The 144,179-nt window shown below is 39.8% G+C and overlaps 3 protein-coding genes across 3 annotated transcripts; 1 reads left to right on the top strand and 2 right to left on the bottom strand.

The window, feature by feature from the left end:
• Nucleotides 1-84,076: 84,076 nt before the first annotated feature.
• dnaja3b (DnaJ heat shock protein family (Hsp40) member A3b) lies at nt 84,077-105,778 on the top strand. Its single transcript, XM_022687150.2, has 12 exons — nt 84,077-84,320; nt 87,346-87,482; nt 89,303-89,386; nt 93,445-93,645; nt 94,342-94,494; nt 95,646-95,793; nt 95,968-96,032; nt 97,002-97,130; nt 97,643-97,758; nt 98,124-98,221; nt 98,427-98,541; nt 103,235-105,778. Exons 1-11 carry the CDS (start codon nt 84,119-84,121, stop codon nt 98,537-98,539), a joined length of 1,446 nt encoding a protein of 481 aa, XP_022542871.2. The 5' UTR covers nt 84,077-84,118; the 3' UTR covers nt 98,540-98,541; nt 103,235-105,778.
• A 1,286-nt stretch (nt 105,779-107,064) lies between these two features.
• On the bottom strand, nt 107,065-114,328 carry LOC103024615 (uncharacterized). Its single transcript, XM_022687151.2, has 3 exons — nt 114,070-114,328; nt 110,976-111,021; nt 107,065-108,526 (listed from the first exon to the last, which is right to left on the bottom strand). The coding sequence occupies exons 1-3, from the start codon at nt 114,217-114,219 to the stop codon at nt 107,358-107,360; spliced, it is 1,365 nt and encodes a 454-aa protein (XP_022542872.2). The 5' UTR covers nt 114,220-114,328; the 3' UTR covers nt 107,065-107,357.
• Nucleotides 114,329-121,571: 7,243 nt separating this feature from the next.
• Nucleotides 121,572-136,154, bottom strand: LOC111197656 (GTPase IMAP family member 2). Its single transcript, XM_022687153.2, has 3 exons — nt 136,048-136,154; nt 124,692-124,734; nt 121,572-122,648 (listed from the first exon to the last, which is right to left on the bottom strand). Exons 1-3 carry the CDS (start codon nt 136,081-136,083, stop codon nt 121,771-121,773), a joined length of 957 nt encoding a protein of 318 aa, XP_022542874.2. The 5' UTR covers nt 136,084-136,154; the 3' UTR covers nt 121,572-121,770.
• Between the last annotated feature and the right edge of the window lie 8,025 nt (nt 136,155-144,179).

Genomic DNA, 144,179 nt, shown 5'->3' with positions numbered 1-144,179 from the left:
ATTATGATATATATGGAACTAGTTTGACCCCAGAGTAAACTAGTATACTCCCCGTGCCTGAGAGATACAGGAACAGCTTGTGGCACCTCAGGGCTTGTCTGTGAACTTTCTGAGGCCTCTTCTGGGCTTTTCTCCTGCCACTCTCTGGGCTTTTGTGGGGGCTTTTCTGGAATCATCTGAGGGTTCAACTTTCCTCAGGCTCAAAATGAGCTCTAATTCAGTTAAAGCCCCACCACCCACCTTACAAGACCCTCTTTTATGGATGCTTGTCATGCCAAATAAAGAACAAGTTAACACACGCCTGGGGCGGAGAGTGTGTGTTTGTCAGTGCTGTTTGGTGGTGGTCTGGTCCGGTCTGCTTCCGGAGATACAGATATTTAATTGTTACAAACAATTACAAAAACACTAGATCAAGATCAGTCATGTAGCTTAGCACTTAGTGCTAACTGCGAGTATAAAGTACATTTTCAGACTAACAGTTTACGTGGGTTTTGAGTACAAACATGAATCATAAGTAGATGTAGGATGCATGAAGCAGGCAGACACTCAGCTTTTGAGATGGTTTTCCTATTTCCTCACATTGCTTCATCAGCTGTAGAAAAATAGCTGTAAATATGAGGCACACAACTTCAAGAACACTGTACCAGTTTTTGCTGACTCCACTCTCAGCTCAAATTTGAAAAAGGCTATAAAATGGGAGGAGTACTTTGGGAGGGGCACATGGTGATGTATGGGTTTAGAAGTAGGAAAGGAAGGAGAGCTGATTGGCTGAGCTGCAGCAGTGCTCATCTGATAACATGTATGTAAGACCCATTCGGTTGGTGGTGGTAGCATCATGCCCTGGAGATGTTCTAAAAAACTGCTATATGGCATCAAAAGGAAGGAATAAAGAAGGAGCGCTTCCTCTGACTTCTTTAGCATAACTTTAATTGATCAGCTATGGCTCCACACATATCAGAAGGGGGTTTTAAAATGGATAATGCAGGCTAACATTAAGCTTTTGTAACAGAGCCCAAACAATGGTTTGCAACTTACTATATACAGTGCCCTCCATAATTATGTTATGTGTTCTTTAGCTTCTCATAAATTGAGTTTTGTTCAAAATAATATAGGACCACGATGGAAAAAAAGAGTAAAATACAACCTTTAACTCAAGTGAATTTATTCAGTAGGAAAAAAAAATCCCACATTAAGAAATAATTATTTAACATCAAATCATGTGTGCCACAATTATTAGCACCCCTGATGTTAATACTTTGTACAACCCCCTTTTGCCAACAAAACAGCACCTAATCTTCTCCTGTAATGTTTCACAAGATGGGAGAATACAGAAAGAGGGATCTTTGACCATTCCTCTTTGCACATTCTCTCTAAATCATCCAACGACCTGGGTCCTCTCCTCTGCACTCTCCTCTTCAGCTCACCCCACAGGTTTTCAATGGGGTCTGGGGACTGAGATGGCCATGGGAGGAGCTTGATTCTGTGTGCGGTGAACCATTTCTGTGTAGATTTGGCCACATGTTTAGGGTCATTATCTTGCTGAAAGACCCAGTGACGACCCATCTTCAGCTTTCGGGCAGAAGCCACCAGATTTTGTTTTAAAATGTCCTGGTATTTTAGAGCATTCATGATGCCATGCACCCTAACAAGGTTCCCAGGGCCTTTAGAAGAGAAACAGGCCCACAGCATCACTGATCCCCCGCCGTATTTCACAGTGGGCATGAGGTGCTTTTCTGCATACTCAGCTCTTGTGTTACGCCAGACCCACTTAGAGCATTTGTTGCCAAAAAGCTCTATCTTTGTTTCATCTGACCAAAGCACACGGTCCCAGTTGAAGTCCCAGTACCGCTTAGCAAACTCCAAACGTTTGCGTTTATGATTGTGAGTGAGAAATGGTTTCTTCCGTGCATGCCTCCCAAACAGCTTGTTGGCATGTAGATAGCGCCTGATGGTTGTTTTGGAGACTTTGTGACCCCAAGAAGCTACCATTTGTTGCAATTCTGTAACAGTGAGCTTTGGAGAACTTTTTATTTCTCTTATCATCCTCCTCACTGTGCGTGGTGGCAAAATAAACTTGCGTCCTCGTCCAGGCTTGTTTACCACTGTTCCAGTTGTTTTAAACTTCTTAATAATTCCTCTGACAGTAGATATGGACAGGTGTAGGCGAGTAGCGATTTTCTTGTAGCCATTGCCTGACTTGTGAAGGTCAACACACATCTGCCTCACTTGAATGGTATGTTCCTTTGTCTTTCCCATGTTGAAGATAAATGGCCTCTGTGTCACGTCATATTTATACCCCAGGGAAACAGGAAGTTGTGAATTACTAATTAAATGTTCCTACATACTCTGATCAACTTCGTAAACTACTGTAGAAGTGACAGAAATACTTTTATTAAATTTATTTCCTAAGAATTGTTAGGGGTGCCAATAATTGTGGAACAGGTGATTTTATGAAGAATAATTATTTCTTAGTCAGGGATTTTATTTCCCCGTTAAAATTTACTTGAGTTAAAGGTTGGACTTTACTTTTTTTCCCATCGTGGTCCTATATTGTTTTGAACAAAACTCAATTTATGAGAAGCTAAAGAACACATCTTAACCAGGGGTGCCAATAATTATGGAGGGCACTGTATATATATACTCATCATAGAAAAAGTATTGCACCCAAAGGTAAACTTGTGAGATAGCAGCAGTGTGTGGACTTGCAATGTAGGGCCAATGATTGCAGGAACTTATTAATAACACTGGGTTTTGATATTCCCTTAAAGGGGAAATATTATGCAAAACTCACTTTTTGTGTGCTTTTGTATTTTCACTGTGTTCTCAATTAATCCTATAAACATTCTTCGGTCAGGAATCATATGCTTCTATGAGCTATTTGGATGGCTCCTTTATTATGATGTCACAATAAGGAAACCACCCTGGCCACACCCCTCACCCATCAACCCCCACCAGAGCCCCACCCACTAGATAAGTTGAAGAAATGCCATTTTGATCTGCTGGTTGAGAACCTCAGACAATACACAGCAGGATTATCCAGCAGACTTCATCTGAGGAAGGGATCTGTACCTACTGTCCATGACAAGTCAGCAAATGAAGGAGATATAAGTTCTTGTTGGTGTTTTGCCATTTAGCACAAACTAAGGTGTGGTAAATGCACAGCACATGCATGCCATGGCCAGCAACAGCTTATTTGCATAAACAGCTCATTTAGAAAAGGACTGAAACTGGCAGCAATAGCGCTATGTAATCTCTTTAAGTGAGAGTTTTTTTTTTGTGTGCAAAGAACTTCATGAACATGTTTGTATAGCCCACAGATCTATTTTAACTTGTATAAAAAGAGATAGAAAGTTTCCTCTTTAGTAAAGACCATAGGTGATCTGACATTGTACAAAATTGTACTCTACACCATTACACCAGGCCTTCTGGTCAAATTTGTTGGTCATCTCCACCAAGTCAAAAGTGGGACTTGCTACTAAAAATCACCCCCTGCCATTCAGTTTTTGTCCTTATTATGCATTACATGAAACTTGATTTCTTGATGTGGGGTGCAATAATGTACATTGTCAGAACAGCCATGGTTATAGCCTTTGTTTTCTTCTCGATGCAATTTTTTTAAGTGTATGTAAATTTGTGTGTATATTTTTTGCTTTCCTGATCAATTGTCAGTAGGGTCCGCACATAGTAAAATGTCTTGGCTGATTGATAACGTGGGGTAATAAAAAAGTGTGACCATCATTGGATGAACTATTACTTTAAAAAACGCTGAATTGCACAAGTGACTCTGGACCCAATTGAAACCCTAATCAGAACCAGTTTCCCACAAAAACGAGCCAGATAGGCTGTTGAAACAGTCACCATTGTCCCCCAGTCTGCTGCCCATTGTATCCCTATTATGATGTGCAAGAATGTCACGTCCTCTGAGAGTGAACGAGCGAGGTCACTTAGCTTAGCGTGCTAGCTGTACTGTACAACAGTGCACAGCTATACACACAGTCAGGTGGAGTGATGACGGGCAGGACAATGTCATAATGTCAGCGGAGGGGCCTGTGGGAGGTCGGGTTGGTCAAGAGTGGCGGAATCTGGAATCTGGAGAAGTGTCTGCATGGGGTATTGAGCTGAGATGAGGAAATGTTGGAAGGGTAAGAGCAGGATGTGCTTGGACATAGAACCAGATGTGTGAACTCAGTCTCAACACAAACCACACAGAGAGAAATCTTTCATGTCTCTTCGCTAAGCATTTTAGCTTAACATTTTTCCTCTGCAGACCAGGTGCTTGGCCCCACACCTGCCTCGGCTCTGTTCACAACAACATTTGGGATTTTATGTGATGTTACATCTTTTCCTTCATGATGAACTACTTTCCAGCTCTTTCACAATGTGCCCAGATGAGTTTCATTGTTTCTGATGTGAGCTGGGTAAAGTTGGACGGGGTTTTGGAACAGAAACGGACCCCTGGTGAGTGTAAAGCTTGTGATTTAGAACTTATGCTTTGCTTAACATGTTGAAACTTTCAGCCTGTTGTAATTTTCAGCTTGATGATTACAAGAAATTAATAAAAAATAATGGAATTTGCATGCAACACACCGGATTACTACAATAGTTTGTAAGATTAATGTTTTTCATGCATTAGACAAACTGAAAGTGAACCAAGACTGAGACCAAATGAGAGTAAGTAAGAGTCAAGACTGAGACCAAATGAGAGTAAGTTAGAGTCAAGACTGAGACCAAATGTGAGCAAGTCAGAGTCAAGACTGAGACCAAATGAGAGCAAGTCAGAGTCAAGACTGAGACCAAATGTAAGTCAGAGTCAAGACTGACACCAAATGAGAGCAAGTCAGAGTCAAGACTGTGACCAAATGTAAGTCAGAGTCAAGACTGAGACCAAATGAGAGTAAGTCAGAGTCAAGACTGAGACCAAATGAGAGTAAGACAGAGTCAAGACTGACACCAAATGAGAGCAAGTCAGAGTCAAGACTGAGACCAAATGAGAGCAAGTCAGAGTCAAGACTGAGACCAAATGAGAGTAAGTTAGAGTCAAGACTGAGACCAAATGAGAGTAAGTTAGAGTCAAGACTGAGACCAAATGAGAGCAAGTTAGAGTCAAGACTGAGACCAAATGAGAGCAAGTCAGAGTCAAGACTGTGACCAAATGTAAGTCAGAGTCAAGACTGAGACCAAATGAGAGTAAGTCAGAGTCAAGACTGAGACCAAATGAGAGTAAGTCAGAGTCAAGACTGAGACCAAATGAGAGTAAGACAGAGTCAAGACTGACACCAAATGAGAGCAAGTCAGAGTCAAGACTGAGACCAAATGTAAGTCAGAGTCAAGACTGAGACCAAATGAGAGTAAGTTAGAGTCAAGACTGAGACCAAATGAGAGTAAGTTAGAGTCAAGACTGAGACCAAATGAGAGTAAGTTAGAGTCAAGACTGAGACCAAATGAGAGTAAGTTAGAGTCAAGACTGAGACCAAATGAGAGCAAGTCAGAGTCAAGACTGTGACCAAATGTAAGTCAGAGTCAAGACTGACACCAAATGAGAGTAAGTCATAGTCAAGACTGACACCAAATGAGAGCAAGTCAGAGTCAAGATTGAGACCAAATGTAAGTCACAGTCAAGACTGAGACCAAATGAGAGTAAGTCAGAGTCAAGACTGAGACCAAATGAGAGTAAGTCATAGTCAAGACTGACACCAAATGAGAGCAAGTCAGAGTCAAGATTGAGACCAAATGTAAGTCACAGTCAAGACTGAGACCAAATGAGAGTAAGTTAGAGTCAAGACTGTGACCAAATGAGAGCAAGTCAGAGTCAAGACTGTGACCAAATGTAAGTCAGAGTCAAGACTGAGACCAAATGAGAGTAAGTTAGAGTCAAGACTGTGACCAAATGAGAGCAAGTCAGAGTCAAGACTGTGACCAAATGTAAGTCAGAGTCAAGACTGAGACCAAATGAGAGTAAGTTAGAGTCAAGACTGAGACCAAATGAGAGTAAGTCAGAGTCAAGACTGACACCAAATGAGAGCAAGTCAGAGTCAAGACTGTGACCAAATGTAAGTCAGAGTCAAGACTGAGACCAAATGAGAGTAAGTTAGAGTCAAGACTGTGACCAAATGAGAGCAAGTCAGAGTCAAGACTGAGACCAAATGTAAGTCAGAGTCAAGACTGAGACCAAATGAGAGTAAGTCAGAGTCAAGACTGAGACCAAATGAGAGCAAGTCAGAGTCAAGACTGTGACCAAATGAGAGTAAGTCAGAGTCAAGACTGTGACCAAATGAGAGTAAGTTAGAGTCAAGACTGTGACCAAATGAGAGCAAGTCAGAGTCAAGACTGTGACCAAATGAGAGCAAGTCAGAGTCAAGACTGAGACCAAATGTAAGTAAGAGTCAAGACTGAGACCAAATGAGAGTAAGTCAGAGTCAAGACTGAGACCAAATGAGAGTAAGTTAGAGTCAAGACTGAGAACAAATGTAAGTCAGAGTCAAGACTGTGACCAAATGTAAGTCAGAGTCAAGACTGAGACCAAATGAGAGTAAGTCAGAGTCAAGACTGAGACCAAATGAGAGCAAGTCAGAGTCAAGGCTGAGACCAAATGAGAGTAAGTAAGAGTCAAGACTGTGACCAAATGTAAGTCAGAGTCAAGACTGAGACCAAATGAGAACAAGTCAGAGTCAAGACTGTGACCAAATGAGAGCAAGTCAGAGTCAAGACTGAGACCAAATGAGAGCAAGTTAGAGTCAAGACTGAGACCAAATGTAAGTCAGAGTCAAGACTGAGACCAAATGAGAGCAAGTTAGAGTCAATACTGAGACCAAATGTAAGTCAGAGTCAAGACTGAGACCAAATGTAAGTCAGAGTCAAGACTGAGACCAAATGAGAGCAAGTTAGAGTCAAGACTGAGACCAAATGAGAGCAAGTTAGAGTCAAGACTGAGACCAAATGTAAGTCAGAGTCAAGACTGAGACCAAATGAGAGTAAGTTAGAGTCAAGACTGAGACCAAATGTAAGTCAGAGTCAAGACTGAGACCAAATGAAAGTAAGTTAGAGTCAAGACTGAGACCAAATGTAAGTCAGAGTCAAGACTGAGACCAAATGAGAGTAAGTTAGAGTCAAGACTGAGACCAAATGAGAGTAAGTCAGAGTCAAGACTGTGACCAAATGAGAGTAAGTCAGAGTCAAGACTGAGACCAAATGAGAGCAAGTCAGAGTCAAGACTGTGACCAAATGAGAGTAAGTCAGAGTCAAGACTGTGACCAAATGAGAGTAAGTTAGAGTCAAGACTGTGACCAAATGAGAGTAAGTTAGAGTCAAGACTGAGACCAAATGAGAGTAAGTCAGAGTCAAGACTGTGACCAAATGAGAGTAAGTCAGAGTCAAGACTGAGACCAAATGAGAGCAAGTCAGAGTCAAGACTGTGACCAAATGAGAGCAAGTCAGAGTCAAGACTGAGACCAAATGTAAGTAAGAGTCAAGACTGAGACCAAATGAGAGTAAGTCAGAGTCAAGACTGAGACCAAATGAGAGTAAGTTAGAGTCAAGACTGAGAACAAATGTAAGTCAGAGTCAAGACTGTGACCAAATGTAAGTCAGAGTCAAGACTGAGACCAAATGAGAGTAAGTCAGAGTCAAGACTGAGACCAAATGAGAGCAAGTCAGAGTCAAGACTGAGACCAAATGAGAGTAAGTAAGAGTCAAGACTGTGACCAAATGTAAGTCAGAGTCAAGACTGAGACCAAATGAGAACAAGTCAGAGTCAAGACTGTGACCAAATGAGAGCAAGTCAGAGTCAAGACTGAGACCAAATGAGAGCAAGTTAGAGTCAAGACTGAGACCAAATGTGAGTCAGAGTCAAGACTGAGACCAAATGAGAGCAAGTTAGAGTCAATACTGAGACCAAATGTAAGTCAGAGTCAAGACTGAGACCAAATGAGAGCAAGTTAGAGTCAAGACTGAGACCAAATGAGAGCAAGTTAGAGTCAAGACTGAGACCAAATGTAAGTCAGAGTCAAGACTGAGACCAAATGAGAGTAAGTTAGAGTCAAGACTGAGACCAAATGTAAGTCAGAGTCAAGACTGAGACCAAATGAAAGTAAGTTAGAGTCAAGACTGAGACCAAATGTAAGTCAGAGTCAAGACTGAGACCAAATGAGAGTAAGTTAGAGTCAAGACTGAGACCAAATGAGAGTCAGAGTCAAGACTGAAACCAAATGAGAGTAAGTTAGAGTCAAGACTGTGACCAAATGAGAGCAAGTCAGAGTCAAGACTGAGACCAAATGTAAGTCAGAGTCAAGACTGAGACCAAATGAGAGTAAGTCAGAGTCAAGACTGAGACCAAATGAGAGCAAGTCAGAGTCAAGACTGTGACCAAATGAGAGTAAGTCAGAGTCAAGACTGTGACCAAATGAGAGCAAGTCAGAGTCAAGACTGAGACCAAATGAGAGCAAGTCAGAGTCAAGACTGTGACCAAATGAGAGTAAGTCAGAGTCAAGACTGTGACCAAATGAGAGTAAGTTAGAGTCAAGACTGAGACCAAATGAGAGTAAGTCAGAGTCAAGACTGTGACCAAATGAGAGTAAGTCAGAGTCAAGACTGAGACCAAATGAGAGCAAGTCAGAGTCAAGACTGTGACCAAATGAGAGTAAGTCAGAGTCAAGACTGTGACCAAATGAGAGCAAGTCAGAGTCAAGACTGAGACCAAATGAGAGCAAGTCAGAGTCAAGACTGTGACCAAATGAGAGTAAGTCAGAGTCAAGACTGAGACCAAATGAGAGTAAGACAGAGTCAAGACTGACACCAAATGAGAGCAAGTCAGAGTCAAGACTGTGACCAAATGTAAGTCAGAGTCAAGACTGAGACCAAATGAGAGTAAGTCAGAGTCAAGACTGAGACCAAATGAGAGTAAGACAGAGTCAAGACTGAGACCAAATGAGAGCAAGTCAGAGTCAAGACTGAGACCAAATGTAAGTCAGAGTCAAGACTGAGACCAAATGAGAGTAAGTTAGAGTCAAGACTGAGACCAAATGAGAGTAAGTTAGAGTCAAGACTGAGACCAAATGAGAGCAAGTTAGAGTCAAGACTGAGACCAAATGAGAGCAAGTCAGAGTCAAGACTGTGACCAAATGTAAGTCAGAGTCAAGACTGACACCAAATGAGAGTAAGTCAGAGTCAAGACTGAGACCAAATGAGAGTAAGTCAGAGTCAAGACTGAGACCAAATGAGAGTAAGACAGAGTCAAGACTGACACCAAATGAGAGCAAGTCAGAGTCAAGACTGACACCAAATGTAAGTCAGAGTCAAGACTGAGACCAAATGAGAGTAAGTTAGAGTCAAGACTGAGACCAAATGAGAGTAAGTTAGAGTCAAGACTGAGACCAAATGAGAGTAAGTTAGAGTCAAGACTGAGACCAAATGAGAGTAAGTTAGAGTCAAGACTGAGACCAAATGAGAGCAAGTCAGAGTCAAGACTGTGACCAAATGTAAGTCAGAGTCAAGACTGACACCAAATGAGAGTAAGTCATAGTCAAGACTGACACCAAATGAGAGCAAGTCAGAGTCAAGATTGAGACCAAATGTAAGTCACAGTCAAGACTGAGACCAAATGAGAGTAAGTCAGAGTCAAGACTGAGACCAAATGAGAGTAAGTCATAGTCAAGACTGACACCAAATGAGAGCAAGTCAGAGTCAAGATTGAGACCAAATGTAAGTCACAGTCAAGACTGAGACCAAATGAGAGTAAGTTAGAGTCAAGACTGTGACCAAATGAGAGCAAGTCAGAGTCAAGACTGTGACCAAATGTAAGTCAGAGTCAAGACTGAGACCAAATGAGATTAAGTTAGAGTCAAGACTGTGACCAAATGAGAGCAAGTTAGAGTCAAGACTGTGACCAAATGTAAGTCAGAGTCAAGACTGAGACCAAATGAGAGTAAGTTAGAGTCAAGACTGTGACCAAATGAGAGCAAGTCAGAGTCAAGACTGTGACCAAATGTAAGTCAGAGTCAAGACTGAGACCAAATGAGAGTAAGTTAGAGTCAAGACTGAGACCAAATGAGAGTAAGTCAGAGTCAAGACTGACACCAAATGAGAGCAAGTCAGAGTCAAGACTGTGACCAAATGTAAGTCAGAGTCAAGACTGAGACCAAATGAGAGTAAGTTAGAGTCAAGACTGTGACCAAATGAGAGCAAGTCAGAGTCAAGACTGAGACCAAATGTAAGTCAGAGTCAAGACTGAGACCAAATGAGAGCAAGTCAGAGTCAAGACTGTGACCAAATGAGAGTAAGTCAGAGTCAAGACTGTGACCAAATGAGAGCAAGTCAGAGTCAAGACTGAGACCAAATGAGAGCAAGTCAGAGTCAAGACTGAGACCAAATGTAAGTAAGAGTCAAGACTGTGACCAAATGAGAGCAAGTCAGAGTCAAGACTGTGACCAAATGAGAGCAAGTCAGAGTCAAGACTGAGACCAAATGTAAGTAAGAGTCAAGACTGAGACCAAATGAGAGTAAGTCAGAGTCAAGACTGAGACCAAATGAGAGTAAGTTAGAGTCAAGACTGAGAACAAATGTAAGTCAGAGTCAAGACTGTGACCAAATGTAAGTCAGAGTCAAGACTGAGACCAAATGAGAGTAAGTCAGAGTCAAGACTGAGACCAAATGAGAGCAAGTCAGAGTCAAGACTGAGACCAAATGAGAGTAAGTAAGAGTCAAGACTGTGACCAAATGTAAGTCAGAGTCAAGACTGAGACCAAATGAGAACAAGTCAGAGTCAAGACTGTGACCAAATGAGAGCAAGTCAGAGTCAAGACTGAGACCAAATGAGAGCAAGTTAGAGTCAAGACTGAGACCAAATGTAAGTCAGAGTCAAGACTGAGACCAAATGAGAGCAAGTTAGAGTCAATACTGAGACCAAATGTAAGTCAGAGTCAAGACTGAGACCAAATGAGAGCAAGTTAGAGTCAAGACTGAGACCAAATGAGAGCAAGTTAGAGTCAAGACTGAGACCAAATGTAAGTCAGAGTCAAGACTGAGACCAAATGAGAGTAAGTTAGAGTCAAGACTGAGACCAAATGTAAGTCAGAGTCAAGACTGAGACCAAATGAAAGTAAGTTAGAGTCAAGACTGAGACCAAATGTAAGTCAGAGTCAAGACTGAGACCAAATGAGAGTAAGTTAGAGTCAAGACTGAGACCAAATGAGAGTCAGAGTCAAGACTGAGACCAAATGAGAGTAAGTTAGAGTCAAGACTGTGACCAAATGAGAGCAAGTCAGAGTCAAGACTGAGACCAAATGTAAGTCAGAGTCAAGACTGAGACCAAATGAGAGTAAGTTAGAGTCAAGACTGAGACCAAATGTAAGTCAGAGTCAAGACTGAGACCAAATGAAAGTAAGTTAGAGTCAAGACTGAGACCAAATGTAAGTCAGAGTCAAGACTGAGACCAAATGAGAGTAAGTTAGAGTCAAGACTGAGACCAAATGAGAGTCAGAGTCAAGACTGAGACCAAATGAGAGTAAGTTAGAGTCAAGACTGAGACCAAATGAGAGTAAGTCAGAGTCAAGACTGTGACCAAATGAGAGTAAGTCAGAGTCAAGACTGAGACCAAATGAGAGCAAGTCAGAGTCAAGACTGTGACCAAATGAGAGTAAGTCAGAGTCAAGACTGTGACCAAATGAGAGCAAGTCAGAGTCAAGACTGTGACCAAATGAGAGCAAGTCAGAGTCAAGACTGTGACCAAATGAGAGTAAGTCAGAGTCAAGACTGTGACCAAATGAGAGCAAGTCAGAGTCAAGACTGTGACCAAATGAGAGCAAGTCAGAGTCAAGACTGTGACCAAATGAGAGCAAGTCAGAGTCAAGACTGTGACCAAATGAGAGTAAGTCAGAGTCAAGACTGTGACCAAATGAGAGTAAGTTAGAGTCAAGACTGTGACCAAATGAGAGCAAGTCAGAGTCAAGACTGTGACCAAATGAGAGCAAGTCAGAGTCAAGACTGAGACCAAATGTAAGAAAGAGTCAAGACTGAGACCAAATGAGAGTAAGTCAGAGTCAAGACTGAGACCAAATGAGAGTAAGTTAGAGTCAAGACTGAGAACAAATGTAAGTCAGAGTCAAGACTCAGACCAAATGTAAGTCAGAGTCAAGACTGAGACCAAATGAGAGTAAGTCAGAGTCAAGACTGAGACCAAATGAGAGCAAGTCAGAGTCAAGACTGAGACCAAATGAGAGTAAGTAAGAGTCAAGACTGTGACCAAATGTAAGTCAGAGTCAAGACTGAGACCAAATGAGAGCAAGTCAGAGTCAAGACTGAGACCAAATGAGAGCAAGTTAGAGTCAAGACTGAGACCAAATGTAAGTCAGAGTCAAGACTGAGACCAAATGAGAGCAAGTTAGAGTCAAGACTGAGACCAAATGAGAGCAAGTTAGAGTCAAGACTGAGACCAAATGTAAGTCAGAGTCAAGACTGAGACCAAATGAGAGTAAGTTAGAGTCAAGACTGAGACCAAATGTAAGTCAGAGTCAAGACTGAGACCAAATGAAAGTAAGTTAGAGTCAAGACTGAGACCAAATGTAAGTCAGAGTCAAGACTGAGACCAAATGAGAGTAAGTTAGAGTCAAGACTGAGACCAAATGAGAGTCAGAGTCAAGACTGAGACCAAATGAGAGTAAGTTAGAGTCAAGACTGAGACCAAATGAGAGTAAGTCAGAGTCAAGACTGTGACCAAATGAGAGTAAGTCAGAGTCAAGACTGAGACCAAATGAGAGCAAGTCAGAGTCAAGACTGTGACCAAATGAGAGTAAGTCAGAGTCAAGACTGTGACCAAATGAGAGCAAGTCAGAGTCAAGACTGTGACCAAATGAGAGTAAGTCAGAGTCAAGACTGTGACCAAATGAGAGCAAGTCAGAGTCAAGACTGTGACCAAATGAGAGCAAGTCAGAGTCAAGACTGTGACCAAATGAGAGCAAGTCAGAGTCAAGACTGTGACCAAATGAGAGTAAGTCAGAGTCAAGACTGTGACCAAATGAGAGTAAGTTAGAGTCAAGACTGTGACCAAATGAGAGCAAGTCAGAGTCAAGACTGTGACCAAATGAGAGCAAGTCAGAGTCAAGACTGAGACCAAATGTAAGTAAGAGTCAAGACTGAGACCAAATGAGAGTAAGTCAGAGTCAAGACTGAGACCAAATGAGAGTAAGTTAGAGTCAAGACTGAGAACAAATGTAAGTCAGAGTCAAGACTGTGACCAAATGTAAGTCAGAGTCAAGACTGAGACCAAATGAGAGTAAGTCAGAGTCAAGACTGAGACCAAATGAGAGCAAGTCAGAGTCAAGACTGAGACCAAATGAGAGTAAGTAAGAGTCAAGACTGTGACCAAATGTAAGTCAGAGTCAAGACTGAGACCAAATGAGAGCAAGTCAGAGTCAAGACTGAGACCAAATGAGAGCAAGTTAGAGTCAAGACTGAGACCAAATGTAAGTCAGAGTCAAGACTGAGACCAAATGAGAGTAAGTTAGAGTCAAGACTGAGACCAAATGTAAGTCAGAGTCAAGACTGAGACCAAATGAGAGTAAGTAAGAGTCAAGACTGTGACCAAATGTAAGTCAGAGTCAAGACTGAGACCAAATGAGAGCAAGTCAGAGTCAAGACTGAGACCAAATGAGAGCAAGTTAGAGTCAAGACTGAGACCAAATGTAAGTCAGAGTCAAGACTGAGACCAAATGAGAGTAAGTTAGAGTCAAGACTGAGACCAAATGTAAGTCAGAGTCAAGACTGAGACCAAATGAGAGTAAGTCAGAGTCAAGACTGAGACCAAATGAGAGTAAGACAGAGTCAAGACTGAGACCAAATGAGAGCAAGTCAGAGTCAAGACTGAGACCAAATGTAAGTCAGAGTCAAGACTGAGACCAAATGAGAGTAAGTTAGAGTCAAGACTGAGACCAAATGAGAGTAAGTTAGAGTCAAGACTGAGACCAAATGAGAGCAAGTTAGAGTCAAGACTGAGACCAAATGAGAGCAAGTCAGAGTCAAGACTGTGACCAAATGTAAGTCAGAGTCAAGACTGACACCAAATGAGAGTAAGTCAGAGTCAAGACTGAGACCAAATGAGAGTAAGTCAGAGTCAAGACTGAGACCAAATGAGAGTAAGACAGAGTCAAGACTGACACCAAATGAGAGCAAGTCAGAGTCAAGACTGACACCAAATGTAAGTCAGAGTCAAGACTGAGACCAAATGAGAGTAAGTTAGAGTCAAGACTGAGACCAAATGAGAGTAAGTTAGAGTCAAGACTGAGACCAAATGAGAGTAAGTTAGAGTCAAGACTGAGACCAAATGAGAGTAAGTTAGAGTCAAGACTGAGACCAAATGAGAGCAAGTCAGAGTCAAGACTGTGACCAAATGTAAGTCAGAGTCAAGACTGACACCAAATGAGAGTAAGTCATAGTCAAGACTGACACCAAATGAGAGCAAGTCAGAGTCAAGATTGAGACCAAATGTAAGTCACAGTCAAGACTGAGACCAAATGAGAGTAAGTCAGAGTCAAGACTGAGACCAAATGAGAGTAAGTCATAGTCAAGACTGACACCAAATGAGAGCAAGTCAGAGTCAAGATTGAGACCAAATGTAAGTCACAGTCAAGACTGAGACCAAATGAGAGTAAGTTAGAGTCAAGACTGTGACCAAATGAGAGCAAGTCAGAGTCAAGACTGTGACCAAATGTAAGTCAGAGTCAAGACTGAGACCAAATGAGATTAAGTTAGAGTCAAGACTGTGACCAAATGAGAGCAAGTTAGAGTCAAGACTGTGACCAAATGTAAGTCAGAGTCAAGACTGAGACCAAATGAGAGTAAGTTAGAGTCAAGACTGTGACCAAATGAGAGCAAGTCAGAGTCAAGACTGTGACCAAATGTAAGTCAGAGTCAAGACTGAGACCAAATGAGAGTAAGTTAGAGTCAAGACTGAGACCAAATGAGAGTAAGTCAGAGTCAAGACTGACACCAAATGAGAGCAAGTCAGAGTCAAGACTGTGACCAAATGTAAGTCAGAGTCAAGACTGAGACCAAATGAGAGTAAGTTAGAGTCAAGACTGTGACCAAATGAGAGCAAGTCAGAGTCAAGACTGAGACCAAATGTAAGTCAGAGTCAAGACTGAGACCAAATGAGAGTAAGTCAGAGTCAAGACTGAGACCAAATGAGAGCAAGTCAGAGTCAAGACTGTGACCAAATGAGAGTAAGTCAGAGTCAAGACTGTGACCAAATGAGAGCAAGTCAGAGTCAAGACTGAGACCAAATGAGAGCAAGTCAGAGTCAAGACTGAGACCAAATGTAAGTAAGAGTCAAGACTGTGACCAAATGAGAGCAAGTCAGAGTCAAGACTGTGACCAAATGAGAGCAAGTCAGAGTCAAGACTGAGACCAAATGTAAGTAAGAGTCAAGACTGAGACCAAATGAGAGTAAGTCAGAGTCAAGACTGAGACCAAATGAGAGTAAGTTAGAGTCAAGACTGAGAACAAATGTAAGTCAGAGTCAAGACTGTGACCAAATGTAAGTCAGAGTCAAGACTGAGACCAAATGAGAGTAAGTCAGAGTCAAGACTGAGACCAAATGAGAGCAAGTCAGAGTCAAGACTGAGACCAAATGAGAGTAAGTAAGAGTCAAGACTGTGACCAAATGTAAGTCAGAGTCAAGACTGAGACCAAATGAGAACAAGTCAGAGTCAAGACTGTGACCAAATGAGAGCAAGTCAGAGTCAAGACTGAGACCAAATGAGAGCAAGTTAGAGTCAAGACTGAGACCAAATGTAAGTCAGAGTCAAGACTGAGACCAAATGAGAGCAAGTTAGAGTCAATACTGAGACCAAATGTAAGTCAGAGTCAAGACTGAGACCAAATGAGAGCAAGTTAGAGTCAAGACTGAGACCAAATGAGAGCAAGTTAGAGTCAAGACTGAGACCAAATGTAAGTCAGAGTCAAGACTGAGACCAAATGAGAGTAAGTTAGAGTCAAGACTGAGACCAAATGTAAGTCAGAGTCAAGACTGAGACCAAATGAAAGTAAGTTAGAGTCAAGACTGAGACCAAATGTAAGTCAGAGTCAAGACTGAGACCAAATGAGAGTAAGTTAGAGTCAAGACTGAGACCAAATGAGAGTCAGAGTCAAGACTGAGACCAAATGAGAGTAAGTTAGAGTCAAGACTGTGACCAAATGAGAGCAAGTCAGAGTCAAGACTGAGACCAAATGTAAGTCAGAGTCAAGACTGAGACCAAATGAGAGTAAGTTAGAGTCAAGACTGAGACCAAATGTAAGTCAGAGTCAAGACTGAGACCAAATGAAAGTAAGTTAGAGTCAAGACTGAGACCAAATGTAAGTCAGAGTCAAGACTGAGACCAAATGAGAGTAAGTTAGAGTCAAGACTGAGACCAAATGAGAGTCAGAGTCAAGACTGAGACCAAATGAGAGTAAGTTAGAGTCAAGACTGAGACCAAATGAGAGTAAGTCAGAGTCAAGACTGTGACCAAATGAGAGTAAGTCAGAGTCAAGACTGAGACCAAATGAGAGCAAGTCAGAGTCAAGACTGTGACCAAATGAGAGTAAGTCAGAGTCAAGACTGTGACCAAATGAGAGCAAGTCAGAGTCAAGACTGTGACCAAATGAGAGCAAGTCAGAGTCAAGACTGTGACCAAATGAGAGTAAGTCAGAGTCAAGACTGTGACCAAATGAGAGCAAGTCAGAGTCAAGACTGTGACCAAATGAGAGCAAGTCAGAGTCAAGACTGTGACCAAATGAGAGCAAGTCAGAGTCAAGACTGTGACCAAATGAGAGTAAGTCAGAGTCAAGACTGTGACCAAATGAGAGTAAGTTAGAGTCAAGACTGTGACCAAATGAGAGCAAGTCAGAGTCAAGACTGTGACCAAATGAGAGCAAGTCAGAGTCAAGACTGAGACCAAATGTAAGTAAGAGTCAAGACTGAGACCAAATGAGAGTAAGTCAGAGTCAAGACTGAGACCAAATGAGAGTAAGTTAGAGTCAAGACTGAGAACAAATGTAAGTCAGAGTCAAGACTGTGACCAAATGTAAGTCAGAGTCAAGACTGAGACCAAATGAGAGTAAGTCAGAGTCAAGACTGAGACCAAATGAGAGCAAGTCAGAGTCAAGACTGAGACCAAATGAGAGTAAGTAAGAGTCAAGACTGTGACCAAATGTAAGTCAGAGTCAAGACTGAGACCAAATGAGAGCAAGTCAGAGTCAAGACTGAGACCAAATGAGAGCAAGTTAGAGTCAAGACTGAGACCAAATGTAAGTCAGAGTCAAGACTGAGACCAAATGAGAGCAAGTTAGAGTCAAGACTGAGACCAAATGAGAGCAAGTTAGAGTCAAGACTGAGACCAAATGTAAGTCAGAGTCAAGACTGAGACCAAATGAGAGTAAGTTAGAGTCAAGACTGAGACCAAATGTAAGTCAGAGTCAAGACTGAGACCAAATGAAAGTAAGTTAGAGTCAAGACTGAGACCAAATGTAAGTCAGAGTCAAGACTGAGACCAAATGAGAGTAAGTTAGAGTCAAGACTGAGACCAAATGAGAGTCAGAGTCAAGACTGAGACCAAATGAGAGTAAGTTAGAGTCAAGACTGAGACCAAATGAGAGTAAGTCAGAGTCAAGACTGTGACCAAATGAGAGTAAGTCAGAGTCAAGACTGAGACCAAATGAGAGCAAGTCAGAGTCAAGACTGTGACCAAATGAGAGTAAGTCAGAGTCAAGACTGTGACCAAATGAGAGCAAGTCAGAGTCAAGACTGTGACCAAATGAGAGTAAGTCAGAGTCAAGACTGTGACCAAATGAGAGCAAGTCAGAGTCAAGACTGTGACCAAATGAGAGCAAGTCAGAGTCAAGACTGTGACCAAATGAGAGCAAGTCAGAGTCAAGACTGTGACCAAATGAGAGTAAGTCAGAGTCAAGACTGTGACCAAATGAGAGTAAGTTAGAGTCAAGACTGTGACCAAATGAGAGCAAGTCAGAGTCAAGACTGTGACCAAATGAGAGCAAGTCAGAGTCAAGACTGAGACCAAATGTAAGTAAGAGTCAAGACTGAGACCAAATGAGAGTAAGTCAGAGTCAAGACTGAGACCAAATGAGAGTAAGTTAGAGTCAAGACTGAGAACAAATGTAAGTCAGAGTCAAGACTGTGACCAAATGTAAGTCAGAGTCAAGACTGAGACCAAATGAGAGTAAGTCAGAGTCAAGACTGAGACCAAATGAGAGCAAGTCAGAGTCAAGACTGAGACCAAATGAGAGTAAGTAAGAGTCAAGACTGTGACCAAATGTAAGTCAGAGTCAAGACTGAGACCAAATGAGAGCAAGTCAGAGTCAAGACTGAGACCAAATGAGAGCAAGTTAGAGTCAAGACTGAGACCAAATGTAAGTCAGAGTCAAGACTGAGACCAAATGAGAGTAAGTTAGAGTCAAGACTGAGACCAAATGTAAGTCAGAGTCAAGACTGAGACCAAATGAAAGTAAGTCAGAGTCAAGACTGAGACCAAATGAGAGCAAGTTAGAGTCAAGACTGTGACTAAATCAGAGTAAGTTTGAATCAGGACTGAGACCAAATGAAAGTAAGTTAGAGTCAAGACTGAGACCAAAGTCAAAAGAAAAGCAAAACTGAGTCAAGACCATCCAAAAGAGACTGGGGCAGTGTCATGAGCAAATCTCACATACATATATACAGTCAGATTCTAAAGAGGTTCAAATTCTCCTGGATTCAAGAGTACAACTGAGTAAATGAGAACTGTGCCTACATCAGTAAATTATTCAGAAAGAGAGAATATTTGTCAAATGTCTCCTTGAATCTTGGGAAGTCTGTGAGTTTTAAATCACGGCTGCTGAAAGTGAAAGTCTGATGTGCAGGTTGCCTGCAGCCTTTACTCAGTCCATCCCCTCCACAACCCAGATTTAACCTCTTACTCATTAAACTGCTGTAATTAAGATGATTCATGTTACAATAACCATCATTATACCCTTCCTCACAACACACACACCATGGAACCTGGCCAAACTAGCCTAATCTCTGCACCAGCACACGCCCAGGCCTACACACCGGTCCTGCTATAAACCAGAGAACTGCACTGCAATCTAAATCACTTCCTGCTGAAAATCCAGAAAACTTTCACCTTCTGCTATTTCATTTGAGCTGGTTCTGAGTGGTCAATGTTCTTGGAAAGCTGCTCACCCTGAAAAAAAAACAATACTACCCTACTAAACATACTACCCTATTCCACCCTGACACTGATGGAGACCTTTAGCTCTAGAGCAGCACACATATTATTTAATTTGCGTGAAACTAAACTTGACAAAACCACTCGACTACACTACACTCTAAAAAACAGAGGTACGAAAGGAGTACTTTTTTGTACTCAAAGGTACTCTTCATAATTGTACCCTCAAAGGTACAATATTGGTCTTTACAGGGTCAGATTTGTTCCCTTTGAAGTACAAAGTCTTTCCTAACAGAAATAAGTACAAATTTGTACCCAAAAGGTACATTCTGTACCACTGTACTAATTACTTATAAACAATATATATTTTATTTGCACATTTGAAAGCCAGGCAATTTTGCATCATGAAGTTCTTGACACATATTTAGTTGATGATAATATTTATAATCTTTATAATCTTTACTGGCATAAAAACATTGTATCTTATACTGAGGTACAAAAAAGTACCTTTCACTGAAAGTCCTTTTTTGTACCTCAGTATAAGATACAGCCCCAGAGACAAGCTTTATACTCTTTTAAGTACAAATCTGTACTTACCTTTCTTAGAGTGTAGTGAAGTGTGCTGGTTAAGATGCTGCAGTGTAAAAATGTGGATTCAGGGCGCAGTAGCAGAGGTCCCACCTATCACAGAAGTTCAGGGAGTTTTTTGTATTACAATAGGGGCTCTCTGATGCCCTCAAATTACATACATTATAATATTCTGGAAATCATCTTTTAGAGCGAGCAAATGAGACAGTTCGAGCATCCTGATTGGCCCCTCCTCAATTTTATTCAAGAAGCTACCTCCCTGAAATGAGTTTCCGCAGGGTGGGATGTCTGCATTAGCATTATGCTGCTCCACACCCTACAACACAAGAAGAGCACACTACACAAGAGTTTTAGTTTAAAACAAAGAATTCTTTTATTATTAGAAAATATAAATCAAAATATAAGCGAGACAGAGGTTTGAGAATGTGAGAGAGACAGAGGGAACAGAAAATAAAACAGAACGAGACAGAGAAAAAAAGAGAAAGATACAGAAAATGAGAGAGAGAAAAAGTGAGAGTAAAACAGAGAGAGATAGAGAGAAAGAGAAAGTGAGAGAACATGTGAGAGAGAGAGAGAGAGAGAGAGAGAGAGAGTAAAACAGAGATATGAGAGAACTACACTGCATCCCTCTGTGTTAGGGTTAGTAAGTGACTCCAGACTCAGTTTAAATTGTTTGTGTGTGTGTGTGTGTATGTGTGTGTGTGTGTGTGTGCGCGTGTGTGTGTGAGTTATAGAAAGGTGTGGATATTTATAAAGCTAGAGTGAACGAGACACACTCCAAACATCAATACACACAGACGCCGGGTGACAACACACCACGTGACCTGTGACCTTTAGACAGACAGACAGTGTGCAGTACGACCCCTCAGGGGTTAGCAGGCCACACACAAACACACACACACACACACACACTTATATAAACACGTACACACCATAATTAATCCACACATGTGCACACATCCAACCTCACACATGACTGAGGAGGTCCATCTGTGTGTGTGTGTGTGTAGGTGGTGAATAAAACAGTGTGTCTGTGATTAATTATGATGATGAAATCCTAAACTCTGGAAACTGGAGTCATGCTTCATGTACGCTGGAGAATGTTCTGTGTAAGAGCCCCTCCAACACATACACTCTATACACACACACACACACACACACACACATTTTTCTCCCAGATCTGCTTGTGGAGCTTCTATCAGGGCGAGTGTTTCTAATAAAGTGTCAGACTAGTTGACTATATCATTACATATCCATAAAACATATCCATAACCTGGCCTGTGTGACTCTGTCTAAAGACGTGGGGTAATGTAAAAACTGTTAAACCTGCACACTGGACATTCCTGTGGTCACATAATTACACAAGACAAGAAAAGAACAGGAATTAAGAAAATAAACATAATATATGGTTTATGTGTAGAGAACAAGTCAAAAGTTTAAACACACCTTCACCCTTTCATTCAATGGTTTTATTTTTCCTTTTATTTACAACATTATAAATAAATACTGAAATCATCCAGACTATAAAGGAGCACATAATGAATCATGTAGTAACTTAAAAGTGTTCATATCTAATATACTAAAGCATTTAGATGCTCTTATCTGGGGAGCTGTTAACTTGTTGTTTCTGAAATCTCTGATGAGCAACAGATGTAACTCTTGCTCTTCCTTCCCCAGTGCAGTCCTGATGGGTCAGTTTAAGTATAAACTTTTTGATGTTTTTTGCGACTGCACTTTTTGGATTGACAGACCTTCATTACTTAAAGTATTTTTTCTTTACTTCAGTTCAGTTCAGTAGTTCTGGCCATAATATGGATTTGAACATTACTCATATAATGTTCTCTGTATATCAACTCAATTACTTTACAACTCATGCTCTCAAACACAAGAAATTAGAACTGAGAAAATTCCAAGATGTGTAACAAGATTAGCTAATTTAAAGAATCTAAAATAGAAAATATATTCTGGTGTAATATGTTCATTGTTTGGATTACTTTTAAATTGTATTTTTTAATTTAATTTATATTTATTTTATTTTATCTTTAATTTTAAATCACATAATTTAAGGTGTGTACAAACGTTTGACTGGTACTGCACTCTGGTAACACTTAGAAAAATGTATTTAAAATATGAATGATTAATAATGTCTTAACTAGTGTCAACTCATAATACTGTTAGTTAATGCACCCGTATTTTAAAGTGCTCGGAATAGCTTGTGGTTTCTACAATGCTGTGTGCTGGTTGCTATGGTATTACAGCTAGGGTGATCTATAGATATAATTCACAAGCACTGTTGCTATTTAAATGAAATACACTGAACTAGAAAATAGACTGTTTGCTGGGTGTAAGATGGCAATGAGCACTGTGACGTACCTTACGCAGGGTGTAAGATTGGGCCCCTAGTTTGCTAGGTGGTTATTACAGTGTTGTTAAGTGGTTCCTGTGGGATTCCAGGTTGTTACTGTGGTGTTGCTCTCTGGTTGCTATGGTATGATGCCTAGTTTCTATGATGTTGCTTGATGGTCATTACAATGCTTCTAGATCAAAAGTTTATTTATGTTGTTTTATTATCTTGTGCTTCGTACTTAATTAGTTAGAATTTAAATAAAGAATCACGTAAATGTGTATATTTACCGAGATAAGAAAAATCTGCATGGTTGTTATGGTACCGAATACAGTGTCATTAACACTTCCATCACTCTGAGTTTGATGAGGTTAAGATTTGAGACTTATATAGATAAAATGTAGATATACCAAACATCTGATTTGGGCTGGCAGTCTGTACATACAGCAGTCCATGTTCAATCTTTATTAGCACCTTTAGCCTAGCCTAGCTGATATCCACAGCACAGGGCATCTGTGAGCTGATGTATCGGTCCCGAGTTGCTGCGCTTTCCTCCGAGCACGCTGTGAGGCTGCTCGACAATGCTGCATCAGCAGCAGCTCAAAAAGAAGAAAAAAAAAAAAAAAGACTTCACATGTATCGGAGGAAGCATGTGTTAGTCCTCACAAATGTCCAATTTTATCGGTGGTTCAAATTACACTATATAGACAAAAGTATTCACTCACCTGCATTGTGTTTGGTGATGTGAGGCTTAAGTGCAGCTGCTCAGCCAGACTTCTGAAGGCTGAATACTTTTGGACGTCACACTTTTTTTTGATAAAAAATTTGAAAACCATGTATCATTTTGGTTCCACTTCACACTTATGCAATACTATGTTTGTCTGTCACTTAAAATCAAGGGGTATGAACATATTTGCAAGCCACTGTAGATGCTACTTTCTGAGCTAACTATGGATTGCAGAAGTATTATTATCATTTTACTCTGATTTTCAGAAGAGATGCTTTCTTTACCATCTGTCTCCATCCTAGCTATTATTTTTCTTCTTCCGACTAATGGACCACTATTTGCTGCTATGTTCTGGTAGACTAGTCGAGTAGTCTGCAACATTGAGTGTGTGTGTGTATGAACCCAAGGCCCGAACTCAAACATGCAACGACAGTTTAACTCCTACAATGGTATGACCGAAACAGCCAAGGATTACATTTATCTCATGAAAACAAACTGGTACAGACTTGCTGTTGAAGTGATGTAACAGGGTTGTAAACAGAGAATCTGATAAGAGCTTCCCAGCAATGACTGCTGAGCATTATTGACACAAGTCTATAAATAAATCAGAGTCCTTCTGACCATTAGTCCAGAACACAAGGCCCAAAAACTGACTGAAACTTTAACAAATGCCACAAATGCCAAAAAAGCCCCAGCTGTCCCCTGCAGCATGCAGTTTTGCATTGTCTTGTTGAAAAAAGCATGTAACTGGAAAAGAAAGCAGAGCAGATGACATCTAATTCTTCCAATAAAGGTCTGGAATACTGAAGTTTGAGATAACTCTTGTTCTTTCTTTCCTGGGGGGCTCCTGATAAGAGCCAGTAAAGTATTTATTTCTTTACTTAGTTGAGTAGTTCTTGGAATAATCTGGATTAGAACATTCCTCAAATAGAGCTATTCACTGCACAGCTGTGAACTGAAAGCCATTCAGGTAGCAGCCAACATGTGCAAAGCTGTCATCTAAGCAAGAGGTGCTACTTTGATTAATCTAAAATATAAAACATATTCTAGTTTGTTTACTTGTTTTTGTTTACTAAATATTTCCATATGTTTTTCTTTATAGTGGATGACTTTAGTGTTAATCTACAATAAATAACACTTTAAAATAATAAAAAAATACTGAATTTAAGGTGTGTCCGAACCTTTGGCAGGTACTATATGTTTCTGATGTTCAAACACTTGAACCCAATCGGATCACAGTGTAGACCGTCACCTCAACAGATCTGATTTAAGAAAGAAATCTGATTTGCCTGCAGTCTGAACATAGACTCAGATCTGAAGTCTTCAGGGCGGTAGATGTCCAGGAGCAGGAATGAGCGTCTCTGTATTAGAGCACCTTTAAAGGAAAGAGGCACAGTGTCCTGGATTCGGGAACAGTGTTCTAGCTGATCTGGATGTTTCTCGCGTCGCTCAGTCCGTTGGTGGGATTAACACCTCATTAGTAATAAATACGGGAGGGAGCGAGTGTGGACCAGAAACACTAAAGTCAGCTAAGCCGTCTCATCCATCAGTTGGGGTTGGCGAGCCGGTTTGCCGGGTGTGTGTTAGGCTCCCCCGCTGCGGCGGCACGGATGACTGAGCAGAGACTCAAACATGGAGACTGAATGAGTGATTGAGATTAACACACACACACACACACTCTCACACACACACACACACACACTAAATGAGGCGCCACTATACAAGTTCAACTACGCTGAACGTTCTCAGCACTTACACTGGAGAGATTCATCACTGTAACACAGAGCTTCAGTCAGGAACAATTCTGTTAATCTATGTGTTATTATATGGATTTCTTTGATTTGACTTTAGAGAAATGTGACTGAAAAAGTCCAAAATAACCTCCTAAATCCCCTTTAATATTTAGATTTTTTTAGATAATTCAAGTACTGTAATTGAAAAAAATGTAAAGTAAAAAGTGTATTTATACGCCTCTTTTAGCAGATATTGAGTTTTACTAGGTCTCAGTATGTAGGATATAAAGTAATAATACTGAATAATACTGAAAATCTAAACACAACTGGTAAATTTCTCGGAGAGGGATTAAGCCTAGTCTTAGTCTTAATCTGGTCAAAATAGACTGTGATTTGATTGCACCCTTGGTGTAAAAACAGTAATCGCACTAGGGTGTAGACCAAAACAACAAACTCTGGAGCGCTTAGTTTGTGGTGAGAATGTGATTAAATATGAACCCAAACCAACTATCAAATATACTTCTCAAGTTCAAGCTAAACGTCTGTAGTTTAAACTAAATATTACAAGAACTCCATGTCTGTCTATGACTTTTTTCTGTTTCTTGGAGTTTAAACACATGTAAACCTTCTATGTCTATTAACATGAGTAAAACCAAAGAGCTGTCAACTCAAATGAGAGTAAAGACTGTGGACTATACAGATTAGTCAGTCAAACTAAGCGTTAAGCACAATAAAAAAAACACATGGAATTGGACAGGAGTGAACACATGAGCTCGCTGTTCCTCATGTATACTGAAAAGGCTTCAGAGATTCAGAGATGCACATTTTATCTTCTCAAATTTCAGAATCCTCTGTAAGAAACACATTCATGACCAGAAGCTTTTTGGATGAGTTCCATGAATGAAGGCTTCTAAGAGCAAGCCACAACATGCAACATCACCTGAAATTCACAAAAAGTCAAAGAGACTACGGGTAGATTACATGATGCAACCAGATTAAACAAATTTCCACTTTTTTTTTCCTCTCACTTTTGGTTAAAAAATAACATATGCCATGATGGGGCATCTGACCCAGGGCTCACGAGAGGTTGGCATATTTGGGTAAAGTAAAAGTGGAATCATATAATTTTCTTGTCTGCTATATTCAAGAGGTATTTGATTAAGAGGAGCTTTTACACTTACTTTGATTTTTTTTTTTTAATAGATGGGGTATAAGGTGCCGTGAACACCCCTTCAGACCAAAAGAGCCAAAATTTCATCAAATCAAAAGAGGTGGTTTCAGTTCAGATCTATTAAACCTTTGTGCAGTTTGTTAGCAGTGTTAAAACATTGTTTTGGCTATAATCACCCATTAATAATTAAAACAAGAAAAAGAACTGATGAAGTGCTGAAATCTGAATATTCTTTGTGTGTACACTCGTCAAGCAGCAGTATGGGTTTCACAGATAAACCTGGTGATTCCTAACATTTAATGCATTAATCAGACACCCTTATCCAGGGTTATTTACAAAATTGCTTTGTTTACTTTGAAAATTTCCTTAATGACTTAAGGAGATTTTGTCCAGACTGATATTAATGATTAGTGAACATCCTTAGCATCCTTAACTTGAACACAGTTACAAGAGCAAGGGGTGAAATCCACCCCTTGTTTGGGACAACCCTTCAAGCACTCGATACATCATCAGGAGCGCTAAAGTTCAGTAACCTAGCTGCTGCTGGTTAACTAGTTAATTTTAGGGCTTTATTATATGTCTTCAGAAAGGGGGGAGATGGTGCAGATGAATTATTATTGTTCATTCCTTAATTCTTGTGTGATGGGGAGCTAAAATTTGCTTTAATTAGCTTTTACTTTATTTTTCCGTTCCGTCTTAAATGCTGCAGCTTCTGCCGTCTGTTGCACCATTTACGGCTAGCTACGGAGACAAACTACTAGCAATCTTTTTTATGCTTGTTATGAAGAATTTGACCATAAAACATTGAAACTACACATTAAACTCTGGTAAAACAGTGCTAAGTGTCACTTTGTGTTGCCATCTTACCAGCGTTTCGAATACCCCTATCGTTTGAAATGTGCCTCTGAAAAACCTCAGCTTGAAGGGCTAACAAACCCTATCCCTTCCCCTAACCTGCAAAACAGCGAGGTAGGGATAAGTGGTGAAATGGGATTGGGCCATATAGAGATAACAGGAGGAAGACCAAAATCAGAGCTTTATTGGTCACAGACAGGTTTTTAGAAAACTCTGCCTATTACTAGCGGGCAATGTTTTTTTCATTTGAATACCGTGACGTGTGAGTCAAGGCATCATGGGTCTTTCAAAGAAGCTCTTTATCAGGCTAATCACACATTTATTGCATTAATTAACACATTTGTTGCACATACAAGTACATAAGTACAGGGCGGCATGGTTGCTTAGTGGTTAGCACGTTCACCTCCCAGCACTGGGGTCTTGGGTTCAAGTCCCGATCTGGGTGGAGTTTCCATGTTCTCCCCGTGTCTGCGTGGGTTTCCTCCGGGGACTCCGGTTTCCTCCCACAGTCCAAAAAACATGGAGATCAGGTAAAATTGGATACTCTAAATTGCCCAGAAAAATTGATTACTCTAAATGGATCTGGTGTGTATGTGTAAAAGTGTGTGGAATGTATGTAGGTTTAAGTGTGTGTGTAAATGTGTGTGTATGACTGTGCCCACACTCTTAGTCAATAGAAACAGATGCCACACTGCTGTAGTTTAGACCCTTATTTTAATTTATTTACTGCAGTGAGAGAAGAAAACCCTGAAAAGGTTGATGATCAACTTCAGCCTTCAGCTGTACAGCTGGACCCTTCTGGGTAAAGAGAGGTGGAACTGAAGGCAAGATCTTCAGAAAAGGGATGGATGCAAAATTGCAAAATGATACACATGTGTAGAACATTAGGAGGACATTACACATGGTCCTCCTCCAGAACTACAGCTATTTCAACTTATCATGGGTGAACAGGGTTAGGCGTTGGTAGTGCTTTAGGTCACGGTTCTTGGGCTGTGTAATCACTTCTGCATGTTCCGTACTGAAACCAATCCAGAAGAACTGCTTCATTTTAGAGCTTTCAACATAATCAAGGCCTCCGTTTAGAGTTGTATCATGCAGGGTTTGGCTCTGTGAACCATGAGCCATGTTTTCCACTGTATTTTTTAGAGAAAAGAGTCAACGAGTTAAAGAGAGCCAGGAAACGATGCTGGGAGCCTGTTTTATAGCCAAGCATGTGTTAAGAGTGAGTTGTTAGGAGCATCCCACCAAAACTAATTGATGGTGAGTGATGGTATTAGATTAGGCAGATGTGGGTGGAATTATACGCCCCAAAGAGAGCGTGCTGGACCACTCAGCACATTTCAGAGGAGTTACAACTGGAGCATTTTATAAAATGATGAAGAGATTAGAATAAATTCCTGGCCCACACTACAGGAAAACCTGAGAGACCACACACACAACAACATTGTTAGTTATTAAAGTTCTCACACTACTATCATCAGCCCTGAATGAAACACCAAAAACTTTCAGATTATACACACATACAAGGGTCCAGACCAATTTGTACCAAAGTACACGGACACATCATCCACACCTATAGCACAGCTGAACCTGAGAGGGCGCTGCAGAGGCAGAAATTACCGCAATAAAAGCGTTTTTTAATTGTTAAGAATTGTTTATAAAATATTAAGCAGGGCTGGTATGTTTCATTACTTTAAAGGAACACATTTCAGCTATTAATGAAAAAATATGGTTCAGGGTTTAGTAGTAAGAAATAATTGGTTCAAGAAAATAGTCCAGACCACACCAGAGTCCAAACCAAGTTTAATCTGTTTGGTTCATTGTATAGATTTGTTCCATTTAGTTTCAGTTTCACACTGGAATTTAGTGAGCGCAGTAAAGAACGTTGCTACATTCTGTCATAATGAATTTCACAGGCTAAAATAATGTCTCCCTACTATTTTCACTGATTGGTTTGTGGAATATTTTCAGTTTGGCAAAATGCCTTTCTATGTGTTCTACTGAAACTGAATAATTTAGTAATATACAGATGGTTTTGTGTGCACTACAGCTATTTTGAGTAAAACTTAATCATTTACCATTGGCCATCCTTTGCTGGCAACATCTATTTGCATATTGAGTGTGTCCATCTATCTCTTACTCACCATGAGGGTGCAGTGATTCCCCCTAGGCTGCATTTACCTACACCATGGTTAACTCCCCGGCCTCAGTTTTGAAGGCTGTAAGAGCAAGTTGCTCTTTTTGTGTTGTTGTGTCTTGCATGACTACTTATATATGTGGCATTATGGCAGATTTGTAGTAAATGGTTCATTAAAAATCCAGTTCCAGTTAAAATCAGTTGTGAAGTTAAATTAACACAAAATGAATTATAGGGCCAACTGCATGAATTTGCTTAATGCAAAACATTTTATGGACAAGTTTTTTTGTTAGTTGTTGGCAGAACTTGCAATACACATTTCACAGAACTCAAATTAGGCCAACTCCAACTAAAAACAATAAATGTTTTTTTTTTATTGGTGAGAGTTTTTGGAGTGATGCATTTGTAAAATAAATGATCTGAAAACTTGAAGTCTTATCACATATAAAACATTTGTTGAAATTTGTTGGCACAACTGTTTGTGGTTTTCTTTAAACCTAGAGGTTTTAGTTTTAGTAAAAACTCAAAAATCTAGTGCAGTAAGTTGCTGAATTTTGAGTTTTCTTAACTTTTTTCTCAATTTTTTAAATTTTTAATTTTAAAATGTTAGTAGATCTGAAATATGACCAGCTCTTTTAGTCCGACTAAATTTTGTTCAGGGCCATGGTTTGTGTTGGACCAAATGAGAGGTGATTATGGTGTCACAAACCGCAGTCCAGACTAATTACCAAAAGTGCAATATTATCTGTAGTTTTCTGTATTTGTAATTCATGTTTGTATATCAGTTTGTATGTTGGTATATCAGTCTGGCATTTGGCTGTGTGGTAATTTGGTGGTTAGCACGTTCATCTCTCAGAGCTGGGGTCTTCGGCTCAAGTCCTTATTTGGGTGTTCTCTCTGTGTCCATGTGGGTTTCCTTTATCTACTCAACTTCACTACTCTAATTTGACCTGTGTATGCATACTGTATGTCTTTATGCTCAGATATGGATTGGTACTTAGCGCTAGGTCCATCCTTAATGCATTCTGAAGCTGATGCACAAGAATAGCTGCAAACAGTTTGCTGAAGACAAGCAGTTTAAAAGCACTGATTACTGGATCCTCTAACTTCAGGAACCGGGTAGCTTTCCAACACAGTAACAGCCCCAAACACACCTCCAAGATGACAACTGCCTTGCGAAGGAAGCTAAAGGTAAAGGTGATGATCTGGCCAAGCATGTCTCCAGACCTAAACTCAACTGAGCATCTGGGGGGTATCCTCAAATGGAAGGTGTTGGAGCAATAGGTCCTGAACATCTAGTTCTAGTAAACTTCAAGCTCAAGAAAGTTAATACAGTGCTGAAAATTTGTTTTACATTTTCATTGTGTTGGCAGTGATTTAGATATTAATGACTATGTGTTGAGTTATTTTAAGGTAATTTTACATTGTTATACTGTAGCTGTACTCTGACTAGTTTACATTGTATCGAAGTTTCATATCATCAGTGTTGTCCCATGCAAAGATCTAATAAAATATTTATAAAAAGTGAAGGGCGAACTTACTTTTGTGAGATACTGTACATAAAATGAAGGAACAAAGAAGAAGAAGAAGAAGAAGAGAGATAAAGAGAGAAAGTGCTGATATGTGCTGACAGAGATGATGTACTGGCAGTTATGTGCTCTCGTGTCTAACACTGATAAATCACTCGTGGGAACCTCCCTCTGAAGCAGCCGCTCTGGACCTGAGAGGATCTGCAGCGTCGCCACGACGTTCAGAGCAGCGCTGAGGAACGCACCACACATGGGCTCCAGAAGGCTGAAGACCAACAGAGGATGAGGAAGATGCATGAGAAAGAGACAGAAGAGAAAAAGAGAAGAGAAGAAAGAAGATTCCAGGACAAGCAGAGTTGGAAAGCAGAAGGTGGAGAGAAGAAAAAGTAGCAGATGATGGAGGAGTAGAAGACATCAATGAATCAAGATGAAGAGCAAGAAAATTAAACAGATTTGGAGAGAAATCATGAGATGAGGAGAAACTGAGGTGAGACAGAGATAAAATGAACAAGAAAAGAGATGTGAAGAGAAAAGGACAAGAAGAGGAGATAAAAAGGAGTAGTGACAGAATAAGAAGAAAACAGAAGAGAGAAGACAAGAAGAATAAGAAAATAGGCTAAGAATAGGATAAGATATGTGCAGATAAGATATGAGAAGATAAAAGAAGAGAAGAGACAATTGAAAAGTAAAAGAATTGTTTGTGTGATAGCTCATTAAAACTTATTCACATGAAACATCTTCCTTGTTTTGGTGATGTCAGCAGTTGATTGTGTTGATTGAGGTGTTGATTGAGAATTATGGGAAACAGTGGTGGAGCTGGACTGAGGCTGAGAGGACATCAGGATTACAGGTCTGTGAACAGCAGCAAGACAGTATTAAAAGCCCTGTGATTAAACAGAGGGGAGGAGCCTACTGAAATAAACACACGTTTCCAGAGGTCACGGGGTCACGCTTTATTTAGCATGATCTGCATTGACTGAGGCAGTGACACCAGAACCTCGACCCCTCAGCCGGGTCAAACCATCACAACCACCCAGCAGCTAGGGGTGGGAATCGTGTACTATCTCACGATTCGATTCGATTCCGATTTTGGGGGCCACGATTCGATTCAAAATCGATTTTTGATTCAAAACGATTTGAATTATAAAAATTTCTGCTTCTGGCTTATGAATCTTATTGAAAAAAAACCCTCCATAATATACACTGGTCCTGGAGCAGGTAATGTGTTACAAAAACAATAAAATGTGCAGGAATGTGGGTCCTCAGTGACAGAGGAATCACTGGGATATCACAATGACGTTAATGAACAATAAATACATAAATAAATAACACTGCTTTATTACCAGGCTACTAGCGGTGGTGTGTAGGTGACGCTGCTGGGCTGATGTGATGATAGCAGTGGAGCGCTAAAGTTCAGGAGCAGCTGCTGATTAACTAGTTAATTTAAGGTGGTTGTATTTCTTCAGAAAGGGGGCAGGAGGTGGAGAAATTAATTCATATTGTCCATTCCTTAATTCCTCTGTGATGAGGAGCTGAAATTAGCTCTGATTAGCTTATTGTATTTTTCCGTTCCGCCTTAAATGCTGCAGCCCGCTGCCACCTGTAGCGTTATTTAAGGTGGAACTGGAAAGTTAGCTAGTTAGCTAGCTAACAGTTACTGAAACTAACTACTAGCGATCTTTTTTATGCTTGTTATGAAGCATACTGCCATAAAACATTGAAACTACACGTTAATCTAATGTAATATAGTGCTTGTTCTGCCATCTTACCGGTGATTCTCAAACACCTACGCTCTGTGTGTGTCTGGAAGATCTCCGTTTGAAAGGACAAGCGCTATCCCCAGGGTTGCCAGGTCCAACAAAAATACCCAGCCCAAAATCAGTCTAAAACCCGCCCCTCAGAATCGATTTTGGGACATTTTAAATCAATTCTGAATCGTAGTAAATGAGAATCAAGATTCTTATGTGAATCGATTTTTTGGCACACCTCTACCAGCAGCAACACACTTCACCGTTCTGCTTCATTTCTGACACGCACACTCACACACACACACAAATGAAAAACAGCTGGGCTGGAACCAGATCATGTTCAGTCTCGAATCTCAAATCAAACACCAACATCAAGTCTTTCACAATCTGATTGGTTGAGAAGTGATATTTGTGATAACAGCACAGCCTTCTCATCCTAAATCTAGATCACTGCGTGGTCGCGTTGCCGAGGAACGACATATACACAAAAGACATTTTTATATCATCGCCTCCACCAGCAGCAGCAGCATTAGCTTAGCACAGGCTAGCGCCCAGCCAAGACATGATCGCCCGCAGCTCTGGCTGGTGTCTTTTGTGGAAAAAAAGAAAAAAAATTCCATTAGTCACCTCGGCCACAGTCTGACATTCTAAACGGTAACCAGCCAGGCTAGGCTAAGCTAAGCTAATGCTAAAGTAAAGCAAGCTACCCTAACATAACCACAGTCCAGCTAGCTAACCAACACCGCCCAGCAAACAGGCAGAAATGTTCGCAAACACACAGCTTTCAGATGAAGACGACTCCGCAGAGCAGGAGAGACGAGTTTCAGCATTATTTCATGGTCCTAACATTCAGTAACCCCTTTAATCCTCAATTTTGATTTCAAGCTAACGTATAAACCATACACCGTTTTGCAGCTACAGTTCTGTTACAGTTCACTTGTCTGTATCAAAGCATATTCATTATAAATTTTTTGAGGGTCTTTTATTTTCTTTATTCATTTTACAAAAAAAAAAACAACTGTTGTTTAAAAGCAATAGAACATTGGAGGGAGTGTGTTATCACGAATAACATCACGGCTGTGATTTGGTCGTAGGCACGAGCCAAAGGTGAGATTAAATAAAGATTGGCATCAGGGCTAAATATGCAATAAATAAAATTCAAACTAACTGTTGGGGAGACACAATAAGTGCAATCAGATCAGGTGAGGGCAGATCCTTTAATTGCTATAAGATTCTCGAGCAGAAAAAGCGTGATCTAACAGTAAAAAGATGGCAGTGCTGTCCCTATCAAGTGCAGGAAGTAAATCCTTAGTTACGCCTAAGGCAAATTTATACTTCTGCGTCAAACCTTTGGCATATCCTACACGTATCCAGAGAGAGTGCGCTATGCAGCAGAGCATGTTTATACTTCTGCAGTTTAACCTCAAAGGCGGGAATGTGTGGGAGGGACCACGAGGCCAGGCGGACCAATCACAGCTGCGACTGTCCATGACATGTAGCTACATTTCCATTGAGGTTTGACACAGAAATATGCATTGGGCTTTAGTAAGGTTTTGTCTAAATGCAGATTGAAAAACATCATAGACAGAAGTAGATAGAAGCTGCTTAAGCACTATATTTTAGAATGTTGCTACAAAGGAGAGATTTGAAAACAATTGGTCTATCATTAGCAAGCTCATAGGGGTCCAAATTTGGATTTTTGATAATGGGCTTAATGACCGCCAATATAAGATAATAAGGTACATAACCCATGCTAGGAGCTGAACTGTCATGTATAGTTTACCCACCTTTGACAGTGCTTGTTTAAGTAACTGTGGGGACTGGATCTAATATACATGATGACGATTTTGATGAGACAATTACACTGAGCAGGTCTTGTTGTATAACAGGGTGGAAAAACTGTAGGTATGCCTTAGAGCAGTATTCACCAATATCTTTAGCTATGTTTTGGGATTGACACTGAATATTTGTTTTTTAATACTATTAATTTTATCATCAAAGAAATTCATGAAATCCTTACTATTCATTTTGTCAGGGATAACGGACAAGACGGACACACAAGAGCTGATATATACTGAGATTTAGTGTTAATTAGGGTTTATTGGTCTGTAAGACTATGCTGCCTTTCGAGTATAATGTGTATGATCCCTATGTGTTTCAATGACAAATCAAATATTTCTGATTTTCTTTAAATATTCTGTTTCTAATAGCAACAGTTAGCACTCTAAACACATATTTAGTCACTGTCTTCTTTTAATTCATGCTTCTGTCTGTCTCAGAGTTAAACAGAATAAACTGAGCTGAGCTACGATACTGTAATTTGGTGTAATTTGATGGAAATGGTCTGGTAATAAAATACAAGAACTACACATTTTTTGTTGAAACATTACACTTACTGGACAAACTGAGCCTCCAGGGGTAAAAACCGCTCTACTTACATTATTTTAGGCTGCATTGTAAACTCAGAGTAGGCGGTCTGAGACTATTGGTTTGGGGAAGAGATGGGCCTACTAAGCAGACTGTTGCTTATCTGTGGATAGATGCACCAGGATTCACTGTGGGTGAAAAACTATTGTGAACGGGAACTGTGATGCTCTCCAGGTGTTCCTTATGAACATTATTGTTGCTTCACCTCTTACCTAAACATTGTTATATACAAGCTACTACACTTTGCAGTGAGATAGGGATGGTATTTCCCAATGTCAGTGTCCTCTATCAGCAAGAAAATAATCCAGGAATAATTTAATTCATGTAATATAGAGTTCAAGGTGTTGCCCTGGTCACCGAGTTAATCAAATCTCTCTCTAGCTGAGGGTCTGTGGGATGTTCTAGAATGATATGTCTGATCTGGAGGGACTTCTGCAGGGAACTGCAGGGAATCTGCAGTTATCATCTTGGTTCCAGACATCCCACAACACCTAAAGAGATCTTGTGAAGTCCATTCCTCAGTGGCTAAAAAGTCCATTCCTCAGTCCATTCCTCAGTGGCTACATATTATTAGGCAGTTGTAATGTGTTAGCTTATTGATTGTATCTATATGTATTTGCTTTAAGGCTACATTTTTAAATATTGGCAACATTTTGGATTTGGCAACATTTACTAGGTATATAGGAGATTGGACTGAAAACCTGACCTTACTAGCCACATCACTCAGAGGCTCCAATGTGCTTTGGGCAACAGTCCCTGCAATCTTCCTTAATACCTAAACTCTTTATTAAAGACGAAAAACAGCCAAACAGCAATAATAGAAAATAGTTGAACAAAGAACAAAGTAAATTCCTGGCCCTCTATCTCACTGATCTTTCACGAAAACTAATAAAAAAAGATTCTTTCTGCTTTTTTTCCACCGCTGCCCCTTTATTTTGTGTCTTGTGTTACATTCCCTTCTCTCTTTTTTCTCTCTATTCTGTCGTAGAGCAGTCCTGCCTGAAGGCCTAAGGGACGGCTGCTGGTGGGGAACGATATAAACTTTCCCCAGTCTGGCCTCTCCTGCCATGAACTCATATAATTTACTAACTCTTCAACACTCTATGGTACTTAAGTGCAATGGGGATGTGTAAAAAATCACTTTTCCATGTCTCTGAAAACTGCAAAAACACTGTCCCAATGATACAAGCAAAAGACTGTGCCCCCCAGAAGGAAGCCCACAGAGACTCGAGTTCTGAGAAATGTTTGTTTAGTTAGACTAAAAATACAGACTTTGTTCATAATTATTTAATATAATGTAGTGGTATACTTTTTTAATGTTAATTTATGGTTGTACCATAATCAGGATTAAAACCTGGAAAACACAGATTTAAAAAAATGCCCACGGTATTTAGAAAGATGAAGACAAGCAAGGTTTCAGATTGGTCAGGCTTTCAGAAGCTGAAGACTGACTGAAAACATTAGATTTCAACTTTTCAACATCATTATAAAGCAACAGTGAAATCGACTGCATCACATTTTAATTTCCAGGGAGGACGACCAGTTTTACAAAATGTGTACCTGTATAATGTGTTGAGTGTGTGACCAAACATTTTTGAAACATTACAAAAAACATAATTCAGTCCACATCAGAAAGCCTGAAAAAGGAAAGATTATAAATGTTATTTTTACTTAATGTTTACTATTTAAGTGTACTTAAAACAGTTTTATTTGCTAACTTTAGTTAAAGTTTACTGACTTTAAACAGCATAGAAAGTGTTGGCAACTTATATTACTAAATTAAATATGACTATTGCCTCTAAATAATTTGCTTGGTAATTAAAACATTTAGTCAAAAGCTTGATAAACCTTTACTTGAACAGTGAAAGATGTAGAGTGGGATTTACTTAAAAAGCGTAGGAAAGTTTTTCTGATTAAAAACTGAAAATAATTCAAACTAATGTTGCTCACAGTTCTCAGTACATCTATTTAAAATTTCTTTAGTAAATTCTTCTCCCTAAAGTATATTGTGGTGTGTGAGAGGCAGCAGGGCTCTTTCTTTAGGTTTATCACAGACATATTGCACTTAAAAACAGACAATGATTTCAGCCAACTACAACCACCTGCACTAAAACACCAGAAAATGACCACAAACCCAGTCTATGGTAGAGTTTACATACACCCCAACAACTACAATAAGACATTACATTTAGTGGCTAACATACTTATTAATTTAGAACTTAAGTTAAACTAATCCACCTAGTCTGGGTAGAAGAGAGGGGCAGCAGTGCATGCTGGGATTAGGAAAACACCCTGCCCTGCTGCCCCTCTGCGCTCTCTACACAAACACACAGGCTGCAGTTACTCTCTGTCTTTTCCCCTATTGGTTCTTGGGATCATTTATTTCCATAATGGGTGAGTCTCTCCATCACTATCTCACCATCAGTGTGTAGTTTTTTTGACTACCTCGGATTATGAAAATTAGATAATGTTTTACTCAAAATACCCAAATGAATTGCTTGATGAATTTTCTGTAGATGTTGCACAATTATATGCAAATGTAAAACATTTTGGTTACAGTAAAAATTTTAACTGTATTTTTTTACTCCAGTTTTCATGTTTTCTTACCAATGTCAGCAGATATTAGTTGAACAATACTGAGTGTACAATTGATTTAATGAGACTAATAGAATCTGGTTGGCTGCCATGTGTAACATCCATATACTCTTTAAATTCAATGAGCTCCACATACAGTGCCCCCTTATCACTGGTCACTTTCTGATGACTTGACCTGCTGGTGACCAAGCTCTCTTCAGGTAGTGGTGGTCCATCCCCTGCAAACAACTGTCACTGACATTGTGAGCTGGTTTTAGTCTACATCCCCGTGAGGAAAGATCTAGTGGTGGATTGGTGGAGGTCTCTGGGAATCCTCTGAGACCGTGTGATTATTCTGCCTGTGTGAGTTTACTGTCTCTGAACGCTCGTCCGCTCAGAGCTTTTTTCCACTCAGTTGGCGCTGATGTTTGTTTTCACACAGCTGTGAGTGTGTAGTGCTGAGTCGAGGAGCTGGAGGGGGGTCAGCGTCAAATGACGGGACCAGTGCTTAAAGTGAGCCAGACGAACACAGTATCCAAAATAAAGACAAAAGGTTTGTGATATTTGCTCAATCTTTCATCTCTTTCATGTTTTTTTTCTGAAATGAAGAGTATTAAAAATAGTTTATCTTGCTTTTGTTTGAGTAACTGTCTCCACAGTCCAGGGAAGACAGTAACCAATGGGAGAGCTCATTTATTTATATCTACATAGACATCAATGAGAACAAAATTCTTTGAATATCATTAGGCCTGTTTGTGATGGAAAAACTAAACAAAACACAGTGCATCCAACAAGAACAAACGCTTCATAGATATCATACACATTACACCACATGACCAAATGGTCTACGTCTTCAATGCTCACATCATATGCTTCTAATCCACCTAACTCCAACCTCTGCTTTCTTTTCGCCCCATGTCTCTGCACTCATTGGCTGCTGCATTATGCACTGTAATATTAAGAGTATTTGATAAATAAGCTGTGATAACTTACATTTTTCATAATGTCAGTAGCCGCTTTCCCACTGGCTACACTCTAAGAAAAGTAATTACAGATTTGTACTTAAAAGAGTATAAAGCTTGTCTCTGGGGCTGTATCTTATACTGAGGTACAAAAAAGTACCTTTCAGAGAAAGTCCTTTTTTTGTACCCATGGTTTTGGTGCCAGTAAAGATTATAAACATTCATCATCATCACCTAAATATGGCTCAAAAACTTGATGATTGAATATTGTCTGGCTTTCAAATAGAAAATGTGCAATTAAATTACATATAGTTTATTAGTGCAGTGATACAGATTACTGAATGTACCTTTTTGTCTGGTTAAATGGTACAAATCTGTACTTATTTCAATTAGAAATGACTTTGTACTTCAGAGGGAACAAATCTGACCCTGTAAAGACCAATACTGTACCTTTGAGGGTACAATTATGAAGAGTGTACCTTTGAGTACAAAAAAAGTACTCCTTTCGTACCTCTGTTTTTTAGAGTGTACACAACCATGTATTTGGATAATGGGTGTCTCCCCCACGCCCCTTTAACTAATTACCTGGTCTATTCTGTCATGTTTTGATTGGCCAGCCTTGGTGTAGATGGCTAAAAGAGCAAGCTGCTGTTTGCTGCATGTATGAGTTTCACTTATGTGGAAAAGTTTGTTAGTATATTTAACATTACACATGCGAGATTATGCAGGAGTCTGTCTATAAATAACTTAAATAACTAAATCCAACAAAAAAAGGGAGTTTAGCTCATGTTGAGATGTTATCTGTATTGTAAACTTGAATGGCTAAGTTGAAACAACATGTATTATATTGTTATTGTAAATCTGGCAAAGTTATGATTTAAAGTTATTAATAAATGTAGTATAATAACAGTCCTAACTGGAAAGTTTGAGCTAAAATCCCAGTGTGGCATGACATAACAACCCCATTCACACCCAATCCCACTGGCTATTGCAACCATTTACTTGCATAATGTGTGTGTCCACCTCTTCCCTTTACTCACCATCACTGTGTAGTTGGTTTTCTTAAGGTTTTCCAGGTTTTCTTCCCTTGTATATTCTGCTAGGCTTTTTCTTTATATTGATTGGCCATCATCAAGTTCCCATTTGCTGAAACATGTTAAATAAGAGTAAAAAGAAAAGTCCAAAAACAAAGCAGTAAACCCAGTTTAACTTATTTAAACTGTAAGGCAGCTTTTGAACTGAATTGCTGCTGCTAATATATTTTTTTCAGTCATAAAATGCTTCAACTTCCTCGTATTTTTGGTAATAAGAAAAATAACTGTTCCACATTGCAAACTGGCTAGAATACTGGCTTCCTGTTTTCAAATTAGAATGTCTTAATCTGGTCAGTAAAGTAGTGGTGGGCGGATCGATCCAAATATCGATAATATCGATACCAACACTGGTATTGGTTTTGAGCAATACTCGTGTAAAAATATCGATATTCAAGCTTTTTTCTCTGCCGCACGCACTGACTGCTTCGCACGAGGATTCACCACAGTCTACTCTCTGGTCTCTTGTTGTTGCGTCACATGGCTCAGCAAAGCCAGCCAAACCGCCACGCAGGTAGGCTCAGCCTAGCCCCGCCCACTCAGCGCTCTCCTCGAGTCGACACGCCTCTACCTCAGGAGATTTGTGTTGAGTGATATTTTTTACACTCTGTTTATTTAAGAAAAACTTGCATTTGAATTGCACTGAGAGGAAGACAATTCCTTATTTTTTATTGTTTTTCCAAATGACAATTCTATAAAAAAAAAGAAACAAAGAACTAGAAAAGATGTCTAGTGAGGTGAGAATTTTTATTTTATTTTTTTATATTTTTTATTTTATATTTAAACTTTGTTTTGTTACTGTTACATTGTTTCTAAACAAAAAATGTTAATTGTGATACTAAAGTATTTTGTTATCACTTACAATGTTTGGTGAAATTATATCCTAGGTTTTTGGATCATTTGGATCTATAAAGCTTAAATATTAAAAAGTATCGGTATCAGTATCGATATCGGCAATACTGGCCCTGCGTTTACTACTTTAAATTCCCGGTGTCGCCCACCTCTACAGTAAAGGTGTTCGGGGAGCGCTAGCATCGAAGATGACAAAGCTCAGGTTTGGCCTTAACTTCCTCTCATAATTCACTTTTTTTTCACAGAGCCTAGTAACATATTAGCAGTTCTATTTAGGGAAGTGTAAATGCTGTAATGTAATAAAATCCCACTTTGATCATTTTATATTGATCCATTAAAGAAATCCATTATTAAAAGTTTCATTGTTAAAAAGGACCAGACCATTTAAAAGATGTATAAAGTTCCTTACAGCACTCAGTTTAACTCAAGAAGTCCTTACGTGAAACATCCTGAACATCCTGAGAGCATCACTACAGGACAGTGCGTGAATGTGTGTTCATTTATCTCACTTTATTTACAGAATATAGGAGTGCTGGGTTAGTCCTTATCATAAAACCAGCTCCTTCTACCGCTCTGTTCCAACCATTTAAAAATTCAAATACTTAAATGAATGTTTTACGTTTAGTTTTGACCTGATTTCTAGAACAAAATGCAAGTTTAAATCGTTGTTGTGTCATTTGTGTTACATAAGGATTTTAACCTTAAAATATTTACACTCATGTGCTCACAATAAGGAACAAACATGAATGAGCTGCTTACTGAATTAATCTGTTTGGCTTTAATATTCAGAAATGGGTCTGGGCTCTTATGGGTTAAAAGTTATTAATCACAGAACATTTTTAAAAATTGAACTACAGCCCTGATAAAAAAATAACCTGAACTCAAACGTTTTGTTCAAGCTTCAGAAAATGTTTGCCCCACTCTTAATTGCTCTTGTGGCTGAATGCAGTCATATCCTCCACACAGCAGCTTTCTTTCCAGAAGAGTATAGATTGATGTTATATAGAGTAGATAGTGTGTTACTGTAGTAAACTGGCAGAACTTTAACTTTAATTGATGGCATGTGAGTGGGCATATACTAAACAAGATTTGAGTGATTATATTTGCTATATTAGTGAATATAGGCTATGTTTAAATTTCACTTTAAAACTAAATCATTCAAATTTTCAAAAATTGTTTCCTGTCTGGTCGACTACACTTTTTTACATTTTCACTGAACTACTCCTTTAAATTTAAAACATCCAGGCAAAAGGGTGTTAGCCTGCAGCTGCAGAACCCCCAATCCCACACACACACACACACACACACACACACACACGCAGTCGTCAGAGCCAAGCCAGAGGGAGAATATTATTACAGTTGAGGAGCAGAGGGTGATGGAGGACATCATTCAATGTGTGTGTGTGTGTGTGTGTGTGTGTGTTACAGAAAAAGTAAAAGAGAATGAAAATAAGAGGGTGAAGAGTGAGCTTGAGTTCAGAGCGCCTGGAGCACGTGTGGATAAAGGGTGTGTGTGTGTGGTTTACAGAGAGGCACGCGGCACTCTGTTGGTGTCAGAGATGCTCTTTAGATACTACAAGTTCCAAAACACTTTATGTAAATACACACCCTCACCTTCTAAACACACACTACACACACACACACACACACACACACACACAGACACACAGACACAGCCAAATACCGAAATACAGAGTAAGATTTATTCACTGAAACACAAACACAGCAACAGAAACCCTGTAAAGCAGTGAGACTGCAGCTCAGCACTGTTGCTGTGACATAGGTTATGGTTGCTAAGGTATTGCCATGTAAATGCAAAAATGTTGCTACAGCATTCAGCATGTTTGCTAAGGTGTTCTTAATGGTTGCTAATAGTAATAACTAGAAAGGGAAATGGAAGTTGGCTTGGAAAAGTGTGTTAATAACGTTCAAAAGTTTAAATGGTTGGCTAGGCTGTTTTTGTCTGAAGAGTGTGAAGTGAAAAGTGGTTGTTATGCTGTTAACTTCTGACTAAATTCTAGAGTCCAAAAACTTTAGAATGAAATGGTGAAATTCCAAAACTTGTGTCTGATAGAGCAGAGTCAGAAAACTGTGGCTAAAAGCTGAAGTCCAAAAACATTTGGCAAAACTATGCCTAATAGACCAGTGTTCAAAAACCTTTGGATACATGGTTGCTATGGAATCCCAGGTCATTGCTAAGTGGGTGCTATGGTGTTGCTATGGTTTAACAAGCGTATCTTAAAGTGTTGTGAAGTTGTTGCTATGGAATTCCAGGTGCTTCAAAAGTTTTGCTGAGCTGTTGCTAGGTGGTTGCTATCCTATCTGTGGCCATTGCTTAGGTGTTGCTAGGCAGGTGCTAAGGTATTACAGGTGGTTGCTAAGGTGTTGCTAGGCAGTTGCTAAGTATTCCAAGTGGTTACTTAGGGTGTTGATTATTAGTTGCTTGGCAGTTGCTATTATACCTAAAATGGTTTCTAAGGTGTTGCTAGGCAATTGCTAAGATGTTAGGTGGTTGCTATCACAAATGTGGTGGTTGCTAAGGCGTTGTTAAGTGGTTGTTATATCTGTGGTGGTTGCTATTGTGTTGCTAGGCAGTTGCTAAGGTGTTACAGCTAAGGTGTGATTCAGATCAGAGAATCTAAATGTGTTAGAATGACCCAGTCAAAGTCCTGACCTGAAACCCATCTCTGGCGAGACATAAGAATTACTATTTAGAGACGCTCTCCATCCAACCTGGCTGAGTTTAAGCTATTTTGCAAAGAAGAATAAGCAAAAATCTCTAAAGTCTCTAGATGTGCAAAGCTGTAAGAGACATAACCCAAATAACTTGTGGCTGTAAGTTAAATCATTTAAAATCTCAATAAAATACATTATATACTTTATAGTTGTAATGTGACACAATGTGAAACATTTCAATGTGAATACATTTGCAAGCCACTGTAGTTCTATAATTGAATATAGGATCTACAAGCTGGAGACGCTAGGTAGAAGAGTCCTGACGACTTAAGAACAGGGTGAAATGAGGATAACAAAGAATGCAAAGAAACAGATGGAATAAAATCTGTAAAAATGTTAGTGTGACTAATACAAACACACACATACAGAGAGAGAGAGAGACAGAGAGAGAGGGAGAGAGAGAGAGAGACAGAGAGAGAGACAGAGAGAGACAGAGAGAGAGGGAGAGAGAGAGAGACAGAGAGAGAGAGACAGAGAGAGAGAGGGAGAGAGAGAGACAGAGAGAGAGAGAGAGAGACAGAGAGAGAGACAGAGAGAGAGGGAGAGAGAGAGAGAGACAGAGAGAGAGACAGAGAGAGACAGAGAGAGAGGGAGAGAGAGAGAGAGAGACAGAGAGAGAGAGACAGAGAGAGAGGGAGAGAGAGACAGAGAGAGAGAGAGAGAGAGACAGACAGAGAGAGAGGGAGAGAGAGAGAGAGTAAACTCCTCCCACTCTCAGCTCTCTATATCACAGCCTGTCACAACCTGAGAGACAACCACTCTAAACAATAATCAATATCCATTATTAATCAATATTACCCCCTACTGTTCACTTATTTATATTTAGATTCTATATCTATATCTCTTTTCATTGATATGTCATTATTATTGTTAACATTGTTATTTCATATTTAATATTTTTCATATCAATATTATTTAATCTCTTCTTGTTTAAGTTGTTTTATTAGATTTTCTTTTTTCTTTGTGTTTATATTTGTGTATTGTTTGTCTGCTTTGGCAACAGTGTACCTTGTGACAGTCATGCCAATAAAGCTTTATTGAACTTGAACTTGAACTTGAGAGAGAGACAGAGAGAGAGGGAGAGAGAGACAGAGAGAGAGAGAGAGACAGACAGAGAGAGAGGGAGAGAGACAGAGACAGAGAGAGACAGAGAGGGAGAGAGAGAGATAGAGAGACAGAGAGAGAGAGGGAGAGAGAGAGAGAGACAGAGAGGGAGAGAGAGACAGAGAGAGAGAGAGGGCCAGGTACTTTCCCTGCTCTCCTCCCTTTCTTCATAGCCCATACGGGATGAACATCCAGCTGTTCACCACACTCCACCCCTCCTACCTCTTTTTCTCCCTCCCTCACCCTATCGTCATCCCTTGCTTTTTCTCCCTCTCTCTCCCCAACATCTTCCTGTCCTCCTCCGCATGCCTCTTTCTTCCCACTGACAAAACACAGGAGAGAGAGAGAGAGTTAGAGAGTTAGAGAGAGATAAAGCAGAAGTTATGTAGAGGAATCCATAACCAAACCCACCCCTTTATTTTTTCATTTCCTGTCTGAATTCCACAAGCTCACTGTTCTCTCTTCTTTCCTTCACTCTTTTTCTCTTTCTCTCTGCTCCCTCCCTTCCTGATGTTTCCTGATAAACCCATCTGCAGTCACATTAATATATGCTAATTAGCACATGCTAAGCTAAGAACATGGTCCTGTTGTAAAATATTTAGGTGGGCGAGGGAATGAGGTCACCTTTCTACTAATAATGACCACACTGAACAAAGCTTTCTCTCTCTCTCTGTCTATGTGTGTGTGTGTGTGTGTGTGTGTGTGTGTGTGTGTGTGTGCTGAGGGTCTGACCTGTCCATACTGGGGTGGTTTGTGGCTGCAGGTTTTTAACACTCAGCAGCTTCTGATTCTACTTGTTTAATTAGTTGATTAGTCTCCAAACTACTGATGACCTGAACTTCTGCTGGGCTGGAATAACACTGACCCAGTGGGGACAGGTTTAACACCCCTGCATTAAGAGATGTGTGTGCCCAAGCACGACCACACACGCACACACACACACGCGCACGCACACACACACACACACACACACACACACATGCGTTTTGTACAGATGCCGACCATAAGAGACCCAGTGGTCCTGACCTTACAAAATAAGAGTAATAACACTGTGCTAAAGTTTTAGTGTGATACTGTGAATCACCCCAGCCCCCCAACAGAGAGACAGGGAGAGTAAGAAAGGGTAAAAGAGGGAGTGAGGAAGAGAGAAGGAGAGAGTGAGAGAAAGAGAGAGAGGTAAAGAGATAGGGTGTGAGAGAAAGAGAGAGTGAGAATGACTTAGAGAGGGAGAGAAATAGGCAATGAGAGAAAGAGAGAGAGTGGGAGAAAGAAAAAGACAGATAAGGAGTGAGAGAAAGAGAGTGAGAATGATTGATTAAGAGTGAAAAAGAGGGAGAGAGAAAGGAAGACCATCTGAGAGTGAGTGAGCTAGAGAGAGTTTGGGTGACTGAGAGGAGGAAAGAGAAAGTGAGAGAGAAACTGGGGGTTAAAGAAAAGAAAAGAGAGAGAGACCGGCAAAGAGACAGGGAGTGAGAAAAAGAGAGAGAGAAAGATTGACTGAAAGAGTGAGCGAGAGGAACAGAGAGGGAGATAGTGGGAGTGAAAAAGAGGGAGAGAGATGAGGAGTGAGAGAACGAGAGTGATTGAGAGGAGGAATTAAAGAGTGAGTGACTGAGAGAAGAAAAGAGAGAAAAGGAAAGAGAGAGATAGGGAGTGAGAAAAAGAGAGAGAGAAAGCTTGACTAAGTGTGAGTAAGAGGAAGTGAGATAGAAAGTGAGAGTGATTGAGAAAAAGGAAAAGAAAGAGACTGGACTAAAAGAGAGGGAAAGAGAGTAACTGAAAGAGAGGGAGGGAGAGAGAGAGGGAAGTCGTGGCCTCTCTTGACCACGGGCAGATATATTTAGCTGCAGTGTGAATGGCTCACACAGAGACAACCCTTCTGTTTATTCCATTACTGTTCTTTTTTTTTTGAGAGAATCTTCCCACGGTCCTGCGTCCGGACGGAGGGAGAGAGGGAACGAGAGAGGGAACGAGAGAGGGAACGAGCGACACTGAAGAGTAAGAAGAGAGTCGCTAACAGACGACTGTAAAACACACATCCCATAGGCCTCTGACCTCTCATTAACACCATTCTCTCTGAGGTCAGTACTGCAGTGTGTGTGTGTGTGTGTGAGAAAATGACACTGATACTGAACTCGCTGCAACATACCTAAACTGTAACCTGATTGGAGAAACATCTGTAAATGTGAAGCAGCTGTATCCGCAGCAAGTCACCGAACCGCATTCTACTCAATATACAGCTCTGATTCTGACATACTGTACATACGGTCCATTGAATATCATAGCAACCACCTGGAACATCATATAGACATCATAAAACATCATAGAACCCACTCAAGTAAACACTTAGCAACTACTGCCAGTACCTACAACCACCTGAAACATCATAGAAAACCCTGAGCAAACTCCCAACAACCACCAGGAACATACAAAGCCCTCTAAGACAAACTCCCAGCAAGCACAAGACTGTGGTTTTATTCGTTGTTTGAATTCATTGTAGTAAAATATAGTTTTGAAATAAACATAGAAATTTAGATAGTGAAACAAAAGCTATAGCGTGAACAGTGAAGCGTACAGACAACATAGAGTTAGCAGCTTAGAAAATGATGCTTGTTCTTATGACCTACAACATTAAGGCCAGGCAGTTAATCACTCGGAACATTCTAGAAGACAAACATCTGAAAAATCCTAGAAGGGAGGTTATAAATCAAGGGTCATTTTGTTTTATCAGTGAGAACAGCAACAAAACACACCAATCAGATTCCTGACCATATTAACACAATACACATTTTATTTTAATTATGTCAAAATAATGTTTACATGTTAAAAAATGTAAACCCTTTATTTGTAATAAAGCATTTCTAACAAATTGGAGAATCACCCACTAGCAGGCGTGTTTCACACTAAAACAGCACTGGTTGTAGATGTCACTGCAGAACACTGACTGGAATCACAGTGTTAGGTTTCTCTGAGGTGTTAATATGGTGTTTTGTGAAGAGGTGGGCAGTGTTTCGTGTTACAGGACAGTCTCGGACAGTATGTAAACACATACCAGGACAGACTTTGGGATGCATATTTACATGGGCCGGCTAACCTTTAGAAGAACCCACAGTCGTAACCAGTGATAATAAAAGCATTGTGTAATTGTATATTAATTACTTCTCAGTCTTTGTGATTCATTAAAACAATATGGTTCCGGTGTGGCTTTATTTTTTTTATTCCTAGCAAACAACTGAAGAATAGAGTGGAATTTATCCAAAATTACACAAACCAGTGCTTCCAAATTTGAGGCATTATGTTTTCCTGCTATAACACACTGATTTGGCTCACAGATACGCAGTCAAACAAAGAAAGCAGAAGCTGAACGTATCATGTAAATAAACCAAGATAGCAAGGTGATGTTCAAGCCCTAGCAACGTTCACCAGCATTGCTAACACTGTGGTAGTGACGCCGAATAAAATTGGTTGCCGTCATTGCTAACATGGCCATAGCAACGACGGATGAGCCTGGTTGCTGGGGTTACCAACAGTCCAGGTTTCATCTGGATTGTAATTTTTTTTAATAGTTTTAAATTATTATCTCTAAATGTCCCGGTTTACTCTATTTGCAGTTGGTTGGTACTGCGGAATCATTTGACTTGATTACCTCATTAGCCCTGGCGACTCCTACTGGCAGAATTAGATAGACAGTGAATGCTTTCTGCTTTAGCATTATTAGAGGAACAAAACAACCACTGATATGGGTGGAGAAAACCTTTAACATATTATTATGGCTGGGGGAGATGGGGGAAAGATGATAATTTACTTACCCACAGAGAAAAACACAGGAGACAGACGGAGGAGGGTAAAGGAGACCATTTATTGGGCTGGGGAGCACCTACAGTTCACCCAAAACAATCCAGGTTAACAGAGCAGACAAAACATACAGGCTACAACCAAGAGCTTACCACTGTGTGTTCAGACCAATTACATCTCAACTCTCTCTCCACATGTATTAACATTGTATTGCATATGAGCCTCATCCAAGGCACTTAAATTGACCATTACAATATTCAGTGTTATGCACAACCCTACTTCACCAAACCTGTGTGTACCCCTGTTCTCTGATTACAGGTACAGGTATTTTGGTGGGGGAAAAACGGTCCGTAGGTTGTAAGTATGGCAGTGTTCAGGATTTTGGATCAATGACAGATGAGCCTGGTTGCTAGCATTGCTCACACATTAGACGATGGCAGTAGTAAGTTGGGGTGAGGCTGCTAAACGCATAAAAACACACAGTTCTCCATTTTTCCTTTGGGTAAACTAGTATGCTGTGTTCCATGCACTTCCTTCTCCTGATTAAGGAACTTAATGCAAATAGAACCCACAACATGCTAACATATGTACCATTTGGCCCTGCAGTGGAAATGCAGCTCATCAACACTACTATGACACAAATGGCTCTCATTTCATTGAATAACTTGTGTGCCCCAAAGTCACGGACTGGGAAAACAGCAAAATGCTAACTGTACACACACAAACAACTATCCATTAGCATATCTGCTAAAATTTTTCCTTACTGTAATCGTCTACAGTTCTATCAGACTGTGTTTCCTGCTTACCATTTAAAGCCCAACAGATAAGCCCCAATCTCTTGTCTGATCTTTCCTACAGCTTAAACACTGGGCCATAATAAACACAGCACTAATGTGATGGATGAGTTCAGAGCTAACCTGCAGTTATGATCGGGCTGATGCAGCTGATCTCAGAGCAGTGGGCGTGGGTCAGAGTGTGTGTTACTGTTGGAGTAAAGACCAGCCCGGTTGGGGGGAGGTCAGTTTGAGTAAAGGAGCTAAAAATATACAGCATAAACGGAGAAAAAAATGAAGGGGGGGGGGGGGGGGGTGGGGTGCAGAGTTAGCTATGTTCTCACCGTCACTGTAGACTTTCACTTGTTTGGTGTAGTTATGGGGTGTATTGTACTGTAAGCTAAACAGTAACAGTGATATGCGTAGGAGGATTAGTGTGCAAAATAGTATAGAGTTATCTTGCATTTTAGAGGAAAACACTGTGGTCAGACCCCATAAATTCGCTAAATATAAATATATATCATGGGTGATTATGTTTCAGTTGGCAACAAGTTAATTAACCCTAAGAGCTTCAATTTGCATGGGAGCATAAAGATTGGACTCTGTAGCAATGAAAGAAGGTGGCTGCGGGGGTATGATCTGGGGTTGCTGCAGTTGGTCTGCAGGTTTAGGTTTAGCAACAGTATGTGCTGAAAGAATGAGGTCAGCTGACTACCTGGATATACTGAATATAGACCAGGTTATTCCATCAAAAGGCACGGGCATATTCCAAGATGACAGTGCAAGGATTCTCACTGAACCCCATTGAGAATCTTTGGGCATTGGTCCAAGTCACCCATCTAATACAAGGACTTCAGGGAAAAATAATGCAACTGAGAACAAATACAAATGAGAGAAATAACCATTACAGAAGCTTGTGGAAACAATGCAACAGCGAATGTTTGATGTAATTAAAAGCTAAAGGTGGTCTAACCAAGGTGACATTTTTGTATCTGTGTACAGCGGTATGCACTCACCGGCCACTTTATTAGGTACACTTGTCCAACTGCTCATTAATGCAAATTTTGAGTCAGCCAATCAAATGGCAGGAACTCAATGCATTGAGGCATGTAGACATGGACAAGATGATGATCTGCTGCAGTTCAAACTGAGCATCAGAATGGGGAAGAAAGGTGATTTAAGTGGGTACCAGACGGGCTGGTCTGAGTTTTTGAGAAACTGCTGATCTACTGGGATTTTCACATGCAACCGTCTCTAGGGTTTAAAGAAAATGATCAGAAAAAGAAAAAATATCCAATGAGCTGCAGTTCTGTGGGCACAAATGCCTTGTTGATGCCAAAGGTCAGAAGAGAATAGCCAGACTGGTTTAAGCTGATAGAACGACAACAGTAACTCGAATACCCACTCGTTACGATACAACTGAGGTCTACAGAAGACCATCTCTTAGCCCACAACACGTCGAACCTTGAGGTGGGTGGACTACAGCAGAGGAAGATCACACCGGGTGCCACTCCTGCAGCTAAGAACAGGAAACTGAGGCTACAATTTGCACACTCACCAAAATTGGACAATAGAAGATTGGAAAAACGTTACCTGGTCTGATGAGTCTCGATTTCTGCTGCGACATTTGGATGGTAGGGTCAGAATTTGGTGTCAACAACATGAAAACATGGATCCATCCTGCCTTGTTCAGGTTGCTGGTGGTGGTGCAATGTTGTGGGGGATATTTTTCTGGCTCACTTTGGGCTTATTAGTACCAATTGAGCATTGTGTCAACACCACAGCCTACCTGAGTATTGTTGCTGAGTATTGTTGCCTGTCATAAAGTGTGAATCATCTCAGACTGGTTTCTTGATCACAACAATGAGTTTACTGAACTCGAATGGCTCCACAGTCACCAGATCTCAATCCAATATAGCACCTTTGGGATGTGGTGGAATGGGGCATTTGCATCATGGATGTTCAGCTGATAAATCTGCAGCAACTGCGTGATGCTATCATGTCAATGTGGACCAGAATCTCTGAGGAATGTTTCCAGTACCTTGTTGAATCTATGCTGTGAAGGATTAAGGCAGTTCTGAAGGCAAAAGCACTAGCCCGATACTTACAGTAGGTGTACCTAATAAAGTGGCCAGTGAGTGTAGATTTACTGTCCCCCACAAACAGCTATTAATGTCTAAATAGCTGGCAATACAAGTAAGTACACCCACAGTGAACGTCCACATCGTTTTCAAACAGTCAATATTTGGAGTGCCGTTCATTATTATCTAGCATTGCCTTAACTCTAGCAAGGTCATCTGTGCTCTCTCGGGCTCCAGCTGCTGATGGCAAGCAGCCTGATCAGAATGTGAACTGAAGATCTTTGCATCGTATAGCCAGAAAAATATATATAATTTCCCAGCCTTTCAGCTCTGCTCTGGAATATAATTTTTATAGTGAGTGCGCTGCTCGTCATATATATATTTCTATTCTGCTGGTGCCTACATGCTCATTTTTTGGTCATCAACCATGATGATGGAGAACTCAGCTCTGATTAGACATCTTGACTTTAAAGTATCGTCAACCATCTGTTTTGTTCTTGGTGTGAATTATTATATTTTTATAAAATTTGACTAGTGAAAGGGTCTTTACCTTTAGCCTAATCATCTTAACCACACTGGACTCCCATGTGTCCTAATTGTGCTGATTGTTTTTTATATATGGTTACTCTAGTTAAGCTGTGTCAGAAACAACATACAGAATGAGATTACTTAACATGGTCTGCCATAAGTGTGATGACGTAGCATGTTAGCATGTGTTGTTTTAATGCTAAGCAGTAGCTGTAAACTTTAAAGTATTGTTGGATAAATTAGCATTGTGGCTTCACCACTAATCTAAAGAAACAATGTCTGACTAAAAGTGTGGTAGAGGGAACGTTGTGTAAACTGTAAAAGATTTTTTTGGCACACACACAAGCTATAAATAAGAAAAAATAAAGGGCAAAGGCTAGCAAAGTACTTTTCCTTCACTGAAGCCATTATTCATCAATTCACCAAAACCACTTCCCTCCTGCTCTGTCTCTCTACCTCACACACACAAATGCATGCACTGTGCCCATGTGTGTTATGACAAATGCACTGTGTTTATACTGGGATGGTGTCAGGCGTTCCACAGCGAGGCTGTGATGGAGCGCCCTCAGCCCAGAGAGCAACCGCATCCTGTCCCCTGTACGGCACCATCCATCATGTGGGTGTGCTCGTGCACTTGGAGTGTGTGTGTGTGTGTGTGTGTGTTCTGAACTCTAGGTTTGACTAACAATGAGCTACAGCGTTTATAAAGTCTTCCATTTCAGAGACAGTAAAATGTAAAATAAACTAGTATTGTGTCCTAATACCTCTGCCATGTTCCAGAGCAGCTGACCTGTGGGATACGTGTGGGGGATCGAATGTGAATATGATTTCTTTTAGAGTCACTGGTCTGTTCGGAGGGACAATTCTAGCCTAATGCTGCTGGTTACCATCATAACCACCCACTGCACTGTCTACTGTGAGTGTGAATGGCTTCTGTGTGTTACAAGTCCCTGGTTTGAGACCCATAAACAGATAATATCCTTAATAACGGTTGACTTGCTTTTACGAATGCTGTCTGGTCTTTGGTTTAATTAAACACTTTTTAAATCAAGAAACATCTTTTACATACTCTGTTTTTGGTTAATCACAAATCACTGTATAAAACTGTATTATATATGTATTTATATATATTTTTTGTAACTATCTGTTTATTTGGTATGCTAAAGCTGCTACCTGCTAGAACTGTTAATACACCTCTTAGAACAGACATTTTCTTATAACACGTCAATATCCACATATATCAACCTATATTTGTAAAACCCTCTCAAAACAGCTTAGAACATCTCATTCCAGCATTCATCAAGTATTTTTTTAACATAACTTGAAAACAATTGACTAAAACAACACCCAATACATTTGCTATTTTACCCTCATATGTTCATTTCTACCAAAGAAGAAGCATTTATTTGATTCACAACTTAACCTAGGTGTCTAAACATAGACTTGTATGATTTATAAACTAGTTGGAAATGATTTTGGTGTATTCCTAGCTCAGACCTCACCTGAAAAACAGGTTTGAAATCATGAGACAGAAACCATGATTTGCTTGTGTTTTTGGATTGTTGGATTATTTTACTCATTTTTTTTACATTATTATTCACTGAAGCAAATTAATAAACATGATCCTGTTGGTGCCATGCCTAATGCCAGGCATTGAGCTGTGGGGCAGTGGAACTGTGCTTTTGAACAGGATGAGTTTGTGATAAGTGAAGCATATCCAGCATCCTGACTTACATTGCTGTTGCTCAATGCTATCAAATTCACACAGCAGTGTTCTAATATCTACAAAAATCCTGATAACACTTCCTCAATGAATCCTGTATTGATAATACATTATGTTTAATATATAATACCTTATAATGGCCATCATAAGCTTGCATAATAACTCATAAGCACTCGATAGTTCCACAGATGGTATATTATAAAGCACAAGTATGTAACTTTATAATTAAAGATTTCATAATGTAATAATATATTTTTTACTGACTGATGTTCATTACAGGAAGCTCTTTTTCGATGCCAGATATTCACACCCAAGTGATGAATGTAATTGTTTACAAAAAATGATCACAGATCACGTAATTAATTCGATTTATTTAATCGCTTGACGGCACTAGTGTTTGTGTAGGAGTCGTTATTAGGTGCTTATCTTTCTGTCCACCACAGACAAAAGGCCTTTTTCTTCTGAGACTCTTCCTCCTGTGTTTTCCAGAGGAAGCGCTTTGCCTTATTTACTCTTCGCACTCCAAACAAATACAAATCTCCTAAGCAAGCAAATTACTCTCCTGAGTTCACACACACTGAGGAGATAACACCCTCTAAACTCAAACACGCACTCACACACACACACACGCGCGCGATAATGCTATCCGACTCGCATTACCGTGCTTGCACAGCGATTAGGGAACATGTTCTTGATTACGGTGAACAACAGCTTATCGTATTTTCTCAGGCATAAAACTAGCATGGGACAAATGTGGAATGTGCAGCCAAATCCAATCTGCTCAAGTAAACGAACAATAAAATGTGATTCAATAAAAGGAGCCGAGGCTTCTGGGTCGAGTTTGTTTGGACGGCTCCGTTTACAGCTTTGGAAAAGGGGAAGAGAACCTGGGTGTTAACAAACAGTTTGGTTACACTGCTACTGTAAAGATCAGCGTTAACACAGCAAACGCTATTTCATGGGAAAAGCTAACTTAGCTAAAAGCTTTACTCAAATAGAGCTTGGTGTTTTTCAGAGTTTGTTCATGGTATGTTTAGCTGAGCTACATTTGATTTAGAAATAAGTTACAAAAACAAACAAAAACACATAAAACAAACCAAAAAGATTCTATGAAAGCTGGCAACTAACCATATTCGATTTCATTGGGCTTTTAATTTCATTGGGCTCGATTTCATTGGGTTTTTAATGCATATATTGTATAATGCATTTGTATCTACTGGTACAAATGACAAAAATATCAGCTTTCTGAATGTTTAAAATACATTTAAAGTGTTTTTAAGTACTAAATGCCAGTAAGCATGTAAAATAGCAATTCAGTTTCAAACACTGGAGAAAGCCAGTTCTGTTCTGAACACAAATGGGCTAAAATAAAAAGTGGAACTCCAGTAAGTGGAGATCCAGAACAGGTCAGTAAGTGAAAGAACAGGGTAGAAGTGAATATTATTTATTATACGCTATTCTTTTATCATTTTCAGCCCAGAAAACAAAAAGAATCTGGGATGCATGTTTTTTTCTTGCTTGTAATCTGGATTGTTTTCTACTCAAGTGATTGCCGTGCCTCATTGCCGAGGGCGGATTCGGCCAGAGGTGGAATGCGCCAGTGCGGCTGATTTGATCCAGATGTGTAAACGTAGCTGAAAGTGGATTTAAACTGCTGAAGCAGGTCCAGAGGCATGCTGCAACCCTGCCTACTGCTAAAACTCGAAGCCTACTTCTCAATACACTGAACAAACTGTCTTCTACAGCAGAAACACTGTGTTAGAAGTAAATGTAGAACTGATCTGATACCCTCTCTGATCTGATCTCTCTAATTCTGAGCTAGTTCACTTAGCTGCTACATGAAGTACAGTACAGCGTGTCCATAAAAAACATTTTAGCCTTAAAGATGGTGTATACAACTCTTGAGTAAGACTGTTGACCATCACTAACCATCAATGAGTCTGAAGGAAGAGTGTTGAGGCACACAACCACAATCGTTTTTATATATTTTCATTTCCAAGGATAGACTTTTGGGTTTCCATTAGCTGTAAGATACACCCAACATCATCAGCATTCAAAGAAATAAAAGCATGATATACATAACTCTGTGTGTAATGAATCTATTTAATAAATGAGTTTCACCTTTGGAATTAAATTCCTGAAATCAATTAAACTTTTTAATGATTTATGTTTTTTTGAGATGTTCCTGAGATTCACCACTGTTGTGAACAGTTCTGACTCTGGAAGTTTCTCTGGAACAGAGAAGTCCATATCAAACCCACTTTAAATTACTTTGTTTACATATTTGCCATTTCATTTTCCAGAACATGTAAAAAAATGGTGGAGAATTCCCTTTTAGAAGCCTTAGTCTCCACTCATTCTGGGTCCGGTATCACATTCTGTTTTCAGAAATCCACAGCCAGCTCTGTACAGCGTGTCCTTGGCTTCCACAGAAAACAAAGAATATATGCTGAAATTGAGCCACTTCAAGCAGTAAGAAGAAAACAAGAGCCCTGACTGCTTTCATGAATAAGAAGTACAAAAGGAACCACAGGGCTCCAGAGAGAGAGAGAGAGAGAAAGAGAGAAAAGAAGCAATAGAAGAAGAAATGCTACTTCTCAGCCACAGCGCAAGCCTATCAGGAATATACTATATTAAGCAGAACATCAAATAATACACAATTAACTTTAATTCAACATTAAATACAGCCAAACTGTAGTAAATCATCCAAAAACATCCCACATAAATAAAGTCTGCTAAGTGAGACCTGCTATGATGTACAGTGGCACTGTCTGAAAGGCTGAGCTGGAGGGGGCAGAGATGAAGATGCTGAGATTTTCGTTGGGTGTGAAAAGGATGGACAAGATTAGAAAGAAGCAGGTCAGAGGGACAGTGAATGTGGAACGGCTTAGAGATAAAGCTGGAGAGGCCAGGTTGAGATGGTTTAAACATGTACTGAGGAGGGACAGTGGATATACTGGACAAAGGGTGTTGGAGATGGAGCTGCCAGGCAGAAGGAGAAGAGGAAGACCTCAGAGAAGATTCATGGATGTAGTGAAGGAGGACATGGAGATGGTTGGTGTAACAGTAGAGGAGGCAGGAAATAGGTGAAGATGGAGGCAGATGATCCGCTGTGGCGACCCCTAAAGGAAGCAGCCGAAAGACAAGGAAGAAGAAAAAGTTTATGACTGAAGCTACAACAATCCTAAGCATAAAAATAACTGCTGTCCATCTTATTCTGCGTGATGACAAGGGGTGTACTTCAAAGTTTGTTTACTTTGAGTTAGAATGTGCAGTGTACCACTGATATACATTACACCCACAGTGATAAACAAACTTAGTTTTAGGATGAATTTTTCCTGAACACAACACAGCAATATCGGGGTCTGGAGGAGACTTCCACTGGAGAGGAGCTTCTTATAATGTCTACTGAAGAAATTACTGAAGTAGTTCTGTTTTTTTTTCACTAGCTAGCTGTACTGAATAAATAACTAAAAGCTGGTTAGCTATGCTGTAAATGGGGTAAAATAGCCTTTTGGGATAATGAATTAGCATTTTTAAATACTTTTTGATCAGTGTCTATAGCAGTTGCACCACCAATGGTGATATTAGCATGCTATCCTTAGCTAACTGGCCAATCAGAAACAGTACGAACATGAAGCAAACTGTTAATATTCCATTTGCTCTTTCTTTTTCTCATTCGCCCCTCTCTCTTTCTCTCTCTCTCTCTCTCTCTCTCTCTCTCTCTCACTGTTTCCAGTAATGCTAAGCAGAGAAACTGAGCTGCTCTATAATTTAAATAAAGTTGATTGGTGATGGCAAACACCCACGCGCTCCCGCTCTCTCTCACTGCAGACCACATAACTCCACTCTGAGCTCACTGTTCCTCTGTGCAGAGAGACAGAAATGGACAGAGAGAGAGACAGAAACTGAGAGATGGGCACAGAGATGGAGAGAGAGAGATGGACAGAAACAGGGAGATGAAAAGAGAGCAAATATATTAATTAAATTACATTAATCATAATTATTTACTTCATGTTTTTACTGTTTATGGTTGTTAAGCTAGCTAACGTTGGCATGAGCTGTTATGAGGATTATTAGCTGTGGTTGGCGGTGCATCTGTTCATTGTGAATTTGTTTAGGTACCTACCATGAGGTGGATTTGTGCAGTGTTTCATTCATTCTGTCAATCACATCTTCCAACTGGAGTTCAAAACACTTGCAGGAGAACACTATCTCTTAGTTCTGTTCTGTAACTTCAGTAGCGTAGTGCCAAGTGATGGGGAGGAACATCCTGCCTTCTCAGAGAGATTAAACCTGTAGTCTCTGACAGACAGAAAAAAGCAATAAGAGACGGGCCACTGTAGTCTTCTAAAGGCCGGATAGTGCTTCCACAAAAGATGGCAAATGCAATTTTATCACATTAATTTAATATAGCATTGTAATTGGGTGCTAATGTACTGGTCACTGAGCAGCACTGAGGAATCAAACAGTGCTCGGAGTCATGAAAGGCCTGTGTGCGCCGGCGGTTGTACCTCCATTATAAAAAAAGGTTTGAAATTTTTGGGTGCAGCATCAATTCTATATGCTTGGGAATGTTTTCCCTCCAATTGCCAGAAAAACTTTAACGTAAGAGAGCGGTATTCCGTACACAGTTTCGGTATTTTCCGCATTTGAGTGGATATTACGAAAATACCCGAGTTCAAATAGGCTGCAGTGATTGGCTAAACTATGGAATATCTGCCTAGCAACCAAAGTAAATTTTGATAGTTTTAAAGAAAACCCCAAAAACTGACCTCAGTGCTGTCACCAGTGTGCATCAGTATTCCGTACACCTGCCAACAAACAGGCAACGGTGTTCCGTACACCTCAGGTTTCCGCTCGTGGTGGCTGTATTTTACAAAACTTCACCTATAACATATGAGCTTAGACTGACATAGAAGTTTAGTAAAGTGTTTGTCAAATGGATTTGATAAGTTGTCTATGAATTGAAAAAAAAATGGTGCTGAAGCTGCAGCACAAAATCTCAGCTGTTCATGAGTGATGAAGTGGAGCTGGAGTCAGCTCGTTTTTAAAGTAAGTAATAAACTATGATTATTAATTCCTCAATCAAATATTACAACAGATGCTGTGAGTTGGATGTTTAACGTTGCATTTTGGGTGAAATGTGATGTTCAAAGTGGGTAAAACCTCACGTGAACTAGTCGATAAAGTTTTCCCCACCCTTTAGCCGCAGCGCTGTTAACCCTTCCCCACCCACCCGTTTTCGGCGATGCGGGCGGTTCCTCCCTACCTACCGGAATTTCAAGAGAAAACACAGCGTGGATGGTCACTGACCTGTTTTGATGGAAAGAGGAAGGATTGACAATGACTCCAGACTATATTTCAAACATAACACTAGTTTATAATAAAGTATTTTATTGTTTAAATGGTTGGCTGTACGGAATATTGAAGTGTACGATATACCGTTCTCTTACGTTACTCCTTTATCACGTCTCCACTTCCTACATCCATCATATTGAGATTTTAAAACATTTAATTGTAATTGGAAGCAGAAAAGGCAATTTATGCTGTATTTCATATATGTAGTGGAAAATAAAAGTGCAATATATTTAACATGTATCTCACATACAAACAAATGCATACCCATATATTTCTCTTTTTGTACGAGTTGGCAAAGAAAGTCTCTGTTTTGAGGTTCAGAAGTTCACTTCAGCGATTCTTATTCACGGATCTTCTAGTTTCCATTTTTGGCCGTCTCTGGACTTTCCTTTCCATCTTAATCTACCTCATTCCCCCAAAGAATGGAAAGAAAAACCTCTGCAGTATTGCAACAGACGGGTCAGATTTCCCCCTTCTCTGGATTTGAAGAATTGTTTGTGGAGTGAAGCTCAGAAAACCACAGTCAGCTCTTTACGTGATCACTTTCATATGCTGGTAGTGCGGGTTTGGCCATTGATTCTGCTGGATTCTCATTGCTGGTAAAGACCTCCGCGGCTCTGAGGCGTGTATGTGATGGTTATGCTGACTGAAACATAGCTGTGTGCAGTGTGAGGTAGATGGATGACTCTGACTCACGCTGCTGTTATTCTTCCTCTTCGTCAATGACGCCCAAAAGACGAGGGCAGGCAGGTCACTGGAGAATGGTAGATTTTTGGAATGTCTTGACTGGCGTCGGTTTAGTCCCCACGTGGTTACCAGTGATATAGTGCACAAAGTAACCCAGAAGTCAAAATCACTGTTTTTCCACAGTAAGAGTGTAAGGCTGGACTAGAGCACCACTAATATCAGCTGATATATCTATCTTTCCTAAGTAATCAACCATTTTCTCTTAAAAACGCTAAAGATTTCAGGCAAACCCAGTTGTTCTTGTACAAGACTCAAGTTAAAAGTGTATTTGCAACCCTTGGTTAAATCTGCCACAGTACGGCTCTACGTAGGCACGTCTACAATAACTTGCTATATCCCATTGTTCTCTCCAATTTTGGCTAGGCCAAGTACCCCAAACACTCAGTTGGACTTCCCCTATCACTAGCAATGTCAGTCACAAACACGCATTCTGAAGTTTAATCCAGTGTCTGAGGAGAGCTCTGTGTCGTCTCTGAGTTTCCCCTGCTGTGTTTACACGTGGTCAGAGCATGATATCACTGCATGGGCTTGTAAACAAAGTTTTAAATCATGATTTAAATTTGTGAACTGATTCACTGAATAAGTCAACTCTACACTCAATCCATCCAAACACCACACAGATTATAGAGGACCAAAACTGCCAAAATGTAAAATAAATAAATGAAAGCGTATGTAAATCACTTAATAATAATATGGTGATTAAAACGGTAAATAATAATTATAATTAATCTAAAAATAAATACATATACATAAAAACAAATATCTTAATAGTTTGTTATTTATGGATTTTTTTTTCAATTAACAATGAATCTTTTGATTCATTTGTTTATTTATTTACATAACTATTTATTTCTGCATTAATTTATTTTCTGATTTATTTGTTTATGCTAAGACACCGTGACATCATTAATGGACAGCCCCTTCATTATCATATAAGAACAAGGAAAAACTGAAATAAATAAATCAGGAAATAAATAAACTAGGAAATAAATGTGTATTTATTTTTATATTTAAAACTTTACCGTTTTAATCATCATATTACTCAGATCACTCAATAATTCTTTAAATTTTGAAAGTTTAAATGTCTCCTAGATTTTAAATGTCTTATTTCCTTTGTTCTTCAGCGATCGAGTGTCTCAAAACACAGAATAATGACTTTGATTCCAAACGGGAGTGGGGCTAATGACGTTACTGACATTTTTTCTATTTTTTTTTTTTTTCTGATTAGGATTCAAGAAGTAGTTTTTTGTCATTCACATCACCTGTAGGAGGGGATCTCCTCTCAGACAGAAAAGACCCTCCATTTTTACACTACATTTGAGTGTAGCCAACTTTAAATCTTTTCTCTATACTACATACTTCATACACAAATCTAGTTAGTATTTTTTAATTTGTGTGCAATTGGGACACACCCTTAGCTTTTTGAATGTTTGCCGAGTGAGAGAGTGTGTGATCATATTTGGAGTGCTGTTAAAAATAGTAATCTGAGTAAACAGACATTCATAATGTGGTGAAGTAGCATCTGTGCTAACACCAGGAACTGTTTAATGAAAGCTTTTGCACAAGTTCTACCAGGAGACTCTAATGCGCATCTCTCATGTCTCAACCAATCCACAGCTTATCAGCTTTCAGGCACTGCTTTGTTCCCCTCTTTCCTCCACACCACCTCCAGTTTGGTCCTGCCAGCTACTGCCCCCTGCCTTCTTTGTATGGGAGGATCTGCAAGGGTCCAGATGTTGACCATTATAATAATTGGTATCTGACACTTTTAATACCATAAAGATTCATTTTTTTCTTGTTGTACACTTTCCTCTAGAGTCTTTGTGGTAGAAACGATTTAAAATTTGGGTGAGAATGTCTATTTAAAGAGGCTGTATGTAATATAATGGAACATTAAAAAAACTAAAATAGAGAGAAACTGACTGATTTTTAAAGTTTATTTTCAGAATACGTAGTTTAATAAAAATCAATATCTTTCTACACCTGTCTGTTGGTGGTGAATGGCTGAGGAGTTCATGATTACTGTAGGAATGATCATGGTCTGGGAAATGTAAATGCACGGGAGGTCACAGTGTCCAGTTTTTCTTCTGCTTCTTTGGTTGTTTTGGTGCCAGATATGGTACCCAGGATTCACCCTTCTAGATTCCCACGAGGGTTCCTGACCCCTGTTGGTCTGAGTTCAGCTCCACCGAGGTCAGAGACACTGTGCCTGAGAAACAGTCCTGAACAAGCTGGAAAAACTTTCCACCGTGAGAATAAAAATACTGTAGACGCTTCTCTGCGACTTTAGGCCTCAACTTCAACTTGATTTACACACAAGAATAAGGTGAACTGTGGAAACACCAACAGTGTTCAACTGAGATATTCACAAGTTTCTCAGTGTAAACCAGAGTACAGAGAAGAATCAAGCCTTGAGACGTTAGCGGCTTTAGTCGCTGTTTTTTCTGATACTGGTCTCTAGATGGTCCACTGATGAGGGCAGATCTTTAAGAGTGTGTTCATACTCGAGGCTCGGTTCTCTTGGTCCAGACCAAACAGAAGAATATACGATATTAGATTTTATTCCAAGCTTTGCCTTCATACTGACAATCAAACCAAAATAGGCATGCAATAACTAGCCTGAGATAATGATGACTACTTCAGAAACACAACTCCTGGAAAACAGATTTGAATGAAGAAGTTAATGTACAGAAACCGGGCAGATGTAGCTGCAACAACTATCTTATGACATCACGCGTAAGAAAAGCAAACTTGCCGAACCGACAACATTCTACAAACTAATCAGAGTTTATTCACACACTGTGAACTGCTCAGTCAGATATAGGTCACATGTAAAACACTGTATGAACTTCCAAAACATTAGATTTGGTCAGAAAATCAGATTTGGGACCGTTTTACCTGCTGTGTAAACATAGCCTTAGTTTCCATGTACTATATTCCTGTACAGGGCTCAAAGTCTAAATAAAACCATGGCTGGGCATCAAAAAAAACAAAAAAGTCTCCCCTTCCCCGCAGTGTGATGCTATCCAATGTGTGCATCTGTTACATTATATGACAAACCTAGCAGTAAGTGTTCTCCTCTAAGCGTGTTGAGCTGTGCAATGACATTTTTAGTGGCAGTTTGAGAAGAAACTATCCCTCCCATCCACCAACCCTCCTATCCTGCTTTTGAGAAAATGTATTTGTTGAGTGTTAGTAAGGTCAGGATGTTTGATAATCTCCAATCCACATCATCATTCTCAGCCCTCTACAACATCTCATATCAAAAGTATTGAATGGAGCTCCGTCATTTTAGAAAACAGGGTTCCACTGCTTCACAGCTCAATACTGGAGGGCTTTATACTCCTCTAGCCCACGCCTGGCGTTAGATTCATGTTCATTTTTCTAAAACAGAGAGTACTATTTTATTGGCAGTGCTTTTCTACAGGGATTAGATTAGTTGTATCAGCAATAGGTGCAATTTAGAGTAGCTGATTGGTGCATAGAAGGGGTGTTTGCAAATCTCTGGACAATCAGTGTACATAACATATAAATAAGAACAGCTTGCACAACTTATTTACCTCCCTGCTATGAGACACCGGCTCTGAGGCCAAGCTGAGCGTGTGTAAACAGGCATTAAAGTATCAGATGCTGTCTCATGGAGTGTGAATGGGATATCACTGAGCTGGTTTTGCGGTTTGGCGCTTCATTCCAGTGCTGAGAATAAAGGGACTGACCCCAGATCTGACAGCAACAATAAATATAGAGGGGTATAGCCTCGCTCTGTGTATTCTTAGTGGTCCTGTCTCAGCAAGGCCACACCCCTTCGCCGGGCCTCCCTCTGCATGGGAAAGAGCATGATGTCAGAATAACCACTTTTTGAGGGCAACCACCCCTGACTGAGCGCTGAGGCACTGAGGACTGGAAAGCGTGATCTATATTTGAATAATGTTGATTAATTTAAACTGCAGGGATTTATGGGAAGTATGGGCTTTTACTTGAAATCAACTCAATTTTCTGTTCTGTTATTTTTTTTTTTTTCAAATGAAACAGTGAAGTTTTTGCTACACAGTAAACCGCCAAAAAATAAATAAAACAAATAAATAAATAAATAATAATAATAAAAAAATAATTGATATTTTTAAATATTGCTCAACTATTTTGAGGGCCAGACAGGGACAAGACATGCACAGATCAACAGAAAGATCTTGACCTGGGTGGTGTCATGTGTTGTAAATTCCAAGTTCAGAGTTCCAACTCTGGTGCATTCTGGGGAATGGAGTTTATAGCATTAATTATTTGCATTCTGGGTACCCCAACTACCCCCCCCCCCCCCCCCCCCCACTCACCATCAGTGTACAGTGATTATCCCCAGGCTACATCAGACTAACTTATAGATCATATATCATGATTAACTGCCTATTATAGGCTTTAATAACAAGCATACTTTTTTTTTTATAAGTATATCTTTACTCATTACTGTAGGTAGGAAAGAAAAAAAATACTGAGGAAAATGTATCAAATATTCTATGTATACAAAATACAAAAACCTGCAAAAACTAAACAAAATACATTATAGTATGTAAAAAAAAAACAGTCAAGCATCACAAATGAAATACAGTAAACTTCTGACTACTCTGAGTCACTGCCCTCTCACTCCTGGTCATCTTCCTGGCCATCCATCCGCTGCAGTCTGTTTAAATTCTCATCAACATCACATCTGATGTGTTCTTTAGCAATGCACCATGGGAAGAATGCCTGACCCAATCCTCTACACTGATCGCCTGTTATATCATCACAGAACTAGCATCAAAGTACAAGCACCAGGCCAAGCTGTATATATACAGCAATGCCAGCATTCAAAATCATAGACAACACCTGTCAGGTAACAAACTGATGAACTGATCACCTGTAATGTAGGACACTCCTCCTCATCAAAACCTGCTTTCACCTGTTACCTACTCACCTGATTCTCATGAATTTATGAAATGTTCCAAAATATGTGTTCTGTATTGTATTACAATTTCTTAACTCATTTTGAGAATTGAGCAGACTATTCTGCAGATGATGACTTATACGATGAAATTGTGCTGACATGTTTTGAAGAGAACAACCATTACACTGAGAACCAACCAACTGGGATAGATCAACAAGATGCATTCTTTTGGAAAATGTACTAAATGTAGGATGATTGTGTTAAGTGTAGGCTACTTGTACATAACCATTTGCAAAGATGTACTAAGTGCTTGAGACGTGTACAAAGCATTTGAAATGTGATGAAAGCAATGAGAAATGCCATTCTGTTGTGAGGAACCGCAAGTTAGTTTGGGGATTTGTCCATGTTATTTTGAGAATGTCATCTCAGTTTCAAGAAATGAGCCAAACCAATTGAGAAAAACTGTCAGACTAATAAACTTGAAATTTAGGTAAAAAAACATTGAGGCTTTAAAAAATTGCTAGTAAGTAAATTTAACCTATCCAGGCTTACAATGTTGTACATATACAACAAATTAAATCAAATTTATTTGTATAGCGCTTTTTACAACTGGTGTTTTCACAAAGCAGCTTTACAGAAACGTGATTACAGGACAAAGAATCAGTCAAAACATTAAACATAGAAAATACAGAATACAGAACCCCCAGTGAGCGCGGAGGCAAGGAAAAACTCCCTCAGAGCTGCAGGAGGAGGAAGAAACACTGGGAGGACCAAGACTCACATTTAAGGGGGGACCATCCTACCACTGGTCAAACAGCTTTTAAATTAATTTTAAAAAGTTTTAAAAAACTTTTATACATGCACATAGGTTTTATATATTGAGGAGTATAACAGCACCAGTAATGGCTTGGGTGTAATCTGTAGTGGAGAGTAAGATGGACGATGAGCAGCTGATCTGTGGTGATGGATGGAGAAGAGCTGACTTCAGAAACTTCCATCAGTCTGGCCGGACAGGAGACGCGAGAACCTGAGGGTCCAACATCCATCAGTATCGGGTCAGACAGGTGGGCAGTCAGTAACTCGGAGGAAGGCAGAGAGATGGAATTAGTTTTGACTGGATTTATGTAAAACAGAGAATATAAAACATTATCAGAGTGTGATTATCTAATGACTCCGGCAGAACTGAATAAAACAGCCTAACTAAAGGGAGAGAGCCAGAAGGTAACATAGACATGGAGGCTCCCTGAAACACCAGCATCCACCCACTCCACCGTCCACAAACCTGAGTGACCGTGTGCAGTGGGAGAACAACAGCACCAGCATCTCAGTTTACCCACAATTCCCTCTGTCCGTGAACCCCTGAATCTGCAGCCTTATCTAAAGGGAAAAACATTAATTACCAAAAGCTAAACTAAACAAGTAAGTTTTCAGTCTAGACTTAAAGATTGAGACTGTGTCTGAGTCCTGAACATATTCGGGGAGATTATTCCAGAGTTGAGGCGCTTTATAAGAGAAAGCTCTTCCTCCTGCAGAGCTCCTCTGAATTTTAGGAACTACTAATAAACCAGCACCCTGAGATCTAAGTAATCGCGGTGGTTCATTAAATATTCCAGAATTTTACAGACGTATTTAAGTATTAATTAACCAAGTTTCCATCCAGCATTTCAGCGTTTAAACACAGATGCTTGAATGTCATGGATCATGGTTAAATCAATTTTGAACATTTAATAAACTATAGATTATGTGCCCTTTTAATTCTACATTATACACCGACAGGTGTATATACTGACAGGTTCTTACATGGTTCATCTGTTTATACCAGTCAAAAGTTTTAGAGCACCGACATTATTTTTACCACTTAAGCTCGTCAGGTCTGGTCAGTTACTGAAAATGGCAAAGCCTTTAGATTAGCTTAACACTGGACTGAGTCTTAGTTTTAACAGTGAAGGAAGGATAAGAGGTCTGACAGGAGAAGTAGGGTAATAAAGTGCATTGCTAAGATTATACTGGACAACTAAAAAAACAGCGGTGTGACCGGTAGTATAGGTGAGTTCATATAGCTTACTTACCATCATTTCTGTCCAGGACCTCTCTAGCACTGGATTTAAAATAACCAATAATGTTCATGATCCCTATGTTCACAAAAGGGCGGGCATGCGACAGAGAGCGAGAGCAAGTGAAGGCTTCCAGAGGTTCACACGGGACGCAGTTGATTTAGCGCCTGTCACCTTAAACTAAGACTAACCAGACGGCACAAAAGAGCAGCTAATTTTACTCTGGGTGTAATTACGGCCCTGCTTTTGACCCCCAGTGCGGCTGCCTCTGAACGTAATTATATGTTCGAGATGAGGCTAAATCCGCTGAATCCGAAACCCATTGTAGTTTTAAGCCTCCGGAGGCCTACAATTGAAATTCAGCATGGGGTTTTGGATCCCAAAGGAAAGTGCAAAAGGAAAGCCCACAAATAGACAGAGCAGTGGAACTGACATTTGTTTGTTCTTTCGGTGTCCAAAAGTTCCAGTGGGCAAATTATACAAGTGCCAAGATCAGTAACAGGCCCACAAAAGATTTGTCATGTTACCCAGAGACTTGTTGTGGGGTTTTTAAGTTCCTGAAGAGTCCTTCCCTCATCCATTGCAGATTAGCTCCTTTCTCAACAAAGGAATAAAGGAATTTTGCCTAATCTGCATCTGGAAATCAGCTCTACTTCTCCAAAAACATTAAAGTTCAATCAGGCTTTGCAAGAGTTCATGCATCCGAATATCATTCCATCTCGCAACCCAAATGAAGTTGTGTCAAGAAAAACAGATTTATTCTTGTATTCTTCTCCAACATGACATGTGGCATGAGTCCAGTGTGCCTCCTTCAGAGATCTGTAATCAAGGCTCTGCCGGGACGTGACCCAACACACACCTGGGGCTGCTCCAGGAGCCGTGGGACTGATCCAGCCCTCTTAGGCGCCCAATTAGCATGCCGCAGATTTAGTTCCCAAACTCCAGAGGGGAAAAAGAGCAGAAGTTTTGGCTGGAAAGCATCAGTAAATCAGATCCACCCAGCCGACTTGTTTCTGTCTGGAATCTGAGGTGAAGGCTAGTTTGGCGCGTAGCGATCATGTCTAAGTGAGTGGTGTGATTTAGGGAGGGGCGTCCCGCTGCAGAACATCCAACATCAACATGAACCAAATGCAACCTGAGCCCACCCAGTGTGAGAGAAGATCCAGAAGATCCAGATTTCTCAGCAGTGGTTTGTTACAATGTCATTAGACTATGTTAAACCGGAGCCTTGTGCTGTATTAATTACACAATCATTCCTTAGCAGTGTGCTTATGTCTGTGTCTGTGTGTGTGTGTGTGTGTGTCTGTGTGTTTGTCTGTGTCTGTGTGTGTGTGTGTGTGTGTGTTATGTTTTTGAATACCTAGACTCAGCAGCAGCTAAAGGTAAGATCATGGTTCTTTTCTTCATGATCTAATTGCGTACACCTGAGTAGCCACTTGGGGTAACCACTTGCCAACACACTATAGCAACCATCTGGGATAGCATAACAACTTCGTAGCACTACTTAGCAAAACCTAGAAATACCTTAGAAACCACCTGTGATACCTTGCTTTGCAACCACACAACCAACAACCCTAGAAAAAAGTGATGGTCCAACACAAAGTATTACATAATTTGAAGTGCAATGAAAATACAAAAATCAAAAAAGTGTGACATGCAAAAGTATTCGGCCCCCCCTATATCAAAACTTAAAAGCCACTTTTGCTGCTATTACAGCTGCAAGTCTTTTGGTGAATGTCTTTAACAGCTTTTTACATCTAGACATTGATATTTTTATCCATTCTCTTTTGCAAAGTAGCTTAAGCTCAGTCAAGTTCAACTTTGGTTTCATCTCAACACAGAAACTTCCTCCATATTTTTGCTCTGTCCCCTACCTGGCTAGAGTCAAACTAAAAAAGGCACTTTTTGTGTCTTTTTTTTTTTTAAATAATGGTTAAATTCACCCATTAAGGCCAGATTTGTGGAGTGCACGACTTATAGTTGTCCTGTTGACAGAGTTCTGCAACTCCTCTAAAGTGACCATGGGCTTCTCTAAGCAGTGCTCTCCTTGCTCGATCTGTCAGTTTGGGTGGACAGACATGTCTTGATAGGTTTGCAGTTGTGGAATATTTTTTTTGGACAATGGATTGAAAAGTGATCCAAGGATGCTTAAAGATTCATCTCTAACCTGTCTGATAAGTTCCTGGATTTTCTTGCTACTTTGTGCTGGTCTATCACTTAAGGTGGGTCACTCTGGTGATGGTGTGTTTGAGTTGGCCAGATGCAGCAGTGCTGCTGGAGTTTTTAAACATTGTGTCCACTCACTGTCCTCCAATTCAATTCAATTCAATTTTATTTCTATAGCGCTTTTTACAACAAAAGTTGTCACAAAGCCGCTTTACAAAGAAAAACAGGTCACACCACCACCATTTCGGTGTCACTGCAGTGCTGATAATATTATGACCAAACACCCAAATAATAGCTGATCTGTGGTGGTCCTGACCATTAAAGAACAGGGTGAAAGAGGAAAATACAATAATATGTGGAGAAACAGATACAGGATGAGAGTCTGCAAATACAGAACTATAACGTGCTGCTATATAATCAGTGAAGGTGAAAAGATGGACATTGTTTCACTCATCCGTCTGTTAAGTAATTATAAGTTACTGCACTGACTGGACAACATGGTTAATCTTCAGACATGTGTCAAAACAATGTAAGCCTTTGTTTGATGGAAAACTAAAGCCAAAAATCCAGAGTACCCACCACAAACAGTATTTTACCTATATTGTTGATTTTGGTGTCAGTGCATGGCTGTGTGTCAGCCAGCGTAGGGTATTTCTGAGTCATATAAATATGGGCTAGTGTTCCTCTCTGCCTGGCTCGGGGGAAAACAAGCACTCTGGAAACAAGCTATTTAGCAAATTTCACTTTATAGCTTAATGCTTGGTGTCAGAGATAATTCTCAATTAGCCTGCCCACTTTACAGCAATAAATCCAACCGCTTCAAACACCCTGTCCTCAGGCTAGCATGCTGACAGCTGAGCGCAACCAAGCTATATATTTTACGACCACAGAAAAGTCTCCAGATCAGAGCAGACAGTGCATCACTCTGTAGCCAAGATCTCCAGCCCCCAGGCCTCTGTCAGAGATAGCCCAAACCCAGACGTCATACGGGGGTCCGTTCTATAAACAGCGCGCACGTGAAAAGAGTTAAACTGCGAGGTTAATTCTTTAAAATGAGCGACATCCTCCTAACCTCTGACCCCGCCCCCGACCTCGCTCGGCGCTGCCCTGGCGACCTGCATGTGGCTGTGATCAGAGCCAATCATGGAGCAGTAACTATGATTGGGGGAGCGAGGGGGCAAATGGAAAGCAGATTGAGACAGAACACACACATAAACACAAATTCTCTTATGGTCTTGCAGATGCAGACGGGGACTACGCCTAAGGCCACACAGCTCGAGCGAGCCACCTGGCCACTGAGAAAGCTTTCAGTTTATGATGTTGTTTAGCTGGAAGATCATGATTAGCGTGTGGTATGAGGCCTATGGATCATGCTGGAGGTTTTTGGTCACGTTACTCTTCTCCAGGCGTTGGATCACGTCCTTGTGCCTTTGGGCAAGCATAAAAAAACAGCGTTTAGAAGACCTTTTCTGATGTCATCTAAGGGTCAATTGTGGTTGAGTTAGGACATGTTTCACATGTGCTTCCTCGTACTCAGCCCCATGCTCCAGGGGTTTTGTTCCACAGAGATTTTAGATTATACTTTGCTAGTTTAATTTTAAGTGATTTATTATATTTTAATTATAGTGTAATGTGGGTGACGAGGCCTTTACTTCACAGTTGGTGTGGTATAATGTAGATTTTTTGTAGGCTTTGCTAAGTTATAATATATTAGAAAAAAATCTGATAATTTGATAGATTAACATGAGACAACAAGTGGATTGGTCCAAACAGTGTGTTCTAATGAAAGATGCAACAGCTGATTATTTCTTAATTAACATTAACAATTATTTGCTCATTCATCCAAATTATTGAACTAAGATTCCATATACACCACAGGTGTATAAAACCAAGCACTAGGCATGCAGACTGTTTCTACAAACATTAGTGAAAAAATGAGTTGCTCTCAGTGAATTCCAGGGTGGTACTGAGATAGGATGGCACCTGTGCAACAAAAAGTGAAATTTCCTTACTACTAAATAATCCACAGTCAACTGTCAGTGATATTATAACACAGTGGAAGCGACTGGGAACGACAGCAATGAATTAATGAATACTAAAGTCACCAACTTTCTGCAGAGACAATCACTACACACCTACAAACTTCAGGTGGTCTTCAGATTAGCTCAACAACAGCAGAGAGTAGAGAGCTTCATGGAATGGGTTTTCATGGCCTTGGCAAACGTAATGCAGGTGAGTGGATACTTTTGATATAGTGAAATATAGTGTATTCTTTCTCCTGTTATACGTGAGTTTGCTGGTTTAGCTGGTCAACAAGCATAATTAAATTGACTAGGTGTTACGACCCTAGATAAAAAAAAGTATAGCCTAGGGGTCTAAGGGTTGCAACATAAATAAATGGACCAACAAGTTTTTACAGAATCATACTCTAAACTTTTCTCTATTGGCAAAGCAGAAAACACATCTAAAGCCTTACCAGTTAATCTACACTGGAGCAAAAGAGGCCAAACTGACTTAGGCCAACTCAAAGAGTTAGCAACCCTTTCAAATGCTTCAAAATAAGAGTCTACCTCAGACTCACGAAAATGAGGAACTAATCTGATTTTCCTGCTCACATCAAAATCAGAAGAAAATCCAGAGACTCACCAGTACTCCTAGGCGTGGAGGTAGTAGGAGCAGGGAGAGGCTGCTCAGCACGCTTGGCCTCTATCTCCAACTCACGCAGCTTAATGGCCTTTTGGGCTTCGATCTCTATAGCACGCACATTTTGCCGCTGCAGTTCCACCTCCAGCTCTTTTAGACGTACCGTGATCTCAGGATTAAAGACAGGAGGATTTACAGGTTCTATGCTTTGAGACACTGCCGGAGCCTCGGCCTCCCCCGTTGCTGCGATAGATGCCTCATCTGTGGCAACACCTGCACCCTCAGTCACTGAGCATGGCCTCTCTGGCAAAACACTCCGATCCACCAGCTGCCGGTACAAATCAGATTTTATTTCAGCTTTGGTCTTAAGTCGACCCACAGAAATATCAAAAAACTCAGCAATTAATATTAAGTCAGCCTTACGACACTGATCAAATTGCTCCAGGGTAGGATTACAAGTAAAGGTCTCTAAGTTAAACATGGCTACTGCCACAAAGTACCTCACCACACAAAAATGAAAACAGCTAATGAAACTGCAAAGGACGAGCCCCCAATTTATGTTACGACCCTAGATAAAAAAAGTATAGCCTAGGGGTCTAAGGGTTGCAACATAAATAAATGGACCAACAAGTTTTGGATGCAAAAATAGAAAAGTGTATTTTATGTTTTTAGATTGGAGGGTCAGGCAATACAAAATACATGGCAGATCAAGAAAATACAAATAATGTTACAGCTCAAAAAGAAATAATAATAATAATAATAATAATACTCAAAGTCATAAACAAATATAAACTAAGTCACAAAAACTTCAGGGTGAGCCAAGGCCAAAATAACAAACAAAAATGTCTAACCAGTCAAAAGCTATCTTACCTGTGCATCAAAAACAAAAGTTCAAAGAAAAGACAAACAGCTTACCTACCTCCCTGTTCATAAACAGAAACAAATGTAAGTAAAAACAAAATGGCAGCTCACCCCTACAGTGACATAAAACATAATCTTAACCAAGGCTGCGTCCGAAATCGCGTACTTCCATACTAAACAGTATGCAAAAGCAGTATGCGAGATCGGGTAGTGTGTCCGAATGCGCAGTAGGCGAGTTTGAGTACGCGAAAAGTTCCCGGATGACGTACTGCACCGGGAGACATTTTTAAGTATACAAGCCCAGCACACTTCACCCGCTAATATTTCCCACAATCCACCGGGAGCCGCGCTGAGCTGAGTGACCCGTCAGTGAGCGGCGGAGCGGCGGAGGAGAGGAGTGGAGAGAGAGAGAAGTTTATGAGGTGAGGAGATTCAGATATATAAACAGTTTTGGTTGTTTGTGATATCAGGCTGTAAATGAAAGATTTATGAGGGTTAGTTTAAGTTAAAGTAGCGAGTTATAGGGGTGTGGGTTTGTTATTAATGCTGTTGCAGACAGAATATCTTTATTTTCGTATCTGAACTGCTTTACTGAGCAGCGTTAGCCCTGTGCTACTGAGATCAGTTAGCTTAGCTAGAGTTATTAAACTTATCACAACTCTTTATTAATCTTCTGTTCTGCAACACCAGCGTTTACTAACTCACTACAGCCCTGTATACTGCTGCAGTGCTGAAGAGCTGGGGCAGTTTTAACTTAATACTGATCAGTCTGTATAAACTCATCTGAGGAAAAAGGCTGCTGATATCAGAGAGGCTTTTCAACAGACAGACAGACTGGTTGCCAAAAATCACATTAATAAATTATAACCCAAATCTGACCATTTTATTTAGTTTTATTAAATAGCTAGCTAACCAGCCAGGATGGTAAGACTTTTATGTTGTTCAGAATTTATATTATATTTGTTTAATGCCCAAGCTAAACTGTTTTAATCTGTGTGTGTTTCAGATTCAACTATCCTTCCTACTCGAGAGGATGAAGATGAAGAGAGGGAGAAAAATGAACAACGAATAAAAAAAATAAATAAAGCTACTTTAAAGACTTGTCATTCTTGTATTTTGTGGGAAATGTATTTGTGTAAATATGCAAGTGAGGGAAAATTATTAAATAAAATAACTAAAATATTTTTTTAATTTACATTTTATTGCCAAATATGATCCCCAGTTTTCCAGAAACTGACTGGTTCTAGCATATTTTATTTACATCAGTAATGCATATATGTTGCCTTTATGTTTAATGCAGTCAGTAAAAGATAATGTATAACAATAAGGATCATGTGTTTAAATATTTAGGCTAGAAAAGGAAATTCTGAGGTGAAATGGAAAGGCAGGAATTAATTAACATTTTGGTATTTATCTTTGAAACTTTTTGATAATTGTTTTGTTGCATAAGCAAGTATTATTAATATACTTCATGAATATTAAACAGTCTGTTCATATTTATTATTAAATATTTCATATTTGAGGAAATATTAATTTTAAGTTTTATTTACAGTCAGTGTTTATTAAATAGGACAGTTTGGGGGTTTATTTATTAATAAGAGCTGATTAATGAGGGGATTTTAATGAAATTAATTAGGGTAAAGCTCTGTAAAGTGTGCCGCTGGTTAGGAGGTGTGAGAGGTGAAAGGGCGTCAGAGGTAAGATGGTGGATGTAGTGCGTCCGAGGCTGCGTGCGTACTGCGGTCTGGCGTACTGAAAAAGCGTACTGCTTTGCTCGACAAGCAGTGCGTACTCACCCCAATCCAGTACGTACTGCTTAAGTACGCGATTTCGGACGCAGCCCAAGACAGAAACATAAGCTAAACAAAGGCAAGTGTCAATATGTCTGCCATGGACCGCATGGTGGAGACACCATGGGCCACCCCACAATGGAACTTCAGGTCCTTTTGTATTCTTGGGTCACATGGCCACAGTGATCAGCTGACATGTTCCCACTAAGATGTGACCTAAGAGTTTGAGAGAGAGAGGGAACAAGAGATACACGGAAAGAGCAGCAGAGGGCAGCAGCACGACAACAGAAAAACAACAAAAGCTACTTAATACCTTGCTCAATCTACAAAAATAATAATAAATTCCAAAATAAACGTCTAGGACGTAACATAGGAAAGACATACTGCATGACCAAGCTAGTCCCCAGCATGACCTTAAATTAAGCTTACCATAGCTTACCAGTATAGGGTGTGTTTTCACCTGGATAAGCAGGTTTCTACCATTTTGACAATCAAAGACCATCTAAATCGAGTTACCAGTAGATGTTGGTCTTTATTTGGATTTTTGGGCAGGGTAATGACCACCAAGATGCATTGAATCTGGGTTGCTCTGTTAGTTAAACTCAGTGGCAATATGACTATTGTCTAAGATCAGTAAAGTGATTTAACCAAAAAAATATTTGCATGATTTACGTAGCTATAGTGAGTTTTAATTGAGATCTGTGTGTACGCTTAGTTCTTCTCAGGATATTGTGGCATGTAAGAGGAAAGATCCACACAAGGTAATGTGGTTCTTTTAAAGATGCTCTTTATTAGGCTTATCGCACACATTGAATGAAGCCAACAACGCATTAACAGTGAAAATACCAGCAGAGTGACTAAAACTGATGTGAACTAGTTTCATAGTAAGTATATAAACACACAACAGCTAAAACCCATAGTAACAGCAGTAACACACTTATTAGAGTCAGTACATTAGTTACAGACATCAGCTGTTACTGTAACATCATAGTATGGCATGAAGAGAGGGTCCAGCAGTGCATGATGGGATAGCAAGCTCCTCCCTGCGCTCTCTGCACTAATATACTGTAATTCTACCTCCTTTATTTAAATGCAGCAGCTAGTGTAACCTCTGCTTATATTGTTATATTTTTATATCCCCACAGAATTCGTTTTTAAAAACGTTATTCAGCTCTATTCAAAAAAGGTGTGGTTATTGTAAAAGGGCTGGTTATGGGCGGGACCAATAACAGACCCTCAGCTCTGCTCTGCAGCCTGTGACCTCGAGGCAGCCCTCAGGGGCGGGGTTATTTAAATGAGTAGGCGGTCTCTCCACAGTCTTTCTCCCTCCTCTGGACTCTACTGCGCAGACTCGGGTTTCAGGATCGCCAACATGGCGGAAGATTTTGGCTTCATTTTCACTGAATGAATGGGAACGGAGACACGGCGTCCATCTTTTTTTACAGTCTCTGGTTCAAGCCAAGGTCATCAAACATGAACAGACAGTTTAAAGGACAAAAATTTGCTGTTTTGTCTTAGAAACATATGGAGAGGGGCGGAGCTAAACATCATACAGCATTGGCCAGCAGAAGCACTAGACCTGTGGTGGTGGCTTCTCTCTAGCCCTTTGGCTTTCAATAACTGACCATTTAAATATCCACCAGAAACTGAAGCAGACTTCACTTCACTTAATCAAACCCTAAACAGATAGATTTCTATCAGTGAACAAGAAAAAAGACTGAAAAAAGCAAATGATGTAATTAACCAAAGTACTTTAAGTACGTTATTTTTGACTGTGCCTGCTTTATATTTGTTTTACCAGTAAAAGCTTATCAAAACCATACCAGTCAAAACCACTCATTGTTTTCTTTCTTTTTATGATTTTTTACATTGTACATGTAATATTGAAGCCATTAAAGCTATACAGGAGCATATGCAGAATTATTAGATAACCAAAAAGTGCTAAACAAACCAGAACCTGTTTTATACTTTAGATTTTTGTAAGTAAACACATTTATCTTTGAGGACAGATCTGCACACTTTTGGTGTCTTCATGAGGGAGAGTCACCTGGAATAGTTTTGAACTGGAGGTTCTGAACAATTAAATCACCTCAAATCACCATCTCAGTTCATCAGCTTTGTGGATTGTGGAGGACTAACACTTTTTTGTCCCCTATGTAATTCCATATGTGTGTTTTCATGTCTTTAATATTATTTTACAATGTAGAAAATAAATTAAATAAAGAAAAACATGAATCAGAATGTGCGTTCCAACTTTTATAACATTAACACCAAATCAGTCCCAGGTCATCATGTGGCCCTTTGGGAAAATGAAATGCCCACCCCTGCTGCAGTATGTGTAGAACTAGCCTGTTCATTTAGGCTCATTATAAAGCGTTTGATGGTTTAAAGAAAGGTTTGATGGTTCAGCTGCTGCTGCTGGTGTTTAAACTGAAATGTGATTGAACATGAGGATATTAAACTGAGGATACACATTGTGTGTGTGTGTGTGTGTGTGTGCACTAAGAGAGTGTAAGAGTGTTTGCTGCAATATTGTGGACTGGGTTTAATATAATCTTGGTTTGGTTGCTGTCTGTCTGCATTTCTGTTGGTTTAGGAGGTTTTTGAACCGTCAGTGCAGAGAGATTCTCTCATGTTTCCATGGAGTTGTGATTGTGTGTGTGTGTGTGTAAGCTGTGTGAATTCAGTTTATTTACAATTACTCTGAAAATGCACTAAAGGAGAACCCTGTTGGTATTTCTATAGTGTAGATTTTAAATTTCTGACACTAAACAGTAGTGGACACCACTAAGTATAAAAACGCATTTAGCTGCTTTTTGCACCCAGACATGTATAAAAGAGTAGAGACCCAGACTTGAATAAAAGTAAAACTACTGAAGTATTTCACATTTTTGTACTTAAGTATTACAAGTAGTAGAAGTATTGTTTTATGTAGTATTTACAGAAAGCAGTCAAAAGTTTTAATATGTTGCTTAATGCAGGAAGCGGCAGAGCAAAGGACAGAACTGGAGCAGCGAGTGTTACGTCTCCAGTCTCTCCTTTCACACTCCCGAACTCCATTCCCCATGAACCCACTGGTGATGATGTCACTGTCAGCCGCTCACCTTCACCCAATCGCGTCACGCTCCCCCGTTCAGACTCACCTGTGTTCTAAGTTGTTCCGGTTCATAGTAATTCTAGGTTTTGTATATATAGGGTTCTGTTAGCATAGGTTCTTTGCGAGGTATTGCCGACTCATGTTGCGTACTGAGCATTTTTCCAAACCCTTTTCTGACTGCCCTTTTGTTATGACCCTTTTTCCTGTATTACAGATTTTGCCTTTTGTCTTTGCCCTTATCGGATTTGTTGTATTATCGGACTGTCTCTCTGGCTTCGATTCTTGGACTGTTTCCTGTACTGCGTCTTCTGTATATACTGTGAGTTCTGTTCGATCTGTTATCTGGCTGTGTTATTCTGTTTACGGCTCTGTAAATAAACCAGTCTTTACCTTTTATTCGGCAAGTGTCACCCCTATCTGTCTGGTGTTTCAACGAGATCTTCTTATCAGATCAGCTTGATCGTTTGATTCACTCGGTGATGAGCAGCTTCATCAAACCTGGTGACAGATCATCTACCGCTCTGGCTTTAGTGATAATTTGAGTTTTGAATTGTTGTTTACATTTTTATAATTGTAACATGCTGAGGGACTCTAGGGTTCAGGCCCTTAAATGAAGGACATGGACTGTAAATGGAACTGATGAGTTACCAGGAGGGGTGAGTGGGGTCATATTAGAAAGAAAATTAATCATTTAGATTTTAGACACACAAACTATTTGTGACGCCACAGAGAGGAGTGAGACGCTTGCAGTAAAAATCAGGAGAGGTTTTAATAAACAGAGCCAAACCAACAAGCTTAAACTGAGTACTAACAACAGTACAAAACACAAATAACACAGACCAAAACATCAGAGCCAAATCACAGTCCAAAAGGGATAAACAATAAACAGGAAATAAGGGTCTAAACCAGAACAAAACAGCCAAATGAACTAACCAAAAGGGCAAGACAAAATCAGAGACAAAAGCCAAAAAATAGGTCATACACGGAAATAGATAATCAAAGAAATAACGCTCGGTATGCAGCTGAATAACAGGGGCAATACTTCGCGAGAAACAGGACAAACAGACTTGTATTTATACATAGAAAACCCCCAGTAATTACTCAGAACACAGGTGAAGCAGATCTAACAATCAGGTGCTGATTGGCTGGCTGAGACACAGGATTGAGAGGTGCATTCTGGGAGTTGGAGTTTGTGAAGGTGGAAAAGTCAGTAGAAGCATTGGAAGGTGTGACACTATTATGTACAGGATTCAGGTGTGTTACTTTCAATTAAAATATTTTTTCAGCCATTAAAAAGATACTGTTGGAGAAACATTTTACATATTTTTATATAAAAAAAAAATCTGCATATAGGCATTCTCTGTTATCTGGTCTAATTTAAAAAGCTTATTCTTTCACATTAACATGAATCTGGTTCTTTACTCTGGAAAACAACACAATATCCGTGAGAGACAACAGCAGAGTAAGGAGTGGTGTTTAATCTTGAGCGCAGGCTCAGCAGAGAGAAAGTAGATTATCATTCTTGAATAACTGACACATCTTTCCAAGACTGTAAAATACATTTTAGCTAAAGAGCACTTCAGTGCACTTTTTTACACCACATGTTTGCCATATAAAGATAAATGTTAAAGACATACATTAAAAATGGGAAATTAACTTACATTTTCAAAATACATTTGAGTACTGAATTTTATTATTTTCCTTGGGCGCACATTGGTAAAAGTGAAGTGGTTTAATAAATGTAATAAACACAAACATTAAAAATAATAATTAGGTACACTTGACATCTTAAATCCTCGTGCAGCAATATTAATGTGATTTATCAGCTTTCCATCGTCTGCACTAATCACCAGGAACTAAGCTCCTAACGACAGGTCTAGAGCTGTAGTTGGAACGACGCAGCTGAACCACGGTAGTTTTGGGAAACCTTAGTGCAGACTATGTAAGTTGCTAACGTAGTTGGCAACTACGCTTTTGGGAAATGTACCCCTGATCAATCTCTCCATCTAGATAGAGTGAAACTAATTGCGACTGTATGAAAAGAAGTATAAACATTTACCATTCTGACATCCTATTGGTTTATACTGTGATCCATCACACCTGCACATGTACCGCCCCTGCCCCTGCCCCCCCACACACACACTTCAGCAAGAACATAGTCTAGTATGAAGATGATCCGCGATCGAGACAAACATCATAAATAAGCTTCTGTAATATATTTGCACTATTATAAATTGTATAATAATACATTGTATAATGTTATACATTGTAAAATGCATTAATTTTAAACAGGTATATATGCAGCTGAAACAGAGAGACTAGTGCATCTCAAATTTATCAACATTAACATTTTAATATAACATTATAGTCATTATAGCTTTTAGAAAAAATTGTTTTCGGGAGGGGGGGTGGGGTAGTGCACTATAGGACTCTGTGGGCGTGGCCTAAGCTTTTGTTCTTAATGGCATTTTTCCCCTTACATTACTTTTACTTTTATACTTTAAGTAGTTTTAAAACCAGTACTTTTACTGCTTGAGTTCTCCAACTTCTACAGAAGTATTTTAAACCCTAGTATCTATGCTTCTTTTGGAATTTCTGTTAGGGGTAAATTGTGTCATTAGTGATATAAAAATCTTCATTTTGTAAAAATAAGCAGTTGGAGATTGATTACAGTTGCCCGAGCATTTCCCCATTCGGTTCAATACAGGAGAGAGGAAACTGCTCCCTAACACACTGATCATGTTGGGAAAATGGTTTATTGAAAGTTTGTAATGTGGTTCATTTGCAAAAATTATATCAAAATGTAGGTTGGCCCTCACTTGCAGTTGGACGGAAAACACACTTATATTAATTTTTAACTTGCTCTCCAGCCATATGCCATATTCTATAAACAACAGGAATTATCAGCCCTGCTTTAGTGACTGGATTACCTGTCAGGTTACCTTGAGTTTTTAATGAACTGGGAAAATCTGCTTTTAGCTACAGAGCATCAGTGAGCTCTAAAACTACTGTATTTTTTGCACAATAGGGCACACTTAAAAACCTTTAATTTTCCCAAATAGAGTCAGTGTGCCTTATGTATGAATTCTATCAGTCAGGTATTAAGGAGCAGTAAAGCCACTCTGCTGAAGTACAGAGTTATACAGGAGTTTTAGTGAAGTTTCTCCAGAGGCTGGAGCAGTATAAGCATTAGCTGCAAACTGCGCTAAGCGCTAGTCCTTTCGCTGTTCAGAGGCAACTATAGCAAACTGTAGCCTGTGCGTTTACTGTATTAAAACAAGCTACGTATCTTTACTTAACTAAGTTACCCCCACCACCATGACGACACCCCTGTTCCTTACTAGTGTTGCTTAATGCACCTTATAATCCGGTGTGCCTTATATATAAACATAGACCAGAAAATAGGCATTCCTTGATATTGCGCCTTATAATTCGGTGCACCTTATAGTGCAAAAATACGGTCAATTATTTTACTGCAGAGAAAAAGGGTTTTGTATTATATACACTTGTAGCCTGTGTATGGGACAAGGCTTGGTAAGAGCCACATGGTAATTGGTAGATGACTGGAAAGCAGTGGTCATGATAACCAGTGACTCGGGTACCCAAACCTCACTGATGCTCACGATGGCCCGAGTGCCGTTTTGATGTAGTTTTAATGTTATGGCTAATAACAATGTAATAAAGGCATGTTCAGGCGGGGTGACCAGCATGACATATGAACCCGCTGTTCCACTCAGTCCACTCATTCATATAAATAATAGAGTAAAAACATCTTGCTTTCTGTAATCCAGGGAGACTCAGGGTGGTTAAACTGGCCACACGCGCTGGCTTTGCGTCCAACCAGAAACCAGACTCATCATGATTTCAGCCACACTCATAATGATATCATGAATGTGGTTGGATTGCTGCCCAAACCCCAGTGGCCACAGGGAGGCGCCGCCGCACCACTAATAGACAGTCACAGAAATAGGCTAACACTAGACCAGCGCTGACCTTACGCTGCAGGGGAAACACAGAGCGGCTCAGAGTGGGAAGAATGGTCAGTCCTGAGTTTTGGACAGAAAAACGGCGCCTCCTCTCAGACACATTACACAACTTCTTGTCTACTTTCCATTTTTTGTGGGTGTGGTTCTGACACTACATGACTGATCCACGACATGGAATCATGAATCACAAGATCTTTTACCAGGAGAAACACACAAGTCTATATGCTGTCCAACACCATTCATAAAAACTCATGATTATGCAAAATTATGCATTGCCAGGACATGCCGGTTCCAAAATGGATGTACATAAAAAGCAAAGCAATGCAATTTGTTTATGTGCTGATTGGTTGCAAAAATCCTCTGCTTTCTCATTGGCTTGTAGGTAGTAAATCTCAGCACTTTTTACACAAAGAACAAGGAAAATTGTTAAAAGCACATTAACTTGCTGGCAGCAGTTTGCTAGTTAGTTGCTGTAGTAAATTTTACAGTACGCATACATATAATCACAAAACCAATAACATACTGTAATTTGTATTGTAGTAATAATTACAGTATTGTAATTATTAACACAAGAATCACAGCAAATATTAAAAAGGCATTACTGCTTTTTTATACATTTGTTAATTATAAATTGTAAAATAATGATTTGCTGTAAAAAAAACTGTTTAATCACAAATTAGATTTATTGTATTTATTGCATACATAGGTTCAAAGTTTATTTGGCGCTTTTGTTGTTAAACAACAACACTGCTGTTCTAAATATACAAAAGAAAATCATAAAAAGGAGCATTTACGCATGGAAAGAACCATATAAGATGGTAAGAGTAAAGCAAGTACAAGATAACAACATCTATTAGCATTTTATGTGCAAATTGTTTATTTTGGAAATGATATGCACCAATCAAATGCCTCCCAATCAAGGGCCCCCAGACAACTGTGTAAGCGCCACTTTAAATTCTGTAATAGTCAGTGTAGGACTATGTTATCCGAGACCCGCTCAAGGGGGTTCTTTAGTTACAGTAACCAGCCAGGTTTGTGATTCCTGCAGCCTGAAAACCAAAACTGGCTGAAAAAGACTAGTTTAACATTAGCTAAGCTAAGCTAACATACTGGCTGCCTTTCTCTGTTCATTTCAGTTAGACATCATCTAACCTGCCATACGGGTGATTCTTAGAATCTGTGCACTTTTGGAGTCCCGGGTGATATTTTAAAAAATAATAGCAATTTTAATACTTTTCACTTAATCACTATTTTTTCCTTGTCTCCCCCCAAACTTTCACAATGAAAAAAAAAGGTTAAAAATATAATTTATATGAGAATTGTTGATGCAGCTGTAGTAGGGAATACTGAAATAAATAAAATATATAAAAATATTTGATTGAGTCCGCTGTCAATATTATTTTTATATAAAATATACCTGTCTCACAGCACTGGCGTCATTTCCACCACAATGCCTACTTTCCCTTTAAAAAAGTTCTGATGAAAGATTGTTCAGATTGTTTCCATGGAAACGTAAAGTGACATCAGAGCACATGTTGGACATAGAAGCCACTTAACTTTCCACTCACAACTGTTGAAGAAAAAACAAGGTAAATATTGCTTGATCAGCAAATATATTTATTGTATGTCATTTTAAACATGCTGTAGTTCCATTGTTGATTTGAAAAAGATCACAAATTTAACATGAAAAGCTTTATTTTGCTGCATGAAATGCATCAATTCAAAGCTAATCACTGAAGCCATCATCCATTTTTTATTAAAAATAAGTAGAAATGTCATTTCCACCACAGTCATTTCCACCACACTTCAGATTATAGATATGAGTGATATAGATTGTTTTACGTAAATAAATTCATTTAATAGGCCTTTTACTATTTACTATATATAATGTGGGCGGCACAGTGGCGCAGTGGGTAGCACTTCCGCCTCACAGCAAGACGGCCTGGGTTCGATTCCTGGGCGACCCGGGTCTTTCTGTGTGGAGTTTGCACGTTCTCCCCGTGTCTGCGTGGGTTTCCTCCGGGTTCTCCGGTTTCCTCCCACAGTCCAAAGACGGCACGTTCAGGCTAATTGGAACTTGGTTGAAATTGCCCCTTAGGTGTGAGTGTGTGAGTGAATGTGTCTGTGTGTCTGTCTGTGTCTGTCTGCCCTGCGATGGATTGGCGGCCTGTCCAGGGTGTATCCTGCCTTCCGCCCGATGCCGGCTGGTATAGACTCCAGCCATCCCCCGCGACCCTTAACGGTTGATAATGACTTGAATTGACTTGACTATATATAATGTATACATTTACAATGTACTTTAATAATTTATAACATGATGTTGTAAATGAAGTTGAATAATTTATGTTTTTTCTAATAAATATATCTATCACGTTTCTTTATGTGTTTAGTCATTGTCATTTTCATCACCGCACATATTTTTCACAAAATTTCCAAAGATTAGTCCGCTCATATTAAAATCATATTTACATTTATTGATGACTTGCATTACTTTATGTAACAAAACAAATGATTTATTATTTACAAGGACCTACCCAAAGTAATACTGCATTTCACACTGTGAAAAATGTTCAGTTCAGCATTTGATCTTTAGGACAGTTAAATTAGGTCATTCAGAAATGAATTATTGTTGTAAATAGTAGTAACTGGTACAGATAGTTAAGCTAATGGTTCTAGAAAATTCTAGGATGTTTAAATTACTGCACTGTTTATTTATATGTGTTAAATGAAATGTGGTGGAAATGACGTTTGTTTATTCCGGGTCTGATAAAATGTAAAAAACAACAATTAATCTTGTAAATTTAATTTGAAATCTTTAATACTACAATGGTTATTTAAACATATGAAGCTGTGTGAGTTGAATTTGTATAAAGTTTTTTTCACTCAACTTTACAAGGCCAAAGGTGCACATAATCTAAGAATCACCCATATCTTTCTGTGTCTATATGCAGTTATTTGCTCATACTGTAGTAGTGCTGTAAAAACTACAGCAATAGACCACTACAGTCGTGCCTCATTCTGCAGTCGTCATCATTTTTTTATTATTTTTTATCTTTATAGATATAATTAAAGTAGAAGTTTCAAAGGAGTGAAAAACACTTTCATTCTAGTCATTCATAACAGAAAACACAGTGATATTGTATTTTACCTAACTTACCATTCCGTACTATTAATAAACTTATTTACTAATATTAATATATTTAATAATTACAAGCATAAAATTAGTTAATTATTATAACATATTACCTAATATTATACTAATATAATACTATACTATTAATATATATTGTATTTATTATGTAATATATTATATTAATAAATATTATATGAATAATATAGTATTATTCCCTGATATCTGCATGAGTTAATGGTGATGTAATGAGGGTGCAGCGTTACTCTACATTTGTTGGATTTTGTGTTGAATGATTGAGGACAGCTGCGCTCCCTCAGGCCGCCAGCAGATGGCGGCGTACACACTCTCGACTCGCAGGAATCGATTCCCGAGTCCGAAGTCGATTCTAACGGATCCAAGAATCGTTTTAAAACCCCTTCTTGGGCAAATTGTGCAAATTATTTAAAATTAACCTGGATACAGTCTATATTTAATCTGATCCATAACAGTCTGTGGTCTCCACAGCGGAGAAGATTCCTCTCTGGAATCGACTCATGGAATCGTTTCGCTTTATTTGTATCAGTTGGACCTCGGACGGGGAGTCGACTCCAGCGAGTGAGTGTACACCGCCACCTGCTGGCAGCCTGAGGGAGCGCAGCTGTTCACTAACCCGGTCTGAGTCTGCGCAGAGCCGAGCCGGTCTGTCCGCGTCACAGTAGAGATGGCCGCCTCCACAGTCCGCTGCTCTACACGCTGGATTTTGAAGGCTCTGCCGCGGCGCAGCGCGACTTCTGCAGCTCTCAGCTCCGCTACTCGCGGGCATTTCTCCGGCCTGACTGCTGCCGGGGGTCGGTGTTATACCGGGGGGCTCCGCTGGAGTCTCTGCAGGCGGGAGAACAGCGTGACATTGGGGGATTTCTCCGGTGAGTTCAGCTGAAGTTACTGAGGGTTAAACTGTCAGAGCTGAGCCTGACTGCAGGACTGAGAGCGCAGTGCAGTGTTATTATCCTGCTCTCTGTGTGTTCAGGACTGTAAACTGATTGGAGTCTGAGTTACTCAGTCAAAATGAAAAGCAGGGATGATGTAACTCTTACTTTCCACTTACTTTACTTTATTTATCTCTTCTTTTTTATTTCATTTTAGTGATGATTTAAATACACACTAAAATTACGGTAACTGGAGTAGAAATAAAATAGAGCTACAGTGCTTGCTAACAAAATAATGATGAAAATTGCACCATATGAGTTCTGTATGCAAAGCATCATGGGTATTGGAGTTTTATGCCACGCCTACTTACATGTAATTGCAATGGAGTTCGTCACCTAAAAAAGTACAACTCTACCCCTAGTGCTGAACAAATGCAGGTTATTAACTAGAACTGCAGATTGACAGTTCGACAATTTTACACTATATCACAGTATTTTTGTTGTTGTTATTTATTTATGTTTGAGCATGTCTGGGCTATATATATATATATATATATATATATATATATATATATATATATATATATATATATATATATATATATATATATATAAATGAACTGTTATTTCGCCCAGCACTAGGACATATATTGTATGTGCTGCTGGTATATAAATGTCATTCAAAATAAGTACTTTGTTTTATGACCTGTATGATTTAATTTGCCTTACATAACATTGCCTGTTCAGCAGACTGTTGCACATGCATACATTGCAGTGGCGATGCTGAAACAAAATGTTGTGCCGCCTATTCTGATCTCTGTCTAAAATTGTGCCCTTCTCCTACTGATAATGTGGGCTTTGTCTGAAACCTAAGAAATGCTGCCTACTCAAGTTTAATAATCTATCCTTCTATTTTAATGGGAGAAAATGCTAATTGATATCTAGCAGCAAGCTGTTTTTACTTCGGTAACATCAGAAAATTTTCATTCAAAATGATAATTGTACTGCTTCTAAATGAAAGAGCGATGGCAACAAGACATTAAGTCAAAATTTATTGCATTTTATACACAGCCTTGAATTATTAGAGTACTGTAACAATCCCACAGTGCACTGTAATGTGTAGTTATGCTGTGTCCATTAACCTTGGATGTCGGATGTCTGAGATGGGAATGACGTAACACCCAACTTTACTGGGTTCCAATTATAAATTCAGATCAGATCAGCTATTATTGTTAGCATTGCCCCTGCTTACCACTGTTAGTATTTCCAGTTGACAGTCAAGCTGAACTAATATCCGCTCTGGGTACAGCAGGCTGAGCTAAGCTCCCGATTTTGTGCACAACTGGTGCCGTTCTTAGTGGCAGCACGGGGGGAGAAACGAGCCCACCTCTCACTCCATTAATCATATTTCTAAACTGCTCGTTTTTAGACAGCTGCATTTTCTCTCTTTTTCTCTCACTCTTTCTTTCTACTTGCTTGCTTGTTTGCTCGCTCAGTCTCCCATGCTGTGGATCTGGGAATGAAGTTGCCAGAAACCAGAGTTGTCTCTTTGTTATCGCAGCAACGTGCACTAGTTATCGGAGGTTGTATTTGGGGTCCATTAGCATGGATTAGGGACCTGGTTTGGATATTCATGCATCTCTAGTTTCTGTAACCGATTATAGAAGGTGATCTATTGTGCCGTGCCAAGCTATCAACAGCTCACTGCTAGATAGGAGCATTTAGCACTTAGTGTTGTCATTAGTTGTGCTATTAGCAGTTTCTCCCAATAACCCAGAAGGCCACATTACTGAGCTTTAACACGACTTGTGCCTGCCTCAGAATCCTGTCTGAGTTTGCAGCATTTCTTAAATTTACAGCTGAAATGCCCTGACAGACATAAACTTGTTTGATTTTGAGATTTGCTCGACATTAAGGGTGTACTCACACTAGGCACGGTTGAATCGTGCTGGAGCACTCATACTGCGTTTAAACAATCCGTGCCCAAGCACACTTACACCACTTATGCTCAGCGGGCTTGCCGGTGTTGTGCCAAATTCAGCACCCCTGCCATAAAAAAAAAAGATAAAAGTGGAGATAATCAGCTTAAATGTAATAAGAAATATGCTCATATCGACATAGCAAGCACTCCTAAGAGGGGGTGCTTTTCCTGGCGGGGGTGCTGTATTCGGCACAACACTGCCAGGTTTGTTTGCAGGATTGTCATGTTCCGAGTCCAAATGAAATTTCAAACCTCTTCAAGCGGACCAGATCCAAAACAAACTCCTTTAGCAGGCTGCAGCAAAAATTATGATGATTGTCTTAATAAAAGTGACGGACTTTAAAAAGTGGTTTCAGTCTAAAATGAATGAAATATCCTTTGCTCTTTACATCCAGTGAGTTCCAGGCTGCACTAGTGGGATCCTGCCCTCAGGAGATTTTATTATAAGCAGAATGTGGAATTGTAAATGTTCTCCCCAAAGCACATCATCAGATTTTCCATCACGATGCATCGTGTCACAAAGCTGCGTTAGACCCCAACCTGTGGAATTCTGCTCCTTATAGTAGTGCCCTATATTGTGACCTGAATGTTCACATGTAGGAAAAAGTAAATAGGGCACAGTTTGGAAAATTTAGAGGAAAAAAATGAGGAACATTAGTTGTTTGGTGTATGTCTGGTGTATGTTTCTGGCCGTTTTAAAATGTGTTTTAAAATGTGCTTTCTATCCGTAACATTTGTGGCCTGGCTTCCCTCTGAAGTAGAAAGAAAAATAACAAAATATGGATAAATAAATAAAAAAAAAGAAAATGGAGTAACGTAAATGTAAAATACAATTTTGTTTTGAAAAATAGATTTATTAGTTTTCTAATAGTTATTTGATTTTCTGTGATGTTTGAATTTAGAATGCATATTTGTTACTGTATTGTAAAGCAACAGTTTTGAATTTGCTGTACTTTATATTAGTTAGCTGTCCTCTCTGTACTGTGTGTGATCACTACCCTTACTGAACTGTAATCTAATTTACTGTGTGTGTTGTTCCAGGGTTTAAAGGCCTCCATGTTTTTAGCTCCTGCTCCTTCCACAGCAGTTCGGTGCGGCATGAGAAGGAGGATTACTACAGTTTGCTCGGGCTTTCGCGCTCCGCTACGCAGAAAGAGATTAAGAAAGCCTATTACCAGGTTAGCTCTTCACACCTTTAGGCTTCTAATTTCTCCACATCACCTGCTGTCTGATTTACTGCTGTTCTTAACCCTTGTGTGGTGTTCGGGTCTGTGGGACCCGTTTTCATTTTTCATCAAATGATACTAAAAAAATATTTTTTCTAACTCAAACTCATTGGCATTGGCTCATTTTTTGTGAAAAACATATATCAAAACACCCCCCCCCCCCCCCACACACACATTTATATTACATACAGTATGTTTGGCCAAGGGCTAATAAAAATTGCTTCATTTGTAAATTTGAAACTAAACAAATGTTCTACTCATATCTTGAGTTTAATTCATTTTCTTTTACATTTTATTAAAAAACTAATAAAAAAAAGAGTAGCACTTTTTAAAAGAAATGTAACATAAGAAAGGTAAAGGGCAAATATTAACCATGTAAGCTGTTTATATTGCTTGTAATTTAGGTGAAGCGAGCATGTGTAAAGCATTTTCATGAAGAATTGCTTAATTGTGCTGAATTAAATACAAGTAACAAAGTAAACGAGTAACAAAAATATCAACACCACACAAGGGTTAAAGGCTCGAGTCCTACATTTGATTGGTGTTACTAAATTTCTGCTTAGAAACCACCACTAATAACTTTCCTTTTCCCGGTCTAAAGGGCGGTTTGCTTGCATTATTAGCTGAAGAGACAAGGGACTAATTAAACACGATTGTAGACTTTAAAAACATGTCTAATATTATGACATGATGCAATACCTAAATGTGGATAGATCTGTTTAGTCTCATTTGCTACATTAAACTGTGCTTTAGTACTGAAATATGTGATCTGTTGTTTTTCAGGGCTGTTTTGAAGGTGCAGTAGAATTTAATACTTTTTTTTTTTTATTGTAATATTGTAGCAATAAATATTTTTTTTATTTAGTTTGTTGGGTTGGTTTGGGTTGAGACAGTTTGAGGCACTCTAAACTCCCTAAGACTATTCCCTTGTTTTGACTTACTAAAGTTACTACTTCATTACTCCACATGGTGGCACTAATCAAATGAATAGGGTAAATCTGCAGTAAAGAATATTGGTTGTAAATTCTATGAAACTGACACCAATAATTCATAATTCCTGGTATTTGCTTACTTAGGAGTATTTTGTTCTCTTCATGAGCAGGTTCTGTGAAGTTTTGAGATTTGTCTGGCGATATATTAAGTATCGTAGTGTCGCAGTATTGTGATGATATTGTTATCATGGGCAGTGTATAGTTTTGTGTTGTGAGATGCCATGTGATTCCCACCTCAAGTGTAAATTAATTTTCTGTTTTATTGGCTGGTTTATGACACAGCTGCATAGCATATCCTAGCCCAACTTTAACACTGTAACAGTGTCTGGTCAGAGTCTGGTCAGATGGTGGTGTTGTCCTCTTAGTGTTCAGTCAGAGCTGTTTGTGGTCAGCTGAGGAAATTCCAGTTGTGTCTGGTATGGTTAGCTTTTAGCCTAGCACTTGGCTGGCACTTGCCTGGCATATGTCTGCTGGAGCAACACTTCCTCTAATTAGCCTTTCTCTGAATGATGCTTTACCTGGTTGGCTAGCGTTAAGCATTAGTAGGTTCTCTGTAGTGGGTGGGGTTTATGCACTTTATGAGTTTGATCATTGGATTCATGGTATGTCACCTTTAATGCGCTAAACTCATCATTCACTACTACAGATTTCCACTCCAGGACTTTAGCTAGCATTCTTAAATTTGACTTTAATTTAATAATTCAACCATGTAACTGTACCATTGTATTTAAAGAGAAATGAAAGATTTCTGGTAACAATCTGAACATGTATTTCTCTCAGATGGCAAAGAAATACCATCCTGACACCAACCCAGACGATCCTCAGGCTAAAGAGAAGTTTGCCAAAGTGGCTGAAGCTTATGAGGTATGATTTTAACTTTTGTTTGGTTAAAGACACAATTTTATGATTTTTTTTAAATAAATTTATTTCAGATTTTTTCCCCATTTTCTCCCAATTTGGTTATCCAATTGTCCCACCCCTTTTGTGCGTCCACATCACCGGTGGTACCTGCGACCCTTGGAGGATGCGGACGAGCACACGCCTCCTCCGATACGTGTGATGTCAATGACCCCTTTTTTCGTCTAGATTCTGATTCTTTAAGTGTGATGTGGGGAGAGAGCGCCATCTACCCACCCGGAGGGAGCAGGGCCAATTTTGCTCCCCCTGAGCGCCGGCAGCTTGATGGCAAAGCTGCATGAGCGGGATTCGAACCTGCTACCTCCCGCTCATAGTGGCAGCACTTTAGACTGCTGGACCACTCGGTGCCCCAAGACAAATACATTTACATTTATGGCATTTTAGCTGACACTTCCATCCTAAGTGACATACAAGCTTATGCCTTTTACAGTGGTGGACCAATGTAGTGTTAGGAGTCTTGCCCAGGGACTCTTATTGGTGTAGCACAGCATAGTCACCCAGACCGGGAATTGAACCCCAGTCTTCCACATGATCTGATAGCTCACTAACAGGTGGAAGTGTTATACACTGCCCCACACAACCACAAATAATTTAACTGATAATTACAGAAATGTTTGGAACAGTGAGGCCAATCACTTTATTTTTGCCATAAACCAACAAATATTTTGAAATTATTATAAGATGAAAAAACATTTCAGCTTTTATATCCAGCTGCATCAAGTCTGTGACTCATTCACATCACTAAATATTTATCTTGCATTTGTCTTTTGTAATGCTTTTCCAGGTTTTCTAGGCTTGTTTTGAGTGGTTACTCTCTTTAGTCTCTTCTTTTGCAGGTAAATTTATGCAATATTGGGTTTAGGTTTGTATATTGGCAAGGTCAGTCTATTTTAGTTGTGGAGTGTTTTGGGTTATTGTCTGGCTGCATGATGAAGGATCTCCTAAGCAGTTTGGTTGCATCTTTCTTTAAATTGAAAGAAGTCTACAGAAAACCTTAGTTAAATTCATTGTATGTGAATGAAGATTAAATGAGTCTGTCCCAGAAGAAGTCATGCAAGCCAAATCCATGACATTACTTCTGATGTGTTGCACAGATGAGTTGGTATATTTATGATCAGAATCAGATATTTTCCTTTTGCAAATGTTTGCCTTTCCATTACAATGGTTAATCTGTGTCTCATTAGTCCATAATCAGTCCATCGGCTTGTCTCTGTTCTTCTTGAAAATTCCAGCATGGTCTTCCTCTTCTTCTTGCTTAGATAGATAGATAGATAGATAGATAGATAGATAGATAGATAGATAGATAGACAGACAGACAGACAGACAGACAGACAGACAGACAGATCACTTTATTAATCCCAGAGGGAAAATCATATATTGCAGCAACCTAATCACATAGTTTATAAATTATAAATAAAATACAGTAATACTATATTCATATTGCATATTAAATGTATAAATAATCTTAAGAGATTATTATAAATTATTATAGATGAATAAATAAATAAATAAATAGATAACCAATCCTATCCTGCAGGGGAAAATACAGTGTAAAGCCGTCTGGTGCACAGTCTGTTAGTACTAAAGTGTTCATGCTTAAATGTCTATTGCTGCTGCCCGACAGGGTGAAGAAGTGTTGAACAGGGGGATCGCTGTTGGTACAAATGATCTCCTGTATCGTTCTTTACTACAGCGGAGCTGGAGGAGTCCATTACTGAAAGTGCTCCGCTGTCTGATCAGAAGGTCATGAAGGGGATGTGATGTATTGTTCAAAATGGCAATGACTTTGTTGAGAGACCACCTTTCGACCACCTCCACGAAACCATCCTGTGGACAGCCCAGAACAGAGCTAGATTTTCTGATCAGCTTGTTGAGCTTTTTAACATCCGCTCCTCTGATGCTGCCTCCCCAACAAACAGCCGCACAGAACAAAGCACTCGCAACAACCGACTGATAGAACATCTCCAATATCTTGCCGCACACATTGAAAGCCCTGAGTCTTCTCAGAAAATAGAGTCTGCTCATCCCCTTCTTGTACACAGCCTCCGTATTGGCCCTCCAGTCCAGTCTGCTGTCAAGAAGGACACCCAGGTATATGTAGGTATCCACAATCTCAATATTCTGACCCATAATGACAATGAGACTGGTTGCTTCCTCCTGAAGTCCACTACCATCTCCTTGGTCTTTGCTACATTAAGCACCAGACGGTTCCTCGCAGTCCACTCTACAAACCTATCCACCAGATCTCTGTACTCCCCCTCCTGCCCATCCCTGATACACCCAACCACCACAGAATCATCAGAAAATTTCTGAAGATGGCAAAATTCAGATCTGTACTGAAAGTCTGTGGTATACAGGGTGAAAAGGAAAGGGGAGAGCACGGTTCCTTGAGGTGCTCCAGTGCAGCTGACCAGGACATCAGACTGGTAGGTTCCCATCCGTACATACTGGGGTCTTCCGGACAAGTAGTCCAGGACCCAAGCGATCATGGACCTGTCCACGTGCATTGTATCCATCTTCTCCCCCAGTATTTGAGGTTGGATAGTGTTGAATGCACTCGAAAAATCAAAAAAGGTGATTCTGACTGAAGTGTTGTTCTGATCCAGGTGGGAGTGCACCCTCTGCAAAAGGTAGATGATAGCATCATCTACACCTATCTGTGGATGATAGGCAAACTGCAGGGGATCCAAGAAAGAGCCAACCTGCGGTCTCAAATATGCCAGCAGTAGCCTTTCCAGCACCTTCATGATGTGGGATGTGAGGGCCACCGGTCTGTAGTCATTCTGAGAGGAGGAAGATGTCTTCTTTGGGATAGGAACCAGGCATGATGTTTTCCACAGCACAGGCACCTGCTCTTGTTTGAGACTCTGAAGAGATGCTGAAGAATTCCACATAGCTGACTGGCACAGACCTTGAGCACTCTTGGGCTGATTCCATCTGGCCCAGCAGCTTTGCCCATCTTCAGTTGTCTTTTCACCTGGGTCGCTGTCACCTCCAAGGGATGGTGTGGCTCCTCCAACCTTGGCTGAGGGGTGTACAGTGTGGGGTGTACGTGCTGTGAGGTTTGAGGGTGCAAAAAGGAGGAGTGTGGACAGAGTGGAGGTGTTGAGATAGTGGAGGTGATGACACTGCTGAGGGAGGAGAATGGTGTCATGCTGAGCCTATTGAAGAAAACATTCAGCTCCAGACTGCCAGAAACATGCTGCTTCGTCTTGAAGCCAGTGATCTGCTTCATACCAGCCCACACAGCCTTAACATTATTTTGTTGGAGCCTTCCTTCCAGTTCCTTCTGTAGGCCTCCTTATTCACCCTCAACTTCACCATCAACTCCTTCTGCACATTCCTCAGCAGTTCTCTGTCCTTCAGTCTAAAAGCCTGCTTCTTCTTGTTTAACAGTTCCTTCAGGTCTTTGGTGATCCAGGGTTGGATCACCAAATACCTGAAGGAACTGTTAAACAAGAAGATGTTTGCATCTGTACTTTTGTTCATGAAGTTTTCTGTAAACAGTAGATTGTGATACCTTCACTCCTGCTCTCTGGAGGTTGTTGCTGATGTTACTATCTGTTGTTTTAGGGTTTTCTGTACAGAACTCACAATGTTTCTGTCATCAACTAAATGGCTCTGATTGATATTCCATCTTCTCTCAGCTTCACAACTGTGGGTTCTTCAGCCAGAAACAGCTCTCTACTTCTCTTATTATAAATGCGCAGTCTGCACAGGCAAAACCCAACTCTGAATCTGAGCAATAATTAGCTCTACTTATTGTTAAAAATAATAAATGTATCCAGAGACTCCTGGGCAACAAAACACACCTGACAGTCATTTTCTAAAGGTCAATCAGTTGCAGATATAAATACCTGGAAATAAAAGTTGAAATGTTTATCTTTTCTCATAGTCATCTTTTAATGTCAAACCCAAATGTTTTTAGTTTACACTCACTGTTCCAATATTCCTGTTTCATCCTGTGTGTGTCTGTGTGTGTATGTGTGTGTGTGTGTGTATAGGTCCTGAGTGATGAAGTGAAGAGGAAGCAGTACGATACTTACGGGTCAGCTGGGCCAGGTGCTGGAACAGCGGGGCAGGAACAGTACTGGAGAGGCGGAGCCAGCGTGGATCCAGAGGAGCTCTTCAGGAAGATTTTTGGAGACTTTGCAGGGGGGCGGGGCTTTGCAGACTTCACTTCAATTTTTGACCAACCACCTGAGGTCGGTTCAGTCTGATGAGTCTTTGTCTGTGTTTAACTAACATCACAATAAATGCAGTAAATGACTAAATAACATTAGCTTGAATAGGTAACCTGCAGCTAACATCAGCTGGAGTAGTTAATGTAGCAAGCATTAAATTGTGGTTAACATTTGCCCTACATAAACTATATTAGCTATCATCTAACTAACATTAGCTTGAGTAGTCAATGTGTAGATAACACCAACTACAGTGTTTAACATCTCACAAATGTTAACTGAAGTGGTCACCAATTGAACTTTGGACTTTACTGTTACCAGTCAACATCTGGTCAAAATCTGCTTGAGTAGCCACCATCAGTGTTATCAGTCAACATCTAGCCAACATTAGCTTGATCAGCTAACATCTTGACAATATCAGCTAGAGTAGTCAACATCAGTTAGAGTAGTCAACAGCTAGCCACTGTCAGCTTAAGTAGTCAACATCTACTCAACATCAACATCTACTAGCTTTAGTAGTCAACATCTACTCAACATCAGCTGGAGTAGTCAGCATCTAACCATTAGTGAGAGTAGTCTACATCTTGCCAATATCAGCTTGTGTAGTCAACATCAGCTAGAGTATTTAACGTCTAGCCGATATCAGCTTGATCAGTCAATATCTAGCCAGTAGATTGATGCATTCTCACTCTTTGTGTGTGTGTGTGTGTGTGTGTGTAGTTTGTGATGGAGTTGACGTTCACTCAGGCAGCTAAAGGAGTGAATAAGGAGATCACCGTGAACATAGACGACGTCTGTCCACGCTGCGATGGCAAAAGTTATGAGCCAGGCACCAAAGTCACACACTGCCACTACTGTAACGGCACAGGCATGGTGAGATTTCATGTGATTTGTTGATCACGAATTATTAATATGTAATTATAGTAATGCTGTTTACACTATACACAAACTTTCAGTGGTAGTTCTTAAAGAAATCTACCCACTGGCGAGCCGGGCCGATCTAATGCCCTGGTAGCTATGACGTATGAGTCCCTTAGCCGGCCTGCTAATACTGCTGTAGCCATGAGAACAATATGAAGCATAAAGCTTTTAAACTCCATAAACTTCATAAGCCTTTTAAATGTGCTGAAACTGTAACTCCTCATCAGCTCACCAACCAGCCAGCTCACAGTAGCAGTAATGCCAGCATCTTTACTGCCTAAAATCAGTTTACTGTAAAAAAAAAAAAAAAAATGGAAATGTGCAAGTACATTTTCTTCAATCTGTTTTCTAAAATTAAAGTAATATAATAGATAGGTAGTTAATTTAGCTCCCTTCACCCCATTCATTGAGGACTTACTTGTGAGCCTCCAGTGGTTTAGCAGTAATTTTCTTATATAACAGGGGAGAAATAAAGTGGGCAGGCTCTGATGTGACAAATTAACTTTTAACATATTCATCTTATAGGCACAGTAACTAAATAGGCCAGAAATTATGATATTTTTTGTAGTAACTCATATCATGATATTAAGGAAATATGCTGCACTGGCAGCTTGTGTCCAGCAGAACTTTAGCCAGTATTTTTTTCTTTGAACTGTGTAGTCTCCGTATCTGCCCACCGCCATTCCTTTAGTCCCATTTCCACAGTTCGATTTGCCAGGTATAGACCTCAATATGCCAACAGTCCAGTGCAGCCATGGAAATGAGCAAGCTGGGTATTTTTCTGCTGAACAGGTAATTATTGAGCTTTAGTAAAGTTTACTTACCATAGCTGGGTAATTTACCACCACCACCACTAGTGTAGTAGTGATGGGCATTTTGGAAAATAAATTATTCACTAATTGGCAACTCGCGTGAGCTTGGTGTCTGGGGAGGAGTGGGTGAGGCAGAAAGCTCTATCCAGTGTTTGGAAATTGGACTCCTGTTGCAATTTCATTGTTTCTTGAGGTGTGTTCTGGAATCACTGCAGTTTAATCAGTATTTTGTGTTGAACCGTAATGCATTCATTTGTTTACCCCTGATCTTTATTTATACGTGTCCGGTAGGAGTCTATAAACACCGGCCCGTTCATGATGCGCTCCACATGTCGCCGCTGCAGTGGGAGGGGCTTCATCATGATCACGCCGTGTGTGATGTGCAGAGGAACAGGCCAAACCAAACAGAAACACACCGTCACTGTACCCGTGCCTGCAGGTCAGGAGGAGAACTGCCCTTTCAGTGGATGATAGAAAATAATTGATCTATAAATTAATGAACTGTCAATTTTGTAGCAAAAATAAATGTATATGTTTAAAATATAATGTATTAATGTGATGTGAGTGTGCACCTTACATAAAGGTGTGCTTATGGTGTCAATGTGTGTTTTAGGGGTGGAGGACAAGCAGACAGTGCGGATGCCCGTGGGAAAGAAGGAGATTTACATCACATTCAGAGTAAGTATGTAAAAGATAGAAACCATGTTGTATAAGGCTCTCTATCTCTATGACAGTTTTCCAGTTGGATATTTCACAAAGCATCTTAAAGGGCCTCTATATGATTTTGGAGAACATCTGTTTAAATGTGGGCTAATCTGCAAAACAAACAATTCCCTCCCCTTAATGTTTTCTAAATTGTGACCAAGAAATACAAAAACTTGATAATTAATCTCACACAATGTATTTATTTAACAGCAGAACTGAGTAATCTCATTGTCATACTGTCACTATGAGAGACTCCCATCTTTATTAGAACCAAAAATAACAGCTTGTGCTTAAACTACACTGTATTATAATATCTCAGGAAAGAGAGAGAGACAGATTTAGTGAGAGACAGAGAAAATGAGGGAGAGACCTGAGAGTTTAGCACAGGGGTGTGTTGACAATTTAAATGGTTACCACAAACCTGCTCACCGCAATTCTGCGTGTGCTCTGTGTGCCAGGGTGCCGTTGCAGTTGTTTTAATCTAGCTGCATGCGCTCTTCCCATTTGGCACGTTTATGTCATGTATATATTTATATATATTTATATATGTATATATTTTTACCTCTGTAGTACCGAGACCTTGTCATCTGTGCCTTTTTGGTATTGAATTTTGATACCCAGTCCTAATTATGAGTATAAACCTTTATCGAATAGCCCAGTTTGAAAGCGCAATACTACAAAAAAACTTGTGTTGCAGTAGTATGTTCTATAAAATGAATCCTAATATGTTTGTTCTACCACCAACAATATTGTTATAACCTAATACATGATCTGTGGTCAATGACCAATCAAGTTATCTTAACTTTTAAATGAAAGTAGTGAAGCTCCATGAAGAGTTTAGTTAAACGAGATGTTCTGGATTCTGGCCTGCAGGGCAGAATGGAAGAGGCTGAAGCTGGGTGAACTAAACACTCCACTTCTTTTACTTTTGTTATATCTCAGGTCCAGAAGAGTCCAGTGTTCCGGCGTGATGGAAGTGATATCCACTCTGATGTGATGATCTCAGTGGCTCAGGCCATTCTAGGAGGATCAGCTCGAGCCCAGGGCCTGTACGGAACTATTGACATACCGGTGAGAAAGAAAAGCATCTATTTCCTTCTCATAGAACCATCTTTAACAGACCTGCGCATTTAATGGGCCCTCAGAAACTCAGAAAGTGAATTAGACTTTACTGCACTTCAAACCAAATAGCATTAGTACTATACATTAAGTGAATGTAATGCTGGTTTGCTGGTCACAATTCTCTGTTTTTTTTTTATTAATTAAATATTGGTGTTTTTTTTATTTACCATACTGTTTTATATTTTCAGTGCAGTTTTATCAGTCAACCATATAATTACTGCATTTTATGAAGAAGTAAAAACAACATTGAGCTAAACTGGTCTATTATTCTATTGGTCTAGCCCTCCAAAACAGTCCCAGTGTATCATGTGGCTTGTTTTTTTTTATTAATTGCCCATATATATCTATAGACTAGTAAAGTGCTACCAGAAATTAGAAATTTAGTTCCATGTTCTTCTATAGTATCTTTTAAAACACTTTTTTAAAGAAATCTGCATGTTAATGTTTTCCTGCTGCTTCAGATTCCTCCTGGAATTCAGACGGATCAGAAGATTCGACTGGGTGGTAAAGGCATCGCCCGCAGGAACAGCTACGGCTATGGAGATCACTACATTCACATCAAAGTCAGAGTGCCCAAGTAAGAAACTTCTACACAGTATGAGTATGGACACTTACAGGCCAAAAGTCATGGGACAGCAGTGTGTAAATTGACGACGAAGGCTTGGTCGGGCATAATCATGGGTGGTAATGATGTAATGAGCGACAGCCGGCAGCTTCTAGATAGAATTGTTCTGGTCCTGTAAACCTCCGTGTTCTGCACATTTTGGTGTTTACCTGTGATAATACACTCATGTCATCTCAGGTGGAGTTAATTGTAAGCCCTATAATCTGTATCAGTGGTTTCTGAAGAGGGATGCACCGAATGGTCAGAAGTCCCGGTATTAATTAGTTATTATTACTGAACCTGGTGTGTGTGTGTGTGTGTGTGTGTGTCTCTTAAAGGAAGTTAAGTGGTAGGCAGCGAGAGCTGATTGAGAGCTTTGCTGAGGAGGAGACGGGAGTGGAGGGCACAGTTACTGGAGTCACGAGATCTGCAGCAGGTAAACGAAGAGTCACACACTGTTTAAACTGACTGTACTGGTTTATGAAGATCTCCAGCTCTGTAAGGCACAGATGTGTCAATTTAATCAACATTAATTTATCAACCATAACTTTTGAATATAACATTTCTAGTCATTATGGCTATGGGGTACTGCAGTATTATGCACAATACCTTTGATATAAATATGATTTCTGTGTGTATAGGGAATTCTCAGCATGCAGGGAAGGTTCCTGATGAAGAGCAGAAAAGAGAAGAACAGCAGCCAGAGAAGGAAGAGGGAGGATTTTTCTCCAAATTGAAGAAAATGTTCTCCTGAAGGTTGGAGCTTTCTGCATTACGTGTCTTTCGATCCCTCTCAGTCCACCCATGCTTTACCAAAAGTGATGCAGTGAAAAAAAAGTTTTGCCGGTGTTCACAACTACGAGAAAGCAGTGTTGTACTTTGTCATTAGATCCCAGGGTTCTGATTGGATAAAAATTAACCTTTCTTTTATTAAGATTTTATAAATGGGATGCTGTTTTGTTCTAAACGTTGACTTACACAAGAACTAATAATAAAAGATATAGCCTTGCTTACAGTATCACAATATATCAATTGGTAACCACTATACTGTGATGGACATCGTTCTGTTCATATAGTTCTAGCTAGTACTCTGTCCTATTAGACAAAGCTTTTATACCAAACACGGTTTTCACTAGCATTGCCACTTTTTCACTGTTGCACAATTTAACCAAAAAGAGCCAGTAGGGATGTTTGTGTGTCACAAACCTTTTAAAAGATGTGTTAAGTTGCTACAGCACTCTGTACTTCACTGTAACTCATGAAATTTTTAAGTGAGACATACTGAACATCCTGAGAGCATCACTACAGGACAGTGTATGTTTAAGCAATAGAACACGAGAGGGAGTGTGTTATCACGAATAACATCACGGCTGTGATTCGGTCGTAGGCACGAGCCGAAGGTGAGTACTGTAGATCATCACAGCCGTGATGTTATTCCTGATAACACACGACCTCGAGTGTTCTATTGCTTTTTATACAACAGTTTATTATTATTTTTTTTTTTACAAAATGAATAAAGAAAATAAATCAAAGAACTTTAAGAAATTCAGTTTGAATATGCTTTAATATGGACTGAGCCTTCCGCCAAAAAGTAGTTCCACCACAACTTAACTACAAAACAGTGTATGGTTCAGGCAGACTAACACCACGAAAGTTAACTTGAAAGCAAAATTGTGAATAAGTGAAGATGGTAACGTTAGGAGGGTGAAATAACGCTAACACTCTCCTCTCCTGCTCCGTGGAGTCGTCTTCAGGTGAACGCTGCGCGTTTTTTGAGCATTTCTGCTTGTTTTTCTGGGTGGTGTTGGTTTTAGCTAGCCAGCTGGACTGTGGTTAGGTTAGCATTCTGGCTGTCAGACGGCATTAGCCGAGCGATTTTCTTTCCCTTTTTTCCACAAAAGACGAGCCAGCGCTGCGGGTGAGCGTGCCGCGGCTGAGCGCTAGCCTGTGCTAAGCTACCGCTGCTGTGGGTGCTGTTGATGAATCAAAGCTGTCCTGTGTGTATACGCCGTTACTCGGCAACGCGTCAGCGGAGTGATACAAGTTTAGTGTGAGAAGGCTGTGATGTTATCACCAGAGCCGTAGAAAGAGAGAGTCTCGACAACGGAAGTTCAAAAGTCTTGCTGGTCACGTGATTCATGGAGACTTCAGATAGTTCCAGGAAGTTCTTGGTGGGCAATTTGAGCCCATAAACACAGCGACAAAACTGCGATTTTGGGGGTACTAATATATATATATATATATATAAAATTTCATTATACATAGATAATTCATCGAGGATTTTTGTAACCATATTTTGACTTATTTAAGGCTTATGTTATTCTATGTGAATCCAATATTGTAATCCACTTGTAAGACACTTTTTATAGGCTACATTTTTATGTCAATTAATATTAATTTATGACACCGTGCAAATGCAGTAAAATTGATTTTGTGTTCAAAAGAAGATGGAGAAGTTTTGGCTTGCAGATATTAAGTGTTCACTGCAAAAATAATGAAATCAAAGGATACAAAGATCTGCACGTCACCACCTGAATATTTCATGCAGAATTATTTGGATTAAGAAAGAGGAACCACATTATTTGCAACAGCTTTATTATTTTTACAACAAACATGAGATGATATATAACTTTAAAGACTGATGTAAGAATATAGAGAGGCTACATACAGAAAAACAGTACGTAACACATGTAAATCAACTAAAGGAAAATAGTACATTGCACATGTAAATAAACCGAAGAATCAGCACAGATTATATAAAATGGGGTTTACTTGTGTAGTGCTTGTGTAGTTCAGAAGAATGAACCCTGGGGAATACAAAAGCAGGAAGAGAATAAGAAAAATGAGACATGATTGCATTTAATACATGAATACAATTAAACATTTTGGAAACATTACCTACATTTTATTATTATTATTATTATTATTTATATATTTTTTTAACATCCTGTTTAAGAAAATGAAGACAAGAAAGATGATTGTATTAAAGTTGTTATATTTTATATTCATATTTACTTATTTTATATTTATATAAAACAAACAATAACACACACTTATATTTATTGGGTTTGTTTTTGGCACACTATTGCTAGTGCATCTCAGAAAACCTAAATATCATGAGAATTTTTCTATCATAGTTTAATTTTAAAAAGTCTGTCAAATGTTATAATCACTACATATAAAGAGACATATCCCAAAACTGTTTTTGTTTTACTTTTCTAAAAGCTCATGAAAAAAAAAACAGAAATAATAAATTCCTAAAATATTTAATTTAAAACTTAAAATATAAATTGTTAGATGTGTCACTGTAAGCATAATTAATACAAAAGATGACTGTTAATTAAACAATATTAAACATTTCTTTTAAGATGCACTACTATTAAACATAACTAATTATGCTATCTTAAATTACACATGCATTGAAAAAGTGTTTTTTCCCCACTGTTGACAATGTATCCGATATCCTCAATCAAACATATATAATAAAATAAATATTGGTCATATCACCTTAAATCATATCTCTGTTAAATTAGTAGTTACTAAGACAAACAGTAAGATAGCTAGTTAGCGTTAGCTACCTGAGCAATAGGTAATCATTTAGCTAAATTCTGCAGTACTACTTAGTACTTAGTTTCCACAGTAGTCTGTATTTAATAAGCATTTATCTCTTGTTAGTGTTTAAAGTTCTTTCTGAAATGAATAGAGTTAAGCTTTATTTACCTAGCTAGTTAGGTTAGCATGGTCTACCTGGATATATAAGATATTTGCTTAGTTAGCTTAGCATGGTCTATTTGGACAAAAGATATTAAGATATTTATTTAGTTTAGCATGGTCTGTCTGGATATATAGGATATTGATATACAAGATATTAAGATATGTACTTAGTTAGTTTAGCATGGTCTATCTGTGTATAGAATATATTGATATATTAGATATTTATTTAGTTAGGTCAGCATTGTCTATCTGGATATATAAGATATTAAGATATTTAGGAATTTACAACTAATAGGCTCTCAGTCATTAATGTTAAATGCCAGTAACTGTATTCGCGTTGTCTGAGCACAGATTTTAGTGAATTAACCCCCTCTTAAAAAGCAGATTTAAGGGACTACCTTAAATCTGCTTTTTAAGAGGGGGTTAATTCACTAAAATGCTTTAGTGCACATGTTAGTTTGATTCTGAGGTCCTGATAATACACAATCAAGTATTTTAAGCGTACTAACCTGTAAAAGTGGATCACACATGGTCTGTCCTGCTCCAGCTTCACTGTGCTGATAGTATTTGCTGCTAACTTCCGGGAACTATTGACAGGCTCCACGGTCCGCCATCGCTGTAAAAAACTGGTCCACTGGAGTAAACTCTCTCTCTCTATGGCTCTGGTTATCACAAATATCATCACGGCTAGAACACTTTCAACTAATCAGATTATGAGTTTGGATCTAACTGTTGTATAAATGTTGTGTTTGTTCATCTGACCCTTTCACAGAGTGTAGGAGTGCTGGGTTAGAGCTGCAGACAAAACAAGTTTTAATTTATAAGTGTATTTTATTTGTTCCAACCACTTAACAAATCATAGGCTTTAAATAAATGTTTTACCTTCCATATAACTACCTCTGTTACGATTTTAAAATACCAGTTATGAAGTTATTGTGTCTTTGTTACATCAGAATTTTTATCTTAAAATATTTACAGTCATGTGGCCACGATTAGAATTTATAAATGAGTCTGGGCTCTTGTGGTTTAAAAAGCCTAAATGTATTCTTGTCTTGCCCTTCAGTAAAAAGCAATTACAGTACTACAATAAACGACATACTAGAAAGCACAATATGACTTTATAAGTCAAGTTGTTAAGAATAGATTTTTCCACTTATTCAGTTTTTGCCATTTCCCGTCAAAAAATTTCGGTCTATCCGTATTTAAGTTTTATAATGCAGGACATGTTCGTCAGGTCTGATAGCGGCTTTAGCTGATGTTTGCTGGTGTTATCTAATCTCACTAGATGTTAATTACTCTAGTTAGAGCTAGCAATATGCTGCTCTTGCTCATTTTTAGCTAGACTTTTGCTGCTCTAGCTTATATTTAGCTAGATGATTAGCTGGATGTTAACTATTCAAGTTCATTTTTACTAGATGTTTGCTTTATCCTATGATCAATTAACGAACATTGTGAAATAATTTCATTAAATTTGTTTAATTAAGCTTAAAATGCAATGTTATTAAAAAATACTTCATTTCAGTATATATTTTAACCCCTTTTTCCTGAATCATGGTACAAACTACAGTCACTGCAAATGGTTCTGGATCAGTTTCAATGTTCAATGTTTTCATAAGAGAAACTCCATTCAGAATACTGTGTAGGCCTGGAATAGGTTTCATTCTGTGTACAGACTGTGTTTATGTTACAGTCTTTTAAAACACTGATTAATGAATTTTTGATGCTCTTCTTCCAGCTCAGTTCATGGAAAAAGAAAGCAGAGTGATCGTCACCTGGAGGAATACCACCCACGTTATTATCAGTCCATAGAGGTTTATACCTGTACATCCGACAACCCGATCGGCAGAGGCTAGGAGACCAATCACAAGGAGAATGATCAGATCTGTCAATCAAAGGACTAAAGGAATGCAGGCGCTGATGGTTGTATGATAAGCTGAGTCTGTGTGGTTAAAGAGTCCCTGCTGGAGTCACAGGTGTTTCTGCAGAAAATATGCGGAGCTCGCGGCTCACCTAACTCATACTTATTTTTTGTTTGTTGTTCTGTTATCAAAGTGGCCGTCTACATAGACAGCAAAGCAGAAAGCCCTGAGTCACCTGGACAGGTATCATAATGTACACTTAATTTATTTTGTCAGTAAAAAAGCGATTTTTAAAAAAAATTGTGTGATGTTTTATTCTATCACTATTTTTTGAGAAATAAAACACAGTACACATCATCTCCTAATATTATTAGATTATTTATGGCCAAAAACAAAAGCATATAGTACTAAGTATATGTAGTATTAAGTATTTTGACTAAATAATAGTCTTTTATTTATTTTTTTAAGATGGGATATAATAGTGCCATATTATTGTGATATGTAAATAGACACATTTTTTTTGCATATTTTTCACACTTTTGATTTTGATATGAAATAAAGACAACACTACACACCAAACACAAGCCAGTATTTAAATTATTATTCAATTTATTAATGATAAAGGTTAAGTTCATGGCAACAGTCTCATGTAAAGTTCCTTACAGCAATTTCTCAGTCATTTTATATATATATTGACATATAATGAAAATTCCAAGAGCATCACAGGACCATGTGTGAATGTGTTTGTTCTTGTGAACTTATTTTAAGAATGAGTGCTGAGTTAGTGCTAGAGATAAAACTAGCTCTTTTTAAAAGTGTACTTTTGCTTTCACAGATCTGATCCAACCATATAAAAGGTTTAATGAAATGTTTTATGATTCATAGAACTAGTTCTGGCTTGATTTCTTGATTAAAATATAAATTATGAAATTGTGTTATTTGTGTTGCATTAGGATTTTAACCTTAAGAAAATGAACAACAACAAACACGAATGAGCTGCTCAGAGAATTTATGTACCATATTTTTCACACCAAAAAACACCATATTATCAGGCGCACTAACAATGCGTCTTTTTTCTGGTCTATTTTTATACACAAGGCGCACCGGAAAATAAGATGCCTTTTAAGCGACACTACATTTTCTTTCTAAATCAAACGAGTGCTGGATTTTAGTCTACACAGATTTCTCTCCTAAAAAACAGTTTAAAGTTTTAAGTAAAGTGCTTCTGTTTATTTACAATAAGCTTAGATTTCCAGTATTTTTATAACAGTGGTTAGCAGCACCATGTAGCTTGTTTTAACACAGTAAACACTGACTACAGTGTGATATATTCACCTCTAAATGGAGAAAGAGCTAGTGCTGTGGTTAGTGGCTAATGCTAATCCTGCTCCAGCTCTGGTGCTGAAGAACTAAACTGAAACTCCTGTATAACTCTGTCCTTCAGCAGAGTGGCTTTACCGCTCCTTAATTTTACCTGACTGTAAAATTTATACATAAGATGCACTGAAATGTAAAGAACTGTTTGCCCCAATAGCTTCTAAATCCTTGAGTAATGCAGTTACAAACTTCACTGTAGTGTGTGTGTGTGTGTGTGTGTGTGTGTGTGTTGCCTATCTAGACACCCATCCTTTACAGTCAGCACTCAACCATCACACACTGCTCTCTCAACCAGGAACGACCGTCCACCTGCATGACTGCACCGGGCATTAGGGTACTGACCCAGGAAACAGATCCATATCATACACTCATATATACATTTACACACATGCATGTTTGGTCAGTTTAGAGTATCAAATTTAATTGGGTAAAGGTTCCTAGCAATAAGATGATTCTTAGGTGGTCAAGTCAGTTTCACACTGGGCTAGCACATTTACCTCCCAGCACTGTCCATGTTAAGATGTTCATAATGCTCAAAGTCCACCAAAGATGAAGCCCAGATGAAAATCTTAAACAGTTGTAAGTTGTGGTTCACATACCCACCACAAAATGTTCTGCAGCTTACAGAAAATTATACTGGGCCATTTACAACCACTGTCTTTCTGTCTCTTTTTTCTCTCTCTTTCTGTTTTAATTTGTATGATGCAAATACACAAATAAAGGAATTTATTTTACAATCACTGTTTGCCTTGAATAATACAGGTACATAATTAATTACAGAATATTGTTGTGAATAATATATTAAAAAAGTTATTGACCCCACTACTACAAATGTCATTTTATGTTTAGTTAATATTGATTCCATTATTTACATATCCACTATAAATGTCTTAAGAAGAGGAACAAATGAGATTAATCACAATTGAACCCAGAATACAGTTTTTTTTTTTATCCACACAAGAAAATAGAAGTAATTGAGATTTTTTTTACCATACAATGTGAAAGCAGCCTATAAAAAAGATAGATAATTTGTCCAATTACTTTTGAGTCCCTGGAATGAAAAGTCTTTGTAGGAAAATGGTTGTAATTTTAGATAGTTTATAGGATATCTTTGTTCAACCCCTTGAATTAAACCTGCTTACTGATTATCCTGGAACAGCTGTGCATGTGCAGGTCTGGGCTGTATGTTAGCTAGAAGACGTCGGAAGAGACATGAAGATCTGAGCAACACAGGCCAGAAATGATGTCACAACCCAGTGCAGACCCCCCAGTCAGACAGCCTGTGCTAACTCTGTCCACCATCTAGAGAGCCTACTGAAGGATACGCTTCTGGACCATAATTTAAAGCGCTGGAAGATCTAGTCTACTGAAGCCTGACGAGTAGAATACAGTGGATCTGTGGTGAACTGTGTTCTCTTGAATAATGAATGAAGCTCTATTTAGGTGCCATTTGCTCACAGTATCCTACTGTTGTGTAATTTAGTACTTTTACAGTGTGATATCTTTAAATTAACAATATTCTACTGTTGTTCATTAACTTTCCTGACAGATATAGCTACAGATATTTACTGTTATGTAAACAAGATTGTTTTCATTTAAGGTAAACAATACTTTTACTGCTTGTTAGTCTTATTTCATTACTACACTGTAAAAATTGACAGTTCAGATATTTGAAACTGTAAGTAAATATAAATGTTATTTTCAGGTTATATTTATCTAATAGCATAGTAACATTAAAAGTTAATATAATTATTGGTTCTTGGTATAATTTATGTACATAATGGGTGTATCACAAGCAGTGTTGGGCACATTACTTTTCGGAATTCGTTACTAACTGAGTTACTCCACTATAAAAGTAACTATTGACCAGTAAAAGTAACTATTGCATTACTATTGCTTGTTAGCTTGTGTTTATGTTTATTAATAGTGGAAAAAATGTCTATGCATAGTACTTTCCCATTACACAGGATAATTATTCAAGCTCAGAGTTCACAACAAATAAAGTCACACTTTGCAGACAGAAAATGTCATAACTTGCACTGTGACCAGACAGCCAACTGTTGTATTAAGTAACTGCCCACCTCAGTAAAGGTTGCCCTGGTGGGACACTCTTATTATGCAAATTAAAAATGTCTTGCCAGAGATTCTCAATGGGATTTAGATCTAAACTTTTTATCAGGGCCATTCTAACACATGAATATGCTTTAATCTAACCTGTTAAATTTGATTTTCCCTGTATTTAGCTCCATCAATCTTCTTGTCAGCTCTGATCAGTTTCCCTGTGTCTGCTAAAGAGAAGAGATAAGGGGGAGGGGGGGGGGGTGAGCACAGTATAAGCCAATAGAGTGTTGGAATGGTATAAATTTATACTTCTCATCCAACAACAATCAAATTCACTCTGTCTGGATGGAGAGATTCATCTGGATACGTTTTATTTTTAAATGATGAGAAGCCGGAATTAAAACAACCTGAATAGAAGTAGGAGCAACAAGGCTATTTTTAAAATGTAAGGAGTGGAAGCAAAGTATTTGTCCTCTAAATTTTGAAGGAAATTACTATTTAAAAAAAATTGATTAATAACCTTAAAAACGCAGAATGTTAATTAACAGTGTGGAGAATGTATTAAGCCCCCATGTTCTCTTTTATTTTCTGTAGCTGTGCTCTGTACTCTAAATTCCTTCCTCTCGTCTGCTCCTCTTCCTCCTCTCTCTTATTTTTCAACTGGTCTTCCAGTTTCTGTAAGTTCTTCCTGATGGAGTGTATCTGTCCTGCTGTCTCCTTTCTCTCCGGTGGTTCCTGCTGTGTTTTTGCGTATTCCTTCTCTTTCCCCTTCATCTCTTTCTCCATTTCACTGATGAGATGCCGTTTTTCCTCCACTTGCTGCTGCAGAGTCTGCAGTACTTCGATATGGAGCTGAATTTTTTCCTCCTTGGCCTTTATGTCTTCTGCCTTTACCTGGATCTTCTTCACAAGGGCCTGTTTCTGCTCCTCTCCTACAGCCTCTTTAAGATCTTCTTCTAAAGTCTCTATGTCATCCCTCAGCTTCCTGAGCAGGCCTTTGTTCTCTGCTATAATTCTCTCGCTGTTTCTGATGACGTCGACTCTTTTCTGTACTCTCCTCCTCTGGTGTGAAATAGCCACACTGTAGTCAGCTCCTTCCTCCAGTGTTTGGGGTTTATCCAACTTTTCACTCATGTCTTTCTTTCCGGACTGTTCCTTGGGATTTCTGTCCTGCATCATCCTGTCTACTTTCTTAAGGAGCTCCAAGATCTGGGTGCGATTACTCTCTGCAATGTTTAACACGTAAGACCATCCGCCACACCGACCTGTGGTCAGCTGCAACAGTCCTCCCTTCCGGAGGATGCTTTCTTCCATGGTTTCTTCCTGCTGATCCATCTGGTCTGCATGGGTTAGCAGCACCATCACATAGTCTGGTGACACGTTACCAAGAGCCTGTATGAGCACTGGCTTATAGTCCTGGATCTTCTTCACATTCCATCCCATTGGCACTACCAACAGAAACACGACCGGCAGTTCCAGGAGATCCTGGCATGCTTTCTTAATGACCCTTGTCACCTCCTGGTTAGAATTCTTTTTACCGGTCAGGGCCGGAGTGTCCACTAAAATTACAATGTGATCCTCTACCTTACAGATCTCAGTCTGGCAGATTAATGTTCTGGTTCCTGTTTTAAATGCCTCTCTGCCCAGAATGCTGTTTCCTGAAGAACTCTTGCCAGAGCCTTTGGGACCCACCAGAACCAGTTGACGCACTTCGCTCATGTGACCTGCAGCTAAATACACACATTCACACACATTCAAATTATTTTATAGCCTATATGAATATCATCATGGCCCTGTTTTGCATATAAATACGAGCAGTGATTTTACTTTACTTTACAGCTCTGAAAAATATGAAAATGATGATTTTACTAAATTTAAAAACCTCTGGAATATAATCAAGAGGAAGATGGATGATCACAAACCATCAAACCACCAAACTGAACTGCTTGAATTTTTGCACCAGGAGTAAAGCAGCATAAAGTTATCCAAAAGCAGTGTGTAAGACTGGTGGAGGAGAACATGATGCCAAGATGCATGAAATCTGTGATTAAAAACCAACCAGGGTTATTCCACCAAATATTGATTTTTAAAAACTTTATGAATATGAACTTGTTTTCTTTTGCAATACTTGAGCTCTGAAAGCTCTGTACCTTTTAGTCATTTCTCATTTTCTGTAAATAAATGCTCTAAATGAGAATATTTGTATTCGTAATTTGGGAGAAATGTTGTTTGTAGTTTATAGAATAAAACAACAATGTTCATTTTACTCAAACATAAACCTATAAATAGCAAAACCAGAGAAACTGATTCAGAAACTGAAGTTATCCAGAGTCCAGAGCTGTATATCCAGTGTTTGAAGGTCTTAAGATATGTTTTAACAATATGTATTGCTTAAAGTGAATTAAAATATTAATACCACTTAAATGTAGCCAGGTGGTGAATTGAGTAAACACCTTTAAAATGTGTGTCTGTAACTGTAAAACGATCAGAACTGTTGTTACCCTGAGAGAAGAAAGGGAGGAGCTAAGAGCATGGTAGAGGCTCAAGCTGCAGTGAATGGTGGTGCTCCATTTTAGGATCCATCCAGAGCCATCCTTATGAAATATAAGGTAAAGATATACAAATACTGAACAATATAAGGTTTAGTTGGCCTATAACAGAAGTAGATGCCTATTTTGCCTTTCTAAACATGTATTTTGGATGAATCACAACCAGATGCGGGCAGATGGCATTGTTTCAGTGGGGTAGTGTGCTCCTCGTGGTCAAGCCTTGTATTTTTCTGGGTTACAGAAGCTGTTTATCCAAGTTCTCTTAAAGAAATGCTCAAATCTTTTCGAGTAAAGCTGAGTAAATCGAGGTGAGCTTAAAAACAAATATTAAAAGAGCTCTGTTAATGGTATTAAGGTGGTATTAATGTTATTTATCTATTTACTACCAAATACTGTGCTGTGTTCTAAGTTAGGGTTTTTACAGTGTATTCATTTTTATTTTTTATTGTTTTAAGTACAACTTTATCAGCTCTGATAAAAGTCCATAAATACATGCACTGCAGTTGCAGTAAGTTAAAGATTGGTGGTCCAGTGTTGTTGTGCATTTCTGCTCAGCCAGTGAAAGTGCTGATTGTCTTTATTTTGCTTTTATTTCATATTTGAGGCTCATTGTCTGTAAGAAGCCAGTGATTTATTTTGTTTGTTTATTTTCTATTGTTTTATAATTCATATACATTTTATAATAAATATTTCATAAAAATCTATCAGAATAAAATACCCAAAAATGTATTTTGTCATTTGGTGTGCGTCTTTCCCCGGTGACATAAATATTTGTATGTAATGTGATGTTTGCTCATTCTTCTTTTCAGAATAGCTTAAGCTCAGCCAGGTTATATGGAAAGCGTCTGTGGACAGCAATTTTCAAGCTTTGGGATTTACAATAGATCTGGACTTTGACTGGGCCATTCTAACACATTTACACACTTTAAAGAAAACATTATATTGTATATGTTCTGTATTTAGATCCCCTGTCTCTGCTGAATAAAAGAATCCCCACAGCATTATGCCTCCACCACCATGTTTCACAGTGGGGATGCTGTGTTCAGGGTGATGTGTGTTGTTAGTTTTCTGTGGTTGTGGTTTGCACTTAGTCTAAAAGGTTTAACTTTGGTCTTATCTGATCAGAACACCTTCTTCCACACACTGTATTTTCTGTTTCTACATGCCATTTTATATGGCATCCTTTCAAAAATGGTTTTCTTCTTGCCACACTTCTATAAAGGCCAGATGTCCTGTGGACAGATTCTCCCACCTGAGCTGTACATTTCTGCAGCTTCTTCAGAGTGACCATAGACCTCTTTCTTTGAGCAGTGCTCTTCTTGCTAGATCAGTTTGGGAGGACGGACATGTCTTGGTAGGTTTGCCGTTTTAGTGCGATCCTCCTTCCAATTTTTGGATGATGGATTGAACACTGGGTTCCGTGTTTGTAGCTTGCTTTACATTTATCCACACATGTATCCATGACCTGTTTCTTAGATTTTATGTTGCTGATTGATCACTAATATTTTCTAACAAACCTCTGGGGCCTGCACAGTACATGTGTAGTTATACTGAGAATAAATTACACACAGGTGGATTCTATTTACTAAAGGTTTTTGGTCTACTAAAATGTATTTTATTCATTACAAACCTTGTGAATGCTCTTCTATCCATTTCTGCAGCTGTCCTCTTGTGCCCTGTAATTTATGGACCACAACAAAATTAAACTTTAAAAATTAATGTATATTGGACAAATCCAGTTCTGCCTCCACATTTCCTGTTCATACACCAGGGTTATCCAACTGTAAGCTAAATTAATGATATACTGCAGCAACAGTGCTAAATTACCATGGCTAAACAGCAATGTATTTTGACAGAAATCCGACAATGGCTACAGATTTGATCACACAATAAAATGCCTCACAGAAACAATACAAACATGTTTTACTCCTGGAATTTCCCTCACAGTAATAAAAGAAAGTCTAACTGCTTATGCTGCATTTATGACATATAAACACAATATGCCCTCCTAGAAGTAACGTTAGCTAGGTAGCTTCCTTCACATGGGCTATGAAACATCTGCTCAGTGTGTAGCAGAGCTGAGAGAATGTGGATCATACCATTTGCAAAATACTGTTTATTGATCTACTTTCTAAATGTTCACAAAGTTTAGCTTATTTGTAACGTTTTGTTTAAAAAATAGCTGTTTTTCTTGGGGTGCTGGGACACATTTTAAGAGAGCTTAATCACCCCTTTGAAAAGAGCTAGCTGCTCTTATGAAGTCAGGATTTGGATGGAAATGCCACAAGCTTAACATTTGCTTTCTTTATCCATCATAATCACATTTATTGTGTGTCCTTAGGGTCACTGTCCTGTTAGGATGGCCAGTTGTCTGCTTAAGAATTCTGAGGTAGTCATTCTTCTAATTGCTCCATATATTTTGCGTAATGTACCAGGACTCTGGGAGAGCCATTTCACAAGCTTTTTGTTTTTTGTATTTTTCACACCCGATTATAAGGAGCACTATCAATAAACGGCTATTTGCAGGTCTATTTCAAAGCACAATCAACAGGGCTTTCACCATGTTATTCTTCTAAATTAGCAGGTCTCACTGCTGCTGGTGGTGGTGGTGTAACTGAAGTAAAGCTAGGTAAACAAAGCTTTAATTCTTTTTCTTTTAAAGTCACACGAGTGCTGGATGTTAATCTACACAGATTTTTCTCCTGAAAACTGTTTATTTGGCTGAGGAAAACGCTTCCGTTTATGTACAGTAAGCTTAGACTTAGAAAGCTGGGTGCAGCAGCATTACCACCGCTATCCGCAGTGTCCGCTAACAGCCCGACACTGAGGAACCCTAAGTGTTCCAGTAAGACAGGGAGATATTACCTAGTGGTTCATCCGGCGTAGCTTGTTTTAACACGATAAATGTGCAGGCTACAGTCCGATATTTTAAACGACGTTTAAACAACGAAACAGCTAGTGAGGTTAGCGGCTAGCGCTTAGTATTTCCTGGGACATGTCCGTATTTCACATCCTGTCCCGGGCGTCCCGGGTTTTTTTTTTCAAAAAGTGAGGTTTTATAGTACCTTCATTGGACCATTAAATTTACAGGCACTAGGGCACTGCGCTGCGTGTGACATGAGTCCCTGAGTCACTTCAGTGAGAGCAGCCCAATTTTCAGCCCCTTTAGCGACTACCGACAAATCTAGCGAGTTTTTGTGGTGTTATTGGAGACTTTCGGCGACTCTGAGATGAACACTTCAGCCGCGCTGCAGCGGCTGCTGCCGTGAGCCCCGCCCACATCACTCACAGTGCAGTCTCTCAGTCAGAGCTTACAAAAAAAATATTGAGTTTAACTCACACAGTCTCAGTGACTCACGCACCTCATTCACCACGTAGCCTGTCACTCACCTCCTCAATTGAACCATTGAACAATTAGTCTATGATGGTTTTAAAAATACAGAAAATGTAAAAAAAATAATAAAATAAAATAAACAAAAACCCTTAAAAAAACGTAAATTAACACTTCTGGCTAACTGCTGCTCTTATAATAATGTTTAAGAACACGGCAAAAACTCATTTATGTAATTCACGTAAAAATGAAGTTACTGTAAAAAAGTGACGGCCTATTTAAAAACCAACAGAAGTTGTTCATTTGTATCATTTCTAACATATTTAGGAAGTTTTTTGCACACTTTTTTCACTCCCACAACCTTAATCCTTTACAGCTTCATAAACATGTATTATGCAAATTAGGTGTTGACATCATTTAACGACTACCCCACCCCCCTCTCCCCCCTCTCCCAGGTGTCCTGGTTTACCCAAATGAAAATATGGTCACCCTACACAGTAAATTCACCAGTGTTAAATCAACACTTTTAGTGTTGATTTTACACTAACAGTGTTGATTTAACACTGGTGAATTTACTGTGTAGTATATCTCTGTACTTCAGTGGAGTGTCTTTACTGCTCCATAATACCTGACTGATAGAATTCATACATAAGGAGCACCGGATTATAAGGAGCTTTTGGGAAAGTTAAAGGATTTTAAGTGTGCATTATAGTGCAAAAAATACTTTATCTGTTCCACTACCACACAAGTGTCTAGCTGTTAAAAATATTGAGGTAGTCATTGTTAAATGCTCCATTCCCTTTTAAGAAATCTACTGCCAGCAAAACAGCCTCAGAGCAAGATATTACCACCAGCACCACGTTTAACAGTTGGTGCAGTGATTCTAAGAGTTGAATGCCTCACCCATACTCATCTGAACACAAAGTTCATATTAACCAAACCAACAATCTTGGTCTAATCAGATGGTCTACGCTGGACTTTTGTGGTTAAAGACATTAAAGAGCTGACCATGTTTGTTTGTTTTTTAGCAGGGTAAATACAGTACAAATTATGAACTCCTTCTATGTTTATAAACAAACTTCAATATAGGTTTAGAGCTCTGTTCATGAATACAGTAATTCCAGATATGTTTCTTACAGTAGTGCACTCTTTAATACTGAAGGGTATTTTATACAGTTGGCTGAAAGAACCTGCTGATAACTTCTGGCAGAAACAGGCAGGAACTGTTTAAATGCTGGTCTTTTAATCAAAAGCACAGTTGTAGATGTTGTGACCTACATTGAGCGGAATATTAAAAATAGCCCAGCTATTTAAAATGCTGTTTAAAATATATTTTTCTTCTAACATGTATAAATGCAGTATAAAACATTTGTGATAATAAAAAGTCTCTTACCAGTGAAGGCTCAGATTTAGTCTCTGCTTGTCCCATGCTTAAACAAAGGTGTGTACTTGCTGGAACAACAGCAAACACGTCCAGGCAGAAGCGCTTTCCTTTTTTTAACACATCGGCCTTTGATCTCAACCTTATTGCACAGTAAGCCATAAAACAGCTCAGATAGTGAAACTAGTTTCTTACTATCCTACTGTGAGTGACTGTGGTGCCCACATGTTTGAAAAGGTACCTCATGTGTGCCTCAGCAAAAAGAGACTTATCACTGTAAAAAAAAACTGTAGTTTTTACAGGAAAACGCTGGCAGCTGTGGTTACCAGAGTTTTCCTGTTAAAATTACAGACGATAAGTAAATAACTCTACTGAAAAAAAATGTAAATTAATTTACAGTGATTGAAATCACTGCTAAATTACAATAATAATCTGTCAAGTTTACACAAATTAAATGTTAATTTTGCATAGCAGTGTTCTACATAAAAATACCCTTTCCTGTATTTTTTACCTCTAACAAATGTCTTAGGCAACGTTCACACAGCAGAGAAAAGGACCAAATCTGATTTTTTACTACATCTAATATTTATTTTAGGCTGTTCACATAATCATTTTAATACTTTTACCTGTTCTGTAATATTATATTTGTTGTTCTATAATATTTTTATAGTTTATTAGCAATAATTACTGAAACAGTACACTTATAAGTATACTATTATTTAATTGATTATTGATCAACCCTTTTCTGTTTTTTAGTCATAGACTTTTTTCTGTTATGTTAGAGTTGTATAACAGTGAATAGCTGTATTTGCGAGGCAAGAAGGTAAAAGAAACAAATAGTTTTAGAAATTTAAGAATTAATTGGAATTATTTAGTAAAGTGTTATTCCTCCACATTAATCTCCTGATCTAAACCTGATGAACTGAGATGTTGATTTGAGGTGATTTAATTGGGATGAGCTGGAGCTTCACAGCGTGAAGGAAAAGCAGCAGCTATTATTCTTCACCTCCAGGAACTCCTTCAAGATGCTAAGAAAACTGTTCCAGGTGACTCTCCCTCATGAAGATACTGAGATTAAAACACCGAGAGTGTTCAAATCTGTCTAAAGTATAAAACATATTCTGGGTTGTTTAACACATTTTAATGTTTGCTAGATAATTCCATATATGTTCCTTTAATGCTTTTTTTTTTATTTTATTTCTAATTTTTCCCATTTTCTCCCCAATTTACACGGCCAATTACCCAACCCACTCATTAGGACTCCCCCTATCACTAGTGATACCTCAACACACCAGGAGGGTGAAGACTAACACATGTGAAGTCACACTCCGCTTCTTTTCGAGCTGCTGCTGATGCAGCATTGCTGAGCAGCCGGCGCGCTTGGAGGAAAGCACAGCGGCTCGGCTCTGATACATCAGCTCACAGACGCCCTGTGCTGCAGACATCACCATTGGAGTGATGTGGGGAGAGAGCGCCATCTACCCACCTGGAGGGAGCAGGGCCAATTTTGCTCCCTCTGAGCGCCGGCAGCTTGATGGTAAAGCTGCATGAGCGGGGGTTCGAACCTGCGACCTCCTGCTCAGAGTGGCAGCGCTTTAGACCGCTGGACCACTCGGCGCCTATTCCTTTAATGCTCTGCTCCCTGCTCTGCTCTCTACTACTCTGGTGTGCTGCTGTGCTGGTCTGCTGCTGTGCTGCTCTGCTGCTGAAAGCTTGCTTTAATCTTCAGCTTCTACACTTTTCTCTGTTTTCTTCTCTTTTACTCTCTTCACACTTACTAATCCACTTTTAGTCTGCTTCCTCTTTGCTCTACACACCTATTAATCCACTCTCAGTCTACTTTTATAGACTTTTTCCTCAGGTTTGCTGGATTAGCTGTTTGCTGCTGCAGTTTGTTTGTGTAAGTTTCTAATTTCAACTGAAACAAGGTGAGTGCTTTTTTTCTCCATGGCTTCTGCTCAGGTTTACACCTGTTTAGAGTGTGGCATGTATAGCTTAGATCCCTTATCCACTGATACTGGTAACAATAGTGGTATTTGTACTAAGTGTGAGATAGTTAGCACCTTGGTGGATAAGGTGAATAAGTTAGAGCTGCACGTCCGGGGTTTAATAAGGGATAGACAGCAGGATTCACTGTTAGCAGCCCCGGGTGTCTCAGGGAGAGTTAGTACCCCCTCGACTCCGGCCTTAGAGCCCTCACAGCGGGGCGAATGGGTAACGTCTCGGCGGCATAGTCGAAAGGCTAAGGCTAATGCTACCGCAAAGGCCACAGCCAGCCCACCTAAACACCACGCTCCCCCAGTTCACGTGTCAAACAGGTTTGCCCCGCTCAGTGAAGCACCAACTGAGGAGCCTGTTAAAGGTACTCTGGTGATAGGAGACTCCATCGTCCGACACGTGAAATTAGCTACTCCTTTAGGGGCACCAGCGGCAACAGTTACTTGTTTACCGGGAGCCAGAGCACCGGACATTAGTGGCAACCTCAGGTTAGGGAATAGGAGATATTCGAGGGTAGTAATTCATGTAGGGGCCAATGATATTCGTCTGCGGCAGTCTGAAGTAACTAAGGCTAATATTAAAGAGGTGATTAAACAGGCCCAGACGCTGTCCGAGGAGGTAATCTGCTCTGGCCCCATCCCAATGAGGCGTGGTGATGAAGCTTACAGCAGGCTTTCTTCGCTGAACCGCTGGATGTCCAAGTGGTGTGCAGAAAATCATGTGGGCTTTATAGATAACTGGCTACACTTTGAGGGCAAGCCTGGTCTTTTAGGTAGGGATGGTGTCCACCCCACGCGGGAGGGTGCTGCCTTACTTTCATGCAGCATAGCTCATAGTCTTTTAGCTAGTCGGCAGAGTAGTATTAGAAGCTGCTGACAATCCAGAGCCGGGACCAGGCCGCAGACAGAGAGGCTTAACCGACCGTCTGCGAGCTGCAAAGAGACGTTACCTAGATACCAATGTATTCAGACTGTGTCTGTCCCCCGAGTCAAACAAAAACATCAAAAAACTAAAACAGTAAATCTAAATAACTTAACTTATATTAAACAATCATATCCAGACTGTAGTACTAACATTTCAAGCCTAAAGATTGGTTTACTTAATATTAGATCTCTAAATTCAAAAGCAGTTCTAGTGAATGAAATGATAACTGATCAGAAATTCGATGTTCTGTGTCTGACAGAAACCTGGATTAGGCCAAATGAATATGTAGCATTAAATGAAGCCGCCCCTGCAGGCTATAATTATATACACAATCCGAGACTGTCCGGTAGAGGAGGTGGGGTCTGCATATTTTTCCAAAGTACCTTAGTTAGCAATCAGAAACACTATGATAATTTTACTTCTTTTGAGCTTCTTTACACCAGTATAATTAATCCAGTTACAAAAAAGAATGCATTTTCTTTAATTAACATCTACAGACCACCAGGGCCCTATTTAGAATTTTTAAAAGAATTTAGTGATTTTGTCACAGACTTAGCAGTAAGTAATGATAAAGTGATTATAGTTGGAGACTTCAACATTCATTTTGAAAAATTGGATGATCCATTAAAAAAGGCATTCACATCGATTTTAGACTCAGTTGGTATTATTCAAAATATAACAGGACCTACTCATTACTGTAATCATACTCTGGATTTAGTTTTGACCCTGGGTGTGAGCATAGATAACCCGAATATTCGTTCTCAAACCTCCGCAATTTCAGATCATTACCTTATTTCATTTAAATTACATCTTAGTCATAATATACGTACATCCCCTAGCTACTCTGTAAAACGTTCAATTACGCCTTTTACAGCCCAACAATTTACAGATAAGCTTCCAGACTTATCAACTCTAATGTATTCTCCTATAGACCCAGTAGAACTAGACAAACTAACCGAAGGTTTAGAAAATACCTTTCGCTCTACCTTAGATGTTGTAGCTCCCCTTAAACACAAAATAGAGAGACAGAAAAAGCTCGCACCGTGGTACAATGATCAAACTCGTACCTTAAAGCAAGTAGTACGAAATTTAGAGCGTAAATATCAATCAACTAAACTGGAAGTGTTTCACTCTGCGTGGAAAGACAGTCTTGTTAAATATAGAAAAGAACTTAATAAAGCCCGCTCAGCGTATCTGACCTCACAGATCGAGATAAATAAAAATAATCCTAGAGTTCTCTTTAGTGTTATTTCCAAATTAACTAAAAACCAGGCAGGTACTGAACCTCAGATTCCAGCCATTTACACCAGCAACGATTTTATGGACTTCTTCAATAGTAAAATTGAAAACATTCGGGATAAAATTAAACAGATAAATAGCACATCCTCTCTGTCATCTGGTCTGGCTGATCTAGAACAAAACCCTGTTACTGAAGTTAGGTTGGAAGTCTTTAACCCACTTCCACAGCTAGAACTAGAGAAAATTATCTCCTCTTCAAACAGCACAACCTGCACACTTGATGCTGTTCCCACAAAATTATTAAAACAGGTACTGCCAGATATAATTAAACCTCTGTTAATGATAGTAAACTCATCGCTCACCCTGGGCCATGTACCCAAAGCCTTTAAAACAGCTGTAATTAAACCTCTGATCAAGAAACCAAATCTTGATCCTAGTGTACTGTCTAACTATAGACCTATTTCAAACTTACCCTTTATTTCTAAGATTTTAGAAAAAGCTGTAGCCCAACAACTTTGCTCTTACCTGCAAAGAAACCAGATCTATGAAAAATTTCAATCTGGATTCAGGCCTTATCATAGCACTGAGACAGCTTTAGTTAGAATAACAAACGATCTACTTATAGCCGCCGACCAAGGCTGTGTTTCCCTACTGGTACTTCTGGATCTGAGCGCAGCCTTTGATACAATAGATCATACTCTCCTTTTAGAAAGACTAGAGAACATGGTCGGTGTAACCGGAACTGCCTTAGCATGGTTTAAATCGTACTTAACCGATCGCTATCAGTTTGTGAGGTTAAATGATATGTCTTCCAGTTATACCAAGGTAAGATATGGAATTCCACAAGGCTCTATATTAGGACCGTTATTATTTACATTATATATGCTCCCACTGGGCAAAGTTATTAGAAAACACAATGTGAATTTTCATTGTTATGCGGATGACACGCAGCTCTTCATATCAGCCAAACCTGACGACAGAGTGAGATTAAAGAAAATCGAGGATTGTGTAGAAGATGTAAAATCATGGATGTCGCACAACTTCCTCCTATTAAATAGTGATAAAACAGAAGTTCTCCTATTAGGCCCCAAAGCAAATAAATTATCAGACTTGTGGTAGTGTGAGGACAAGTGGTCAGGAGGTTACCGGAGAGAGGTGAGGCAGAGACGCAAAAACAGTCCGGAACCAGGTAAGAATCCCTTTTGAAGTGTTTATTGTGACAAATTAAGCACCCGAACCCAAAAACAAAAATGAAAACAAAACGAAATTTACAATATATATACAAACTATTTACACGCTACACTGGTAGGAGTTAAAGGTGGATTGGCAGCTACCACCTCAAACGCTAATACTCAGCACAATAAACTCCCGTCGGCATACCAGCCACGCTCAACCAGCCTCCCAATAGTGTACCCGCCTGCCTTTAAATACCTTTAGCCCATCCCCGGCTAAACCTACAAGTAATTAACTTGAGGGCAGGTGGGTAAGACAACTATACATGATTGTATATGTACAATATTAACATATTTACAAACAGAATGACATGCATGTAAACATTTGGACGTCCAGGTAAGTATTGATGATAATTTTACAATGTTAATGTATTATTTTCTCTGTTCTCTTTTTCACAGGTACCCCCAGGCTCCCCTGCCCCAGGACACCCCTTGGTCTCTACCCAGACCTTAAGGACCCGGGTGGCTCGCGCGCCGCCATTTCCACAGGATCCAGGTAAGTACTGTGTTTGTGTGAAAATGTCTTTGCAGATAAAATGTCTCTGGAGTTGGTGGTGATGTGTTCAGGGCCCTGACATCATCACAAGACTTAATGCTAAATCTGGCTGACTTCTCAGCCACCCCTGGTTCAGCAGCTAAAAACCTTGGAGTTATCATAGATTCAGATCTAGCATTCGATAAACACATATCTAATGTTACTAGAACAGCTTTTCTACACCTCCGTAATATTGCCAAGCTAAGAAATGCCCTATCACTGCATGACGCAGAAAAATTAGTACATGCCTTTATTACCTCAAGGCTAGATTATTGTAATGCGCTACTGTCTGGATGTTCCTGCAGTAACTTAAATAAACTTCAGCTAGTTCAAAATGCTGCAGCCAGGGTCCTTACTAAAACTAGAAAATTTGACCATATTAGTCCAGTACTATCAGCACTGCACTGGCTTCCAGTCAAATTCCGCATAGACTATAAAATTCTCCTGTTAACGTATAAAGCCCTACACGGGCTCGCTCCTGAGTATTTATGAGACCTCATCTCCTGTTATGAACCACCGCGATTACTTAGATCTCAGGGTGCTGGTTTATTAGTAGTTCCTAAAATTCAGAGGAGCTCTGCAGGAGGAAGAGCTTTCTCTTATAAAGCGCCTCAACTCTGGAATAATCTCCCCGAATATGTTCGGGACTCAGACACAGTCTCAATCTTTAAGTCTAGACTGAAAACTTACTTGTTTAGTTTAGCTTTTGGTAATTAATATTTTTCCCTTTAGATAAGGCTGCAGATTCAGGGGTTCATGGACAGAGGAAATTGTGGGTAAACTGAGATGCTGGTGCTGTTGTTCTCCCACTGCACACGGTCACTCAGGTTTGTGGAGGGTGGAGTGGGTGGATGCCGGTGTTGCAGGGAGCCTCCATGTCTATGTTACCTTCTGGCTCTCTGCCTTTAGTTAGGCTGTTTTATTCAGTTCTGCCGGAGTCATTTGCCACACTCTGATAATGTTTTAATATTCTCAGTTTTGCATAAATCCAGTCAAAACTAATTCCATCTCTCTGCCTTCCTCCGAGTTACTGACTGCCCACCTGTCTGACCCGATACCGATGTTGGACCCTCAGGCTCTCGCGTCTCCTGTCCGGCCAGACTGATGGAAGTTTCTGAAGTCAGCTCTTCTCCACCATCACCACAGATCAGCTGTTCATCGACCATCTTACTCTCCACTACAGATTACATCCAAGCCATTAGTGGCGCTATTACACTCCTGAGTACATAAAACCTATATAGATGTATAAAAGACTTTTTACATTTCTATTTAAAAGCCGTTTGACCAGTGGTAGGATGGTCCCCCCTTTAATGTGAGTCTTGGTCCTCCCAAGGTTTCTTCCTCCTCCTGCAGCTCTGAGGGAGTTTTTCACTGGGGGTTCTGTATTCTGTATTTTCTATGTGTAATGTTTTGCCTGACTCTTTGTCCTGTAATCATGTTTCTGTAAAGCTGCTTTGTGCCAACACCTGTTGTAAAAAGCGCTATACAAATAAATTTGATTTGATTTGATTTGATTTAATGTCGTCAATATTACATTTACAATGTAAAAAATCCTAAAAAGAAATAAAACACTGAACGAGAAGAGGTTTGTCCAAACATTTGTTACTGTACACGCAGAATCCCATAACTAACTCTCACTCTCTTACAATGCTCTCCTTTCCTCATTGTGTTGCTTCCATCTTCTTCCCAATATACATGCATTTATCAATGATCAATTAGAAAACATTGTTGGATTTAAGAAAATTCATGTTTGAATTGATTGAACAGGATAATGTGTTTAATTGACTATTTCTTTAAGGTGACTATCATCTCTCTAATTTTCAGTAACTGTGCTCTGTACTCTAAATTTCTCTGTCTTGCGTGTTCCTCCTCCACCTCTCGCTCTCTCTTCATTTGGTTTTCCAGTTTCTGAATGTTTTTTCTGACTGAGGACATCCCTCCTGCTTCCTCTTTTCTCTCAGGAGTGGCAGATACTGGTGTTTCGTTTTGTATCGGGCCCTGCTGCTTTGGGATCTCGCGTTGATTGATTGGTGTTTTGCTGAATGCTTTGAATTGTTCTTCCGGGTCGGCATCAAACTCCTGCATCTTTTTACCCTTGTGCATCATTTTCTCAAGCTTGTCAAGCAGCTCTGAGAACTGGGTACCACCCATATGGACAATGTTAAACAGGTGGTACCATCCGCCACACTGATCCACAGTCAGCTTTAGATGTCCTCCCTTCCTCAGAAAGCTCTCATTCTCAGATGTGTCCTGCTGGTCCTGGTCAGTGTAAGAGACGAGGACCATCAAGTGGTCCAGAGAAACCTTACCAAGAGCATGTTTGAGGACATGGGGGACTGAGCCATCCTGAGACTTCTCTGCATTCCACCCTAGAGGCACCACTAATAGGAAAATGATTGGCAATTCAAGGAGATCTTGACATGCTTTTGAGATTGTCTCAATCACCTCCTGATCAGAATCCAAATCGCCGGTTAGGCCTGGTGTGTCCACTACAGTGAGAGTTCGGCTGCCAATCTCACCGGTCTCAGTCTGGCAGGTAGGTGTTCTGGTGTCAGTTGTAAATGCTGCCCTGCCCAGGATGCTGTTTCCTGCTGAGCTCTTCCCAGAACCCTGTGGACCGACCAGAACCAGCTGCAGCACTTTGCTTTTGCCAGTGCTTTTACCTGCATCCACAAACACATACCTCATCACAGTGCTGTCACACGTTGTTATATGTTTATATCATTTATAAATGTAAACAATTTAAAATACCAATTTTTAAAAAGTTTGTCATGGTTTGTAAAATGTTACTTAATATACAGTGCCTTAAAAAAGTATTCATAAATAAAATTGCATGCATTTGTATTCAGCTCCCTGTACTCTGATACCCTTAAAACATCAAATCCATTGTATAAAATCAAAATGTCTTGGAAATTGGAAGAAAATTATAAAAAAAGACACTTAATTAGTGAAGAGTGTCCACCTGTGTGTAATTTAATCTTAGTATAACTGCAGCTGTTCTGTAAAGGCCTCAGTGGTTTGTTAGAAAACATTAGTGATCAAACAGCATCATGAAAACAAACCATGGACCACAACTGTATCAGAGATACAGTTGTGGAGAAGTATCAAGCTTAAAACCCAAAAGGTTAGGTTATAAAAACGTTTCCAAAGCTATAAACATTTCACAAATCACAATACATCATCTAAAAATGGAAGGAGTATGGCACTACAAACATAACAAGGCAGATAGCCAATTCAAGGAAAGCAGTAATTATTAGAGAAGCAGCCAAGAGGCCCAGGGTCACTCTGGAGGAGCTGCTGAGATCCACAGCTCAGGTGGGAGAATCTGTCCACAGGACAACTACTATTTGTGTACTCCACAAATCTGACCTTTATAAAAGAGTGACCAAAAGAAAGATAGTTTTGAAAGTAAGCCATGTGAAATGGAATGTAAGGGACAGAGCAAACATGAAGGTGCTGTGAACAGAATAATTAAATTTTCACTTCACAATTACTTTATGTGTCTATAACCTAAAAAACCTAATAAAATGTGTTTAAGTTTGTGGGTGAAATGTGAAAAAACCTGGAATCGCTTAAGGGGTGTGAAGTCTTTTTTAAGGCACTGTACATAAAAACAAGAATGCAATGATCTGCAAATCTTATCATAGTTTATTCACAATAAAACAAAAACAAATACTGTATCAGACGTTGAAAGTGAGCTTTCTTTACCATATTATGAAAATCATTAACTCATTTAGAACCTGAACCTGAGGCTGCAATGCCTCTGAAAATGGAACAAGGGTAACAGAAGACGTAAAAAGTAAGTGGCAATAAAAAACAGCTGAACTAACACATGACTGGATATAAAAGAGCATTTTAGAGTGGAAGAGTTCACCAACTGAAAACACTTTCAGAAAAGTATTCCTTCACATAAAATTGGAAGCCCAAATGTATAAATATCCTCAAAAGATTCCGAGAATCTGGAGAATTCATTGTGAATAAAGCAGTTGATCAATTTAAGATGCTAAAGATCTTTCAAAAATACATTAAAGCTGTATTATGCAAAGATGAAGCGATATATCAACACCATCCAGACCAGATCTGTGTTAAACTCATATCAAATGGACAAAGGAAAAATTGTTCTATTGTTCTAAAAAAAAAGTTCTAATGTGATATGAATTTAAATGTGACATTATATTTGGAAACCATGGACTTCATATTCTGTGGACTTAAAAGGAGAGGAACCATCCAGTTTATTTGGTATGGGGTTATATTTAATGCCTATGGCATGGACAACTTACACATGTTGAAAGGCAGTGTAAATGCAGTGTATACAACAGCACTTATAGAACAGTATATTGTATGCTTGTATCAAGAGATGCATCCATCACAACAGTGTTGTTTTTCAGAAGAGTCTGGGTGCTTCTCCTTCTCAGACGTTTATAGACTGCTGTGAAAAGAAGAGGGGACGCTACACAATGGTAGACATGGCCCTGACCCAATATTTTTTTGTATTGCTGCCATCAAGTTTCAAATGTCATTTTTTTATGAAATGGCAAAATGTCTCACTTTCAGTATCTGATACTGGATATTTTCTGTTCTACTGTAAATAAAATATGGGTCTATGAAATGTGCACATTTTATTTATTTTATTTTTTTATTTACATTTTACACATAGCACCAACTTTTTTGGAATTGGGGTTATAGAAATACAAACAAACACAGACCTCGAATGTGTTTCTTTATCCGCTGGAGCCGGCTTTTCACAACCTGTAAGACAATGTATGTGGTTCTTAAAATATGTCAGGTCAAACATTAAAATTAGATGATTCAAAATATCAGAGCCAAATATACCCATAATTCTAATTCTAGCAATTTGTTAGGCCAACAAATAGACCCCAGAGCTACATTGAAAAACCTCTATCTAAAACTATAGCACTGTAAAGGAGGAATTCAACACAAATGTATAACGAATGTATCATTTTGTTGAAATTATTTCTTATTTGATTGGAAAAAACAAGATCAGTCTCGTGACACATTACCTGTGGGTTGTACCAAAAGTATGGGTGCTACTCTGAGATGGGTGCCTTTTGGATCTTATTTTTTATTAAAAGAATGGAAACACTTTAGTTGGATGGTACATTGTTAATGCCACATAGCCCTGAACTAACATTCTACTAAATGACCATTGAAGGCAACTGATTTTTTTTTTGTTAATTGTAAATGATTCTCTATTGAATATAACCTTACATCTAACCCTATACCCTAACATTAACCTTCAAGAGCTAGGTTCAGGGTAAGATTGAAGTATTAGGTTGATGTCATTGTTTAAGATTAGAGTTAAGGTTAGTATAAGCATTGACAATCATTTTCATTCAGCCGAGAGTCTAGTTGCATTTATTACAAACAGTACCATGTAAAAATTTGAACACAACTCTTCTTATTTATTGTGTTTTCTTACTATTTATGATTTTGTACATTGATGATTTTACAATGAATATTACAGTTTTTCTCTATTGCCAAAACACATAAAACCCAGTACTCTAAACCAAATGACCAGTTACCTCAACACATTTAGTAAAAATATCCCCCATTTGCCACAACCACAAACACAATTCACCCGTAGACACTGTTCACAAACCCATCCCCTTTTTCTCAAAACTCTAAACACATCGAGTCCAACCTCAGCATCACACAACAGGTACTGTATGTACTAGGCTTTTAGTCACTACACTAGATGTTTACAGTATACAGTACTATAGTGGAGTGCACCTACATACAGACAAGTGCAATCATGGTTACAGTAAAAGTGTGTACTGCAAGGACCATTTCTGAATAGAGTTGAAAGATTGCCATTTGCAGGTGGGAGGCCTTCCAGATTCACACCAGCCCAAGAGGTCCTCATTGTGGATATGGTTCGGGAGAACAATGTGATGAGACTACGGGAGATACAGGAGAAGATCATTGGTGACAATTTGAACTTTCAGAAGATTGACAATGTCAGCCTGACAACCATAGACAGAGTCCTCAAGCGTCAGAGAGTATGCATGAAGCAGGCCTATAGGGTACCCTTTGAGCGCAACTCTGACAGAATAAAACACCTCCGTCACCAGTATGTGCAAGTAAGTACAGTACAATCCATGTAAACGGTGGCCTACAGTACTTTACATGCAATACTATACTAACATACTGTAATGTGCTGTATTGACTTTTTTGACCTTTATTGACCTGAAAACGCTATTTGTTTCCACAGTGGATCTTCGAGTTGGAGTCCATGGCCAGACCCCATGAATTTTTATTTGTGGATGAGGCTGGCTTCAACCTCACAAAAAGGAGGAGGAGAGGCCGTAACATCATAGGATGAAGAGTTATTGTTGATGTGCCCGGCCAACGTGGAGGAAACATCACTTTCTGCGCTGCCATGAGTTCTAGAGGGATGTTTTGCATGACAATGACCACCCGAATGCTGGGCCAGCTGATCACCACGACCAGCAGAATCCTGGGCCGACTGGTCTTCCCATATATGTCATCCTCTGGGACAATGTTAGTTTCCATCGCAGCATCTAGGTCAGAGAGTGGTTTAACATCAACCAGCAATTTATTAATGTGTGTCTGCCACCCTACTCTCCATTCCTAAACCCAATAGAAGAGGTCTTCTCATCATGGCGGTGGAAGGTCTATGACCGCCAACCTTACACCAGAGAGAACCTTCTCAGGGCTATGGCCTGGCCTGTGATGATGTGGCTGTGGAGGCATTCCAAGGCTGGGTGCGGCCTGCCACGGCATTCTTCCCACGTTGTTTGGCTATGGACAATATTGCAATGTTGATGAGGTCCTGTGGCCCGACCCAGCCTGACGATGTGATGCCGCCCAATTATTTCAGTGTCAACATACAACATACTGTGTCAATTTACATGTATAATGTACTGTAATAAAAGAAATCGCAGCCTGAACATTGTGTTTTCAGTTGTTACTGTACTGTATCTATTGTGTGTAATGGATCCCCCATGGAGTTTACAGTACTCATTTCTGCATTGAGTTGTGATATTACTGCATTTTCTGCATTATTCATTACTCCTATGAAATGCACAAATCTATAGTAAATGCCCAATTTGAGAATAAATAAGGGTTGCTCAAATGCATCCATGCAGTCGTGAAACTGTAAAAAGAACAGTCTCACACTGAAAATTGTGTTAGCAATATTTTTGGTAATGTGGTTAATGATGCTCAGTAGTGTGTACATTTTTGCAGGCCTTGAGCGGTATTGTGGTTTCAAAGTTTGCTTTTGAGCATATGAGCAACTGTTTTAGTGTGATGGGTTGGTTTTGAAAAGAGACTGTGGGTTGTGTGTACGTAGCTTTAGAAAAGTGTTTTGTGTTTAGAGTTTGTGAAAAATGAGGGGCAGTATCAGGAAATGTGTTTAAGCAATAGAGAAAAACTGTAAATAGCCTTGAGGACAGATCTGCACACTCTTGTTCTTTAATCTCAGTGTCTTCATGAGGGAGAGTCACCTGGAATAGTTTTCTCAGCATCTTGAGGAGCTGAACAATAGTTGCTGCTTTTCCTTCATGCATCAATAGAGTAGGAGTGAGCCAGCAGGACAGTTGGAATGCGGCAGCAGGGAGCCTGGACAAGATGGGAGCGTGCCGTGGAACGCAAAGTCTCATGGGCAGAGCTGTGGAAATCAGAACCTCATCACATACGATTCCTGATCCAGGCTGTCTACGATGTTCTACCAAGCCCATCCAACTTGTTCAGCTGGGGATTGGTGGAGTCACCAGTCTGCAACCTGTGCATGAAGAGGGGGACTTAAATTCCCAGAAAATGCTGCCACTACAACACTGCGGCCAGATATAGTGCTGATCTCCAAGACCTCCAAGCAGATTGTTCTCCTTGAACTCACTGTACCCTGGGAGGAGCGGATTGAGGAGGCCAACGAGAGGTAGAGGCAAGTAGTAGAGGCAAAGTATGCAGAGCTTGTGGGGGAGTGCCGGAACATTGGGTGGCGAGCATTGAGGTTGGTTGCTGGCCAATCTCTCTGCAGGGCCTACAACATCTTGGGCATCAGTGGGGCCTGCAAGCGAAGGGCCAATAAGGAGGCCACTGAGGCAGCAGAAGTTGCCTCAAGGTGGCTGTTGATAAGGAGAGGAGAGCCGTGGAAGTGGTAGCGCTACCTGGACACAAGCTGGGGCCTGATCAACCGAGGTATAGCAATAGAAACATGACAACGAGCGCACATGCACATGCTTTTTAGGCAAAGTGTGCAAAAACCCACGGGGCCTGAAGATCCACCAGGCCAAGATGAAATGTGTGAAAACCTGTAACACAGCGCTCAGGGAACATCCCTGGTGAGACGCATGAGGAGCAAGGCCCGGAGTCAAACCACAGTGCCCAGAACCTCCAAGTGACACAAGACCCAGACCCACGCAGAACATCAGAACATCGGACTAGCAGCTGAGAGGTTTGGAGTAGAGGATAAGAGAGCAGGAAACCTTTCTTACACTAAGAACAACAGGGCAAACAAGATCCACCAGCTTAGGCAAGAGTTAATAATAGTAATACATTTTATTTGAGGGCGCCTTTCTTGGCACTCAAGGTCACCTTACACATCATCATAAATCAAAACAAAAAATAAAATACGCAATAATAGAAATATAGAATACACAGTAAATAATAAACAATAATAAGAAGTATAAAATACTCAGTAAATAGAAATATAAAAATATACAATAAAATCAGTGCAAAATAGTGTTAAGAAAGAAGAGTTACAGTCACAATTTATATGCAATTTTGAACAGGTGAGTTTTTGTAGCTTAGATTTAAATTGTGGCAATGAGTCTGAATTACGGAGATCAGGTGGGAGTGAATTCCAGAGCCTGGGAGCAGAGCATTCAGCCGCTCTTCATACTAACAAGACGGGCAGGGGGAACAGTGAGATGTACAGAAGAAGAGGATCTGAGAATATGGGCAGGTTTAGCAACATGAAGGAGGTCAGAAAAATAAGGAGGAGCAAGACTGTGGAGAGCTTTGAAGGTTAGGAGGAGTATTTTATAGTTAATGCGATATGAAATGGGAAGCCAGTGGAGCTGTTGTAAAACAGGTGTAATATGATGGATTGAAGGGGTACGTGTAATTATACGGGCGGCTGAATTCTGAACCAGTTGCAATTTATGAAGGGTTTTCTGCGGTAGACCAAAAAGAAGAGAATTACAATAATCTAAACGAGAGGTAACCAGACTATGAACCAGGATAGCAGTAGAATGAGGAGTGAGAGAAGGACGGAGACGATTAATATTTCGAAGATGGAAATAGGCTGACCGAGTGATATTATTGACATGGGAGGTGAAAGAGAGGGTGCTATCGAGGATGACACCCAGACTCTTGACCTGAGGGGATGGAAAAATGGAGGAGTTGTCAACCAGAATGTTACAATTATGAGGTTTACTTAGTGTTGATTTATTGCCAATCAAAAGAAGTTCTGTTTTATTGCAGTTTAATTTCAGAAAGTTTAAGGTGAACCAATATTTTATTTCAAGGAGACAATCTGTGAGGGATGTAGGTGAGAGAGTAGAATTTGGTTTGGTTGAAAGGTAGAGCTGGGTGTCATCCGCGTAGCAGTGAAACTGAATATGATGCTTCCGGAAAATGTAACCAAGGGGGAGAAGGTATATAATGAATAACAGGGGTCCCAGGACAGAGCCCTGGGGTACACCTGAGGTAACAGGAACAGAATGAGATGTAAATGATTTTAGCTGAAGAGTGCAGCCAGAAAGATAGGAATGAAACCAGAAGAAAGGTATATTTACAATGCCAAGAGAAGAAAGTCTGTCAAGAAGGATGTCATGTGAAATTGTGTCAAAGGCCGCAGTTAGATCAAGCAGAAGGAGGATGGATAATGGACCAGAATCAGCAGCAAGGAGGAGGTTGTTGGTGATCTTAAGAAGTGCTGTTTCAGTGCTGTGGAATGGTTGAAAACCAGATTGGAATTGTTCAAATAAATTATTGGAAGTCAGATGGGCATGTAATTGAGCAGCAACTGCTTTTTCAAGAATTTTGGAAATAAATGGAAGATTTGAAATGGGGCGAAAGTTATTGAGGTCATTAGGATCTAAACCAGGTTTCTTGAGTATTGGGGTTATTGCAGCTGTTTTGAGAGCAAGAGGAAAGACACCAGTGGTAAGGGAAGAATGTATAATGTCTGTGATAAGAGGGGACAGAGAAGGAAGGCTAGCTTTAACAAGAGCAGTTGGAAGAGGATCTAATTGGCAGGTTGATGATTTTGAATTTCGAATTAATTTAGAGATGTCATTGACTGAAGGGAGGGAAAAAATGAAAATGAGTTTGAATTTGGGGGGACAAGTAGGACTGGATCAGTTGTAGTTAGAGGGGCAGTTGGTAAAAGTTGCTGATGGATCTGTGCTATTTTTAAGGTGAAAAATGATGCCAATGTGTTACAAAAATCAGAACAATACAGTTGGGAAGGAAGTGGATCTAGTGGTTTAGTATTTTTTGCAAATAGGGAGAATAGGGCCTTAGAGTTACCCTCATTTGAACTAATTAAATGTGAGTAATAGGTGGATTTGGCTGTAGCAATGCAATCTTTGTAGTGAAGAATGTGATTTGAATACATCTCTTTGTGTACAGGGAGACCAAATTTCCTATGGAGTCTCTCGAGTTGACGGCCTGTTGCTTTTAACTGTCTAAGAGTTGGGGTAAACCAGGGTGCAGTATGCGTGAATGAAACAGATCTGGTTTGGGGTGGAGCGAGATGTTTAGGAGCATATGAAGGGATATATTATAGTGGGAGAGCAATTTATCTGGGGTGGAAGACCGATCAATACTGGGGAGACTGTTAATATAAGAAGATAGATTGTCCAAGTTGGTGTCCTTGATTTTACGTAAAGTTATATTGCGTGAAGGATTTTATTTGGAAAGTGCAATATTAACTCCAAATGATAAAAACATGTGATCAGAGAAAGGGAGGGAATCAGCTTTACAATCAACAGGTTTAACACCTGAGCAGCAAATTAAGTCCAGAATATGTCCTTTAATATGCGTGGGAAAATCAGTATGTTGTTGTAAACCAAAACTGTCCAGGCAGGATAAGAAAACTTTGGTAAGAGAATTGTTATCATTGTCCACATGGATATTAAAAACTCCCAAGAGTATGATGTTTGGTGAAACTGAGCTAAGGTGCATCAGGAAGTCTGCAAGTTCAGTAGTAAAATCCTTATTGTGCTTCGGGGGGCCGATACAGGGCAGCAATAATAGTGGGAGTTGGTCCAGAGAGCTGGCAGATGGTAGCTTCAAATGAGTGGTGTTCTTGAATAGTCACTGGCACTACCCTCCACTTCTCGCGGTAGATTATCACAAGAACCTCCCCCTCTGCCGGCATCACGAGGTTTAGTAATGTAAACAAACCCCTGAGGCATAGCATTGTTGAGTTGAAGAGCCTGAGGAAGAGGTTCAAAGAAGCAAGAGAGGAGGAGAGGGGACCTCTAACAGAGCTGCGCAGTATCCTCCGAAAGAAACTTATGACTCTTAGGAGAGCTGAGTGGCACAGAAGAAGGAGGAAAGAGAGGGCCAGGAAGTGGGCTGCCTTCATTGCAAACCCCTTTGGATTCACAAAGCAGCTGCTTGGGAAGAAGGGAAGTGGCCAGCTCACCTGCTCCAAAGCGAAGATCGACCACCACCTCAGAAACACCTTTTGCGATGAATCCAGACAGCAAGATCTAGGCCACTGCCAGCACCTGATCAATCCACCAAAACCGTCCCTGGACTTTGACGGGAAGGAGCCCAGCTGGAAGGAGACCTAGGAGGTTATCAAGAAGGCTAGGGCACGTTCAGCCCCAGGACCAAGCGGAGTACCTTATAGGGTCTATAAGAACTGCCCGAAGCTCCTCCATAGGCTTTGGAAAATCCTGAAGGTCATATGGAGAAGGGGAAAGGTTGCCCAACAGTGGCGGTTCGCGGAAGGAGTGTGGATTCCAAAGGAGGAAGAGTCAAAGACCATCGACCATTTCAGAACCATCTCGCTGCTCAGTGTTGAGGGAAAGATATTTTTCAGCATTGTTGCCAGGCGCCTGACTGACTACCTCCTGAAGAACTCATACATTGACACCTCTGTCCAGAAGGGAGGGATCCTGAAGGTGCCAGGGTGTCTGGAGCATACAGGTGTGGTCACGCAGCTAATCAGGGAAGCCCGGGAGAACAAGGGGGACCTGGTGGTACTGTGGCTGGACCTCACAAACACCTATGGGTCCATACCCCACAAATTGGTTGAGGAAGCCCTACGCTGGCACCACATCCCAGACAAGTTTAGAAATCTCATTCTGGACTACTATGACAGTTTCAGTTTGAGAGTGTCAACTGGGTCAACAAAACCAGACTGGCACAGACTTGAGAAGGGGATCATAACTGGGTGTACCATCTCAGTGATTTTATTTGCACTCGCCATGAACATGCTGGTGAAGGCTGCAGAGGGCCAGTGCAGAGGCCCCCTCACAAAGTCCGGTGTCCGCCAGCCACCCATTAGGGCCTTTATGGACGATCTGAGAGTGACAACACCACACGTTCCAGGCAGCAGATGGATCCTGAAAGGACTGGAGGAGGTGACCACATGGGCGCGCATGTGCTTTAAGCCAGCAAAGTGCAGATCTCTGGTGTTGAAGAAAGGAAAGGTTGCCAGCAATTCCGCTTCACACTTGTTGATACCCAGATACCATCCATCACGGAGAAACCAGTGAAAAGCTTGGGAAAGGTGTTTGACACAAGTCTGAAAGACACAGAGGCAATTCGTGCCACCAACCTTGAGCTGGAAGCCTGGCTAACCACAGTAGACAAGTCAGACCTACCTGGCAAGTTCAAGGCTTGGGTTTACCAAAACGGCATCCTCCCATGTATTCTTTGGCCGCTCCTGATTTATGAGGTCCCAATCTCCACCACCGAGGACTTTGAGAGGAGAGTCAGCAGATTTCTACGGATGTGGCTGGGTCTGTATGGAAAGAACATCAAGTTGAAGCTCCCCATCAGCAGCTTGAATGAGGAGTTCAAGGTGAGCCGTGCCAGGGAAATGCTGCAATACAGAATCGGAGGACCCAAAAGTCTCTCAGGCTAGGAACGAGGTGAGGACAGGGCGGAGGTGGAGGGCGGCAGAGGTGATGGATGTGGCTGAGTCATGGTTACGGCACAAGGCTCTGGTGGGAGTGGTGACCCAGGGAAGAGCAGGTCTGGGTAGTGGCACACCGCTTCACTGTGGAAATGCACAAGGGAAGCAAAGGAGATTACTGTTGCAGCAAGAAGTGCGGGCATCGATAGAGTAGGTGTGGGCCAGCAGGACAGTTGGAATGCGGCAGCAGGGAGCCTGGACAAGATGGGAGCGTGCCGTGGAACGCAAAGTCTCAGGGGCCGAGCTGTGGAAATCAGAACCTCATCGCATACGATTCCTAAACCAGGCTGTCTACGATGTTCTACCAAGCCCATCCAACTTGTTCAGCTGGGGATTGGTGGAGTCAGCAGTCTGCAACCTGTGTATGAAGAGAGGGACCCTGGAACATATCCTCAGTTGCTGTCCAAAAGCCCTGGGCGAGGGGCACTCGCCAAGTCCTAAAGGCCATAGCGAACACCATCAGCTGGAGAATTACCCAGTGCAAGCGCTTCCGCCAAGCCAAGAACACAATCACTTTTGTTCACCATTGGGAGAATCCACTATCAGCTGCCAGGGCTGCCTCAACTGGCCTGCTTACAACAGCACAAGACTGGGAGTTGAAGGTTCCCATTCCCAGAAAATGCTGCCACTACAACACTACGGCCAGATATAGTGCTGATCTCCAAGACCTCCAAGCAGATTGTTTTCCTTGAACTCACTGTACCCTGGGAGGAGCGGATTGAGGAGGCCAACGAGAGGAAGAGGGCGAAGTATGCAGAGCTTGTGGAGGAGTCAACAACGGGTGGCGAGCACGGTGTGAGCCCATTGAGGTTGGTTGCAGAGGGTTCGCTGGCCGATCTCTCTGCAGGGCCTACAACATCTTGGGCATCAGTGGGGCCTGCAAGCGAAGGGCCAATAAGGAGGCCACTGAGGCAGCAGAAGTTGCCTCAAGGTGGCTGTTGATAAGGAGAGGAGAACCGTGGGTGTGGTAGCGCTACCTGGACACAAGCTGGGGCCTTATCAACCCCAGCTGGGTCACCTGGGTGAGAGTGTATGATGTTTGAAAGACCTGAAACACTCCATCTACAATGTAGAAAATAAATTAAATAAAGAAATAAAGAAAAACATTAAATGAGAAGGTGTGTTCAGACTTTTACTGGTACAGTTTTAGTTTAATGGTAGTTGAATGCAACTCGAATGTTAAGTGAGCATCTATGAGGCATATATAATGGACCATCCAAGTAAAGTGATACAACAAAAAATATTTTAGACCTTTTTTATTTGATGAAATGCATTAGTTTTATTAATTCTACACATATCCTGCGCTCTGTTTGAACTTTCTAGTTCCGAGTTAGAAATGTTAACTGAAGCACTACTACTCGGAAAGTGAGGAGAGCCTGAGTTATGCCTGCCCATGCCTGAGTTAAGGATCCAAGATGGCTGCCCCCACATCAACAGTATTAACAGCAGCATTATAATTTAGATTATTCCTCACTTCTATCTATAAGTTTCATTGCATCAATTATACATGCATTACAGTTTAATTCTGTCTGTGAATATGGTTGCATGGGGGTTGGATGTGTAAAATACTGTATAATGTGTTGTTAGTAAATGGTATTGCTAACAATGCTAACCTGTAATAATGCTATCAATAATAGTTGATATCTGGAAATGTAACTGAAACGCAATCAACTCGTTGTGACACCATTCCCTGCTCCAACATTCAAGGTAAATGGAGCATAGCATTAGTTCTAGTAAATGATTAAATTACTTTTAAATGATTTTGTGGCTTCTAATAATTGAACATTTTTAAAGTATGTTTGTGTCACATCTTTAGTAAACCCTGTTAATGTCATGGTGGCAGACAAACCAAGTCTCCCTGAAGCTACCTGTAGTGGCTCCCTGATGCCCGCGAGTCACATATAATCTCCCGGAATTGGGGTAACCTCCCTGAAATCAACTTTTGCAACTTGGGATTTCTGTGGTGGGGTACAGAATACAGACACTTGCGGAACCAGTTAAGGATTTTATTAAAAACCCACAGGATGTACAGATAGTAAACATAAAAGAGTATATAACGCCAGCAAAAAGATGGAGGCAAAGACCATTACAGGATAGTGAGGCAGTCCAATGGTCATACACAAGGCCAGCAGTATCAGAGAAAATCCAAAAATAACAGAAACGATAAACAGTCCAGGTAATACAGGAAAAATCCACAGAGAAGGCAAAGGCAAAAATCGAGGTCGGAAAACAAAAGGCAAGGTTTAAATAAAATATACAATCTTTAGTCACACAGGAAGACTTCTGAAAGATATAATATTGAAGTTTAAATGGAATAATAATATGGTTAATAATTAAAAAAGTGGGACACTAACAAAAAAAACTGTAACAATATCTACCAATAAATTCTGAATCTAAAAATTTAAATACAGTTTTACTGTCATAGACACAGCAGAAAGAAGCAGTTACATTGTACAATGAGATTCTGACTTTGCAGTTCCTCTAATTACCAACAGTCTTAAGTAAATAACACTATGAAGTAAAAAAAAAACGTAAGAACAGGTATAATAAATGTAAATAGTATATAGAAAAATGTTTGGGGGAGGGGGTGTAGTGCACTATAGGCCCTGTGGTGTGTCCTTAGCTTTTGTCCTTAATGGCATTCTTCCCCTCACATTACGTTTACTTTTATACTTTAAGTAGATTTGAAACCAGTTCTTTTACACTTTTACTTGAGTAAAAAGTTTTAACTGTTACAAAAATATTTTAAACCCTAGTAGCTATACATCTACCTGACTAATGAATGTTTCACTGTTTTCAAGTTTTAAGAATTCAGTTACAACATTACAATATCTGCAACAACTGCACTACGCTCTGTGGAAGTTAGTGTAAAATAAATGCATAATATAGAGTATATATATATATATATATCCTACCGGTCGAGTTTCGGATTTTGCCTCTGCTTGTCCCATGCTGAAAGGAAAGGATTTGTTGGGTCGGTCACTGGTTTTAAATTTTCTAACTCTGTAGCCACTTCCTTTTTACAGAAGTAACAGCCTTTGGCCCTGAGTCTTATGACACATTAGGCCATAAAGTATCTGTTGTGGTCACGTTATCTGAGCTAGCTGTCCCAGATTCAGTTCAGTACAGTCTGTACACAGTGATGGAGGAAGTTTTTTACTGATTACTGTTTACTGGAAAATAAACTAGAATATTATATGTTGCACAACATGTTATTTTTGGTATATTATTACATTTAATAAAATATCTATCAATAATTTCTGAATAAGAAAATGTAAAGACAGAAATTGGTCACTGCCACATACATTTCTAAAATAAACAGCCACAGAAAATGTTCAAATTTAAGCATTTTATTGCCATATGCATAGCATAAAGAAGCAGTTACACTGTACAATAGTTCTTAATTTACAGTTCCTCCAATTACCTACAGTCTTAAATAATTAACTATATGTATATATATATATATATATATATATATTATAAAAATGCATTATATAATAAAACTACAAACCATGAAATATAACACAGTATGCTAAGTTTGTTGAAAAAAAATTTTGATTAATTCAAAGCACATGTATAATATACAGTATTGTGCAAATGTTTCAGTAAAGTAAATCTCAGCAATATGAGGGTTTTTCCCGGAAAAAAAGGACCACATATGAATTGAACAGATGCAATAAACATAAATACAGTAAAACATAACATGAAATTCTCATTTTTACTAAGTATTTGATATCCTGTGAGCCTGAAGCAAAAGAACAAAGTGTAGAGATTCCAGATTTTTCCTGGATGCTCCTCAGCCAGCATGTGTATATTATGTTCAGTTCCGTCAGCAACTCACCTAATTTACCAAACCAGGTGTTGACATGATGAGAAATAACTCTATTAAACTCAGGTAGGGAGAGATTAGGAGATGTTTTAAGGAAAACGGAGCTGTAAAAGCTCTGCTTTTGTAAATTTGCTGTTTGTATTTATTGTATTTTTAGTGTTTTACTGAGCTATTAAAAACTTACTTCACAGATAAGATGCTTTTTGGACACTGCTCCCTCTCCCTCTCCCTGTAGCCTCCTCTCCCTGTATCCTCCTCTCTCTATATCCTCCTCTCCCTGTATTCTCCTCTTTCTGTATCCTCCTCTCTCTGTATCCTCCTCTCTCTGTATCCTCCTCTCCCTGTATCCTCCTCTCTCTGTATTCTCCTCTCCCTGTATCCTCCTCTCTCTATATCCTCCTCTCCCTGTATCCTCCTCTCTCTGTATCCTCCTCTCTCTGTATTCTCCTCTCCCTGTATCCTCCTCTCCCTGTATCCTCCTCTCTCTGTATTCTCCTCTCTCTGTATTCTCCTCTCCCTGTATCCTCCTCTCCCTGTATCCTCCTCTCTCTGTATTCTCCTCTCTCTGTATTCTCCTCTCCCTGTATCCTCCTCTCCCTGTATCCTCCTCTCTCTGTATCCTCCTCTCTCTGTATTCTCCTCTCCCTGTATCCTCCTCTCCCTGTATCCTCCTCTCTCTGTATTCTCCTCTCTCTGTATTCTCCTCTCCCTGTATCCTCCTCTCCCTGTATCCTCCTCTCTCTGTATTCTCCTCTCTCTGTATTCTCCTCTCCCTGTATCCTCCTCTCCCTGTATCCTCCTCTCTCTGTATTCTCCTCTCCCTGTATCCTCCTCTCCCTGTATCCTCCTCTCCCTGTATCCTCCTCTCTCTGTATCCTCCTCTCTCTGTATTCTCCTCTCCCTGTATCCTCCTCTCCCTGTATCCTCCTCTCCCTCTATACTCCTCTCCCTGTATCCTCCTCTCCCTATATCCTCCTCTCCCTGTATTCTCCTCTTTCTGTAACCTCCTCTCTCTGTATTCTCCTCTCCCTGTATCCTCCTCTCCCTCTATCCTCCTCTCCCTGTATCCTCCTCTCCCTATATCCTCCTCTCCCTGTATCCTCCTCTCTCTGTATTCTCCTCTCTCTGTATTCTCCTCTCCCTGTATCCTCCTCCCCCTGTATCCTCCTCTCCCTGTATCCTCCTCCCCCTGTATCCTCCGCTCCCTGTATTCTCCTCTCCCTGTATCCTCCTCTCCCTATATCCTCCTCTCCCTGTATTCTCCTCTCCCTGTATCCTCCTCTCTCTGTATTCTCCTCTCCCTGTATCCTCCTCTCTCTGTATCCTCCTCTCCCTGTATCCTCCTCTCTCTGTATCCTCCTCTCTCTGTATTCTCCTCTCCCTGTATCCTCCTCTCTCTGTATCCTCCTCTCTCTGTATTCTCCTCTCCCTATATCCTCCTCTCCCTGTATTCTCCTCTTTCTGTATCCTCCTCTCTCTGTATTCTCCTCTCCCTATATCCTCCTCTCCCTGTATTCTCCTCTTTCTGTATCCTCCTCTCCCTGTATCCTCCTCTCTCTGTATCCTCCTCTCTCTGTATTCTCCTCTCCCTGTATCCTCCTCTCTCTGTATCCTCCTCTCTCTGTATTCTCCTCTCCCTATATCCTCCTCTTTCTGTATCCTCCTCTCCCTGTATCCTCCTCTCTCTGTATCCTCCTCTCCCTGTATTCTCCTCTCCCTGTATCCTCCTCTTTCTGTATCCTCCTCTCCCTGTATCCTCCTCTCTCTGTATCCTCCTCTCCCTGTATTCTCCTCTCCCTGTATCCTCCTCTTTCTGTATTCTCCTCTCCCTGTATCCTCCTCTTTCTGTATCCTCCTCTCCCTGTATCCTCCTCTCTCTGTATCCTCCTCTCTCTGTATTCTCCTCTCCCTGTATCCTCCTCTCTCTGTATCCTCCTCTCTCTGTATTCTCCTCTCCCTATATCCTCCTCTTTCTGTATCCTCCTCTCCCTGTATCCTCCTCTCTCTGTATCCTCCTCTCCCTGTATTCTCCTCTCCCTGTATCCTCCTCTTTCTGTATCCTCCTCTCCCTGTATCCTCCTCTCTCTGTATCCTCCTCTCCCTGTATTCTCCTCTCCCTGTATCCTCCTCTTTCTGTATTCTCCTCTCCCTGTATCCTCCTCTTTCTGTATCCTCCTCTCCCTGTATCCTCCTCTCTCTGTATCCTCCTCTCCCTGTATTCTCCTCTCCCTGTATCCTCCTCTTTCTGTATTCTCCTCTCCCTGTATCCTCCTCTTTCTGTATCCTCCTCTCCCTGTATCCTCCTCTCTCTGTATCCTCCTCTCTCTGTATTCTCCTCTCCCTGTATCCTCCTCTCTCTGTATCCTCCTCTCTCTGTATTCTCCTCTCCCTGTATCCTCCTCTTTCTGTATCCTCCTCTCCCTGTATCCTCCTCTCTCTGTATCCTCCTCTCCCTGTATTCTCCTCTCCCTGTATCCTCCTCTTTCTGTATCCTCCTCTCCCTGTATCCTCCTCTCTCTGTATCCTCCTCTCCCTGTATTCTCCTCTCCCTGTATCCTCCTCTTTCTGTATCCTCCTCTCCCTGTATCCTCCTCCCCCTGTATCCTCCTCTCCTTCTATCCTCCTCTCCCTGTATCCTCCTCTCCCTGTATCCTCCTCTCCCTGTATTCTCCTCTCTCTGTATTCTCCTCTCCCTATATCCTCCTCTCCCTGTATTCTCCTCTTTCTGTATCCTCCTCTCTCTGTATTCTCCTCTCCCTGTATCCTCCTCTCTCTGTATCCTCCTCTCTCTGTATTCTCCTCTCCCTATATCCTCCTCTCCCTGTATTCTCCTCTTTCTGTATCCTCCTCTCTCTGTATTCTCCTCTCCCTATATCCTCCTCTCCCTGTATTCTCCTCTTTCTGTATCCTCCTCTCCCTGTATTCTCCTCTCCCTGTATCCTCCTCTCCCTGTATTCTCCTCTCCCTCTATCCTCCTCTCCCTGTATCCTCCTCTCCCTGTATCCTCCTCTCCCTGTATCCTCCTCTCACTATATCCTCCTCTCCCTGTATTCTCCTCTCTCTGTATCCTCCTCTCTCTGTATTCTCCTCTCCCTCTATCCTCCTCTCCCTGTATCCTCCTCTCTCTGTATCCTCCTCTCCCTCTATCCTCCTCTCCCTGTATCCTCCTCTCTCTGTATCCTCCTCTCCCTGTATCCTCCTCTCCCTGTATCCTCCTCTCTCTGTATCCTCCTCTCTCTGTATCCTCCTCTCTCTGTATCCTCCTCTCCCTCTATCCTCCTCTCTCTGTAGCCTCCTCTCAGTTCAGTTCAGAGGTGCTTTATTAGCATGAATGTAATTACATACACTATTGCCAAAGCAATTAATAATACAAGTAAACAGACGTTATAAAAAAAAAATAAATAAATAAATAAATAAATAAATAAAAAAAAAATACTAATAATAACAAAAATAAAATACATAAATAAATCTACAGATTAGAGAGAAAGAAAGAAAGAAAGAAAAAAAACAGTAATATTAAAAAGGTTGAGTTATTAATAAAGAAAATGAGTAAAAGTAGTAATAAAGCATGTTAAAGTTAGATTAATAGAAGTAAAAGAGGTAACATTAATATATTAATATCAATATAACATATTACAGATATAAGTACAGATATTAGTGATTGGTGGACGGTCTCACTGGTTGTCTCTCAGGTTGTGACAGGCTGTAATGTATTGGGCAGCGAGTGTGATCAGCTCTCTGCTCTCTCCCCGTATGTAGGGCAGTTTGTGTGTATTAGTGCAGTGTAGGAACTCGGGGGCGACGCTGCTAAATTTCCTATAATATAAACTCCTGATGGAGTGGTATTTTGGACACTCTGTGAGGAAGTGCAGCTCTGTCTCCACCACTGCCAGCTCACAGTGAGAGCACAGTCTGGCCTCTCTGGGTGTCCAGTTCTGCCTGCGCCGGCCGGTCTCCACGGCCAGGCTGTGCTCACTGAGTCTGTACATGCTCAACATCTTTCTCAGTTTTCTATCTTTAATTTCTGTCAGGTAATCTGCCAGAGTGTATTCTCGGTTCAGAGCCGAATAGCACTGCAGTCTGTGCTGCTGTTTTACTGTCTCAGTCCAGTGTGTGATGTATTTCTGTTTTTGTTGGGTAATAATTTGGTTGGGTTTAATGTTTTGGGCGAGTGTGTAGTGGGGCTGGGTGGTGTGTGTTAGGTCAGTGAGATTCAGGATCAGCTGGGTTAGGGGACTCCTCTGGATGTTCAGCTCTTGGCAGGTCAGTGCTTTATAGTGGAGTGAGTGGGGGTCACTAGATTTAATGTGCTTCCAGAAGTTTATGGCTCTTTTTTGAATGTTAATTATTAGAGGGTACTGTCCTAATTCTGCTCTGCAGGCCGTGTTCGGGGTCTTCCTCTGCACACTGAGGAGATTCCTGCAGAACTCTGTGAGCAGAGTTTCAATTGGGTGTTTGTCCCAGTTTAAAAAATCATTTTGAGTGAGGGGTCCCCAAACCTCACTACCATACAATGCAATGGGTTCTATTATTGATTTAAATAATTTTAGCCAGATTTTAATGGGAATTTCAAATTTAACAGATTTTTTAATGGCAAAAATAGCTCTTCTCGCTTTTTCTTTGAGTTCCTTCACAGCCAAGCCAAAACTTCCAGTACAACTGAATGTTATACCCAAATATGTGTATGTTTTAGTATATTCAATATTTGTGTTATTAATTTTAAAATTTAAATTCCCCTGACTTTTTGTCCCTTTTTGAAACACCATGATTTTGGTTTTTTGGTGGTTTATTTTCAAAGCCCATGTGTGACAAAAGTCCTCCAGCATTTCGAGACTTTGTTGTAGTCCCTCTCTCGTAGGGGACAGTAAAACGAGGTCGTCTGCATAAAGAAGACATTTGACCTCGGTGTCACCCAAAGTAAGACCAGGTATATTACTGGATTGATCCAATTTTTCTGCCAATTCATTAATATATAAATTAAACAGAGTGGGGCTCAGACTACAGCCTTGTCTTACTCCTCGTGATTGTGGAAAGAAGTCTGTTCTGAGCTTTTCAATTTTAACTGCACATTTACTTTGTGAGTACATCGATTTAATTACATCATATGTTCTCCCCCCAACACCATTCTCAATAAGTTTATAAAATAATCCGGTATGCCAAATTGAGTCAAAAGCTTTATGGAAATCCACAAAGCAGGTAAAGATTTTGTGTTTATTTTGAGTTACATGTTTATCAATGAGCGTGTGGAGGGTGAAAATGTGGTCTGATGTTCTGTGGTTTGGTAAAAAGCCAATTTGATTTTTACTCAGAACGTCATGTTCTATTAGAAATTGTGTAATTCTGCTGTTCAGGATGCTGCAGAATATCTTACCTAGGTTACTACTTACACAAATTCCTCTGTAATTGTTTGGGTTAAATTTATCTCCGGTTTTGAAAATAGGGGTTATGAGTCCTTCATTCCACATAGTTGGGAAGTGGCCGACATTAAAAATAAAATTAAATAGTTTTAACATAGCCAATTTGAATATATGATTTGTGTTTTTTAACATTTCATTTAACACACCATCTGTTCCACAGGCTTTTTTAGGCTGAATATTTTTTAGTTTTTCCTCTAATTCCTTTTCTGTAATTGGGAAGTCGAGGGGGTTCTGGGAATTCTTAATAATTGTTTCAAATGCCTGTAGTTTTTCAGATATTTCAAATTGTTTTCTATTTATTAATGGAGTACTGTACAATTTTTCAAAATGATTTCTCCATGTATTTCCATTAATGATTGTTAATTGTTCATGATCTGTTCGGTTTAATGATTTCCAATGATTCCAGAATGAATTAGAATTAATTGATTCCTCTAAATTGTTAATTTGATTTTGTATATGTTTGTATTTTTTAATTCTTAGAATATGTTTGTATTCTTTAAGTGCTTCACAGTACTTTGTGCGTAATTCCTGATCATGAGGTTCTCTGTGTTTCTGATTGGATAACCTTCTTAGTTCTTTCCTCTTGTTTTTACAGTCCTGATCAAACCATTTGTTTTCTTGGGTCTTATTGGGTTTGTTTTTTCTAATGCTTAAATTTGAAATTTGGATGGCACGGTCAAAAATTCTGTTTAAATGTTCCACAGCCATGTCAACTCCCTCTGCATTCTGAGGAAAGGTGTGAGATAGAAAGGAGTTAAGGAGTGTCTGGATTTGCTGGCTGTTAATTGCGTGAATATATTTTTCAGCACTGTCCTGAGTCCATCTGGGAGGTAGTTTAAATTTGTAAAGTTTGCAGGGATTTTGCCAATCATCATTCCCAACTGGTTTGTTTAGATATACAGTAATTTGGCTGTGATCAGAGAGAGGTGTCAGTGGCTTGACTGTGAAGGCTCTCAGGAAGGTTGTGTCCAGATCTGTTATTATATAATCTACAACACTGTTGCCAAGAGCTGAGCAGTGTGTGAACTTACCGAAGGAGTCACCTCGCATTCGTCCATTCACAATGTACAGACCCAGGCTTCGACAGAGCTGCAGTAGGTTTCTTCCATGTGAATTTACTGATTTATCGCAGTTTTCTCTGGGGTAGTGAGTACCAAAATGTATATCATCTCCTGTAATGAAATTATCTCCTTTTGTGCTGATAAAGTCAGGTTGCTCTCCTGTTCGAGCGTTTAAGTCCCCACAGATCATTACATGGCCTTGAGTTTGGAAATGACTAATTTCGTTTTCTAAATTTTGGAAGGTTTCTTCTTTAAAATAGGGGGATGCTGCTGGGGGGATGTATATTGCACAAATAAATACATTTTGGGGGGTTGAAATTGCCTGTTTGTTAAGTTTTATCCACAAATAATCTTCTCCTTTTTTTACTATTTCAATAGAATTTGCTAGTTCTGATTTAAACCAAATAAGCATTCCCCCCGAGTCCCTACCCTGAGAAACGCCTGTTAACTTTGTGGAAGGAATAACCAATTCTCTGTGGTCTGGAGGACAACCAGTGGGACCGTCTCCTTTACACCATGTCTCCTGCAGTATCAAAATATCCATATCCTTAATTTCATTTATGAATTCAGGGTTTCTGCTTTTTAAATTAAAAAGAGAAGAGTTCAAACCCTGAATGTTCCAAACTGAAATTTGAAATGATGCCATTCTTTATGAAATAAAAGGTATGCTATTCTAATCATAGACCATGTCCCATCAGACGTGTGCAGATGTGACTGAGCATCTGCTGTATGTCTCTGAG

This window comes from Astyanax mexicanus, unplaced genomic scaffold (genome assembly GCF_023375975.1).
Source record: "Astyanax mexicanus isolate ESR-SI-001 unplaced genomic scaffold, AstMex3_surface scaffold_36, whole genome shotgun sequence".
Taxonomy (NCBI): domain Eukaryota; kingdom Metazoa; phylum Chordata; class Actinopteri; order Characiformes; family Acestrorhamphidae; genus Astyanax; species Astyanax mexicanus.
Note: the sequence above shows the minus strand (reverse complement) of the source record. Positions and strands in the feature narration are given on the sequence as shown.

What these genes read in the sequence shown, in the direction of transcription:
- dnaja3b (XM_022687150.2), top strand. Translation starts at nt 84,119, where the DNA reads ATGGCCGCCTCCACAGTCCGCTGCTCTACACGCTGGATTTTGAAGGCT. An exon ending in GACATTGGGGGATTTCTCCG is followed by an intron (nt 84,321 to 87,345) that starts GTGAGTTCAGCT and finishes GTGTTGTTCCAG; the next exon opens with GGTTTAAAGGCCTCCATGTT. An exon ending in ACGGAACTATTGACATACCG is followed by an intron (nt 97,131 to 97,642) that starts GTGAGAAAGAAA and finishes CTGCTGCTTCAG; the next exon opens with ATTCCTCCTGGAATTCAGAC.
- LOC103024615 (XM_022687151.2), bottom strand. Translation starts at nt 114,219, where the DNA reads ATGGCTTACTGTGCAATAAGGTTGAGATCAAAGGCCGATGTGTTAAAA. An exon ending in CTAAATCTGAGCCTTCACTG is followed by an intron (nt 111,022 to 114,069) that starts GTAAGAGACTTT and finishes CATAAATTACAG; the next exon opens with GGCACAAGAGGACAGCTGCA. An exon ending in GATAGAAGAGCATTCACAAG is followed by an intron (nt 108,527 to 110,975) that starts GTTTGTAATGAA and finishes GTGTGTATTTAG; the next exon opens with CTGCAGGTCACATGAGCGAA.
- LOC111197656 (XM_022687153.2), bottom strand. Translation starts at nt 136,083, where the DNA reads ATGGGACAAGCAGAGGCAAAATCCGAAACTCGACCG. An exon ending in CAAAATCCGAAACTCGACCG is followed by an intron (nt 124,735 to 136,047) that starts GTAGGATATATA and finishes ATTGTCTTACAG; the next exon opens with GTTGTGAAAAGCCGGCTCCA. An exon ending in GATAAAGAAACACATTCGAG is followed by an intron (nt 122,649 to 124,691) that starts GTCTGTGTTTGT and finishes TTGTGGATGCAG; the next exon opens with GTAAAAGCACTGGCAAAAGC.